Genomic DNA, 144,179 nt, shown 5'->3' on the forward strand with positions numbered 1-144,179 from the left:
CAGTCATCTGTCGATGGACATTTAGGTTGCTTCCATGTCTTGGCTATTGTAAATAGTGCTGCTATGAATATAAGGGTGCATTCTTTTAGAATTAGAGTTTCCTCCAGATATATGCCCAAGAGTGGGATTGCTGGCATTTTCATATCTTAAAATGCTTTCTTTTCTGGGCTCCCACACCCACCCTCTCCTGGTGTTCTTCCCACCTCACTGGCTGCTTTCTCAGTGTCTTTCTCTCCATGCATCTTATCCTCCAGTTCTTGAGTTACTGCAGTTCCCCCATGGCTAATTCTCCCGTCTCTTCTATCTCATCTGTACCCTCTCTAGCCTCCTAGCTTTAAATAAAATCTGACAAGTCCAGATTTACATCTTTAGCTCACACCTCTTCCTTGAGTTTCAGACATATTTATCCATCTTACTTGATATGTGCACAGTTATCTAATAAGCCCATCAAAACTGGTAGAAACAGCCTCTTGAAAATTTGCACCTGTCCATGTTCTTCCCAAGTCTTCCCCACCCAATAGACTGCACCACCGTTTTCTCAGATGCTTAAGCCCAAAGCCATGCAGTCATTCTCAGCATCTCTCTTTTTCACTTATGATTCTAGTCCATGCCTACCCCTTAAACCCATTTCCTATGATTCTCTTATGATTCACCTTAGTCACCCCATTCCAGTCACATTGGTCTTCTTTCTGCTATTCCTAGAACATATCAAGCTTGTGTACACCTCAGGACCTTTGCACATGTTCCCCCCCTCTGCTTAGTGGCCTGCTCCCTCACTTCCTTCTCAGAGGGTTCTTGCCTGACTCCCGCAAATAAGACAGAGCTTTCCTCCCCATGCCACTCTCTATGCCTTCGCCCAGCTTTCACATTCCCTTAACGCTTTTCACAACCTCAAATGAAATTTCACGCATATCTGTTAACTGGTTTTTTAGTCAGTTCTTCCAACGACAATGTAAGCTTCATGAAGGCTGGGGCTTTGTCTTATTCGCTGTCAGCTCCTAAGTCACTGCAACAATGCCCGGCCCAGAGAAAATATGCCAGTCAGTGTTGTTCAGATGATGGATGCGTGGACAAATAAGTCAATGAATGAAAGGAGGCAGACCTGTTAGGAGCTGGAGAAATGGTCCAGGAGAGAAATAATAAGGGGCTCAATCAGGGCGGGGTAGCAGGGGTGGAGAAGGGAGGGAAGGTAAGGGAGATTAAGGCCCCTTGGGAGAAATCATTGACTCAAAGTGTCTGGCCTGGGTGACTGGGCATTGGTGCCATATTCCTAAACAGAAAGCTGTCTTGCAGGCAGTTGGGCTCATCCATTCCTTCATTTATGTGTATACCTGGACCAACCACCAGTTTCACACATAAGATGTCTAAAAGCCAAGCTGATGAGAGGATTTTCCTGGATGCACACAACAAATTGCTTAAATTTGAGGGTTCACTAAAAATACATATACAGCTCTGCTCGGGAATCCAGTTTTCTTGATTTCGCCATTGCCCTAAGAGTCAGTTTTCAAAGGATTCAGCGTGTGAATATCAGTTAAGAAACTGCTCAGAGGCCTCCCAGTTCCTGGTGGTGAACCTCCCTTGTTGGTCCCCAGGGGGGTGAGGCCACGCTCTCTCTTCCCGGCTTTCCTGCTGCCTGACCTCGGTTTCTTCCCCAGGAGCAAATGGGCTGCGGAAGCTATGGGTGTGTTAGGATGTGTATCTCAATAATGACGGCCCAGAACTTTGGAAAAGCAAAAGGCTCAGTGAATTATTGTTATTAGTCCTTCTTCAGAAGTATGAAGAAAGGGATGCTATCTCACTGGGGAAGTGTGGGCTGCACCAGGTAGATTGTCAGAGATGCTGAGGTAAGCTCTATGTAGAAGTGATCGTTAGCAACTGACAAGCCCATTTCTTTAGTACGCAATTTACAAAGTGCTTGAAAATATATTGTGCATTGCGGCCCCCCAGCTATACTTTGAAGCAGACGTTTTTATCGTTCCAAATTTACAGAAAAACTGAATATGAGAGTCATTAAAATAACATCCCTAAATGCCATACCCAATAATTTACAGAGCTGAATTCAAATCTGTGTCTTCTGATTTCTAATCTTGGACACTTTTCTCTAGACCAGCAACCATCAGAACTGGGCTGTCTAAATAGGAATCACTTGTGGAGTTTGTTAAAAATACAGATTTCTAGGATCTACCCTTAAAAAGTTCTGATTCAATAGGTTTTTGAAGCCCCCAACTCAATGTTATTACACACCTATCTTAGTGAGCTCGGGCTGTTGCAACAAAATACCGTACACTGGGTGGCTGATACAACATTTATTTTTCACAATTCTGGAGGTCGGGAAGTCCAAGTTCAAGGTGTCATTGGATTTGGTTCCTGGTGAGACCTCCTTCCTTGTAGACATGGCCTTTGTGCATGTGTATGGAGAGAGAGATATCTGTCTTTTTCTTCTTATAAGGGCATTAATCCCCTCATGAGGCTCTGACTCTCATGACCTCATCTAAACTGAATTACCCCCCAAAGACCCCTACCCTCAAAAACCATCATATTGATGATTAGACCTCAAGATATGAATCTGGGGAGTGGGGACAAATATTCAGCCCATAACAACATCCATATAAAAAGTCCTGCACAGCCAGAATGACAACTGATTCCCTACTATGTATAGTGCACTATGCCGGATAACAGGGCCACAACAAGGGACAAAACAGTACAGGGAACAGATCTGATGTGGTTTCTACCTTAGAGAACGTTTAGTTTCTTAGGTGAGACAAACATACACAGTAATCAAAAATAAATAGATATTTAAAAATTGATTAAAAACATAGGGACAGAATAAAAGGAGGTGATTAGAAAGTTAAAATACCTGACTTTGAGAGGGACAACAGGGAAATTTCTTGTAAGAAGAATGACACTTAAGAGGGGATCCAAGAGGTTGAGATGGATCTGCTCAGGGCAGAGAGAAGGTAATACGCCTGTGGCCTGAGGCAGAAAGAACGTAGTGTGTAGCAGAAATTGGAAGAAGACAAGTGTTGCTGAAGGCGATGGGCAAAGGGAACGAAACAAGGCAATCGCAGTGGGTGGAAACCAGGTAATCCAGGGCTTTGTGGACCATGGCAAGGGATTGAGACTTTCAAGTATAATGGGAAGCCCACTGAGGATTTCATGTAGGAAAATGCATTCTCATTTTTTAGGCCTAATTTTAGGAATTCTAAGAGTTCCCCAAGCTAGGTTAAGTCCTTTTTTTTGGTGGTAGGGAGGGGTTGCTGTTTTAGTACCTTATGAAGTTATACTATTGATCACACTGAGTCATTGTCTGCTTATGCTTTTTCCCCCAAAAACAACAACAAAAAATCTCGAGAGTAGAGTTCCTGCCTTACTGATTTCAGATCTTTGGACAGGGCCTTGGTTCCAATCCACATTTGTTAAATAAATGGATTAATATATAATCCTTTATTTATACTTGTTTAACTTCAGGGGTATGAAGTACCTTACTAGGAAGAAACCCATCCTACTACTTTTTTTTCCCCCTTAATGGAGGTACTGGGGATTGAACCCAGGACCTCGTGCACACCAAGCATGCGCTGTAACCACTGAGCTATACTCTCCACCCCTCAAACCATCCTACTATTGGCCAAGTGAAGACATGCATAGCATCCAGAGGATAACGTAAAGAGGAAACTCACACCCTTTACTGCCAAGTTCCTTTTTTAAGGATGTGCTCCAGCAAAACTAGGGTGAGAAAAAGACATGAAAACCAGGCAATGGAGGATTTACCCAGGAGAGCAGCAAGAGAACCCCCCAGGTGGCAGTTGTGTGCTTGACCTCGAGAGCAACCATCTAGCATGGAGCAGGAGGACAGAAGCTCCCAGAGAGATGCTCCCACTTAGAAAGAGAAAGAAGTAATGAGAGAAATAGAGTATCCAATATGAGAATGTTTGAACAGAAGAATCAAAAAATAGGTAGATGGAAGATCCAATGAAGAGTTTAAGAAAATTACAGAACTGTTCACACAGTCATTACTATGTAAACCCTGATTTCCAATTTTACTTAAACTGTGGGGCAGATGGGAGAAGGAGGGCGGTATTATAAGAATGCTAAGAGCTTGGATCATAATAGAAGGACAATAGATGTTTAAATTTGAAAAACGGGAAACAGTAAAATATTTGTTAAATAGTAAAATATATTAGTAAAATATATCTAGTGAAACAGTACAGTACTAGCAAAATATATATAAATAGTAAAAAATATTTGTTAAACAGTAAAAAAAATATACGGTAAAACATTGTTTAGAAATACAGAGGTAACGGTCTGGTAAATTAGCTTAATGAGTTATATGAGGTTTTCACTGGAATATGGAACCAAGGAAGAAGGGATTGCTGTGTTTCATTAGAAGCCTCATGGTGCTCTTTTTTTTCCCCCACACATGATCTATCCTATTTTTCACTCATGATCTGTATTATCCCACAGTATAAATGACCTTAATTCATTTAATCTCTGTTATATTTCTACAGGGTCATTTATCATCATTGTATCGTTCTGATCCTGATAGCAACCCTTCTGGCAGAGCTATTATTATCGTGGCTTGTAGAGATGAAAAACAAGGGCTTAGGCAGTTAATTCTTTGGTATCAGCCAATAACCCTACAAGAGAGGCTTGACAGGAAGTACTCACTGTCCAGAAACATCACCCAAGACTCCAAATAGGGCCCCTCCCTGGGCCTTGCCCTTGGCCGTGGGGAGCTGCTCGCTGCTTCCCAAGGAGAGCAGGGAGCAATGCCTGGTGAGGCAGGGACACAAAGGCCCATCCCCTTTGCCTCAATCTGACGGCCTCGTAGAGCCTTCCCCGTGGCAAGTTCTCTGGAGTGTCTACTGAGAGCTCAGAGGCAGTCCCGCTGAGGCTCGGCTCCTCTGCCAAGCCCTGCTGTCCTCCTTTTCTTCCAGGGATCTCTCCTGAGAGCACGTCCCTCTCAGTCCTCAGCACGCACTCAGGCTCACAGTGCGTCTCCAGGGAACTTAGACTACGATGCTCCTGTTTCGGAATTTAGATGCGTGCATTGTTTGAACGGTTCTCCCTACACGCTCTCTCTTTACCTCGTTACATAGCATTTACCAATATGTGATATATATTTATCTATCCATTACTTGCCTTCCTCTGTGCCCCAGAGCATAGGCTCCATGTAAACACAGACTTTGTTTTACTCCCTCTTGGCTTTCCAGCACCTCACACAGTGCCCACCACTATTTAATAATAAAGAACTGCTAAATTAATTGAATAAAGGAATCCTTTGAGAACTGTGGAGGCAGCAGAGAGAAGTGGATAAGATCACGCTGTTTGGTAGCAGACAGACTACTCTAGTTCAACCCAGTTACCAGGGGTAACTTTGGGCAAAATTCTTGACACAGCTTAGCCTTAAGTTCCTCATCTATAAAATAAGGCAAGTATGTAATAAGGCAGTAGGTGAGGCCCTCCCTCACAGGGTTTCTGAAACAATGCATGTAAAACCCTTAGAGTAGTGTCTGTACCAAAGTTAGCTGTCAAATCTGTTAGATAATGACAATTCTGAACTGACCTCTCAAAAAAAGATAATTACAAAAATCACAATTCTGAATTAAGACCATTGGGCTAAAATACTGGGGAAAAATACAATCAGGCAGTAATTACCTCTCTAACCTGCTACAGGAATATTTTGCCTAATTACAATGTAGATTTCCTTAGCTGGTTCTGCAACATTCAGTCCAGAGCCTAAGAAGCCCATTGGACAAATTACCACCTTGTGCTCACTGGGCACAGAGCCCTTCATCTGAGCAACCGGAGTGCTCAGGACATATCATCATCATTTGTAGCAGCCTGTAATGGCAGGTGTCATTTGGGAAACTTGGGGAGTTGAAGAACTGGTTTTAAAGATCAGAGGTGCAGAAGTAAGAATATGGAAAGAGGTTTAGATTTGAGCCCTTGTTATTTCATCTGCTAGCTATGTCATCTTGAACAGGGGACTTATCCATCCATCCATTCATCCACCCATTCAATTTTTTTTTTATTATCTTTTTTTTTTTAATTTTGAAGGGAGGTAATTGGGCTTTTATTTATTACTTACTTTTTAATGGAGGTGCTGGGGATTGAACCCAGGACCTTGTGCTTGCTAGGCATGCACTCTACCACTTAGCTACACCCTCCCTCCCCCACTCAGTATTTAATAAGCACTTACTATGTGACATCCATTCTGCTAGACCCTACAGATAGGGCTGAGCAATTTCAGTCCTCAAGGAAGCACACCCTCTAGTGGCAAAGAGAGAAAACAACAATTCCTATCTGAGTAGCAAGCTTGGGGGCTCAGTCAAGCACGCTGTGTGTGGGACTTAGTCCTGTGTTGGGACCAGGGAAGTCAGGTGAAACTTGATGGAGAAGCCGATGCTAAGTCAGTCAGGTGGAAAGAGCAGGAACAAAATTCCAGGCAGAAAGAACAAAACACGAATAGGGATGGAGTCTGGAGAGCTGGGGCACATTAGTGAGCTCTGAATAGCTGAGTAAGACTGGGACACAGACTTCAAGTTAGAGAATGAGGAGCGGTAAGTCCAGAATGGAGAGCTGAGTTGAAAACAGAAGCAGCCATGATAAGCTAAGAAATTGGAAGTTGTCCTAATGATAATGGGGCATTGAATGGTTTAAAGGAAAACAGGGACACCATCAGATTGGTGTTTATGAAGACCATGGTGTCAGCACTGGGATGTGTGGTCTAGGAGGGAGGGAACTAGAGCTGGGTTGGAGTAGGAGTGAGATTGGCAAGACAGGAAGACGAAATAGCATCCAGGCTAAGATATTAGCCCAGGAGAGGCGATCAGGACCTGAACTAACACAGGAAGAGAGGTCTGAAGAAGAGGAGCTGAGAGACACAGCACTGGGAGGAAACTTCATAGATGGCGTGTGGGAAGGAGGGAGAGGAGGAATGTAGGCTGTCTTGCAAGTTTTTGCCTAGCCAACTAGGTAGGTGGTGGTGTCATGAACTGAGATGGGCAATTCTGAAGGATAAGTAGGTTCTGGTTTGGATCAATGGGGAATGGGAGCTCAGTGAGTTCCTTTTTGTATACATGGGGTTTGGAACGTTCATGGGTGATCCAGGCTGTCTGAAACATGGTTTGGAGGGCAGAAAAGCAGTTTGGACTAGAAATGTTTCCTCACCTACAAAAAGGAGAAACAATACTTTTCTTGTATGGTTACTCTGAGGAGTAAATGGCACAATGGATGTGAGAGTTTGTTGTAAATTAGAACTTTGCCGTTGTACGAGATTAGATAGTTACTCACGGGCAACTCAGTTTTAACGGTCTCAGCTTCATATTTACTGAAAAGACATTTGCTGTGTGCCTGCCATGTACTAGGTACTGGGGTGGGGGGCACCATAAAATACAAAATTTTCTTTATCCAGGACCTCTCATAGTCTAGAAAAAGAGTTATGAATGATATTAACTGTAAAATGAAACAGATGAAAAGCTGGCTATCATGGAGGTGTGAGAGTGTTTCTCCCAGCTCCAGGGGGAGTGTCCAGCAGCTTCTCCCTGCGCACAGAGACGTGAGAGCAAGGGCTCTCCCTGCTACGCCTCCTCTCCCCTGACAGGTGTCTGAGGTCCCACCCTAGGTCTCTGGGGCTTATATTTCTCCACACAGTAAATCCTCGTGTGCCCATAAAAGATGTACGGTCAACCCTTGTTATTAATGGACTCCATATTTGGGAATTTTCCTGCTCACTAAAATGTATTTGTAACTCCAAAAGCAACACTCCAGGTGCTTTTGGGTCATTTGCAGATATGCATAGAGCAGTGAAAAATTTGAGTCGCCCAAACCGTACGTTCTCAGCTGAGGTTGAACAAGGTGAGGCTCTGCCTTCTTGTTTCAGCTCATGTTATAAACAAGTGTCCCTTTTGTCGTCTACGTAGTGCCATATTGTTTATATTTCTGTGTTTGTTATGGGTGATTTTTGCTGTCCAAAATGGGCCCGGGTGTAGCGCTGTAGTACTGCAGTTTCCCTACGTGCAAGGAACTGCGACGTGCCTGACGGAGACAGTGCGTGTGCTAGATAAGCTCAGATCAGGCGTGAGCTACAGTCCTACAGGCTGTGCGTTCGCTGTTCATGAAGCAACTGTTTCTTTTAAATACTTTATTTAAAACAGAAACACATATACAACAGGGTTATGTATTGACTGGTTGATGAAGAGTTTGTGACCAGCGGCTTGTAGGAACCCAACCCTGCATTTCCCCGAGGAGCGACGGTTCAGCATCCGCTAATTCAGTGTTCATGGCAACTTTATACATCGTGACTCCTATGAATAATGGATTAATGGTACTGCTTATCCCCCACAAGGTGGAATCCAAGTCCTTGTCCCCAATTTCTTTCCCTGGGAGAGAAATTACTACCTGCGAAGCAGTATATAACCGGGTGGTGACATTTTCTCAGGCTCCCTGAAGGTCTGAGTGAGCCAAGACGTATGTGTACTTCTTGCTTTCTTTATCTGGTGCTGATCTGCACTGCCCAAGGCTCCCATTGAGTTGCCCCCACTTCTACTTCCTACCAGTCAAGGTTAGTAGGGTTGCACGTGGGTACTGAGACCCTGGGACACTGGGGTGTTTGCCCCCCAAGACTGCCACCTCCCACATCTTCACTGTCCCTCCTGATCTGCTTCCCTCTGTGCTCCAAGTGAGTGAGGATGACAAAGTCCTCAACTTATGCTTGGGGGCTGTTCTGGCCTCAGCTTTGTCAGGACCCACCTGCATTCGATCACATGGGGGTCCTTCTGCCTATACGTTCTCCTGTGAGCATTCGGCTCATGTTGTGGGTCACCTCAGCTCCTTTTGCCTCCTTGCCCTCCAGGAGGCATGAACCCCGGTGTGGTCCCTGTCCTCCCTTATGTGAAATGTGTGTCAAATTATTAAGCTCTTACGTGGTGGCTACCAGTTTTACATTGTGCTTTTCTCTCATGGAGGCGAGACTTAGCTTCCTCCTCTTCCCATTTCTTAAGTTTTAGCAATGGAAATAAGTTGGGCTTCTGTCTGATTAAGCCTAGATCAGAAGGTTCCAAAAAAAGAGTAGCCATTGGCCACACCGGGTCCAAGAGGAACTCATTCTCAAATTCTGGGTCTTGCATCCTTGCAAGATGGCATCCAAGGATGCCAATAGTCTCAATGTTTAATATTGGTTACTCTCAGTAATTGGAGGGGATTTCTTATGGTGACTTTAGAGAAGAGGCTTTCTTCCAGCCAGGTCAGGAAAAGTTTCTGACTCTGAACACCAGACTACCTACCACCTAGGGTGTCAGTCAGCGCTAGTCTAGATTTCTCCCTCGTTACCTACATTAACAAGGTTGTGATGGGTTCACAGAAAACTTTCCTTGGCCCCATCTCCAGCAACTCACAGGCTGCTGCATTAGAAGCAGTGACCTAGCATACCTCACATCTGTGTTACTCTAGAGATGAAGACTGGAGACCAAAGGAAGTTTCAATAGCTGCAGAAAACACACACACACGTGCACACACAAACACTCACACACACAATATTACTTTATAGCAGAATATTAAGACCAATTCTTTTCAAAAATAAGGTTTTCTGTTATTATCCCCTTTTGCCCTCAAAATTTTATTGAAGGTCCTAGCCAGCATGGTAAGATAAGTAAAGAAATAAGAGGTATAAGAATTAGAAAGAAAGAAAAAATTGTCACAATTTGAAGATGATATGATTTTCTAAAACCCAGGAAAATCTATAAATTATTAGAATTAATGAGAGAACTTATCAAGGTTTGCATATATAAATCCATATATGAAAGTCATAACTGCATTTCTGTACACCAGCATCAAACACTTGATTATAATTTAAAAATAAAATTTACAAAAATGTCAAAAATTAAGGTACTGAAGAAAGATATATTATTCACACATATTAGGACTAAAATGTATGTAAGATCTTTATGGATAAAAGTATAAAGCTTAATCATAATATTTTAACAAAACTGATATTAAGGTTGCTGTAATAAAGATAGGGACACACACCAACTTCATGTTTAAGAATACTTAATATTCTGAAGATGTCGATTCTCCTTAACATCTTCTGTAGATTCGAAGAAATTTCACTCAAACTCTGATAAGGTGGTTGTTATTTTTTCGTGAGACTTTTCAAGCTGATTTTAGGAATCACATGGTTTATTAGAGGATCAAGTTTAGCCAAGACAATTTTGGGGGGAAAAAAAAAAGAGGAGAAGTAGAACTTGCTGCACCCACCGTCAGGAATTATAAAGATCTAAAACCAAAGTGGTGAGGAATTGTCACAGGGGTAGACCAACTAATGGAACAGAATAGTGAGCCCCCAACAGAGCCAGGCGTATGTGGGAGTTTGTACATGACAGAGGTGGCATTATGGATCAGTGGGAAGGTGGGGAGGGTATAGTGCCGAAGTGGAGCACACGCTTAGCATGCATGAGGTCCTGGGTTTGATCCCCAGCACCTCCATATAAATAAGTAAATTAAAAACTTAATTACCCCCTGAAAATTAAAACTAAAATTAAATTTTAAAAATTGTGGGAAAAGATGGACCATTCAATAAACGGGGTGAGACAATTATCTATACATATGGAAAAAATGCTACACAAAAATATTTTCTTGTAGAAAACATAAGAATGTATTTTTATGGCCTCAGGGTAGGAAATCAGCTTTTTCCACCTAAACCGCATGTGATAAGGTAAATAATAAAATTATTTTCATTTTCATTGTAAGTGGCATATGTAAATTTGTATATGTAAAAGTTATAGATGTGAAGAAGGATAAGAAAATTAACAGAGAAACCGGAGAGAGAGGTGATTTTGCCATGCAGATGACCAACAAATGGTCTCTGCTTAGTCCATATGTAAAGAACTCCTACAAATCAATAAGAAAAGCCAGACAACCTCACAGGAGAATAGGCAAGAGATACGAGCAAGTAATTCCCAGGCAGGAATACGCCACCACCCTCCACAGAGACAAAAAGGTCCTCGAGTTCACTAGCCACCAAAGAAATTATAATTAAAACAACAATGAAATGCCCTTTCCCTCCCACCCTACTGGCAACCATTGAAGAGTCTGGCAGTACCTGGGCAGGTGTGGAGGAGCAGGTGCTCTGATGCAAGGCAGGAGTGCCGAGGGGTAATACAACTTTGCAGAGAAGTTTGGTGACACCGCTAAGCGTGGAGCTGCCTGCACCTCTGACCCCACAGTTCCACCTCTCCAGGCACACACCCCAGAGACCCTCACCTGTGCTCATGGAGATCTGTAAAAAGATATTTATAGAAGCACTGTTTAAAATAGCAAAAAATTGGCCGTGAACTACATATCTATAAAAAGAGAAGAATAAGTGTGGAATGTTTGTACAATGAGAGGCTGTTGAGATGGATAAAAATAAGTCAACACATCACACTATGGAAAAAATCTATAAACATCAATAGGAGAGTGTCCTAGTTCAGAGTCCCAGGAAAACAGACTCCAGTTCTCTGAGGTTTGTGTGTGGGAGGTTTACTGGGAAGTGCTCTGTGGACCGATACTTGGAGGGGTGAGGGGGGCATAGTTGATTGGAGACAGGAAATCTGCTCGGAGGACTTAGCCAGTCCCAGGAGCATCTCTGGAGCTGGCATGGCTCTACCGTGTGCTGTCTTGGTTGTCCAAGGGCTCTGGACATCTGTACTTCTGTATCTAGCAGTCTTGGATCCAGGCTGCCCCCAGGAAAGTGGTGTAGACTTGGGCCAGGAAGCTTCTTTCTGTAGAGGGCAATTCCTGTATGAGACTCACTTGTCCTATAGCTGGGGAGATTGGTGCCTCCAGTGTGAAGGGAAATCTGGCTGTGCACTATGGTATCCACAGGGGGAAAATCAGTTCACTAGTCAAGGAGAGGGGATATTATTAGAATTTTCAGATATTGATAGAGGTTTTCCAGGTGGGTGAGGGAGAGAAGGCTCTTCTGACAAGGATACAGCATACGCAACACACCAAGCTATGAAAAGCTTTTAGATGACCTGTTACAGTTAACTTTTTCAATCCTATTGTCTTTTTGAAAAAAAAACTTACTAAATGGAAGTGCTGGGGATTGAACCCAGGACCTCATGTGTGCTAAGCATGCGCCCTACCACTAAACTATACCCTCCCCCCACAACCCTACTGTCTTAAAGGAGCTCTTAATATACTATGGACATTAATCATTTATTTGAATTGCAAATATTTCCTTTCAAAGTTTTGCTTCCATTTTTAGTTTAGATTTTTGATTTGGTTGAACATGTCAGTCTTTCTTCTTTTGGCTTCTGGTTTTTGTGCTTTGCCTAAAAGGCGAGCATTATAAGAACATTCTCCTGTGTTTTCTTGGGCAGTATAGTTATACTCATAACCTAGACCCAGCTTCCTGGTGAAGACCAAGGTAGTGAGATCACCGTCTACTCCTACCTGAGTCCCTTCTTTATCCCCATCTGGTTGGATGGACTGAAATTGGGAACAACTGCCCCCTTCAGGTGAGGCTCCCTTTCTAGACAGAGGTGCCTTCTGCTGGATTGTGGACCGTCTCTCCCCGCTTCTGTTCCCAGCCCTTTTCCTCCCTGGAACAGTGGAGAGCTGACAGCTTAACCTCTCAGACTCTCGGAGTTCCGTGTGCTAGTTAGGCTCTGCCATTTAGATGTTCTGGAGACCTGGCAGGTGAAAGTAAGGGGAAAGCCATCTCCCTGCATCTTCGGGGATGTTTTTGTTGCAAGTGTGGAGATGTATCTGCCTCCTAGTGTCCGTCCATGGCTGCCAAGGGCTCCTTCATTGGCTTCCCGATCCCTGGGTGGACCCTGCCATGGCCTCCCAGCCCTCAGAGGCAGCAGAAGCAGCAGTGGTGGGATTTTAATTCCAGCAGGTCCTAGCTGTGGCCTCAGAGGTCCTAGCAACCTTGACTAATCACCCAGTGGTCCTTCCTGAACACCTGGACTGGAACCCACACCGTCACCCCCTTTCTAGTGGTTTTGTAAGCATCTGATTTCCTGCGCCAAATCCCCGCTTGCACAAAACACCCACAGTGGTTTCTGTTTCCCCACACTGAAACTTGACTGATATGGCATTTAAGGAATATTACATCACTAATAATCATAATAGGAATGATAAGAGCTAACATTTACCGAGCGCCTGCTTCATTCCAGGAACTATTCCAAGCGCTTTGCATGTATTAATTCATTTATTCCTTGCAACAACCTTAGGAGTTAGGCACTCTTAGTTCCTGAGATGCAGGATGCTTGCCCAGGGTCACACCCCTAGTGAGTGGTGGCGGTGGGTTTAAACCTGGGCAGTGCTGGCATGAAGCCACAGGAAGAGCCACAAGGTGTATCTTTCTTAGATGTCTTGTCTGTTTCTCCGACCTGACCCTAGGATTCCCTGGCCCCTCACTGTCTTTAACATTTTAAAAGCACTTTATTTTAATGACTAATAGAGAACCAGCACGATCCATTAGACAATGTAATCTCACTATTATGGCTCATATCCAGTCTCCTCCGAATTTACATTGCGAAACTGGTTAAGCCAGCTTTCCATAGGGCCTCCCCCAAATCAGGTCCACACTGGGCAACAGGATGATGTGTCTGTTGCCATCAGGGAGACAGCATCAAGCTTTTAAGCGCCCTGGAAAGCTGACAGAAAGACAGGCCAGGTCTGGGCTTAGCCTAAGGGTGGATGTCCGTTTGAGGGTAAATCTGGGGCAGCTGTCTAGGTGAGACGTGCTTCTTCCTCTTCCTCCTGAGTCCTCACCTCAAGCCTCCCGAGGTGGAGATGATGCTGGCTCCTCAAACGTTGGTCATGAACGTGCCTGGGTAAAGCAGCACTTTGGTTCTGGATAGGGGGTGGTGGGGATCTCGAGAAATGCCACAGGGCCTATCAGAGATGATTGGCAGCAGTTAACAGGCGTCTAGGTACCAGACGTGTGCTCTGGCTCGGATGTCAGGTGTTGGTGGAAGGCCCAAAAACATCTGATCCTGCAAGTGTGTCTAGGTCAGCTGGCGCCAGAGCACGGGACGTCCCATGTCTCACCCACCCCTATGGAGGTCAGATGAGCTCCCAGACACAGGGAGGGGCTGCGCCAGGGGGAGGGGCTGCGCCAGGGGGAGGGGCGGCACGGTGTCAAGTGTCTCCAGTTTCCAAGGTCAGGGGCACCTGGGGCCTTGGTCAGGCCCTGGTTACCCTGCACGCCCAACTGGTCACTCTGGAAATTCAGTCTTTCCTCTTGTGTCCCACGGTCATGGCTCAAATGTGAATCCCTCCCTTAAGAACGGAGCCACGTAAACTCTGGGTGATCAGCACTGAACCTGGTTCTGGTCTCTGACTGATTCCAGATCTCTGCCCATGTTCCCCCTGCCCTCCCATCTCTCTGAACTCCTGCCTCCCTCTCCAATCTGTTGACAGGTTGCAAGTTCTTTCAAATCCACCCCCAAAATGTTCCCCTTTTTCTCTCTTTCTTTCACAATTATAAAATTAATATGTGCTGATTGAAGGGGATTTAAGAAATATGGACAAGCATGGTGGACTCGGGGTTAAAGATGAAAGTTAGATATGCACGGTTAACCTCCAGTCCCTGCGGGAGCGTCTGGAAATCACAGCAAAGTGGTGGTGGTGGTGGGTTTGTACTGACAGATGTGGTGGAGTGGATAAATGGGAGATGCCTGACTTAGCGGACCCGGGAAAGTCAGGGGATGCAAGAACTGACTGTGTTGCCCTGTAGAACCTCTCCTACCCTTGAAGGCTCAGGAGTTTACAGCACCCAGCACATCTGGAAGTGTAGATGAAGATGGGGCTAGAAAGCTGAGGGCTGGGAAAACGTAGGTTTAAGGAGTAATCCATTCCGCCCTTCCCCAGTGCCTCCCTGCATCCTTGGCAGGAAGCTCCCCAACCCCACTGGGTCCCTGTCTGTTTGGTGTCTGGAGTGGGAAAAGCAGAACTTTACTGGACTGGGGGAAAACAGGAGAAGTAAGTGAAGGTTGACCCTCTTTCTTTTAGGACCCCCACTTTTTCTCCTACTTGGCTCCCCAGGGCTCTGGGAGTCAGGCTTGACAACGAGAGGTTGGAAGGGACCCTGGACATGACCAGGGAGCTGGGAGGGCCTGGAGCCCCAGTGGGCCTCCTCCCTTTACCACCTCAGTTCTGCTTTATCTGCTTTGTGTTTTGTTTTGTTCTATTTTTGAGACAAAATTCACATACCATAAAAGTCACCATTATAAAGTATGGCTTTGGGTATGTTCAGTGGCTTTTAGTATATTCACAGTCATTATCCTCGCTACCTAAGTCTAGAATATTGTCTTCATGCCAGAAAGAAGCCTGTATCCATTCCAGTCCCTCCCCATTCCTTCCTCCTCCAGCCCCTCGTGGTCACTCATCTACTTTCTTTCTCTGTTGTTTGCCTGCTCTGGACATCTCATATACATGGGCTGTGATTGGCTTCCTTCCCTGAGCACAATGTTTCCAAGGCTCAGCCATGTGGCAGCCTGTCACTACCTCGTTCCTTCTGACAACTGGATATCATTCCATTGTACGCATAGACCATGTTTTGTTTATCCAGTTTCCAGCTGATGGCCAACTGGCTGTTTCTACTTTTTGGCTATTCTCTGTTTGAAAGATAATACATGGTTTATCATCTGTCCTAATAGCTTGGTTTTTAGGTAAGCTTTTTTTTTAAACAGAGATCTCTAGCTAAATAAAAGCCTGAACATCACTGACTCAGTGGAAACCCTTCATTGTAGGATCCGAAGATGGCGGCTCTTGATGGCTTGAATCCCTTTTCATGAGGATCACAAATACACCTCTCTCTCAAATAGCACCTGGCACCCTCACAATCTGACCCCCCTTCCCCCTTCTTGTGTCATCGTGTGTGTGCCCCCTCTCCCACAGCCCGTAGCAGCCTCATGGAAACCTTCGCTTCACCCCATGTGGGCACTGTCTTCTCTCATCACTCTAACTCTGCTCCGCCGGTACCTTCTCCCAGAATGCCTTCCTCTGACTGTCCCAGTCCTGCTCTCCAATTTCCAGAGAAATCTTTTGCTTGGAAATCCAGGGCTCGCTCCTCCTACATGGCCTGGCCCCTCAGCAAAACTAAATAAACCCTGCCTGCTACACAGAGCCTTGTAAGATGCACAGCTGGGTTCTGCATCTGAGGGCCAGGAGAGAGGGCTGTTGCACACCTAAACCTTGGGGGCGGGGGGTGGGCGTGGCAGGATCCTTTTCCTTCTGCAACAATAAAAGCCCTTCAGTCTTGCAAAGATCTATTTTTTGTTTTTGTTATTCTGTCTTTTTTGTTGTAGTTGTTCTTTCTCCCAAGGAGGAGAGGACAGTCCATTCTGTGTCCAGGGAGTCAGATCAGCCCAGAGCACACTCTGCCCTCCCTTTGCCTCTGGGACTGTGCGGACTCCTTGGATGAAAAGATAGTGCCATTCTAGGGCGTCTCTCAAAGTGGAGGAAAGGCTTGGCTGTGAACTGGCACTGCCTCGCCAGCTCCACTTGGCCGGGTCTGAGGGTGATGCCCACAGGGTCCCTGTTTGCACGACAGAGAAACACCTCTTGCCCAAAGAATACGGAGCCTGTTTCACTGCCTGACTTCAAATTACCGAGGCCCCTTTGTCATCTTAAAACGGATGCTACTTCATTGCCTGCTGTTTCATTCCGAGTTGCTTTCTCCATGGGTAGGTGTCATGGAAGAGAACACAAGGTGATGGATCAAAATGTTTGAGCACCCTCACCCTGTGCGCACTTCCAGTGATGAAAACACTCAAGATGCAAGACAGGCTTCTGAAGCCCCCTAATTACCCTAGTCCTGTCGCACTTTTGATTGGAGAGTGCAATCAAGTGTGGAGTGTCATCATCTCACCTGCCTTTGTGTTTTTGAGGAAATTGCGGGAGGCTCCGTCTTCTGGAGCAAGCGGCCCTTGCTAATCAGTTGATTCAGGCCTCCAGAAGCTCTCACGGCACTTACGCTAATGAGGAGATGCTGCTTCTCCCAGGCTCTTGGCTTCCGCCCGGACTCTGAGGCTCATTTTTCAGAACAAACGGTTCTGCCTCAGTTCTTAGAGGAGGAACCAAGAACATCTGGCATCTGAGTGTGGAAGAACTGATTCCCCCTGCAAAGGATCTGCCTTCTGTTTTTCTCCTTTTTGTTTCCCTTCCTTCATTCAATCGTTTATTCATTCATCAAACTGCCATTTGGTGTCCTCTTAGTCTATGCTAAGCACGATAGCAGGCACAGGGAATACAAAGTTTAAAAAGTTAGGGTCTGTTTGATTCAGAAGCTCACAGTCCAGTGAGAATGTGGCAGAAAACTAAAGAGACAAAGAAAAGCCAGTGTGCCTGGGGCCGTGATAGAGGTAAGATCAGGCTGTTAGAGGGGCTCAACTGAAAGGCTTTGACTCCTTCTGGAGGGGAGAGTAGAGGAGTGACGAGCAGGCTTCTAGGTAGAAGTGATGCTTGAGTTTTGAAATTTGCATAAATGAAGGCAATGGTGGGACCAGGGGAGGAGTCCCACGCAGAGGGAAGGGTGTGTACAGGCCTGTGGGGTCGAGCTGCATGTGTCTAGACTCACCAAGCAGTTCACTATGACTAGAGCAAAGGCTGCAAGTGTGTGTGTGCTGGAAGCAGGAGGGTTGGTGAGAGGTGAGACTAGAGAATGGATTGGGGCACGTCACGAGGGTCTTCCAAGCTTCCATGTTGGATTTGGTGCAGAAAGCTTGGTGAGCCATTGGAGAATTTTAAGCAGAGAAATGACATGCTCAGATTTGTGCTTCATAAAAAAAGAAAATCCTTCTGGTTGTAGTATGGAGGATGGAGGGGACCTACTGGAGGCAGAGAGATGAGTTACTTTTGAAAATGCAAGGTGTTTTCATGAATTCACTTCTCCCAGGCTTGGCCATCATGGGAAAGACAGAACCATGTTGGAGTAAAATTTCTATCCGTAAGGTCTGTTTCTTCTGTTGTCTAAGTAACAGACTAATAATCCCGTGGCTTTGTCTGCTGGGTTAGGTAGAGCGTGGTGCAGGATCTGTAATCTCTTTGGTTGCCCAGAGAAGGCAGGATTCCCATAAGGTGTGATCCACGAGCCCTGGGAATGGGAAGACCTCGACTTCCCAACCTGGCCTTGACTGGGTCTGTGACTTGGACAAATCACATCTCATCTTTGGGTATTAATTCTCCCATCCAAAAATGAGGAGGTGAAACTAAGCTGTTTCTTAGTTTTCTTCCAGCTGTGAAACCAGTCACATGGTTTGCTGAGCTGATTGTAGAATCATATGGATCTCAGTTTGAATTGTTTTTGCTACATCTGACTGCATGACTTTGGATGACTTACTTAAAGACTCTAAGGCTAAGTTTAAAATAAAAATAATAAAACTTCTTGCAGGGTTGTTGTGGGGATTAAATGTGATACTGTTATGTACAGCATTTAGAACTGTGTCTATAAATTGTTGGATGCTTTTATTATAATACCTTCAAAATAAAATCTTCAAAAATGAAAATGGCTAACCTCAAGAGACCATGAAACAAGGAGACTCACCCAAAGTTCACACAGTGTCAAGGAACTAGGCAACTGAATGTTTTATGATGTTTTCAAAATCTCTTTGTAAGTGCAATCAACACTACTGCTCTGAGAGCACTGTGCTCATTGACTGTGATGGAGCGCCCTCTAGTGGTCTTTATATACAAACGTTTTCACTAAAAAACGTAGCTCTGTGGATTTATAAGCAAACAGCAAGGATTTGGGGTTCATTAATCTTAGAGAAAGCTAATAAAGTGCCATTAATTGTATCACTTCTAATAGTAATTCTTTAGTCACCTTTTCCATAAAAGTCACGTTCTCGGCATTTATTAGATCTTGCAGTCCTAAAAGATAAAATTATATTTTAAATTAAAACACAAATTATATTGAACATTTGAATTGTACATTAAATCTTCAGAGTAGTTCTTTATGCCATAAAATAAAAAATAATTTGGAATCACTCAAAAGGATGGTGCAATAGCAAAACTGGGTTTTTTCTAGAGGTAAACTTGCCTCAAACTTGACTGTGTGACTGGGCAAGTTGCTTCAAGGACCTAAGTTTCTATTAGAAATAGGATGACTCTAAGTCTAAACATTTCAAGGTCTTTTCAGACTTTAAGATTGATTTGAATAGGATATGTTCTCCATTTTCTTTTAATATTAGGGCTCTGGCACAGTTTAAAGCCCATCTGAAGATGAATTCATAACATTTTATAAAACCAACCCTGGCCATCATACCAGAGATGGCTGGTCACTAACAAAGACTCATGTTCTCCTCCACATTGTAGAATCTTGTGAAGCCACTGCCCAGTCAGCAGCCCCTCTCTGCATACAGGTGAGACCGCATGACTAATTCTTGCCAAAGAAACGTGAGCAAAAATGATGCGTTGACTCTAAGCCAAGGGACACATCAAGTGTGTGATCGTCTGTCCTCTCTTTCACCTGTCCTCAAGTGGATGACACCTGGGCTACCTGGAGTCACGAGATGACAGAGCCACATGTGAAAGGAACCTAGGTACCTGAATTACCGACTGCAATCCAGCTGCCCAGGAGAGCCATCCAAGCAGAACACCTGCAGTGCACTCTGTGTGAGAAACAAACCTACCGTGTTAAGGCACTGATTGGGGATGTTTCATCACAGCAGCTAGCTTTAATTATCCTGACATACTCTCCAACTCCATGACGTTGCAATCTAATTGGAGATATTGCATAAAAGGAAGCTCTCCTTCTACCCACCTCTCCCTTTCTCTGGGGGTGGGCAGGGAGGATTAGGCCATTTATTGTTAATGTTTTGTGATTAGGGAGATAGTTCTGTTCTGAAAAAGGTCTTATCAAGACTTCCTTTAAACTGTTAAATTTTGTTACGCAAAGGGAATCTGATGTGGACAGTCTTCTGGTTATTGATGGTTGAAGATGTCACATTTACTGTTGAGTATATCAGGTGTTTTGGGGACAAAAGAAAGTTCAATAACCACTAATCTGTATACAATGAACTAAGCACTTGACTTGCTTTCAGAAAGTGTCCAATTCTCCTGCATTTTGAGGTGAACTTGTTAGTGGGGGAAGGTGGGAGAGGAATCGTTGATTATACCACTAACAGGTACCAGGGTTCTTAATTGATAAGGCTTGTTTTTGATAGCAGGAAATATATGGAAAGCAAAAGCAAGTTTTTTATTTAGCTGTATCTCTCTGCAAATACTAACAATATTTTACTGAAGTTACTTGCATTCTATGGGAAGATAATTGAGAATCAGTGACGCAGAAACACATCAGCAACAGTAAGAAAAACCATTATTACAGTACAAATAGGATTGTGGGACAGCGCTGCTTTGGAGCCATAGGCTGAGTATGATGCAGGCCACCCACTATCAGAAAATTACAGCAAATGCTTAATTAGCAAGACTCCGTAACAGCTATACAGAGGAATAAAATTCCAATGGAATAAAATTCCAATGAAATAAATGCCTCATGAAATTAGAACTCTTAGGATTTTATTATACTTTGCCACCTAAATTATTTTCGTTTAGGAGCCTGAAATCAAATTGGTTCTGTAAACAAGATGATGAACGTGGCTGTACCATGAGGAAAATTAGCTTGTGAAAACTGAGTTTTTCCTGCAGATACTAACAAAATTTAAAGGGTACATAGATCTTGATCTAGCAATTCAGCGTCTAAGAATCTATTCAGAGAAGTATTAAGTGTGCAAAAAAAAAATTTAAGTTCAGCAGTTGAAACCTGATCAAATTAATTACGGCAAATCTGTACTACAGAATGCTACACACCACCTGCCAAGAATGAATAGATGTTTATGTGCTGACATGGAAAGAAGTCCTCAATGAATGAATAGAAATGGAAAATCCATACAGAAGTCTGCCCCTTGTTCTGTGGTTTTTCAATTGATAGGTTTTGCATATGCTAGAAAACAAGGCCTGGAATGTTAAAGACCAGTTAATGAGTTAATCGTAAGGTAAGGTTTTTCTCTTAAGTTCTACCTTCTGTATTCTTAGTTGACTGAATGTGAATTACCTTCATAATTAACATCTTCGTATACTCTACCCTCTGGCCAAAGATTCACCATTCTCTCTTCTTCATTCCTCACCTCCGTGCCTACGCTAAGGTCACTTCTCTCTAGAACATTTTCCCCAAATGTCACTTAACCAAACCCTGTCGGTCTGTTTAAAGGCACTCTCTGTTGAGAATTATTGCTCATTAGTTGAAACACCTCTCACCTTGAAGTCTTACAGGCATTTATAATCAGTTCCATTTTGTATCTCAGTGTCTTAGCCACCTATGTCAGGTTTTATGTGTTTCCCACTTATTAGGTAACAGGATTGTTGTGGAAAGAAACCAAGACATACTCATCTCTGTGCCCCTACAATGCTCAACAAGTGTTTGCTGAATTAATGGGGCACTGACTGCAATTCAATGTGTATGCTGCTAATCGTTTTTAGTAAGAGAACAAATGATTTACCACTTTATTTTCAAAATTTCATTTACACAGAATCTTCAGAATGTTTCCCTTTAATTTTCACAAGATAAAACCCAAAGCTTAAAATCTGGTATTTTATGTCACAGTTAAGAACAGGGAGGAGGGTTCAATCATTCTGAGGAAAAGCTTTCATAACTGTACAAACATTGATATTTACAGTATTTTTAATATGGATACAGACAACATGGAATCATATTTAAATGTACAAAATAGTCTAAATCATAATATTGTATCACAGAACATTCCAAAATTCAAACTAATAAAAGAAATCCATAAACACTGATAACATTTGGGGAAAACAGCAACAGTTTTACCAATAATCATAGTAAACTTATACATAAGACACAATTTACACATCAGAACTACAGATTTAAAGATATATATGACCTGTCTGAATCATGCTAGAATCTAAATACTACTTTGTAATTCATAGGTTGAAGCAAATGTTCTGTAGTAACCTCTGAAACAGGAATACAAACTATAAAATCATATTTGTCATACTTAATTGCTAAGAGAGTACTCCAGGAAACTACCGAGGACAGCAGATCAGGCTTCATTTTTTGTTTTTTGTCTTGGCTGAAATTAAAGTTCTTGTGAATATAGTCCTAAATACAGACAAAGGGATAAAATGAAACCACCCATCATCATGAGTTATTTTACCTTCTCAGACGTAGTTTGGTACAGAGGCCCTGGCAAGATCACAGCTTCTCTGGGGCACAGTCACTTTCTCCTGATTTAGGGGGATAACATATTTATTCTTTGCCTTGTTCCAGAAAAGGATTTAAGGTAAGATTTAGAAAACATCAGAAAGCAAAAATTATAGGTTAAATGAAAAACAGAGTTTGAGGCAACAACACACACAAAATTATTTAAGAAAAAGTCAGGAATTAAGCAAAAACATATTACATTATTCTCCAGTGATTTTCCGGAAATATTGCAAAATATGGTATTAATTTGTAAGAAAACTATTAAACTACTAGTGCACCGGTGATGTAGATCACATTTCTTTCTTAAATTTTGTATTAACCCTGATGGAGCAGATGATGATACAAATGTATGTGCTTTGTTCTTTGTGCTTGTGTGAAAAAGGTTTTCCTAAATGTCATAATGTGTGACTCTAAATTTAGTTTCCAGCTATGGCCAGAGGAAAGTATAGGTTAAAAAAAAAAAAAAACCCAGCAAATTTGGGTACCCTGACTTAATTTCTATGAAGAAATTCATCAACTGGATGCCCGCTGGTGACCTGAGGATGGGCAGCTACCTTCCAGGTGGTCGGCTGTCACCTGGGGCATCCTGACTGCGTCAGTTCCTCCAGATCCCTCAGCTCACTTCATCAGGACCCAGCAAGAGAAACGGGAGAAGGTGAACTGAAGAGCAGGAGGCCCGCCCAGGTTGGCCTGCTGGGCCCCGGTCTCAGCTGCTGCCCAGATGGTCTGCAGCCACGGCCCTCACCCCACTCCTGGGGTGAGGCCAGTTATGGAGAGAAGGCTGGGGCAGCACGTCAGCTTCTGGGAAATATGAATGGGTCTGTTCATCTCTATTCTTCAGGCCCTGCTTTCAACGCATGACAGAATGAAGGACCTTGTACCTACATCCTGAGAGGTAAGAAGTGGAGGGAACGGGGATGAAGAAAAGGGCTTGAGGGAAATGAAACGCAGGAAGAAAAGGTGACAGGACGCGTGGCATGTGTTTCAAAACTACAGATTAAAAATCAGAACAAAATATCTACCTGAACACTAAAAGCAGCCACTAAGGCCTCTTTCTTTTAGGGATGAATGGTCCCAAGTAATACTCCTGAATGTTGGTCAGGTCAGTAAAGAATGAAGTTCAAGTCTATGGATCTGAGGCTGCAGGAATCGCAGGGTTCCTGGCCAAGCCCCCAGGGTCTGAGGGAGGCTTCCAGGGGATAGGGCAGTGATGCCACTCCCCCAGCACCCCCTTCAGAGTATGGGCAGGGCCAGCTTGTCTGCTAGGCACCATGAGACCCACAATACTTTTAGAGACCCACAAAAACGTTTTAATTTTTTTTAAATTCATAAGAAAAAAACCCAAACTTTTAGAATGAAGTGTTTATATATAATATTAAATTCACTTTATATGAATGCAATTCTAACATGTTTTAAATTTTTATGGAAGAAGAGGCCCGAGAAGGCAAAACTACCTAAGGCTCTTGAAAGTCATAATGCAGCTCTGAACACAGGGCCAGTGGGTCGGGGAGGGGGAAGGAGCATCTGGTCTTGTGGATCTTATTCCACTGATTTTTCTTTTTTTGAATGTTACTTTGAGGTTTGATTTTTAAAGAGAGTTAAGCCTGATGTTGGCGAATTGTGGCCATTCCCACTAGCTAACATGGGGATGGGGGGAAGCAAACTCATTATTGTGCAATATAAGAACCAAATCAGGATGAAGAGATTTGGGTGTTTTCAAGTCCTATCTCCACCCTGTGAACATTAGCAGAGGCAGGCCTTCCTCTGAGACCCTGCCTACGGAGCTTCCTGCGTGACCCTGCCACTAGGTTTCCTCTGTCTTCTCCAACTGCCCCCAGCAGGCCAAGATCGGCAATGACAGGAATGTGGGCACCTGTTGCAAAAATGTTTTAAGAACATAAGAGAAAAGGAGAATGAATGAGGGAGAAGGGGAGGAAAACATCACAGATTTTAATGTACTAATATTACATGATCCAAAAAATGGGGAAGGACTTATACTAAAATGTTAACTGTGGTTTTCTAGATAGTAGGATAGAGATATTTTTGTTTTAAAAAAATTTTTATAAGATAAATGTACTTGTATCATCCAAAAAAAAAAAAAAAGAAAAACCACTCAGCAAGTATTAATTTAAAAATTGTGCTCTCGAAGCTCTAAACCCTGAGCTCTCCCATCTGAGTTCCTCACAGTATGGCTTAGGTTAGTAAGTGTGGTTGACCACCAGCATGCAGAAGACCCAGATTTGAGAACAGAACTTTTAACAATTTCCTCTCTTTTCCATTCCCAAGTTCATCCATAATATAGGAAAATGTCAATCAAGAAAGCTAATTAATACTGTTTTCCAGGCTCTGTTTCCAACATACATGGAAGGCAGTTTGTCAAAAGGACATACAAAGGAGTACAAAGGAATGAATTACTACCTTTTGCAGAATCAGACTTTCTGCCCTTGAATTACAAGCGAAGAGCCTGAGGTCCAGAAGGTTAAGTGATTTTATCACTGTCACAACAAAGCTGGTAACAGAATCAGGGGAAAAACTCAGGTTTCCTGATTTTGGGTCTTACAGCATTTTTAACCCCAGTCTCAGAAGTAACTGCTTTGTAAGTTATGTTTCACTGTTTATCCTAAATGCATATGGAAAAATGGAAAATACTAACACTTTTCTTTAAAAACATTTGTAATTTGGGAAATGTACCATCTCAAAATATAAGTTTCAGGCGAGCAGTCCAACAGTTAAAATGAATCATAAGATTTTAGACTTGGAATGATGCTAGGAAGATAATTTAGATGCAGTTATACAAGAATTTAGGACCCCAGAAGGAAACTATATCCCCCCAAATCACAAGGTTGGACCAAGACCCAGGTCATCCAAAACTGGCTCACTGCTCCTTCCAATACTGACTTATTTTCCTTGATATTCATTAAACCAAAAAAGGTAGAAGTACAGAATTATACCAAGATTAGATGTAATAAAACTGTTATTAGTAAGAATGCATGGAGAATGGATACTTGTCAATTCTATAGTTAATAAACTCAAATCTATCAGAATAAATCAGGTAGCATGAATGCTTTCATCTGAAAATGTACTTAAATGTAAATCAAAATTTTTAGTTTTATGATTGTTTGAAGCTGATGGAAGACCTTTCAGTATCTCAGGCTCATGCATTTGAAAATAAATTTTAAAGGTCTGCAAGTCTCTGGAGCAGGGTTTAGAAGATAATGACCATCAACTTGTTTTTTGTGAGGCTCATGCGCTAAGAATGGTTTTATGTTTTTAAAGGGTTGCAAAAAAATACAGAGAAGAATGTCTGATAGAGACAGTATGTGATCTGCAAAACCTCAGTTACTGACTAACTGCCCCTTTACACAGGAAGTTTGCTGACCTCTGCTCTGGATTCAGCAAGTATATGAAACTTGGCTGAGTATATATAATATATCCCGAAAGGATTTTTTTGTTTTTAAAATTAAATCTCTGATTTATTTAAACTTTACTGTAATTTGCCTCTTTCCCCCAATAGCAGGTAGTAGGGAAAAAAAAAAAAACTAGTTTAAGAGTTATGATTACCTGTGTTCTGGCTTTATCACACACAAACGTCAGTGGACACATAGTTCAGGCTCATTATTTTATGTATCTAAAACCCATACAAAATGTTTCAGACAGCTGAGAAAATGGTATATCCTATAGTAGTGCTGTTATAAACTAAAATGGAAGCAAATATCTGTAATTTAAAAATTGGTAATTTGATTCTCTCCTTTGGGTCTCTTCTCCATTAGGACTTTCTCCTGATGCCTCCGCTGGCCTCCCATAGCATGTTGTTACATTTATTAAACCAGCAGTTCTCAGCCATGTTAATCACCTCAGTGACCACTCACTCACATCTCATCTGCAACCATAAACAAGCCTCATCAAAACACATGAAAAGAATGGAAGTGCTCCTAACGAGACACGAGATACCCAAACTGAAATGACTAGTCTGGGGAGAAGTAAAAATTAGAGACACATTCCACGTATCCACCTTAAGACAGCAGTGAGGCCGCCACTCTGCAGTCCCCGGGCCTGACTGCTAGCCACAGCGGACCAGGCACTAGGGCAGACCCTGCTTCAGCACAACACTCTGATAACCACCACGTGCGAACAAGTCCATCTCCTTCTTGTCACATGGTATATGTGGCAAAGTTTGGATTTCGTGAACTAGCAAAAAAATGATAAAGCTGTGCCATTGTTAACTAACTTACAGTAATTTCAAGGCTATAATTTTGGAAGTAGGATCAACTGTGTCAAGATTAAAATGTCTTACTTTAAAATAATTACATTAACAATTCCTTTGGTCCCACAGTACAGTTCTCTTCGGCCACTCCATTCTCTGGCTTGCTTTTGTAATTGGAAAGGAATAAATTTTCTATTTGAGTCAAGAATTCTTCAGCAATGAAGCAATTGGTCACTTTGCTCAGAGTTTTCCTCAGACACTCCAAAAGCTAGTGGAAAAGAAAAGTTTTATATTTAAATACACAAAAAGTGTAAGAAGAGGGTCGGCATTACTATTATTATTTTAACACTTTCCAAACCTCCCATTTTCTAATGCTCAAATGAGAAATGTCTTCCTTACATGTGGCTGAGGATAAATTTGTGTTCAGTAAACGTGAAGCGGAAACATAGGAAGCCACTCTGAGGAATGTTTAGGTTCCTTTCTGACTTTATCAACCTCTCAGATTGTATGGAGGATGCTTCTACTCTGGACAAGTTTGTGACTCTGCTTCTTTTTTTAGTAGTTTTATTTACAAAACGAAAGAATTCTAGAGGGTAAAAGTCTATGTACACATGAATACAGGACTCTACCATTTTAAAATCAGGATGCTAGAGGCTATTTCCTGGGAAATGTTCATATTAATCTTCTAACAGAACAAAGAAAAAGTGGCTATAACAGAAGGGGGTAAAAAATATCAAAAAAGAAACAATATATTTAGATTTTCTATTTCCAAATTGTTACCCCAAAAAAAGAAAAAAAAAAGAAAGACGAATGTTGCCAGTCTACTAGTCTTAATTCCTTATACTCATAGATATAAAACTAGAAGTGAAATAGAAGAATTCAAGACTCTTACTTCCTACCAGAAAGTTAAATAAAGTGACCATTTAAATTTAATTGTTAGATTTATACTACCATTCTCAAAAATGATCAATTGTGAAAGCTAAATGCAAACAGGGTGCTTTTGAATTTAATAAAATGAGAAAAGTGTTCTCCATTGTGTATAATAATAATCTAAGAAATTTTTCAGCCAGCACTGACAAATTTATTCTAAAATAGTATTATTCCTATATGCCAGCATGAGCAAAAAAACACATTACTAATTATCTCCTAGAAATTAATTTTAGAAAAGAAAAAGCAATAAAGGAAATACACAGAAAATGTATCCACAAAGTGCTAGGCATCATGGGAAAACACATCCAGATGAACAGCTTTAGAATCTGTGAACAATGAAACCAATTAAAAAGAAGGCAGCTTACTTTCTGCAAACAAGTCAGGTCAGAATCCCGGTGAAAGATTTTATCCATGGGGACACTGCTGTGGGAAGCAACATGAAAACAACCCGATGAAACAAACAGTATAAATGAATCAGTTCTGTAATAAACTATCAGTGATGCCATACATCACGATTTTAGATTTGACTTGGGTTTTCTCTAAAACCAGTTTAATGAGAAACACTACAGATGTGCAACCACCTCAAACCACAGCTCATACCTCCGGGATAGCCTGTATTTTTCTATTATCCATCTTGTCTTTTCAAACACTAATCCCCACCGAGGTTCTTCTAACATCTGTTGTACTTCAAATTTGTAAGGTAAACCTAGAAAAGCAAAAAGAAGCACACTTTTACCGACTATTTCTTAAACCTCCAATCTCCCTTTAATTACTTAAAATTCCCTTCAGTGTTTTTAGTCAGCAGCTTGGCACACCAGCTAAACAGCACTTTGAACATAGTGGGCATTTATTAAATATGCATTGCCTGGCTGAACTTGGTCCAACAAGCATATTAATGCCAAGCAATTAATAAAGAAAAATAAGAGTGCCATTTGCATGACAGTTCTATGCAAGTAACTGTGACAGGTAAGATGATCACATAATTTATCATTCAAACCAAGAGACTTCTTGAGTGGAAGTGGGCACTGTTAATAGTTGTGCAGAACCGCAGGCTGAAACTGGGACTGACCTAGGCAAACCAAGAAATATTCCATCTCATTGATTTTTTATTTTTCACACAGGTTATCAAGCTTACAGCAATGTTATAAGGTAGGCAGCGTTATTCCTATTTAACAGATAAAACGGGCTGACACAAGTTGAACCTGTTCCAGCTAGTAAAGCGGGAAGAGCTTGGATTTTAAACCCCAGCAGGCCTGCCTGACTTCTGAGCCCACATTCATTCCACCTACCTATGCGTGGCTAACCTAAGATTAGACAAAGAAGAGGTTTAATTTGGGAAAGGCAGTAACTGCACTTGAGTCATGCTAAACTCTGGAGGAAATGAATCTAAGGGATGAATATCACCTACGTAAGTTAGAAGGAAAAAATACCGAAGGATGAGCTTACTTAGACATTTCTCACATATCCTTCAAAATCCCCATGTAAAATGGTATTTGCTGATTCATCACCAAAGGCCAATACCATAAGAATAATAGTAACACTTATATAATTCTTACTGCCAGGCTTAAGGTGCTTTTATATATGTAAGACCACTTACATGAACTAGCTACCAGTACAGTCCCCAGTTTTTTTTTGGATGAGGACACCCAGTCACAGAGAGGTTAAATAACCTGTTCTTGGACATATGGACACAACTAGTAAGAGGCTGAGCCGGGATCTGAAGCTAGACTGGCTGGCTCAAGTTTTTTTTTTTTTTTTTTTTTAATTGAAGTACTGTCAGCTACAATGTGTCAATTTCTGGTGTACAGCACAATGTCCCAGTCATGTTGAGTTATGTTCTTAACCTTTACATTACACTGCCTCTCAATTGGGTTTCTGCCATCAAAAAGCTTTTTGAGAAAACAAAATGCCAGCAAATCATAAGGCATTAGGAAAAAAAAAATCCTAACTATACTTCCTCACAATGTAAGTGTAATTTGTCAATTTACTCTAAAAAGGATTCCCCCCCAATGTTTTTCAGATGTATGGAAGAAAGGGAGGGAACAGCAAGCCTGATCATAACTGATCTTTCTGCATTTCTCAATTCTCTATTTCATTTCCCCCCTCAAAGAACTTAAGAAGAGTGTCGCATTATGGTACACAGCTATTAAGCAAACTCCTTTTGTGATAATAATCATTTACTTGATATGTTTTGATTGCCTACTAAGCACAGACAACAGCCATAATCGTAACTACCTATTTTAGACCTATTATTTACTAAGCACTCGACATACGTTGCCAACAGTCTTTACAATCCCCCTGTAAGCAAGGTAATAATTTTCTCTCATTTTACAGATGTGGCAAAGGAGAACAAGAGGGTTAAGTAACCTGCCCAAGGTAAAATAAATAATGAATGTCAGAGCTGGGATCTGAGTCAGGCAAGGAACTCCTCCTAATAAAAGTAAAAAATGAGACTAAAAGAGTGGTAAATGCATTTTCAGTCTGCGCTTATAAAAAAAACACGTTATATAGTTCTAAGAATATTTTCTAAGTTAAAAATATGGCACTAAACCAGTAAAAACTTCCTTTTGTACTGATTATTTTTATCTACTATAACATCAGAATATAACTAATCACTAAGTATATTTCCTGCTACAAGTAGAGAAAATAACCATTAGAGATGTTAGGTATGTAGGTTGGGTACATACCTAACAGAGGGGGGAAAAATGAATGAATAAATGAACAAAGGACTCAAAGTACTGTAACACAAGGTATCCCATGGCTTCTAGAAAATTTTAATTCTTGAGCCAGAGGGTTTCTAAGAGGAGCAAAGGGAAGAACCAAAGATTAAGACCTAATAAGCAGTGGTAAGGCCACACAAGGGGCAGCTCTGCCCGAGAGAGCTTTCTGCAATGATGACAGTGAAATACAGGTGTGCTGCCTGATGGTAGCTGATGCAAGCACCCAGCACTGTGCCTCTAAGCTTTTGAGTGAAATTTTCCCATTTGGGGTAGTTTCTTCACAAACATGTGCTAGTCTGTATCTTGCTAAATACTAAATTTGAACCTTCTACGAATCTCTGGAGTTTGTTATCTAAGCGGCTTTCTGCTCTCTGGTACTCTGTTTTGCAAATTTAGTTGCCCTGGTCTCCCTGGTCTCACCTCCTCCACCTCAACTCAGAGTCTACCAAGTTCTGGATGGGTTTCTTCTCCTTGTGCCACACCTGGCAGCTCTTTTAAGTCAATAAACTGGGGTAATCTGGGCTCATTTCATTTGTTTCCCATCTCTCAGCAATAGTATTTCTTCACTGCCTGAGGTTATATCCTAAGTACCATTGTTTTATATATTTTGTCCAGTTTTCTGGTAGTTTCAGACAGGTCTCTGTTATTTCATTTTGGCCAGAAGTGGGATTCTAGGAACTGAATTTTAAATTTCATTTAATTTAATCATTTGTAAGTAGCTACTTATGACCGTTTTAGTCAGCATCAGAGTAGAAGTTCACTCCTAAAATCTAGCAAACTGATATTAGAACATGATTTAAATTGATAACAAATTAATTGTGATTCTGCCTTTTGTAACTTCCTGTAAAATTATACTGGGGTAAAGAATGATGTATATGTGCTATGTTCAAAATGGGCATTTTAGACTAAAGTTAATGTCAATACTATCCATCCGATAAAGACCATACAGAGCAATGACCATTTCCAAGGTACCAGGCAATTGATTAGGTGCTGCTGGGGATACAAAGTCAAGGAAGATAAAGCTTCTGCTCTTTGGGGCTCACAGTTTAGTGAGACAGGCTAAAGAGATAAATTACATTAAAAGACAAAAATGACCATGAAGGCAGGAAACAAGTGTTGCACAAAAGATAAAGCACGGAGTTCAAGGGGTCTATACCAAAGAGAGGGCATCTGAATGGCATTATTAAGAATGAGAAAGTAATTTATTAAACATTCATTTAGTACCTATTTTATGCCAGGCCCTGTGCTAGAAACTGAGGATACAAAAGTGAGTACAAGATAATATCTACCATCAAGGAGCTTATGAGCTAATGGGGAAGAGGATAACGTAGACAGTATCCAGAGAGGACAGTGAATTAGAGTGGCAGTCAGGATGGAGAGAGAACATCCTAGCGATGTAACTGTCTCCTCTAATCGTTTCCTTTCCATCCACACTCCCTTCTTACACTCCCCTCCTCTTCCTAGTCTACTTTTTCCTAGACTACTTTTCCTAGTTTGCTACACTAATTCCCTATCCTGCCAGAGTAGACTGGACCAGGTGGACATAAATCCCAAAGGAAGCAAGTCAGATGGTGAGTTAAACCAACCAATTCTCTCTTGAAGTAGAATAGAAACTAAGAGATATAAAAATAGTCAGGCATTGTTGAGCCGAAACTGGGAGGTCGTGGCGAGATGGTGGTAGGGTGGTCATCATTCTTTTTATTTATTTATTTTTTTCATTTGAATGCCATCGCAGAGAAAGCAAGTCTGCATTTATCAAAAATTTTCAAGAGAACAGAGACTTTGCCTATTTTGCTTACAGCAGTGTCTCCAGGACCTAACTTTCTCCAGGGTGTAATCCTTTTGCCTAGTAGCCCTGGTAACACAGTGGAGACTTAAAGCTAGAAGGAAATAATAGAAGTTGAAATAGGGTGGCTGCACTACATGGTATGCAAACAGTGACTCCCTAGTTGAGGACACAAACTTTTCTATCAAATTGTTTTGTGTAGGTATAAATTCTATGATTTATAGGATTCAAAAAAAAAAAAAAAAAAGGTAGAAATAGGAGGAAGTTGTGTTTGTTGAAAACTTACGATAAGAGCCATCTGGGCTAATTTCATCACTTATAACCAGGCAGGTAATCTGAGAATAAGGTAAAGGATTATTTCGATTATAAGGACTAACAATCATTCCAATGAACTTTGCACCACCTCTGGAGAAGTAACTCTACAATTAAAAAAAAAAGTATAATTAGTTTCAACTACATATATTTAAAAGTATTTACCCATACCAACATTTTAAACATCTAACAGAGGAAATGGGAATGCAAATCTGTGTTAAAAATTTTACATCTAAACAACAACTAAATTAAATGTCTTTTACATTCATTCAATACCCTAAATTTTTCAGGCCCAAACACATTCAATCCAACCCAAAAAGATCACCCAGCCTAGTTCTAGTTGTTCTCACCATCTTTAAAGGTGCTGGGAAGAATCATCACTGTTTCTTTGATGGTTTGTCTATATTAAGCAAAAGAGCTGATTTTCTAAATGTTTAAAGAAATATATATTACTCTTGTAATCACTTGCTAGAAATGGTAAAAGTATATTTATTTAATAGAAAACAGTGAGAGAGGAGAGAATGTGCAATTATGTACAGAATACACATACAAAGACCTATAAACACACCTGGTATTTGGCTTGAGTGTCAATATCTCGTAAGGAAGGATTAGGGTCAAAGGCAGGATGAGAATGATACCATCCAATAACACTGTAGCCCCTGACAGCCAAGGTCTCCGAGGCCTGTGTCTGTGAGACAGGGTCCATCTCACACTGCAGTCCTGTACTCAGGCTGTTGCACGGTTCTGCTGCACAGACCTGTAAAGGATTAATCCTTACATGATTACACTGAAATCCTGTTATTTCTATACTTCATTGTTTTAGTCCCTCATACACAGATACAGAAACTTTTTAAAGCCAAGCCTTTTATTTGCCTATATGAGAGGCAGCCTTTAACCTGCAAATGAAGTACTCTCCAAAAGTGGGACTGCATGCTAGGAACTCAAAGTCTATTTTTCTACTCAAACAAGTTAAGTGTTAGTTTTCCAGGTCAGCCCATGTAATATCTGTACTAACACAGTCTTTCCATGATGCCTATTATTTATGATAATAATTACTAGAGAATGGTGTACACCAAGTTTCAGCTATAAGCACAGGTTTCCCGGCCCCTTAGGAGGTGAAGCTTTTTACTGGTGAAGGCAACGAGGCACCAAGGCCTGGCAGCATTCCCTCTTTCTCAGTGGTAAAAGGAAACAGGTGCTCAATATACGGAATGTTTAGTCACCTCTAGGAATATAGAACTTTCTACATTTGCATATTCTCACTAATATCATAAAGTCTATGTGTTAATTATATCCACTGAAATCTATAAAAATATTTGGTATGGCAGACTAAATAACTTAAAACATTTTAAGAGAGAACTTACTTCAACTATCTTATCAGGTTCTGAGTATCTTCCTCCTAAAAGACCAATCACTTCTGCCATAGAAACGTGAGCATGCTGAAAGGCAAACAAGGCAGACTTAGCCCAAACACACAAACCCACCTGACAAAAAACCAGGACAAAGGCCACTTATCAGAGGAGAGGCATTTCCAAGTGTGGTAATTATGCTTTTCTAAAATAAAGTAGCGTAGTAGAGGAGCCAGATGCCAGGCTCAGCACTTAGGGACTTAAGATTTTAGATCTATCTTCACTGCCGGCTGAGAAGCTTTGGACCAAACATTCAAACACTCTAAGATGCCATTTTTTTACTTATAAAATTGAAGACACCATTTGCTCTCCCTACTGAGAAAAGGTATCATAAGGATAGAGTAAAAATCACACTGGGTCCACCACAGAAAAACACCATAAACGCGTGTACATACAACTACTGGAGGTCTTGGGAGCTTAGTGCAAAACAAGGAGCCTCCAAACTAAGAGTTGAGCTTTCCTGCAGTTATCTAGAAGGCAGCAGACAAGGATACCAGGAAATTAAAATAGGGTTAATGATATAAACAGTCTGCAAAAACTCACATTAATTTATTTTCTCTAAAATATGGAAACATGCAATTGTTTGGCTTTTCTCCAAAAGAAAAGACTTATTTTTAGATTCCTTGTAAAAGAGGATAGTTAAGATCCAAAATACACGTCTTCCATACTCTCTCTTATGCCTGCAATAAAAATACACAAGAATAGAAATCAGATAACTAAGTAACACAATATAATATCCTTACCAAATCCATTATTAAAAGTGCTTCTGAAGCCACTTTCACCTGAAATGGCTCCTGAAATATAAAAAAAAAAAAAGGGGGGGGGAGCATAAAAATAGAGATTTCGTTCTTCCCAATTGGAATGTCCACCCTTTCCTCCTTTACCCATCACACCAAGTTCCCACCACCAATCAAGGCTCAGCACAAACCAGACTTTAAAACAAACAAACAAACAAACAAATACATAAATACATAAATATTTATATATAAAATCAAAACCCAAGTATGAAGAAGTTCTTTCTCATTTTCGATCTATGTCACTCATCTGACCATTCGTGTACCTTGCCTTGTCCAACCTTTCATATATACATGCCTTGCATACACAGAAATAGAAGAAATGTTTCATGCCTTTGGGGAGGACAGGAGGACATTATTTGTGGTCATTCAGGGTGCATAAGTAGTACCTGCTTTTCTTCACTGAAAACATTACAAGGTATCAGTTGGAAAGGATCGAATGAGCTGAAAAAGGAAAAAGAAAAAAAAATCATTCCTAATATAATCTCAATAACAAATAATCAAGAAAATGCATTTATTTACAAATTTGAAAATGGTTATCAATAATCTAAACCTAAATTCTGCCTGAGTGAGAAAAATATTAAAGAAGGAGAATTTCTTAGGATAGCCCATACAACCCTTTTGAAGGAAGCACTATTCTTTTGGACTTGATTAAAAATTAGGGAAATGACAGAGCTTTGGGAGAAACTAATTCTGTTGTCTTAATTTCTTTTAATACCCAAAGAGAACACTGAAAGCAGGTTTCAAAAGTTCAGTGAAAATGTAACCCTGACATAAGATAGGAAAGAAAGTTCAAGAAAGATGGAAGTTGCTCAAAAACACTCTGTCAGCACAATAATGTGCTCAGCATAGAGCAGGGACTAAGTATTTGTTGAATGAATAAATGCCAAACAGTTCTGTTAGAGAAATTAATATATATCAAAAGTTCTATGATAAACTCATCTTTTAAAATGAAAAAGTATAAAAAGATGGAAGGAGGGACACCTAAACAAGGTTAGATATAAAAGCATGTGTAAATCTGAAAGAAATGTTAGAAAAGCTTTGACCAGTAAAGAATTGAGGTTTGAGAAAAAATATTTTAAAAGTGTTTTTAGGCTATGTTCAGAGAAAACAAACAAATGAGGAATATATTCATGTTAACAAACTGGGAAAGAGCAGAACTGTTTAGTTCCTATTCTACCAGAGACTTAGTGCTAGGAGAGCAGACACTTTGTTTTGCTGAAAACTGTATTCCCAGTGCCTGTAACAGTGCCTGACACTAGCAGGCTTTCAAAAAGTGTTTGCTGAATGAAGATCTTCAAGTTAGAAAGTGCTTAATCAATGCAAATAAAAAGAAACAAAAGGCCAAGATAGATGAGAAAATAGAAAGAGAGCATATGCATCCCAGAGCACTCTGAAGAGCCCGGATACGAAACCACTGTCAACCTTTCTGAGGAGCTGTAGAGAATGGGAAATTACTGGAGGACTAGGAATAGGCAATTATTGGGCCTGTGTTCAAAACACTCAAAAAGCAGCAGAGGAATTAAATGTTAAATATTGGAAACATTCTAGAAAATATTATTGAACAGCTGATTTGTGAACCTTTAGCAAGTGAAGAGGTGACTACTAAGAATAGTAATGGGTTCATGACAATATATGTCATGGTAAGTCCATTAAACTTCATTTTTGACAGGAATGATCTGCCAGAAACCGGCAGACTCATAAACTCAAATATACTGTTACTGAACGTAAGCAAGACATCTGCTATGATTACTCTTCTGCTTAAGATGAAGAAATATGGGTTAATTGTGGTAATACATAGCTGACTGAACAATGAAGTCTGAAGTTTACATTTACCTCAGTTAAACCTTTTAATCAGTAACCAATGATGGAAAAGGCAAGTTGACTGAAATGTTGATGATGCAAAGCTACGAAGGCTAATGTAAGACAAGTGGACGTGGACTCAAAAAAATCCCAACAAACTGGAAGAATGACTTGAAAATTACAATGTCTCACACTTAGACTCAGAAAATTGAACGTCTGGACACAAGATGAGGGGTCCTAGCTTATGGAAACTTTTTTTTTTATAGTTTATCTCATTTAATTTATCCTCACAACTGTAAGCTTTGATTTTTAGTTTAGAGAAGTGATATATAATGTAATGGTTAGGCATTTAAAGCCTTAATGCCTGGGTTAAATCACACCATCACCACTAACAAGTGTGGGCAAGTTACACAACCTCTTTGTGCCTCTGTTTCCTCATCTATAAAATGGGAATGATTATATTAACTTCTGCATACAACTGTTATGAGGATTACATGAGTTAATATATGTGAAACATAAATGACAGTGTTAACTATTATAATTACTTTATAAATGAGGACCCAAGGCTTATAAAGGCTTTGTGTAACTTACCCAAGGACACACAACTGGTTGAATGTCAGGGCACTTTTCAACTGAAACTAACCAAGTGTCATTCCTGGATATCTTGTTTTAAAAGGGACACTGACAAAACTATAGTCTATTTTGTGGGTCACATGCAGGAAGTGAGTGTCTAGAAAAATCAAGGCATTTAACTTACTTGGTGACCCTTAATGTTACAAGCTATAGATTTTAGATTATTTAAAAAAAAAAATCTTGCTAACCAGCTAAAGAGAAAGCTAGTCATTTCATGAGTTTACCTGTTCACAATGTCTAGGAAGTTAGATGTGGTCATAAACAAGGCACATTCCAACATATGTTGGATCCTATATTCACTGAATATAAACAAATTAAAACTTTTGTCCAAGGTCTCCCTTGGACAAAATGATTAATAATCATTGAAATAAAAACTTCAAAAAATTTCAGCAGTATTTATAAACTTAATGTGAACAATATAATGTTGCAATATCAGATACTCCTTCCATATATTTTCTAATCATTTATGGTAAATTAAAAAAAAAATCACACTTATATAATCTAACACTATACCTTTTTGTTGGTCTTGGCACTTTTGAAGATTTACCAGGTTTACATTTTTCCTCTTCTCTTCTTCTTGCCAACTCCTCAGCAGAAAGATGCTGAAAAAAAAAACCACCCGTTGATCAACCACTGAGAGGCAGAATTAATAAAGACACAACACAGCATAAAGATACAGAGCACAGATTCTGTAGAGAATGCCTAGCTCTGCTACTTACTAGCTGCGTCACCCTGGTCAATGTATTACTAAAGTTTACTGTGTTTCAGTTTTCCTCATCTTTAAAATGGGAACGATACTAGTAATAACAACGTCATGGTGTTATTGTGAAGATTAACTGAGTTAATGTTTGTAAAATACTGATAACAGTGCCCAACATAGTAAGTTCCATATAAATATAAAATGAGTCTCTTTCATTTCATTTCTACTACCAATCTCGCACTCTAGTCCAAATGAACTATATCTCTTTTCCAGAATATGTCTCATATTTTCCCATGTCTGTACCTTTGCTGATGCTACTCCTTCAGCCTGGCATTACCTCATCTACTTTTCCACATTTTGAGATTCTCCTGCTCATCTTTCAAGTCACAGATGAAACACCACAACTTTGAAAATTTTCCTGATCATACCCTTTTGGAGGACCTTATATTTCTTGGGACCAATCTCATGGAACTTACCACACAGGCTTTATCTTTCCTAGTAGAAATGTAAGTTCCCTCTAGGCAGGAACCATGTGTTACTAATTGTTGTGTCTAGAAGAATGCTCAGGTGTGAGGTTGGGGGCAGGGAATGGAGAAGAGAAAAATAAGAGAACTGACATTTATTGAGTAGCTGGTACATGCAAGGCTCATTGAGTACTGAGAATTAGGATCTTCATGTATTTTATTTCATTTATTTCACTTAATTCTCACAGTAATCTTTCAGGAAGGTATTATTATCCATGCTTTATAAATAAAAACCTAGGATTTGGTGCAGTTATGGAGGATAACAAACCCAGAAAGTACACATTCACATATTCTTTCCATCTGAGTGCAATGGCTGTTCACAAATCATATATACACAGAACGTGTGTGTGTGTGCGTGCACGTGCGTGTGCACATGTGTGAACATGTACACACATACATTCACTGCCTATATTTCTTTTTAGGAACATAATTTTCATTAGTAGACATAATACTTTAATATTTGTAATTCAACTTATGTCAAATGCTTGGGACAATATTTTTAATTAGTGTATCAAAACATCATTCGACGACTGTTCACTGAAATCAAGAGGGTATACCAACTCTCTGGCACCATGGCCGATATTCTAGAGCCAGAGATCAGAATGTAGAGACAGATAATCAGAGTTCTGAAAATGAGCCCAAGTCCTAGCTAACTGCATCATCAATACCTTGTACTTTGTTGTTTACTGGTGATTTCTAGGCAAATTAACGTGGGAAAGAGACACACACACACACACACACACACACACATATAATATATGTGACATTATGATATATGAACATACACTGACAAAACAACTTTCACTCTTGAGCCACTTGAAAGGCTCAAAGTTACCTCAAACGTCTGTCCTTCTAAGTCTTTTGCGTCACACCAATTTCCCCATGGATCTCGGACCCTACGTCTCCTCGTACGCTGCGATGAAATTAAAATAAAGCAAAAGGTAACAAGATTAGCTTGGAGAAATCACAGCACATTAATACACAAAACCAACCAAAATAATAATTTTCTAAATATCAATTTCTCCATTAAAATAGTGTAATCCCTGATCAGTGATGCTTGACTACATTTTATTAATTTATGTTCAATAGTTAGCACTCCACAGAAATAAATCAGTGATGATTTTCTAAATTTTATTTTGATTTCTTCTTTAATTTTCATTTCCTTTCACCACCTGGGAGTTATAACTCTAGGGCAAAAAATATTTTTTAAGAGCAAAAAGGACCACCAAGAAAATGACTGTGGTAGAAAACTTAAAGAACACACAGCAAGAGGTATAATATTGAAAACTAGAAACAAAATAATTATATCTCAGGCACAGAAAGGAAAAGATTGCCCAGTTAATACAAATAGTAAAAAATTATAAAGTTGGTTACTGGATTAGTAAAATCCAGTTTTACAAACATCAGTTCTGAAGCCTTTAAACTGTACTGGCTGCCAGAAGCCAGCGTATGACCAGCACCACTCCCAGCAACTACATATGAAAACATCCTTTCTTAATAAAGTAAACTAGGTAGAAATGGTTTTTCAGCCTAAATATTCTGAGATAAGTATCTACTCTATCATCTATACTTTTTTCCAGTATCGTACCTATTACCAATTTCACCTATTTTATTAGTAAAACCAGTAAGACCACAATATGACTCTGCCTTTTAGGAAACTTGTTGGATCACTTACTTTTAAAATAAGATGCATACATTTAAAAATCTTGTAAAACTCCCTAACCTCAAGAATTTAAAAATAAAGGCTAAAATATTTTGAGTTATTCCAAAAAGCTGAATCTTACAATAAACTTTAAGCAAACAAAAAACAAATGAAGGAGAAAAAAACAGCTCAATTGTTTAGTTTTAGAAGACACATTAGACATAGAAATCAAGACCAAGCAGTCTTGGGGGCGGGGTATGTACAGCTAAGTGGTAGAGTGCATGCTTAGCATACACGAGGTCCTTGGTTCAACCCCCAGAACCTCCATTTAAAACCAATAACAAAACCAAGCAGTCTAAGACCACTTTAGTGAAACATCATACTTCTGTGTAAAGTTTGTAAGTGAATTTTGAGGTTGTTTTGGGGTTTTTTGGTCTTATAAACCAAAATGAAACTGAATGGAAACCAGAAAAGTAAATGGCTCGGATGAAACATAAGAGAAGACATGTCCTTCCACTAAACGGCTATTTGTTAAACAGGTGAAAAGAAGCAGGCACGCCTTCCTTAGGAGGGGAGGGAGCACTCTGGTGAGACCATTTAGGGAGAGGTGGCGGCTTACCATAGACTGCAGACGCTGGGCGAGTTGGTACGCTTCTACCGCATCTTTTCTGTCTCTGATTCGTACTTTATCGACTGGTTGTGGCCTGTTGTATATGGCCTGTTCTATTGGAGTCCAAGAAAAACAAAACAATCCATTATTTTATGGAACTCATTTGTTAACAGAAAGACACATCTACACTGACTACTAATTGTAAGCCAATTTCTAAGTTTTTTTTTATATCTGAGCTTCTCTCTTTTTCTACAATACACATTTGATGTGCTACTTGGTAGTTCTCACATAAAAGTTATTCTAACAAAGAAATCTCAATAAAACACTTAGGAAACAGGTCAGTTGCTTAATTTCTGATTAAATGTTAAGCCCACTTTGCTAATTTTGGAAGTCTAATACAGAAAACATGATTTCATTTTTCTTATAGTGGAGAAGGAAACGATGACTCCTTAGTTTCCCTGTAAAGCCAGGCTGACATACAATGCTTTGGGCGAAAAGACACCAAAATAAAGGACAGACCCCAGGGCAGGCTATAAATTCTATCTACCGCTACATGAAATGAAATAATCTCTGACAGGAAGTTTTCTGGTTGTCTTTTCATAGACACAGAATACAGAGTATACTTCTCTCAAACCATGGGTTGCAAGATTCTAATTACCTTATCACTTTGCAACTATAACTATTACCTTTCTTCAAAGTTCTCTGTCATGTTAATTCAATAAAAGGGGAGAATACATTTTAAATTATGCATATTCATTGACTTTAAATTTGAGAAAAACTAGGGTGAAAGAAATTTTCTATGATGAAAAATATTTTGGCACTTTTATTACACTTCAGTGTAGAGGCTTATAATTTATTTTACTTAAACATGGCTAGACAGTATTTCTAGCATTAATACAGTATTTCCAAATTAAATGGGCTTTGATTAGACTTTTCATAAAATTACTTTTCTTGACAAAGAACAGCATTCTTAAATCATTTCTACTACTTAGACTGAATGTTTTTCCTTTAAAATCATACCACCAATTTTCACAGTAGGTTAAAGGGAAATATCATTTAATCAACAGAAATCTGTTTTGCAACAAAATCTCAACAATACATTTATTCCATAATGTTACAGCATCTTTCTATATTCTGTATCTACCATTAAGTCTACTTGAATTCACAAAGGAATTAATGGGTGCTGTAAGGATAAAAAATGTCGAGTAAAAGATGTTGTTGGGTTTTTATTTTTACCACATCCAAAATTGATTGCTCCTATCAACTCGAGGTATGTATGAATCCGTCCAATACAATTAACATCCCCACAGTTCTTCAGGCCAGGACGCACTGAGGTCTTATTTAAGTATTTCGGTTTGCATATCTCCCTAATTAAGAGATGGAAGTACAATTATTTTGGATAAATAAAAACATGAAAGAAGATTTCTGGGGGAAATTTTTCATATCCGAAATATTTTTTAAATGTACACCCTCTCAATACATAAATGTGTAGTAAAGACAATGCGAATACATAATACCCGAATGTACTTTTTTCCTGAAGTATCTGTAAGCGAAACAGTAAATTACAAGTATCATTTCTCCCCCAATATTAAATTCAATAGATTCCAGTTATCACAGGACTTTGAAGTTAGAAGCTTATTTATCTATAGATCCAAGCGCAAGTCTGAATCTCTGAATGAAAAGGGCACTTTCCTCATACGTTGAAAGTATTTAGTATTAGACACTCCAGTTTTTAATACGTTATTTAGGTTCTCCTACTTTTACTTTGTTGGACAGCATCTTTTAATTATGAGCTACCTTATAAATGCTTAAAAGTTTTATGTTAATTTTTAATCATTATACCAACAAATACTAAGTGCTTACTCTTAGCGGAAAACAAAAATAGATATTATAGAACATTCTAAAGGAATCAAAAAGTACCCAAAGACTATGAAAGGAATGAGAGGTTTACATAATAAATTAAACACATTATTTACTAAATATACTTAATGCACCATGCTAAATGGTACAACACAGAGTCTGAGTAAGAGAGAACTAAATAATAGTAACAAAGAATTACTGAGTGCTTATGCCAGATGCTGTACTAAGGTTACACATAACTCTACAAAGTAGATTTTATTATTCTTATTTTAGAGATGAGGAAACAAGAAGGTGAGAGGGATTAAAGCACTTACTTCGGGAAGTGACTGTATTCAAACACAGACCTTATAAACCAAGTATTCAGATATATCATATAACACAGGTATTTGTTAATCTTTATTTTATTCTACAAATATTTATTCTGTGTCCTACGCACCAGGCATTGTTCTAGGCACTGAGGATACAGAGATGAATCTCAGGTTCCCGAATGTACAGACCTTACAGTCTAACAGTCAGTAAATTAATGAGTAACACATACTCTATCGTCAGGTAGCAGTAAGTGCTAGGAAGACAAAGTAAGAAGGAAAAGGGGAGAGGGTAGGACAAAAAGGCACAGATTATTTTAGACAGGGTGTTTAGGGAAGGCCTAAGCAGAAACCAAATTTAAAATCATAAATTCTGTCAAAGTTCTGGGAGGTTAAAAAGTAATCTGAGATGCAGGAGAGTGTCAGAAGTTCCATTAAAAAGGTGAGTTTTAGTTCGTCTTGAGAGAAGAGGAAACAAACTGCAAATGAAGGCAAGAAAGCAGGAATGGGCATGATACAGCCGGCTACCAAAAAGCTGCAGGAATCAATAACCTGTATGATCTAATTCAAAATTACCCAAATCAAAAAGCTTTAAACAAAGAGTACTAGCACAGCATTGAGCAAATGGTAAGGCCTCTAGAAATATCTTTTCATAGCATAATGATTTATTCTTTCAATCTGCCTCTGTATTCCAAGCATTGTTCTAAGAGACACAACAATGCACTATATACTAGGGACATAACAATGAACAAACCAGACAAAACTCTGCCCTCGTGGAGCTTACATTATCACGGGGGGTGGGGACAATACAAAAATAAACATATAACATTTTCAGTGGTAGTAACTTCTATACAATACATAAAATGCAGGGTAAGAGAATGAGTAGGTGGAGATATGTGAGCTACTTTAGGCACAGGGTAGTCAGAAAAGGCCTCTAATTTCCCTTGAGCAGAACTGAATGAGAAGAGGAAGCAAGATTCACCAAGAGCTGGTAGGCAGAGAAGCATCCAAGGCAGAGTGAAAAGTCAGGCAAGGCCGAGCTGGAAGCGTGAAAATAATGGGTCAAGACTACAGACTCAGGACTCCCCTTCACCTAATGTGACCTGGAACAGGTCCCTTCTCCTCTCTGAACCTCATTTTTCTCATCTGTAAAATGAGGACAAGGTTGTCAAGAAGACCAGAGATGATTTAAATATAAGGCATGGCATTGGTAAGCATTCAGTAATGATATTGGTTACTATTTTAATAAAGAATTCCGCTAATCAGGGAGTCAACTGCATGTGCTTTCATGGAAAGATCTTTTAGCTATGAACAAATCTAGTAAGACTTTTTTGTTTTAAACATTTAACTCTTCCTTTGTTTGTTTTTTATAACACCACCTCTAGTCTCCAAATACTGTCTTCTATCTCTGAAGAGAATAGATTTGAGCTCCTGCTCAAAACATTCCTTTTTGCTTTCACACTGTTCTGCTAAATCATTATATTGAAATAGCAATATTTAACTGGTTTCATGAACTAAGGCAAATGACATTAGGAAACTACTACCATATAATTTATGCCAGCTATATAAATTATTCTGCCTCATAAATCCAAAATTCAAAGCAATAAATGAAATTTGATTAAAGTAACATTAAGTAGTCATTGATGATTTATATAGGTATTTTTGAGTTAGTTATTATTTTGAAGCCTTTCAATTTTGGCATTCATGCTCTAATTTCTAAAAACAAAATTAGATTACCAATAGAGCTCTAATTTAATCTGTCTTTCTTAATAGTGTGAATTAGGCAATGTGTAATAATAGAGCGATTTATAGAGTCAAGACTTGCAATGAAGTCCTTATTCTGTCAGTAGCTGGTTGTATAATCAAAGGCAGGTCCCTAAAGATCTCCTGACCTCAACATCATTCTATCAAATAAAAAATACCTGCCTATTTCATGGGATTGTTGTGAGGGATCAGATGAGATAAAAGAGCTCCCTGCAAACTGTAAAACAATTATGCAAATATCAGGAGTTGTTTCTCATAGGTATTTTTCACTTTGATACCACCCTTACCTAGAATTCTCCCAATCTCAACAATCTGCAAGCTAACCAAGAGTCAAGAACAAGAAAAAAAACCCTTTCTTTTAGAGTAGGGTTACCTTTAGATGTCAAAATACTTAATATTATGTGGGTAAAATGAAGGTTACTGATATAATAAGCCTGGTTATTTGTTTTCCTTTGGTAATCTTACTAGGTTATAGCAGAGGCCCTCTGTAAAGATGGCTCTACACAATTCGGTAGCTCCTGAAGCAGTAACAATTACAAACGTTAATGATATCTTAATTAAACTATTAGGAAAAATTCAAATTACCTTCAGAGCACTCAGGCTAATAAGGTAGGAAATTTTTTTGGTTTGTTCCCCATCTGTTACTAAATAATTCAAATAAAAGGCACTAACAACTTGGAGGGTAAATTTCACGTATCAAAAAATTCCTATATCCTGATGAAGCTGGATGAACGAATTAGTAACACATTATGTCACAAGTTCAAAACATTTAAAGCAGATATTTGGAAAGATTTCTGAAATCTAGCCACGTTTAATCATACTATCCTTGCCACCAAAGTTTTCTGTCTGTGCACTTCAAAGTACATCATAAACTAGAAAAGACATTCTCCCACTTTCCCAGGGCAGTAGTGTTTTCTGTATCTTCCTGACTTCGTCCTAAGAAGCTGCTTCTTGAGGCAATCCTCCACCCCTTTTTTCCAGTACAAAGACTCTTAAAGGACAGACAGATGGGTTAAGATAGCTATAGATGACAATATTTACCAAAGCTTTCTAAAGGCTTCACCATGAGAAATTTTAAGCTTTGCCTATTGAAATATATTAACAAGTTAAAGCTCTCTGGAACACTCAATGTAAAACACTACATTCTGCACAGGCCTAATTAAATACTCTAGAGTATCATAAGTCTTAAAATGGCATATAAAATATACTTTCTCCTTACCACTGATCCAAAATATAATTCCTAATTTTCAAATAGCGTTCTGGTGTTTTAGCTTGGCGCCCCTCAAAAAACTCAGGAATGGCTTGTTTTTCTTCTTCTTGAATGATATTTCTATCTATTTCTACTTCTTGTTCTGGTGGTTTAAGCTCTTCTTCCTCATGGCTCTCCTCCATTTGGCAGGAATGAAAAAGCAATTCACTATCACTCAGGTCTTTCTGAACTCCACAAGGCTCTGGAGAAGGCAACTGCCTGGCATCATCTATTATTCCGTTTCCATCATGCTTATCACAGGTTTTTGTCAGTTCATTACATTTCTGATCATTTAATTCAACTGATTTTTGGTCACCGGTGCTCTGATTTTCAGTTTGAAATGTAACTTCTGAGCTTGAAAGTGTTTCCATTTCATTTTCTTTTATATTCTGAAGACATTCCTTGGAAGATTTAGAAATGGGCTCTTCCCGGCTGTCAGAAGCAATGAATTCTCCTTGACTGGTTTCATGACTTGTACTATTACGGACGTCTAAGAAGAGATCACTGCTAAGATTCTTTTGGGGAGTTTGAGAAGTCAACTCATCTGCCTCATCTGTGATGTCCACTTCTTCATCATCAGATAACTTTTCAATTTTTACAGCATTCAAGTTGGGATCAGCACGTCCCCTTAAACCTGATTGTGTCCACGCCTTTGTGCCTTCACCTTCATTTTTCACCTGAAAATCACTGACGTGCTTCTGATTTGGTGTTTCCTTTTCTGGAGCATCTAATTTTACCTTATTAAAAATCAAGATAAAACCCCCATAATATTAACATTTTAAAATTTAATCACTGGCACAAAAAATAGGATAAATACAGAGTTATTAAACTGAGTACATGTCAATGGTATATTACACCTTTACTGTGCTTTTCTTTAAAGGGTTTACAACTGCATTTTAAATGTAAAAAGATCATCATTGTATCTGAGGTTAACTGGCTTACTATGTAGAAGGGAAGTAAAGGGTAGCAGGAGAGAAAAGGAGTTTTGGACATTTAGCCTGAAATAGCCTTTACTAACCTTGCTATTTAAGTTTCCTGTTTTTATCTTAAAAATGTACATAAAATTTTGCATTATTTTATTATATTAATGTTTCTTTTAATATTAAAACGTACTCTTTCACCTCAAGTCTTTGAGTAAAACTGACACTCCAAGATGCCCCGCATTTTCTGGTCTGAGAAGAATGGGAACAGGAATAACTAAGTTAAGCGTATTCTGTTCCATAATGCCTTCACCTTGGTGAGCTATCTTGAAAATATTTTTGCTGCTTAAAAGAGGGAGCAGATGATTGATCTATGATGAATCCATTCCATTACTTACTTCCTATGCCCAAATGACACTAAGTTAGATAAATCTTATATACAGGGTAAAACCCATTACAGTTGACCCTTGAACACTGCAGGAGTTGGGGCGTCAACTGTCCACACACTGGAAAATCTGCACAGAACCTATAGCTGGCCCTCCGTATACATGGCTCCTCAGTATCTGCAGTTCCCCCAATCTGCAATTACACATCCACGAATTCTGCAGTACAGCAGTTATTTACTATTGAAAGAAATCTGCACATAAGTGGACCTGCTCAGTTCAAACCCATGTTGCTCAAAGGTCAACTGTATTTACATTAAAAGAAAACCCCAAATTTCACTTAAGACACTTAGAAATTCTACATCATTATGTTGCCAGAACTCAAGCAGAACATATTAGAATAATTCTAAATATCAAAACAACATGGTGTAAATATAGTACAAATACTTGAAAGACTAAAGAACTAGTCTATAAACCTTTCTGAACACTACAATTTATTAAAATTGTCAGATAATTCTTCACAACAATTGTACAAGTTATACTGCTATTGAAAATATTTTACAATCACATTAGCATTTATGGTCCCTAATCTCTAATCATTCTTAAAAGTTTAATATAAATATTTAAAATTTTCCAGGAAATAATGCCCTCTAAGGTTTTCTCCTTGGAATACTACTAGCTTTATAAGATGTTTGGGAACAATTAACATTTTGTCCTTATATTTAACTGCATGAAGTTACGCGGATTAATATAATACCTATTTAATAGTAATACCCAATACATTCAGGATACACTTTGAGATTGCTGAAGACAAACATTTATAGGGTACTTTATTATGAGTATAAACTACTTTCTCTAGAAAAACTTTGAATATTAAGGCTTTAATGCCTGAATTAAAGAAGTATGTTTTGCTTACTAATTTTATTTATTTTAAATATTATCACTAGGATATTTACATTTTGCTTACCTTATTTTTAAAGTATTGTCTGGCATAACTCTTCACTTGTAAAACAGTGCGACTTCCAATCAGCTTTGCAATTTTGGTCCACCTTCGGCCAAACTTAGCCTATGTTATCAAAATGGAAAAGAAATTGCTTTTGATTAACTAAATATTCCAAACAACTACCACATTAAAAAAAAACCAAAAACCAGAACAACTCATCTTTATTTTCTAAAGCACACAATGAAGCCTCATATATGGTTAAGACTTAAAATCAAAGCCCACATTCTTCTTTTGGAATCTTGATTTCTAGAAACAGACCAAGATGAATTAGAAATTTGTTTTCTTTTTATAGCTATCTAAATGAAGACCCATCACTTCTATGCATGCCTAACAGTATGTATTAGTATTGAACATTATGATGTTCCAAATCTAAGAAAACTTAAAAAAAAAAAAGTGCCTGAAAGGCAGGCATATTTTCCAGTTACAGAATCAACTGAGTATGTTCTGACACTAATTTCAAAATATATTCCATCTGATTCCAGATTCCATCTGTTACAATATCCATTACGTGTTCCATAGCAGATACTTTTACACTATACAGATATCACTGACTTACAAAAGTGAATCACAAATGAAGCAATCCACAACTGACACCTCCCTATACACCTCCACTGTCAAAGGCTGTGTACCTGCTATCACTGAAGCTATGGAGGGACAAACTGAGAACTTAAGGGAGCTCAGGTGTATTCTGAAGAAAAGAATGCAATATAATTTTAAAGCTAGATGGGATTTCCAGGTATCAAGTCTATTATTTGATACATGAGTCTCCTTTACATCTCCAACACAAGATACTATTCCTCACAGGAGTGCAACAATCCTAATTTTTTTTTAAGAATTCTTAAAACTATTGAAATAATGATTAAAAAAAAACCCACAATAACTCAGGGAAGTTGACCCCAGGGCCAGACTTACAGGCCAGGCAGTCATGACTTGTGGTAGCAAGTCTTCAAAGATCTGACCTAAATGATAAACCTTAATTTATACACTTACTTCTAGTAGTCATTAGAAACTCTTAAAACTGAAAGTACTTCTGGGAAAATTATTAGTAAATATAAATTAATTATTTAAGATTGCTCTTAACTAACACCTGGCTGAGATCAACTTACTTTAGAATTAGTTATCTGTGTTGTGTGATGAAAGAAAATAGGTAACCTGGTAGCATGAAGCACTTATGGAGACAGGAAAGATCTGGATGAAGTGTGACTAGTTAGGACAGCAGGGGCCTGGGCACTATGAAAACTGGAGAGGGGATACTGACAAGAGGAGCAAGGAAAACATTCACCAGTTTCAAAACAGAGCAAAGGGACAAGACAGAGAAGGAAAAATCTTCATCATTCAGTACTATGTTATTTCCTTCTCTCAAGCCTGAGAGAATTCAGTCTACAAGCAAATGATATCAACAGGTTATCAAGGTTGGGAATACAACCAACGGTTCCATGTATTTTTGTGGGGAAACATTCTAAGTATAAAATATCTGTTTACACATATAGAGATATCTACATATGTTCATACATAAATACACATTTGCTTTATACAGGGACAAAATATCTCTGGAAGGACACACAAGGAACAGATGACAATGGTTACCTCAAGGCAAAGAGAACTAAAGGCTGAGACAGGAGTCAAAGAGAGACAACACCCTAAAGTTTAGGTACCATTTGAATTTTGAACCATGCAGTTATAGTCCCTGTAACTACCAACAATGTCAACAACAATAACTGAAAAATTTACAACCCATTTGTGTGTGTATGTACATTCTGGTCTTTGGTAAGGGATAAAAACCCAAAGTTGTCAGCAATCTTAAATAAATGACTGGTTAATTAGATTATATAAATGACAATCATGCAACAGAGCATCATTAATATACAAAACATCAACAATACAGGAGAAAAATCTCAAAGAGATAAAACCTTCAAGAGAGTTTATGTATTTACATAAAACACCACAAAACATAGTTTACTTCCTGTCATTTGTAAAAATATTAACAATGTTTCCATTTATATCATGATTCCTATGTAAATATTACATAAATATTCTACATATGTAATATACAAATATATAATTTCAAAATTAATTAGTGTAATACTGGGTAACATGTACCTTAGAAAAAAGACAGAATCTACTATTGACAGTTAAAAATTTGACTCCTTTATTATTGACTCCTACTGACTCCTTTACATTCAGGAGTACATTCATAATTAGAAACTGGCATCCATATTTTTTCCATTATGCAACTTGCAGCCATTTAAATAGATCTCTATGAAACATTCATGCAAAACAAATGTTTCTGGTCTTCAATTATATCCACTGAAATATTTAGACTGTGTGCACAATGCCAAATATCTAAATTTAAAAAAACTCAGCTGATCACCCAGACAGTTCCAAATATATGTTTTTTTCCAAGAAAAAAAATCAGGTAACTAAATAATTTTGCTTTTTAATCTGGGTAGTTGGTACCATGTATACAGATATAGCTCAATTTCTTGGGCTTTATTAATACCAAAAAAAAAAAAAAAAAGGTAAAAAAAATCTAAAATATTGATCCAAATTTATTTTAGTAACTTAGATATGAGTTAAAAAGAATTCTCTTTTACTATACTACAAATATCACTCTAACCAGAAAAACTATAGGTGTGATCATTGTAATTAGAAAGAAATGTCTGGTCTCTATAAATTAATTTAACCTTATAATTCTATCAATATTTGCTTCCAGAATTATTTTACTATAAATTAAAAATTGCTCTATTTACCAGCCCTTGTTCAAACAGCTCTTTTTCTTCTATCGTCCACTTTACTGAGTAACTGGCTGGTTTTGTAGGAGAGTGTACCCTGAGGGGAAAAAGAGGAATTGCAAAAAAATTTCTGAAATGGAACATTCCATATTTACGCAGCTAAAGGTTATAGATAGCCATGGGCTAAATTCAATACTTTGAGTCTAAGAATTAAAAAGAAGAAGAAGGCTGCAGCCTGGACCTGGGGGAACAGATTTACCCTGTCTTATATACTTATCTAGCTCAGGATAGGAGCCCCCAAATATATAATCCTTGGGTCTGAGTGAAGGTAACACTAAAAGACATCAAAGGAAGTCAATGTGGTAACAAATAAATAGGCTCCCTTAGACGGGAAACAAAGCAGCACATGTTAGTACATTTCTAAATCCTGAGAGGTGTATAAGAGTTTAAAGTGGCTCCAGATGTATTATCTCTCTGATTCTTCCATGTAAATCTATGTAAATATCAAGCCAGAAAAGAAGTAAAAATACTATGGCATTACATTTACTGCTTTTGAAATGCAGGACTTCAAGAAATTAAAAATAAAATAGTGATGAAATTCAACAATTTAACTCAAGCAAACCGTTAATCTTTTCATTGACTTCATTTTTTGGTTGCTGTTGTTTGTTCAGCAAAATGCAAAAGCCAAAGTCTGCTTGGTGCTCAAACTCTTGGCAATTGTAAATCCGCAAATCTACTCTTTATGGGATTATAAACATGCCAAGTTTAGAAACAAGAAATAACATCAAATTTTCTTCAATTATAGGGAAAGGATGTTTATAAAACAGTTAATTCTTAATTTCTCTAGATCATTTTTGAAACAAATTCAAATTAAATTTTTGTTTTGAAATGGCTGAAAATTAACTGACAGGCCAATAGAAATCAAGTCAATTCCTAATATATTAGAGAGCAGCTTTAAAAAAATTTCCCCACAAATCACTAGAAAACCATCTTTTCCATAATCTAATGGAATTGACTATGTAAGGCCATAAAAAAATTCCAACAAATAAATAACATCATAAAATTACCTTGTAACATTCCAATATCTGTATAAGAAATAGTGATTTAAATTTCTGTATAACCCAAGGTCAAGAGGGCTCTTCCACAGGCCAACTATAACTTATTGCTTAATCTTCCCATAATTTTTAACTAACCAAGAAGATGTTGAAGTATAAAATGTAAGTACATACATGATTTTTGCTGTTTTCTGCAGACTGCACCACATGAAAAAAGAAAATAAGGAAGCTGGTGAAGAAGTTTTTAAAAATACAATTCAGACTTTTAAAAGTATTATAAATTGATTTTACCTCTTCATGTATTTTTTATCATCTTCCTTGTGATCAAGCCAGAATTTTTCTGGAAGTGACTTTTTGGATAAATAATACCTGTGTAACTATTAAAGAAATATTTAAAACAATAATAAAGTCATATAATTCTTATGTGACTTATATACAGTAGCATTCATATTCTTAAGAAAGTCACATTTGAATTCTAGCTGAACCAATTTCTCAAAAGACTTTTCAGGTCTGCGAAAATTATGATGAAAACCTTTACACCTCACAGGGTTGTTATATAGATTAAATATTACCTGTGAAGTCACACAAACACAGTGCCTTGCACAAAATGTGAGCTACATAAGTGCTAGTTTCTCTTATCTTCCCTATCAGAAGTGGCTAAGATATATCCTCAATGTCTTATTTAAATCTTTTTTTCCTAATACATATGGGGAATGTAACAGGTGAATCTGACTGATTGCCCAGGGAAATTTCAGAGTTTCAGTGGAAACAATACTCTGAATGCAGGGTTGTTCTCTACCCTAATAAAAATAACAGACACGTAGGTCAAATCTATCAGGGAGCCATTCTCTAAGACTTCTTAACACTGGCCTATACTGCAATACTCTCAGATGAGTCTGAAGATATTCTTCACTTAACAAATATTGACTGTGTATCGTGTACACCAGGCACTATGCTAGGTGCTGGGTGCCGAGGACAAAGATACAAGAAAATATCATCCTTGTCCTCCAAGAGTTCACATAGCTTTTACTGTCATCATTTTGTTTCCAAATCCGGAAGTGAACCAGGGACAACCTAATAAGTATTCATTAACCTAGAACTGCACTGTTCAATACATTAGCCAATAGCCACATGTGTAGCTACTGAGTACTTGAAATGTGGTTAGTATAAACTGAAATGTACTGTAATATAAAATATATATTGAGATTCAAAGAGTATAAAACAAAGAATGCAAAATATCTCAATGTTTATATATCGATTAAATGTTGAAGTAATATTTTAAATATACTGTTAAATAAAATTATTAAAATTATTTCACCTGTTTCAAATGTGGCTATTAGAAAACTAAGTAAGATCTATATGCCTTGCACTATTTTTCTATTTAAAAGCAATCATCTTGGCTATAACCGCAATGTTAGAGAATAAAAAAGCCTACAAAGGGTTAACCTGTGATAATTAAGGGTATAACGACACCCTGAAAACAACACAGCAATAACGAAGAATAAAGAGAACAGAAATTCTGGCTTAAAAAGGAGGTAAAACTCCACGAAGCACAGATGAGCTAAAAGTAAACCACTACTTATTAGACTAGTGTCAATAATCTTTATAAATCATAAAATCAGAAACATTTTGTTCAGTCTTTTCATTTTACATAGAAAAAAACAGAGTCCCAAAAAAGTTTAGAAAGTTAAAAATCACAAATAGATGAAAGTAATAAGGACAAGAAGCCAGTGGCTGAACTGTGAATGATGATCTACAATTTCTGGGGGAAAAAATCTTCATTCTGTAGTTTTGTACTTTTTACTTAGATTCTTCCCACTGAACACCTGTAAAATGGTAGAAGAACTTTTACACATTCTACTTGTGTCCTTGGGCAAATTAACATCTCTGGGTTTCAGCTTATATAACTGCAAATGGAGGTTTGGACTAAATGATTTGAACTTGGACTAAAGATTCTAGCTGATTTAAAACAGTCTATAATTTCTACTCAATATTAAGATAGTATAAATAACTGGTTGACAACAGAAACTCAAAAACATTAAGTCAGATCTCAGACTCAGCAGTAAAACAGAATGGTAAGTAACACATTATATACTAGCAGTCTGGGGCCAGATAAAACTATCTAGTAACTAACAGTGGTCTCTTATAAGTTTTGCATTTATAGATTTTTAACCCTGAAATCTTTACTTTCTTCATAATCATTAAAGGATACTCTTCTTCCAACAACATTTTCTCAATGACAGCTCTGTTCTCTTCACTGATGGTGCTATCCAGAGTCCAAGGCTATTAAAAAAGGGAAGAATACATTTTTTTTTAATTTACTGATTTTGATATTATCATGTTTTGTTAAGTGAAAATTCATAATACAATGATTACAAATAATAAAGCTACTATTTACTGAGCACAAAGACATTTCTTTGATTCCCATGATAATGCTACAATAGGCATGATTACTTCACAGATGCATCCACGATGCATTCACTAACGTTTCAAGTGGAAGAGACTCGAGCCTTGGATTCCAACACTCAGGCTCCTACCCATGATAAAGTAATGATGTCTATCATGTATGAGGAACTATTAGGTTATTAGGTATTTTGCTAGATACTGCATCCATTTCTAAAACTTACAATTCTTTTTGTTTTCTCCCTTAAGCCACAATTTCTTCTTAAATAATCAAACAAAACTTAAAATTTTTTAGCTCAGGTCTCTTCTCCCAGCTCTATCTAGACTGTTACAACCAACCACACACTCAGAATTTCCACCTGGATATCTAACAGGATTCTCAGACTTAACATACTCAAAACAGAACTCAGCATCACATACCTTCACCTGCTTCTTCCCCAGCCTTCCCAACTTTGTAAACAGCACTATTAGTCACCAAGCTATCCTGGCTAGAAACCCAGCAGTCATCTTGGTTCTATCCCTTTCCCTCAATCCCCACAGCCAATATACCAAGCAATTCTACCTCTAGCACATAATTCAAATCTGCCAACTTCTGCCACAACCTCAGGCCAAGCAACCAACAAATTCTGCTCAGGTTACTACCACTGTTTCCTAGCTAGTCTAATTACCCTCTTGCTTCCTACAAGTATGAGAGCTGTTTGTTGCCCTCCAACCTTGTCACAGGTGTCACCCCCACCCCCTCTCTCCCACTATATTCTAGACACTGGGTTTCAACCAGAGACTTTACGCTATTCTTTCTGCCTAAAATGTTTTTCCTCAACTCTTTACATATCTACTCTCCTCTATTACTTTCAACTTAAATGTCCCCTCCTTAGTTTCCCTCACTGACAAGTTTAAAGTCGGTTTCCCACCCTGTTACTCCTGGTCAGCATCGTGCTTATGTCCTTCATGATCTATAATTAGTCTACTTGTTTACCACCTGACTCCCTTTAGAATGTAAGCTTCCTGAGAGCAGGACCGTGTCTGTCTTGATTACAGCTGTATCCCCCAAGCTTGGCCTAGTGGCTGGCACATACTAAGTACTCAATAAATAATCACTAAATAAAGAAATGAACCATGCAACAATCCCCATTTTTTTAGATAAAGAAACTGAAGTTAACAATTTTGATAAGTAGAGCCCCAAGTCATACTTAAATCCAGCTGGCTCCAAAGCTGTTTCCCAAGAAGCCATTTTTCAAAGTCAAAAGAAGAATAAGCCCCTTCTATTTTTAAAGTAAGAAAAAGGTTTCAATATATTACCCCTGTGGCTGCTGAGAACTAGCACCAAGTTTGTTTGTTTGTTGGTTTGTTTTAAAAAAGAGGTACTCTGGGCAATAAGTAATATCTTAATGCACTGATGTTTTCATAAAATACTTACAATAAGACCATTCTCAGTTCTCCATGATGAATCAAGATAGTGATCTTGTAAAACAGATGCTGTATTTTCATCACTTCTGTAATAATTAAGAAAATGGGTATAAAAGTGAGATTATACCACTTAATGAATATTATTACACAGCATAGTGACTGGCAGGTTTCAGATGTTAAGCAAACATTTAGCTCCCTTCTCCTCTTAACAGATTTAATATTGCTGATGCCTGCTCTACCTCTGCTCTGTGAAATATATAGTGGCTTTAAGCCTCCCTATGGAAACTGCTAAACATTAAGTCTGTTCACTTCTTTTGTTTCCAAAGAGTAAACAATTTCACAAGGAAAAAAATACCCCAAAGCAGCAACCACAACATGCTCTGCGGCTATGAACCAACACTTCAGAGTTCTTTTGATGCATTTGGATGTGTACACAGGAATTCAATTTTACAATTAATTCTTTTAGTTACATCTAAAGGATAAAACCCATCCTTCAATAGCACCACCCTTAAAGGGAAAAAAAAACAAAACCCAAGAATAGATGGAAGAACCAAAAGAAAATACTCGGACACTACAGTGAAGAGATAAGAAATCTGATGTTTTAATAACGCATATAAAAAAAACTTGGGTTATTTGGGGGGTTTTCTATGCCCACAGGGGATTAAACTTTGTTAATTCTCATTCCCTTCACTAATAATTAGAACTCTCTAAAATCACAATGTTCACTTCATATGCAAAAAGTTGAACAGTTAAGCTTGGGGAGGCTTAATCTATGATAAAATGAAATTTAATATTTGCTTCTGTATGTTTTGAAGTTAAAGTTTCTGAGTTATTGACTTTTCCTAGACCTAATTTAGTGGTAAGAATCTGTACCTCTTAGATTGCAAAAATCTATCCACAGGTTTACCTCCATATGGCATATATATATATATATATATATATATATATATATATATATATAAAAGGTTTACTGTGTGCCTCATCCAATAAGAATGTTAGTTCTATGAGAGTAAGAATTTAGTTTTGATAACTGCTATATACACAGGGCTTGGCATATAAAAGATAATCAACATTTGCTGAATCACTGAATGAACAAGGTAGATGGGACATGTATCACACAGGTCTCTAGGAGTTAAGGAATAAAGATTTTATCATAAAGCCAATTGAGGACTGAAGGGAATAACATGATCAGATCTGGATGTGAGAAAATACTGCTCTAACTTCAAAAAAGAATAGAAGGGAGCCAAGAAGACAAGGAGCAATTAAGAGGGAGTGTGATTATATAAATACTATAGAGAGGTGACAGTAACTTAGACCTCAAGAACAAGCAGTGTGAACAGGAAGTGAACACATTTGAGAGGAAGTGAACACATTCGAGAGGATCCTCAGAATCAATACATTCTTGACAATTGATAAGAAGAGAGGTAAGGAAAAAAGGATAAAGTCTAGGTCTGTGCCTTGCATGACTGGGTGGATGGTGTCACTTACTGAACTAGGGAACCTGGAGAAGCAGGTTGGGTGGTGAAAGTTTATAAACTGAGAATGAAGTGCTTGTGGAACATCCAAGGGCAGATAGAGTCAGAGAACTGGATAAATGGATCTGAAGCTCAGGAGAGAGATTTGGGTTGGTAACGGATTTGGAAACATCAGCATGTATTAGGGAATTTAAAAACTAATTTTTATAGGTCAAAATGGCTAAACATTGGCAAAATCTCATATGGTCCAACCTAACAGACAGAAATTTTAAGTCCTGAGAGACAGACTGTGTGGTCAGTGACAAGTCTTATGACAAAATCCCTTGGAACTATGACTTAAAGAACAAGCAGAAAGAGAATGAGAAAGAATGGTAGGAGAAGTAGAAGGGAAACCAAAACATTTCAATGCCATCTTCTAACTTTGGTAACTAGCATTGAGCAAGGACTTGAAAGTGTTTTCAGTTAATCCTCAAGGGTTCCACAAAGGTTATCATCAGTTGTAACTACACAATTCAGGGGGCACCTAAGTGTTTATTCACATTAAATTCCATGCGCTTAGAACCCCAACACCAGGGAGCAACGTTCACCAGAATATAAAGTTAATAATGTGCCTTGGAGCTGTGTAAGGCAATGGCTCTGACCATCAGGAACCAGTAATCTTTGTTATTAGTTGCATGAGACTAAGATGATCACAGGTGCCACCAACAGACCTAAGGCTCAAGCAGAAAAATTAAAGAGAAAGGAAAGGATAAAAAGGGAGAAAAATAAAATACAACCAGAAAATAAAGAAGAACCTATGGAAAAAGGATAGAGCCAATGCTCTGAGAAGATGACCTTAGTGCTTCTAAGGCCAACTCATTTCTCTCTGGACTGAAGAATCTCTCCCACTTAGTTTATAGACTTGTTGTGAAAGGTAAATTAAATCATGCATATAAGAGCACTTGGTCAAGATTAACTTAGTCTACACAAATGTGAACAATGACTGTTACTAAAGGCTTCCTATTCATCTGTATAACTTTGGACTGTTTTGCCCAAAGATCTGAGGGAGAATGTCTATATGAACTTAATTATTTCTCATTTTTCAGTGCTTCAGAGTTCAGGACAACTTTAAACCCATTATTTTAGCCCTTCGTAGGCAATGTTAGTACTCTTCTCCACTTCTCCCTATTGATAGATTGGACCATGTGAAATTGCTATTTTATAGGTCAAAAACCGTCTAAGATTGGCAATTTTACATGGTTCAACCTAGAAATTTCTAATGAAGTTCTTCATAGTTACAAGCAACATAGCTAGCTGAGTTTATAACTGAGGTCTCCTGATTCCTGACCAGTCTAGGCCTGAAAGGAGATTCTGAAAGCATATTTTAAAAATAATATGTATTAATTTCTTTCTCCGTAAGCAAGGAGTCAAAGGGCTAGATCTCTCAAGCTAGAGGTTGCTGTTTAAAACCACACTGGCCTGCTCTGCTTAACTGGTACGAAAGAAACTGTGACGCCTCACTGGGTCCTCACAATACCATCCCTGAGGTTAACGGGATGGTAAAGAACACATTTACAGAGCACCTGCCTTATTCTAAAGCACATCCCATAATTATTTCATTAGATCTTCACAATAACTGCATGAGGTACAAAACATGACTGTCAGCATATACATGAGCTGCCTGAAGGTTAGACAAAGTAAACGTCTGGCCCAAGGTCACACTGCTAGTAACTGGTAGTGCCAGCCAACACATAAGGAGAACCCAGAGCTGTCCAACCCTAAAGTCCCTGCTTTTTTAAGTCACGCTGCCTCTCGGGAAGTTTTTCACAACTACCCCTATGTGTCGGAGGAAACCAGTGGCTGGTAGGGATAAAACGACACGCCCAAGGTCACACAGCTTGCAAGTGATGGAAAAAGGAATCCGTAAGCTCGGGTCCCGTCCAGGGGCCGCCCTTGTTCTAGTTATTGTTGGGCGGCGGCAAGGGAGCGGATTCTAGGGTGGCAGTAATGCAAGAAGGAATCTAATTGCTAAAGAGTGTGGAATGTGCCAGGCGCGGCGGGCACCCCACAGCATCCCGGTAAAAGGTGAAGGAGCCCTCCGACACTGGCCTCTGGTACCCGCCCGCTGGGCTCAGGAGGGGCCGGCAGGCGGGATGGGCGCGGCGTCTCCCTGGCCGCCCGGAGACCTGGCCCAGCGGATGGTCTTCCGCTCCCTTGGCCCTTGCCAGAACCGCGGCCTTTCTAGGGTACTCTCCTCGCATCCGCGCCCATCCCCGTCTCTGCAAGACCCGGTCTCCACGCCTCACCCAGACTGTGCCGACGCCGGCACCACGTCCCCTTCGACATCCACATCCGCCTCTTCAGCCGCCATGATAGGACCTGACCCGAGCCGTCCTCCCGAGAGATCCCGCGAGAGGTGGAGGCCCTGAAGGCGGGGCCGTGTGCGTCACGGGGCGGGGTTGAAGCGTCGGGCAGTCCCTCCCATGCCGGGAAGCGGGGCTTTCAGAGGAGAGATGTCAAGGAGGCCTGGGGCTTGGTCCTTTGACGTGTAAAGACCTTGGCAAGTGGCCCAGGCTTGGGTTTTGAAGAGATTATGCTCTTGGATAAATTCTTTGGTGCTTCACGTCTCTCACTTGTAAAATGGGGATAAAAGTGCTGAAAAGATCAAGCAAGACCTTCTTTGAACCGTAAAGGTTTCTTATCTGCTGGTTTGGTTCCTTCCTTCCTTCCTTCCTTCCTGCCTGCCTGCCTGCCTGCCTGCCTGCCTGCCTTCCTTCCTTCCTTCCGTCCTTCTCTCTCTCTCTCTTTCTCTAGAAAAGAGTTATTCAGCACTTATTGAAGTGCTGAACAATGTCTGTTTTAAAATTAAAGAAACATTAAGAACATAACTTACGATTGCACATTTTATTTTGTAGCAATCTTTACAATTAATTAAAAAAAATTACTCTTATGCCCAAGGATCTTCACAATAACCCAGTGAGGTAAGCAGAATTGGTATCATGAGTCATGCTTTACAGATGAGGAAACTGAGTCTCAGAAAGCTGAAATGACTAACAAAAAGGATAGACAGCTAGTCAGAGACAGAGCTGGGACCAGAATCCAGGCCTTTTTGACTCCTTGCTGAAGTTCAGCCTCTACAAATCATGTTGTTAGGGACGGTGAATGATAAACACCATTTCTCTCAAAGAATTATGGCCTCTGAAGAAATTAGATATTGACCTTATGTATTCTTCTGCCTTAGCATTGATCACTCATGTTCCTGTAACTGTTCTTCACTTGTCTGCCTCCACTGGACTATGAGTTCATTCAGCACAAAGACTGTATTTGCTGGTCCTTGCACTAGTCCTTATACTACCAGCATTCTACATGGTGTCCAGCACACAGTAGGTGCTCATAAATATTGAACTGATGAATTAATCAGTTAATGGAGCGAGTTCACGTCCCACACTATTCTGAGTTTATCCCATCTCACTGTTGTGCTCAAGCCATAAGGTGAGCTGTACTATGAATGTGATGGTAGAAGATAGAATGTTTTGTAGAGAGGGAGATCCAGTGCTCAGAAACTGAATAGTGCCCCATCCTTAGGGCATGCTGAGGGTGATTTTCCTGTTGCCAAAGGGCTTATCTAGTGACCAGTCCCAGTGGTAACTGACATGCCTGGCACAGAACAGGCATTCTAAGATATTTATTGGATGTAATTTACAGCAAGGTTAGAAAGATGAACATGGCTACATAGTCAAAAGAAATGTAGAATACAGATGACTTTCATGAATCTTTACATACCATGCTGGATGGGAATCCTGATAGTGAGACAGGAAGGAAAGGGGCAGGGCAGAACCATTAAAAGAATAACACAGCAGTTAGCACCAAGATGGTAGAAAATTCAACTCCCAACAGACCTTGAGGCCCAGGATGGTGGGAGGTTTGCCTTCCAGGAGACCTTGAGCTTTATTATACACTCATTGTAATACATTTGCATGCTAAATAGCACTCCCACAGGCACCATGAGAGTTCAGAGGCTGACCATAAAAGGTAAAAAAGTGGGTGGTGGCCCAATTCCTGGGAATTCCCACCCCTTCCGCAAAGTAGTTGAAGTAATCCTCCCACTTGTTAGCGTGTGAATTTGCTGAGCCCATTAAAAACTACTCCACACCTTATGGCCACTCTCCCTTCTGAGTGAGACGGCCTGCACTCTGTCTATGGAGTGTGTATCTACTTTTATTTTAAACTAAGCATCCAACCCCACACCTTGTGGCCTTTCTCTTGCCTTCTGAGACAGCCTGCACTCTGTCTATGGAGTATGTATCTCTCCGAATAAATCTACTTTTACTCAACTGTGGCTTTCTCTTGAATTATTTCCTGCACAAAGCCAAGGATTCACACTTGGTGAGGCAGATCCCAGGGACTCACCTGAGACCTGGGACACGGCCATCCTCTCATCCCACATTTTCCTGTATCAGTAGTACTATCTGGATAAATGTGATATCAAATGCCTTCCAGACCATGACACAGAAGACCATGTGGACAGCACCTCCTGCAACACAGAACTGAAGGCTGTCTGGCTCAGTGCCAGCCATCAATAGCATTAAAATATATGCAGCAGGAAGGAAAGTCCTGTACAGAATTTGAATATACCTCAAAGCCTTAGATGTAAAGGCCTCCCTAAATAGGGGGACTAGTCTGAAGCTTCCCTATTCATACCCACTATGCTCCAGGTTTGCTGGCTTTATGTGAAACAAATTCCATACGAGTCTAGCCCAACCCTACTTGATGGGGCTATAATCCCACAGTTGGGTAGACTCTTGAGGCCTGGTCTACTATTCAAAACTCCCTGTTCTAGAGGTCTGCAACTCTTCAAATTGTCTAAAGACCCATTTTCTCACCAAGTAATTTGAAAGAAGAATGAAGAATTCAGAATTCCAAATTCACAAATACTTACATTCCTGCTGTGGTCGATATGGAAGAAATGACATTGAACAAGATGGACTCAGTCTCTGCTCTCATAAAATCTATCAAACATGCTATTTCAATATGCTGTAGTAAGTTCTATGATGGAGGACTTACAAGTGCTGTGGGATCACAGAGGAGGGGCACTTATCCTAGGATAAATACTCTCCTGTACCACGTTTTTGAAGAGGATATTGATCAGTTAAAATTTGAGAGTAATGCTCTAGTCTCTGGGAAATACCAAATAGAAGACCCTGTGCCAAATGTGGAGAAAGAACCAATGGAAAAAGTTTACAAGAAATAGTGCTTGATACTTTACTCAAAGCTTAAAGACAAGATCTGAAGTGGCCAAACTGTTTCCAAGTAAACTTAACTGCATACCCGCTCCACAAAAAAAAAAAAAAAAGGAAAAAAGCTCAAGAGTGGTAACTACATCGTAAATATATAAGATTTTTTTCTTAGTATTTAGGTCTTTTTGAAAGAGAACTGACTGCTTACACAAAATTAATCACAATGTATTGTGAGATTTACAGCACATGTAAATGTGAAATATATGACAATAATAATATTGTTTCAGAAGAGAGAGATGCAAGTACAGGCATACCTCCAAGTTATCACAAGTTCTGTTCCAGACCACCTGCAATAAAGCGAGTATCACAATAAAGTGAGCCACGTGAATGCTTTTATTTCCCAGTGCTTATAAAAGTTAACTTTGCACTATATTGTAGTCTGTTAAGTGTGCAATAGCTTTATGTCTCAAAAAACACAATATACATAACTTCATTAAAAAATACTAAACAGAAAGACCCAATTACAATAGTAATATTACTGATTACTGATCACAGATCACCATGACAAATATTTAATAATACTGAAAAAGTTTGAAGTATCATAAGAATTACAAAAATGTGATAAAGAGACATGAAGTGAGTAAATGCTGTTGGAAAAATGGAGCTGATAGACTTGCAGGGTTGCAACAAGCCTTCAATTTGTGAAGAAATGCAACGTGCAAAGTGCAATAGAATGAAGTATATGCCTGTGTGTTCTAGTAAGATTATCATATAATGTGAAGTGGTGTAATGTCACTTGAACATTTCATCACTGTGTTATATTAAGGTTGTATAGTATAAACCCTGAAGTAATCACTACAATAACAAAGTTTGAATGTTAACAATGAAACTTTGTTCGTGTGTTACTTGTATTATTATTTTTTAAAGTAATAAAAGGAGAGTGTTTGCTAACTTGCTAAGCAACGTAGAACTAGGAGCTAGGAATGAGTGGAGCAGGAATTAAAATCAAAACCAGCTTCAAATGTAGTATAATTTTCCCCACACCTGATTGTCTTTCTACAGATTTTCTTTGATTTACAATGTTTCGACTTAAGATTTTTTGACTTTACCATGGTGTGATAGTGACACACGTTCAGTAGGAACCATACTTGAAATTCTGAATTTTCATCTTTTCCTGGGCTAGCGATATGATGCGTGGTAAGATGTTCTCTCATCATGCTGGGCGGTGGTAACAAGCCACAGCTCCCAGTTGACCATGCAATTACAAGTGTAGACAACTGATACACTTAAAACCATTCTGCACCCAGACAACCATTCTGTTTTTCACTTTGAGTATGGTGTTCAGCAAATTACATGAGATAGTCAACTCTTTATTATCAAATCGACTTTGCGTTAGAAGAATTTTTGCCCAGCAGTAGGCTAATGTAAGTGTTCTGAGTACATGTAAGGTTGGTGAGGCTAGCTATGATGTTCAGTGGTTTAGGTGTGTTCAGCGCCTTCTCCACTTATGAAGGGTGTATCAGGAGGAAGCCCTATCATAAGTCAAGGAAGGTACGTAGTTTATGTAAGTGTCAGATGTGAATGTTTTCAGCTCTGGAGGCTCCAGAGATTTGCCCCTCAACTTGTAAGTAAAGAACATCAGACTGTCTTCAGAGTTAAATGGTGAGATTACCTCATCAGAGCAGAGATATCAAGTAAGTGTAAAGAAATGGAAGGAATTTCAGCCCTGGATGAATTTACACATTTAGATTTACAGTGGTAAACGCTGTTACTGCCTTTCCAAGCAGTGTCCAAGAAGAAGGAAGCTGGAGTATTATAGATTTCCAGTTTAAGTGCGGATGGGGAAAGAGTCTAGCGTTTTCCATCCCATTATCTAGACCACCTGTACTGTGATAAGGCAAGCACAAGAGGAGGGACTTGCTTTGTTTATTGCTTTATCCCTATGGCCCATGAGTGCTGGCTGCATAGCAGACACTCAAGAAATATCTGTTGAGTAAATGGTCACGAAAGGCCGTGACTACAGCATAAACTCATTCCATTGGAAACGTACTTAACTCTCCTTGTTCTGACTCTACACTCAGAAAGCAACCTTCATATTTTCTGAATTATCTTCCCACAGAAACAAGAGATTAGACTTATGATACATTGAAGTGTGCTCAAGACAGCCTTTTTACCTGTCCCGGGCAGCCATTCCACTGTCATACTTTTCCACATAACTTTCTTACTAATTTTGTACAATGAATAGAGGGTGAAATGACCAAATTTAACTGAGATATCTCTACATCTTCATATTATGTTGAAAGGAAAGCTTTCAGGTGATCATCTGTTTGGGCTTTTCCCATCAAAATAAACTCATATTGATTGGTAGTCCCTTTACAGTTTAATTATTTATTTAAAAATACATAATATCAATATAGGAAGGTTCATTTTAATTCATCACAATGCTCTGTCTTCCCGTAAACTGAGTGAGTGGCAGAGTAATTTTAGTTGGGAAGGGGAGGAAGATGAGTTCCAGACAGAGAGGGTGGATCAGAGCTAATATGATCACCTGTTATATCCCAGATACTGTATTAGGCAGGACCTCCCAGGAATCCTGGAGAATAAATATTATCTCTTTCATTTTAGAGGTGAGGAAACCAACAATCAGATACAGTTACATGGCTGAGTACCAGAGCTGGGATTCCAATCCAAGTCTTTCTCACTCTATACTTATCTATTATATTTTCATTTACAAGAGAAAGAATAGGGTATTTTGCAATATTATGTGAACTGATATTTTGTCATTTGGTTTATGAACAAATCACAATCAGGTATTTCTGATTTCTTTGAGGTGCTTAAGTCTAAAAATGAGTAGAAAGTATATTCTGAAGGCTGGGATCTTGTCTTGGGTTTACAAATTCCTCTTCTGTCCCCCATTAATAGGCTCTATTTCCTTTGCTAATCCTGAAACAGAATTAGCAGGAGGTGTCACACCTGTAAATCCTCCTAAATGTTGCTAGAGGAATAGTCAATTAAGTGTCTGTCTCGTATTTCAGCTACATTGTGTTTGAATTCATTGGAGACACAGTTTATTCATTTCGTTTCCCCCTATTTCTGGTGAAAAAAGATCACTGTATTTTTATTGAAAAAGCAAAGCATGATGGCAATATCAGTCTGCAAAAAGCTGGCATGTTAGGATTCATGCTAATTAGCTCAGATTTGTAAAGTGCTTTAGAAGCAGGAAGTGTCATACAACTGCTCACTAATGTTATTATTACATTATGATCCAAACTGTCAGCTAAATGATTGCCAGGGATTCAGAAGAGTCCCCATTTTAAAAATAAAATGGCCAGTAAGTGGGGAGGAAAACCACTTTATCTAAATAGAGGTGAGATAATAGATGAATGCAGACATAGAATTATAGGCTACACTTGGCAAGCATTGGGTATGACTTGAATTGTTCCAGGAAAGCAAGCTGCATTCTATTTTATTTTCCCTCCCCAATTCCCTGAAATCACATAAGGTAGCTACTGAAAAAGCTGTTCTCAATATGTTGTAAGGAAAGTCTGCCAATGTACTTCTTACATTTTAATTACAGTAATGCTACATCCATCTGACATTATTCGGAAGGGAAAGAAAAGATGCCAACATTAATGAGCTCCTACTGTGCGCCAGGCATTTTATGTACATTATTTCTTTACAGCCCTTTGAGATAAGGACTTGTTATTTCCATTTGCAGATGTGATAACTGAGGTTCAGAATAGTTCAGCACTTTACCCAAGGAAATGTAGCTTATCATCTTTTCATTACATCAGGATTTCTTAGATTGGGTACCTAGAAGAGCATCATTCAGAATTGCATCTTTCCTTCTTGGCAGCCCCCAGTGGAAAGATCATTGCCTTTTCCTCAACAGCTCCAGGAGGATGAGTGTGGTTGGCCAGGCTTGGGTCACAGAAGCCAGGTGGACTGAGTTCCACCAGCACCACAAGGAATAAGGAGGAGTGGTGGTTCCCCAAGCAAAGAGTTCCTTTTCCAGAGAGAGGAGGAATGGCTGCTGGGTAGGTAAAATAGCAGATGCCCACTCTACCGTTCCAGGTTGCACTTCCCCTCTGTTCCCTCAAGCCTTTGGTGCAGTCTGTCAACCACTAACCTCCTGTTAGTATTGCATTGAGACAATTACTCAGCCCCTCCTGACTCTTCCTTCTTCATTTGTAAAATGACCTAAGAAATAGTCTCTTCTGGGGTAAAATTCTTTGATCACGTCCTTGTTCATCTCACAGACGTTTAGTGAATATTGTTATGGGCAAAATGAGGGGATGGGAGTGTTGGAGTTTGCACGGGTTTGTATATGGTTGGCTGGTTAGTTAAATATGGGCCACAAACAAAATATGCCCTCTGCCTCAAATCCTCACCTTTTCCCCCATCACCAGCCCATCCACATGTTCAGGGACACCCTCCTTCCCTTCCCCCTTTCCCTCCCTCCATCCATCCCTCCTTCTCCTCCTCCCTCCCTCCCTCTCTCTGAGGGGCTGGTCCTGGCTGAGCTCTGGTCTTCTGCTGCCATTTTGAAACTCTGGCTCATGGTTGCCAGATCTGGTTTTTCTTTTAAGACAAGCTGGAAACTGAGATTAATTTGTGAAAATGAATTCAAATTTTTAAAAAACACTATTGAAGCAGGGGGAGGGTATAGCTCAGTGGTAAAGTGTGCGCTTGGCATTCATGAGGTCCTGAGTTCAAGCCCCAGTACCTCCATTAAAAAAATGAATAAATAAACCTAATTACAGCCCCCCAAAAAACAAACAAACACTTTCCCAAACAAAAATTGGGAAACACTATTGAACCTCCGATTTGTGACCATTGCCCTAAAGCCTTCTCTCCTACGATATGTAATAGTTCAGTCTTCTTTTTTTTTTCCACAACTGCCTATCCTGCTATTAAAGGCTTCTTAAGGGCAGGGGAAATGCTTCTATTTTACTTCTTATCCACAACATCTAGCACAGTGCCTGGTACACAGTAAGCACCAGAGTTTTGTTTTAACTGAAAACAAAAAACTTATTTTATAAACACATGATCAATGGATATTTTAAATGTGAAATATACATAGCAAATGAATTACGCTCCTGGCCAAAATACACAACCCAATAGAGAGTGGGAAAATTATAAACCTAAATAGATTCCCGAAGCCCCTTTCCATTATTGCCTGCATGTTTATTTAGAGTCTATACTGTTGGGGGGAAATGAGGGGAGGCTGAAGACAAATAACTCAGTTGAGGAAAATAGTTCATTGTATAATGATTTTAAAGGACTATTTAAGATCAAATGTAACCTGGTGCTCTCATATCTGTAACTCCCACATGGTAGAATCCACGTGCACAAAATCCAGTCCAGTGTCCTTCCCTTCATTGTCCAGGTAGCTCCATTTCTGAAAAGTCAGCTTTAGTGTTATCTCCTCACTTAATATCTTCCTCACCATCCACATACAAACAGTCCCTCCTCGGCAACCCCTACAGCCATAGTGCACACTTGTGTCAGAGTGCCATCTCTCTGGCCTGTTGGTGACCCTGCCTGTGTCCACACTAGCCTGGGGCCTCTTTGAGGACTGGAATCACGTCTAAGCTATCCATGCCTAGCACTTAGTAGGTGCCCAGTCCATGTTTGGAGAATGTGTGAACAGCATGTCCTCGCCATTATAAAGCATGTTGTTACCTCTAGAGCTTCAAGATATTCAGTTCAATTCAGTAGGTGTTTATTGAGCACCTACTATGTGCCCAACACTGTTCTGAATACTTGGGATATGTCAATGAATAAAAAAGACAAAGTTCCCCACCTTGGAACTCACATCCTAACAGAGAAAGAGAGAAAATAAACATTAAACATAATAAATTCTTTGTGTATTTGTTAGAGGTGATTGAGCGCTACGGAAAAAGGACAAAAGCAGAGCAGGATAAGGGGCCCAAGAGTCCGGAGTGGTGGAGGGCTGCAGGATTAAACACGGGGCCTTGTTGGAAAGGTGGCAATTGACCAGAATCTTGCAAAACTGAGGGAGTTGCCCAGCTGCTGTTGGGAGAAAGGGTCCAGATGGAAGAAACTGCTGGTGCAAATGCTCCAGGTGGGAGTGTGCCTATGGAGGCCAGCTTGGAGGAAAGTGAACGAAGGGGAGAGTGGTGGGAGAGGAAGCCAGACAGGTAATAGGACCACAATTGTAGAGCTTTAGGTGCCATTATAGGACTATAATGAGAACTTACATATATAGGACTATATATAAGAACATTAGTTTTTATTCTTAGTGAATCTGGGAGTCATTGCAGGGATCTTGTGAGATTAAAGATAGATTTTAGCAATCTGAGTTCACTGAGATTTACTTAGGATTATACACTGAGTGGTTGATAATGTATTTAATGTTTCTTAAGAAACATGACATGTGTCAGATTTCTTAAGATGAAAATCCTACCGAATATAACCAATTCTTTTGTCAAAATAACTCCTTTTAGCCAGGATCATAGATGGTCACATTTTTGTCTCTGCTGACTTTGTTTTCAGTCCACCTGACTTATTTTTCCTTTTTCACACTGCCTCCTAAGGTCTCATTTGAACAGTCATATCAACTGCTTGAGAAATAGACCAGTTGCCATAAAATTTCCTATTAATTTAAAATGTGTGTTTTTACTCCATTGAGGGGTCCTAAGTCTATATGCGGTATGCTGGTTACTCTGTTGGGTTCAGTAGCCACTGAGGTGAACAATATCTTGCCATCACTGATAAGAAGTTCATACTCAATATAGAAACAGATCATTGCAAAGCAACAGGACAAATGCTATGAGGCAGAGGTCTGTGCCTGGAACCATGGAGGTCCGATGGGGCAAGGCTAATTCTGTGCACACTAGGAAATTGACCTCTTCTGTACAGCCTCTCATTCTCTCAGCCCACCTTTTACTCGAGTTGTTTCCATGGCAACCAGCATCACACATGTATAACCGGATAGCACCTTGCATCTCTCACTTTCTGTACCAGGGCTTCTCTGACTCACGCACAGTCTGGGAAAGCAAGGATGTTAACATCCCATAAGGCAACTGGTGACCAGTGGGGAGCAGGAAGTGATGAATAAAGGCCCCTCTCTTCCATCCCACAGGTAACAGTTCTGAAGTGCATTCTGGGCAGATCCTCCAATGATCCTGTAGGCAGGAGCCCCCATTGCCCACAGGAGGGAACAAAGCCATAACTTACCCTTCTACTGACTTTCTCTTCTTCGCTGTTTAACTCTTTTCAGTCCTCCTTCATAGTCCTTGAGACTGCTTCTCAAGTAAATTACCCTCTTCAAGCCCTCGTCTCAAGCACTTTCTTTCTGGCGAAGCCCAAGCTAAGACAGTGGTGTTAGACCTGGGTTTTGAAAGTTGAGCATGAGTTTTCCAAGTTCCAGAGATGGGGAAAGTGCATTCCAGGCAAAAGGAGAAAGTAGGAAAAGAGACAAGGAGGCGTGAACAGTACAAGCCACATCTTCTGATTTGCAGAAACCTGCTGTTGCTGAAGCAAGGGGTGTATGGAGGGTGTGAGGAGAAAATCACTAAGAGGAAGGTTTGCTGATTGAGAAATACCAATCTGACATACCAAGCTGAGTATATTGAAAAATGTTCCCCCATGTTTGTTTTTCATTCTAAGCATCTACATTATTCTTCATCTCTGGGGAATCAATGGCCCATGGACTGGATAATAACTTTCAACCATGCAATCAAGACAAAATTAAATATTTGAAAGAAAGACTAAATTCTGGAAAATAAAACTGCTCTTAGCATGCGTATTATCTACAGATATGTAAAACAATTTACAGGCATCTTATTGTGACCAAAAGAGGGGGATTCCCCCCAAATTTCAAGGAAGTACATGGAAATGAGTTGTGTAATATTCATTGTTACTAATTAAAGTTAGTAAAATGGCAGTTTACTTTCATTGTTTTATTATTATGAGCAAAAAGTTTATATAAGTGCTTCTGTGTAACCATTCCTACTTTATTTACTCTTTTTGTTGTTGTTGGAGGTACTGGGGATTGAACCCAGGACCTCCTGCATGCTAAGCCTACACTCTACTACTGAGCCATTGCCCTCCTCCCCATCTTACTTACTCATTAGGACTTAAATTCTTCAACTACAAATACTCTTCCAGGGAGGAGTGGTACATTTACATTTAAAAGGGAATTTTGAACCTCTTTATTTTAGTACTATCTATGTTCTGGTTTATACAGTAATTACCGTATTTCATCAAATCTTAACTTCATTATACTGGATAGTAAGTCATTCCCTTTTTTATGTGCCTTTAAGAAAATAGCGCTGCCAATTATGTGTTGACATGCTGTCAATTGTAAGATGCACTCCGATTTCAGAGATTTGAGAAAATAGGTGGCTTAAAATAGATACCTGCAATTTCATTTCCCCCACGTGATTGTGAGCTCTCAGGGAGGCGGGAATTTGATTTGTTCAGCTTCGACTCTTTCTCCCACTGGTAAAATTCTTGGTGCATGGATGGTTGATATGTGTTCACCACATGTTTGTCAAATTAAAATTTGACATTTATTTTCACTCATTTTGACACAGCTTTTAATATCCTACCTCAGAACAGGACATTTCATGAGAATTTCATCATCCATCTCAGAACCCTGCATAATATAATGAAACAGACTTACTGCTATTCAGCATCAACAAAAATATCATATTACCCGTCTTTGTGTTTATACCCGTTTGGGAACTTGAAGTGTGTGGATTTTCCACACTGTGTTTTCTGTATGCTTGTCTTCATGCCAAAGGTCATATTCCATCACACTTATAAGAAAACCAAGGCCTTCTTTTTTTTTTTTTACATCATTGTTTATAGGTAAATGTGTTAGTAAAAATAATTTTGAAAGTATGAGTGTTGTGTTATTTACAGGAGAGGGTGTGTTTGGAAGGCCACATGCGGTTCCTAACCCTTCTAACCCTTTGAAAGGATTTACTTGAGAAGAAAAAAAATGGACATAAAGGAATTATTCATACATATTTTCTGTGGTTTTCATTTAAGGCAGGAAAGGATTTTTTTTCAAGGTTTTCCACGCTTTTATTTGATTTAATTTCATGCTCACTGAAGCCCGTTTCCATCACAGTCACCGACACCTTGAACTTGCTGTGATTTTCCTCTGTTAGGCAGTCCGGATGATATTTAGTAAGATTCTTGGCGTCCAAGTCCCATGTCTTGGAAACAGACCTCACTGCATTAGTGAAGATTCCAGGACATTCTTCTTACTGATCCGACTAAGCCTTTGAAAATATACTATGACCACTAGGATTTTTCAGCCTTAGTCTGGACCTGGCATAAAAGGAGCTGGACACCTTGGAAGGCTCTGATGCCTGGGGAGAAGTGATTACACCTCATTAGCCCCAGAGCAGGGGCTCCTTTCCCCTCCGTTCCCTTGTGGTCTGCATCTTCCCATCTCAGCCCAGGGCCAGACTGCCTGCGTCTCCGGAGGGCAGCATAGTCACCGGAGGTGCTCCCGGGAGAGCACAGACAGACGCACACCCACGCTCACACGCCCGCTGCAGGGATTTCGTCTTTATTTTTATTTTGTCTGTTCACGGCTTGTCCTGACTTAAGAGCTTAGGTGGGTTCTCTGAGTGGGAAAGGTGATGTTTGCCAGGTGAACAGTGAATGGAGGAGTGGAAGGTGAACAGGTGAGAATGATGATTTTGCATTTACTCGTGTGGTGCATTGGAAAATACTCGTCCTTACTGAGTGTCAGTTTCATTATCTGGAAAGGTGGGAGAGAATCCCTACCTCTAGGGCTGTGGGAGGATGAGATGACGTGAAATAAAGTGAAATAAAGATCATGTAAATGGAAAGGCTTAGCCCAGGGTGTGGCGCATAGTAGGCACTTAACAAGTGTTATACTCCCTCCGGCAACAGTTGTTCTTGGTTTTGGCTGATCTGCAAACACACTGCGTCTGGTTTTGACCATAACGTCTGCTGTAGGTCTGTGTTCAAAAGAGCCCCTCCTTCAAATGGGCACTAGATTGCCTACGAGGTGCAGCTAAGAATATCACGGGGGACCTGGCCTTTGCTGCCTGCTCAGGGAGGAGAGCTCTGTGGTTTCTGGTCATCACGACCCTTTGCAGTCAGTTACAGCTTGAGATGACTATCGTGGTCTTGCCGTTCACTGTATTATATCTGAGATCATACAGCCCTGCTCACGTCTTCCCCGCTAAATGAGTAGGACAGACAGACTCTAAAGCTGCAGAGCTATTTAAACACAAAATCTGGGGTCTAGTCATTCCCATTCATGCAAGCAAGAAGATTTAAAATCACACAAGAGAGATTCAAGGGGGAAAAACACAGGCATTTCTGTCCTTGGCAAACACCGGTGGCTCATGCTTTGCTAGTCTGATTTTCTTAAATGATCTTTACTTCCAGAAGAATCCATTGCCGAGAGGGAGTATCTGGGTCAGGAATCTGTCAGTGCGAAAGTGCCTGGCAGCAGGTTTGGAGTTCAGACAGCTGAGAGCTCAAAGGCAGCCCTGATGTGTGCTTGTCTTGGAGAGACTGCCTCTACTATATCGCTGAGCTCCACCCCAGGACCTGGAAGGGAAGAAATCCCTGTAGGCATCTGTCTCCTTCCCTGCAGACAATATATCCCAGCAAAGCGGTAGGTCTCCGTTCATTACCCCGCATCTTCTCTCTTTCTTTATTTTCCCTCCCCTTTCTTTCCCCTTCTTCATCTTTCTCCTGACTCCCTTCATTGGATAAAATCTGAAGCGAAGTGTCAACTCAGAGGGCATAGTTCTCTGTCTTCAACTCTCTCTCTTTTTTTAAGTGAGAGCCTATTTCTTTCCTTTAAAATTTTTTTTTTATTAAAGTGTAGTTGATTTACAGTGTTAATTTCACGTGCACAGCAAAGTGATTCAGTTATACATATACATACATATATATCTGTCTTCAGCTCTTATGAACTGTGTGTCCTGGAAAAAGTCACTTACAGTTTTGAATCTTTTTTTGTTCCCTATCTTGAAAATGGGAGAACTGTATTTTTCACGTAGCCAATGAATTTGTAGATTTATTTATTAATCAGGTACTAAATACCTTTGGATGCTAGGCCTGGAACTGAAGATACAGGGGATGTGGATACAAAGATGATTAAAATATGGTCCTTAACGCTGGGTGTTCGCACTAGAATGGAGAAAGCTACTCGGCTCACAGTGTTTCAAGAATTCAATAAAATGACGCAGTTAAAAGTATTCTGTAAACTAAAGAGCTCAGTATGAAAAGTAAGGTATTAAGAAAAGTAAGGTATTGATGCTTCTGACTTTCTTTTAGTGAATTCTAAAAGGCTTGATTTCTGCCATCAAAATATCTTCCTTGGATTTGACCTCAATTTCAAGATAAAAGTCCTGTTGGAACTTGTGGGATGAAGAACACATAGCCGTTATCTTAGATATGATGGACATTTGATGTCTCCTGCAGAGACCTAAAGTAAAAGAGCTTAAATACTGCAGAAGTGTCTTTCTTTCTCGTGTAACAAGAAAGACCAGGGCTGATGTGGCAGCTCCTCCCTGGTCACTGGGCAATGCTCCCTAAGATACTGCCCTTCTTGGGGTCTTTCAGCACAGCAGCATCCAAAGTGGCTCCCAGCGTTACAGCTGAATGTCAGGAAGCAAGGCAGAGGTAAGAGGCAAAGAGCGGGGCACATCTTTTCCCTTTGAGAAGTTGCCCACTCCTTCTAAGTCTCGTGAACCAAAATTTAGAGTTAATTGACTTTGGCTACTTTCAGGGGAGGCTGGGAAATGAAGCCTTTATCCTGGGCATCTGTCACATCCTAGATCCAATCTGTCAAATGTGTCCAGAATCCAGCCCCTTCTCACCATTTCCCTGCTCTCACTGTGGTCCAAGCCACCATCATTGTCCTTTGGATGACTGCAACAGCCGCCTGACTACCTTGCCTGCTTCGACTCTTGTCCTCCCAGAAGCCTTCGCTCGACACTTCTTTTAGAAGTCAGACTTTTAATTTCTTTCCTCAAAACTCTCCAGTGGTCAGTAAGGCGCTCCAGGATGAGATTCTTGTTACCTGTCACTTCTTCCCTCCTCCCTCACCCACTCCAGCCACACTTGCTCCCTTGCTGGTCCTTAGGACAGCAGGCACACTCTTGTTCATTACTCTTTTACTGGCCATTCCCTCAGCCTGGAAGGCTCTCCAGCTCAGATATTCACATGACTTATTCCCTCACCTCCTTCAAGACTGTGCTCTCAAGTTACCTTCTCATAGAGGTCTACCATCCATGACTACCTTATTTAAAATTGCAATCCCCATTTCCTTCCTCTGCATGTCTATTTTTCATATTAGGTACATTCAACTATTGGTATACTTGACTTACTTGTTATCTTTACTATTCTTGTGTATCTTGCTTTGCTAGAAAGACAGCTCCATGAACACAAGGATTTTTATCTTAAAAAAAAAAAAAACAGATACATCTCAGCACCTAGAACAGTGCCTGGTACCTAACAGATACTCAATCAGTATTTGTTGAATATAAAGTTGAACGAAGAGATGGAGTCAAACCCAGTTCTGAAATTTGAGTGCTGGACCCATGGCACCTGAAGCTAGATCAGTTCTTGACTTTTCAGTTCCACAGGTCAATAGATTCATTTTAAAAATTGATTTAAGAAGAACTCTTTAGTAAAAAAATAAATTTCTTCTGTATAGCACAGTGAACTATATTCAATATCTTGTAGTAACCTTTAATGAAAAAGAATATGAAAACAAATATATGTTATATATATGTATGACTGTGACATTATGCTGTACACCAGAAACTGACACATTGTAACTGACTACACTTCAATAAAAAGAAAAGAAAAGAAAAGAAAAGGAAAGAAAAACTGTTTATTTAACTAAATCAATTCCAGTTGGGTTTTGTTATTTATAAGAAAAGATCCCTGACCCCCAGAGGGAGCTAATATAAGGTGAGAAATCACGGAAGACTTCTCTGAGGAAGTGACATTTCAGCTGACTCTGGAAGGATGAATAGGAACTGGCCAAGCCAGGATCAGGAAAGGGAATGGGCAGTGCAGGGAGAGTTTTCCAGGCTGATAGGTGGTGGGAGCCCCGGGGGCAAGCAGACATTGAAAGCTGTCTATTGAGACTGAAATATGATGAGATGGAGGATGGTGTGAGATGGAACCAAGAGGTGGGCTGAGGCCAGATCATAGGAGGGCCTTGGAAGCATCAGGGAAGATTTTTAATGATATTCTGAGGGCAATTGAAAGCCATTTATGGGTTTTAAGCAGGAAAGTGACATGGTCTAGCATATTTAGATCTAGATCACTTTTGGTATGGGATGGTTAATGGATTGTGTTATGCATGTGTATGTGTGTGTGTATGTGTGTATTTTGGGGAGAGTATTGTGAAAGTGGGGTAAAGCAGGGAATCCGGATGAGATATGATAGCTGTTTGGACATGAGCAGTAGCAATAGAGAGTAGCAGATAAAACTGAGATACATTTTGGATGTCTAATCAACAAGACTTGGTGACAGATTGGCTGTGGGGGTGAGGATGAGGGAGGCACCAGGAATAATCCCTAGGTTTTTGGCTTGAGCAATGCAAGGGAGGCAGGTGCCACTTGCTGAGATGTGAAGACTGGAGCTGGAGCAGGCTGAGGAAGAAGCCCGCAGTCAGAGGCAGCCTGGCCTGATGCAAGATGCTTCTTGGCTGAGTATTAACCATAATTTCTACCACAGTTAGACACTGATTTATTGTGAATATGTTGGGCAAGCAATTCATCGCAGCACATGAAAATTCCTTTTCTGTGTAGGAAAAGTGAGGACAGCACTATCTTTGCTCTGTTTTTCTCTGCAGATGCTGTGGTTGAGGTAAATGTCCTCAAAGCGAGAACATGGTCCCAGTCAAGAGGTGTGCCATGCGGGGATCATGGTGCTAGGGGCAGTGATGGCTCTTAGAGGTGTATTCCAGGAATAGTTAGTGCACCCCCTGCTGGGGAGGTTAAAGAAGGCCTCCAGCATCATATGGGGAATTGGATTAGATGTTCCTTGTGGTCTTTCCAGCCTGGGGATTCGGTGATTCAGTGGGTCAGCCAAGAGGGGTAACAGAAAGCAAAAGCTGGAAAGGATGAAGGAGGCCCCTGGGGTGAAACAAGTTACTAAATGGTTTCTAAGAATTCATTCACATCTTTAGAGCAAGGGATTTACTCCCTTAGGGCAGCCTGGACTTTTGAGCCGCCTCTGTAGACTTACTGTCTTCCCAGTATCAAAATAGGAATATGTAAATGGAGGTTACAATTTTGCAATAGTTAACATCTTTTTGGAGTCTAAATTTAGGGTGAGGGCAAGGAAGAATATAAAGGTTACAGCTTTTGGAACTCAAAAGTGGGAGTTGTAGAGCCAGACAGACTGAAGTTTGAACGTACTGTGTTATGTACAAGCTAATAATGCTGTAATCACCATGCTGTACATTAGCTCCTCAGAACTTGTTAATCTTATAACTGAAAGTTTGTACCTTTTGACCAATATCCCCCATTTACCCCACCTCCACCCCCAGCCCCTGGGAACTACCATCATACTCTCTGTTTCTCTGAGTTTGGCTTTTTCAGATTCCAGATATAAGTGATTTCATACAATACTTGTCCTTCTCTATCTGAGTTATTTCACTTAGTATAATGCCCTCAAGTTTCATCCAAGTTGTGGCAAATAGGAGGATTTCCTTATTTCTCATGGTTGAATAATATTTGTGTGTGTGTGTGTGTGTGTTTTGTGTGTATCACACTTTCTTTATCCATTCATCTGTTGATGGACACTTAGGTTGTTTTCACATATTGGCTACTATGAATAATACTGCAATGAACGTAAGGGTGAAGACATCTCTTGGAGATCTTGCTTTCATTTCCTATATACCTAGAAGTTGGAATTGCTGAATTACATGGTAGTTCTACTTTTAATTTTTTTGAGGAATCTCCATACTGTCTTCCATAGTGGCTGCATCAGTTTATATTCCCACCAGCAGTGCACAAGGGTTCGCTTTTCCTCACATCCTCGCCAACACTTGAAATCTCTGTCTTTTTGATGCTAGCCATTCTAACAGGTGTGAGGTGATACCTCATTGTGATTTGCATTTCTATGATGATTAGTGATGTTGAACACCTTTTCATGTACATGTTGGTCATTTGTATGTCTGTTTTGGAAAGATGTCTATTTAGTTTCTCTGCACATTTTAAAATTGGGTTGTTTATCTTTTTGCTATTGAGTTGTACGAGTTCTTTATGTATTTGGGTATTAAACCCTTATAAGACATATGATCTGAAAATATTCTCTTCTGTTCTGTAGGGTACCTTTTCATCTTGTTGATTATTTCTTCAGCTGGGCAGAGGTTTTTTAGTTTGATACAGTCCCACTTACCTATTTTTGCTTTTACTGTGTGTTGCGTGTTGCTCTTTGTGTCATGTCCAGGAAATTACTGCCAAGGGGTTTTTTTCTCTATGTTTTCCTCCAGGAGTTCTACAGTTTCAGGTCTTATGCTTAACTCTTTAATCCATTTTGATTTCATTTTTGTGAGTGGTGTAAGTTAGGGGACCAATTTCATTCTTCGGTATGTGGTTATATCACTAATTTTCACACATTTTCTTCACTTCTAAAAGAAACCCCACACCCATCAACAGTCAGTCTCCATTTACTCCCTTTTCTGAGCCCTGGGAAGCCACTAATCTACTTTCTATCTCTATAGATTTGCCTCTTCTGGGTATTTCATGTATATGCAATCATACAATACATGGTCCTTTGTGATCGACTTCTTTCACTTAGCATGTTTTCAAAGTTCATCCATGTTGTAGCATGAATCGATACGTCATTCCTTTTTATTGCCAAATAATTTTCTATTGTATTAAAGTTCGTCTATTCATTCTTCAGCTGATGGACACTTGGGTTATTTCCATTTTTTTTGTTATTATGAAAGATGCTGCTATCAACATTTGTGTACAAGTTTGTCTCTATTATTCTAAATTCTGTGTAAATATATTTTTGCATAATATTCATGGACAATATAAACTAGGGTTTACCTAATGGTTTCCATATTTTGGAGCATTTAGGTTGTTTTCAGTGTTTTTTTTCTGCTATTTGAAATATTTAAAGTCTAAAGTCTACTTTAATGGTTATATCCTGGCTGTTATATTTGTATTTATGGTGTTCTCATGATTAATATAATTACATCCAGCAACTTACCAACCACGATCATAATTGCTTTAGCTTATTTGTAAGTTTGAGGAAATTAAACACATTATTAGCAATATGGACAGGAGTTCCATGTCAGCAAGGCAAGTTTGGAAGAGCAAGTTAGGAACCTCCTTAATACCTAATCATTTACTCTACTGAATGTCAGAGCTGTAAGGGAGCTTGGTCCCTCTGCAATGCCAGTCCCAACGTTCCCCACTATTGGTTCTGGACCAGCTGAGTCAAAGAGAAGGAGATGACAATGTCAGATCTGGACTGGAGAAAGTAGCCTTTACCTGAAGCCAAACTGGTTTTCTCTTACTTACTTACCCAATCACAGGTAAGATCAGCAAGGCAAGACCCCTGCCAAGAAATAGCCACTGACTTCACAGAGGAGAAGGAGAATGTTCACAGGTCACCAAAGGGGAAATAAGGGCAGGTCGTGTGTGAACAGTGACTCTGAGTACCTTACCCCTGGGCAGTACAGGATTGTAGGCTAATTAATGGAAATGAAACTATTGGCAAATCACCATCATTAAGTTAGTAAGGGACAAAAAGGCCAGAAATTTTACTCTAGCAGAATGTTCTGTTTATCTACTGATGCTTCACAAACCACCTTAAAATGAAGTGGCCAAGACAACAACATAGCATTTTTCTCTTAGAATTCTGCTGTTGACAGGCTATTGGAAGAACCAGAGAAATAAATAATAGGTTAACTTTTTTACCTTGAAAGTTTTATTATCAAGTGAAAATTTAGGGACAAGACTACCATCCCACTGAAATTGTCCTCAGCTCCAAAATTCCTCTCCAAGGCAGCTTCTCAGGAATTCTTGTCTTGCCTCAATGTGGATATCCAAATCTTGGAAACCATCCAAATCTCCAGTTCCTCATTCTGACTCTTGAACCAGCTTTCATCTTGAAATGTCCTGTGGAATGGGGAAAATGACTCTTCTTATGCCCGAGTTCAACATCTTTTCGAGCAACACTTGTGCCTCTCCTGAAGGAGGGTGGAGGGGACATGACGAGAAATTAATTGGTACATCTGTTCTCACGTCTGCTCCTGAGCAGCCTGTGATCACAAACAACTCATTTGGGGGCACGTCAATCTCTCCCTCAAGAGGTACCGCCCCCACACCATTTGTGGACCGCACACTCCGGTGTGTGAATCACCACCCAGGATGAGCGACTGTTGACTCACGGCTTCGAAGAGCTTCCTATTGAAACAGCATTTGCCCTAGAGCCTTGGAAAGAGAACAAAACAACCTCTGAAAGAAATGAACACCATCCCTTTGTCAACTGTGAGGCTGTTACAGCTGGAAATGGGCTTCGCTTCCTACAGGGAGCAGCATCCAAGTCTCTGCAGAGCTCCCGAGGTCCAGACCCACCGCAGTTTGCTGAATCTTCCCAGCAGTGCTACTCAGGGCGCTCTGAGACCTAATTATTGAGCAGAGACGTTTATTGAGCATTTATTATATGCCAGACCCTATACAAAATAATCCACATATACTGTTTTATTTTATTCTCAAAACAAACAATAATATAAAGTAGATGCTATTATGATGTTCATTTTATAATTGATTTAAACTGAGGCATGGAGGGGTTAGGAACCTATCAAAAGTCAGAGAGCCGGGAAGTGGAAGAGTCAAGGCAATTTGGCCCCAGAGGCATTTGCGCTCACGTGCTGAGCCTTAGCAAACATTCAGCGTCAGGGCAGGACCTCATCATCCTGTGGGAGTGTCTTCTGACATTCATTGAATACCTGCTTTGGCCTCAGTTATTATACAGAGTGATGCAAAGATCCTGGCATCACACCTGGTGTAAGGTCCTCGACCTTTGATAGCATCTGTATGCTCATCTTGCGATGAGGACTGGATGTCTCCTTACAGAGTCTGGGGGAAGACCAGGGAGATAATATATCGAAAGCACCTCATACAGGTTCGTGGTAGATACCCAACATACGGTATTCAGCCATCCTCCCCCAGTAAAACACATGAAAAACTCAAAGGATGTGTAGTTGTGTGAACAAGAGAGACACATAACAGACACTTACAGAGATTAGAATTCTAACGGAAGTGTTATCGAACCAGACGTGGGTCTGCTTGCCCGTGCTCAGTAAAGCCCATCTACTGACATCGCAGCAGAAAATGGGTGATTTTAGAGGATGCCTGGAAGTTGCAGACACCCAAAAAACCTTATGCCTTCCACCTGCCAAAGACCAAGACAATGGCTTCTGCTTCTCTTCTGTCTTTCAAATACATGTCTGCCTCTCACCCATATTCTGTGCTATGGGCTTAACTGGGACTCTCCCCAAATTCCTATGTTGAAGTCCCCAGCCCTAGTACCTCAGAATGTGACTAATAGGAGATAGGGCCACTGAAGAGATACTGGAGGAAAAATGGGTAGGACTTCACCTAACACGACTGGTGCTCTTCTGTAAGAAGAGATTAAGACACAGACACACCCAACAGGAAGACCACTTGAAGACACAGGGAGAAAGTGGTCATCCAAATCCAAGGAGAGAGGCTTATTTTGATCTCAGACTCCAGCCTCCAGGCCTGTCAGAAGATAAATTTCTGTAATTTAAACCTCCCAGTCTATGGGACTTTTTTATGGTGGCCCTAGAAACCTAACACAATCTGGGAATAGGGATTTTATAAGACATAGTCGCTAGGCTTCCAGCCGCCCTGTTGTAACATGGAAAACTCAAAAGGGCAAGAATGGCACTGAGTTGCCAAGAGACTCTCTGGCACTGACCTCGATTGGCACCAAGTGCTTTGCACATTATCTCATTTAATTTAATCCTCGTATCTACCAACTTAATGTAATTTTCACAGCCACACTATGAGGCTCGGAGAAGTTACTTTCCCGAGGTCTTCCAGCGGGTCACTAGAGTGGGACCCTGGGTCTGACCCCTGAGGGGGCTCTCATCACTACATGCCTGGCTGCATATGCACTTCCCCTCACCAGTCCACACGGGGAACATCTACTGATCTTTAAATCTACATCACTTCCTCTGTTTCTTTTTATTAGCTCTCCTATTCCCCACCCAATGCCAACCTCCTTCCTCCCACAGGGCACACCGTTTCCTCCTTTATTCCCCGAAATCTATGTCTCGTATGGACTTCTACCACGGTACCAAAATAGTATCAAAAACTGGAAATGGCCAATGATAGGAGAATGAGTAAGTAAATGATGTTGTATTTACTCAGTATAATATTATAAAATTATAATTATACAATTCAATATATGATTATAGTGAAAAACTTGTATAAATTTTAAAGAAAGATTTCTTCTGAGTAATCTCAAGGAAAAAATCAAGATTTGGTGTAATTATATGTGCTTAAAGAAATAAAATAAAATCCTACACTGAAGGAAAAAAATAGAGGAAATACTCTTGACTGTGGTTATCTTTGGGTGATTATTTTCCCCCCTCAGTCTTATTGCTTATATTTTGCATCATAATTAACTACCAGGAAAGTGAATTTGTCCTATAATGGACTTTTGAAAAATCTATGACCTGCACTAAAGATTTCTGCTTGTAACCCCTTATGTTCTGCTGAGGGACACAGTTCGGAAGAATTCTCTGTGACTGGGAGAGAAAAGGCCACAGTATCATTGAAGCATCAAGAAGGTGGAGGCTCGGGAGAGAAAGCCAATGACCAAGGGACTTTAGTTCCTTGTTTTTCTCCTTTTATGGAGGACAGGATAAGAGGCAGTTCCTGGGGATCTTTCCAGAACAGATTGGCAATGTGGACACATCCATGAAGCCTAGCTAGGCTCGGAAGAAACGAAGGTGGCCAAATCCATCCCCATCTCCCGGAAGCCTTCTCACTCCTCTTGGGTAAGCCTAGCAGTGAGGAGTTCACAGATTTGATCCAGCTGCCTCCAGCTGCCCCGTAGTCAGTGAGAGAGTTCGGCCCAAATCTATTTCTTTGCTGGCCCTGTCCTGCTGGATGGGTTCCCCCGGAACAAGGCTAACTCTTCACATGATCCGCTCCACTACTATTTAACCATATGAATCTTTTCTCTAGATTCTACTTAGGAAGCCGGAAATGGTGTTTGTTTTGCTCCTGGCTGTATCCTGAGCACATGACACAGAGCAAACACTCAGTAAATATTGTAGAATAAGCGAACAATTGAATGAGCGAATAAATCAATCTTCACCCTCTGGTGTGGTTCCTGGACCTCTCATCACTTTTTTTTGTTTGTTTCATCCAACATAGTAATGTTCCCATTCAAATGTAGAGCTCAGGAATCTACCACAGTAGTGCTGGGATGGTGGGAGTGGGGTACCATTCACAGGAACCATAGCATCCCTCATTGAGAATTTTCTATCTGTATGATGTAACTCAGAATCTTCAGAGCTGTTGACAAAGCCTCTTACGTTAAAAAAAATCTGGGCTATGTTTTTAGGGTTTGGGGCCACTGTTATAAATCTCAGCAGCACTGTGGCCCCTATTTTGACCATTCAAGATGTTGTGCAATGTAATGGAAAAGGCATAGGACTAGGAGTTAAAAGACCTGGGTTTTGCATTCAATCCTTGTTGCAAACATGGTGTTTTTATCCCTGTTTTAGGAATAGGGAAATTGAGGCTTAGAGGAGCTAAGCAACTGGCCTAAGCTTGTCTCTGTCATTTAATTGCCAAGGAGTTTCGAGCTGGTCACTCAGACTCTCTGTGCTTCATTTTCCTTATCTGTTGGATGAGGATAATAATACCTGCCTCGGAGAGTTATTGGGAGGATTTATTAAAAGACTGTGGTGAAAGTAACTATTAAAACTTATAAATTTACAATACATTATTGTAAAGGCTCTGATTTTCCAGAACACAGTCTGGAGACCTAGACTCCAATTTCCTCTCTTTTGTCTGTGCATTCCAGATTGCTGTCAGTTGATGTAACAAATGTTTTCTTCCTTTCTCTAATCCTGGACTTTTTTTATAGATTAAGAGTAATTACTCCCAAATGGATACATGAAAGCCCAATTTCTGCCTAACATACATCAAACCATCCATAAATATGCATTTAGATTTTATTTATTATTCTTCATTAAATCTATATCAAGCGAAAACAAACAAATCCAGGCTTTTCAAGTACTAGATGATCTCAGCACCAGAGGCGGATTTCTGCATTAGTCTTCCAGCAGGGGGCACTGTTTCTCTATAAAGTAGATGCTCCTCTTTCAAATACAGTCGTCAGTTATTGGAGGGGGACCCCAGAAATAAATGCGTACCAAAGTACTAGGAATTAGTACTAGGGAAGATGCCATTTGGGTTTACTTCCTAAAGAGAATTTTCGGTTCGGGCAGAAATGCCAATGATGGTGTTCTGCCACACTGGGTCAGGCACCCTTGCTTAGAAATCACAGAAGGTGACAGCACGTCTTAGACCATTTAGTCCACAGGTCACAAAGAAGCAGCCTGTGGGCCAAATTCAGTTCAAACTCAGGTTTGTTTTTTCTGCATTATTATTATTGTTATTATTAGACTTAACATTAAGATTAAGTAGGAGATTGCACACAAAATAATGACTTCTTATCATTTCTTTAAAAATAAATCCGATCTCACAGCTCTGAGCCTGGGTGCATCCACGGTGACCATTGGCTGGAGTTCAATCAATTCTGACCCTTTTGGACACGGCATGGGCTTGCTACTTTCCCACGGTCCCCATCCAGCCTGCCCCATTGAGGGACATCCTCAACCTAGACCCCAGAGCACCTGCGTTTGTGACCCGCAGATTCTAGGGCACTTTTCTCATGTTACAGATGAGAAAAACAGGGTCTAGAAATAGGAAGTGCTTTGTTCAAGGTCACAGTGCAAGTGAGGCTCTGAGACCATGCTAGACTCCAGTCCTTCCAACATAGAGGGTTACAGGGTTTCTCAAAAATGAAGCTTGGTCCTGACTCCTGCCCATACTTTAAGCCGGAAGTTTCAGCCCTTTCCTCCTCTCTCAGGAGGCTGAGGTTCCCCAGCAGGTGGGAGGGGACACAGGGAGGTCCGAGACAGAGGAGGATGCAGGGAGAGGCTTTGGGGGACAGAAAGCGAGGCGCGGCCCAGTTTTGTTTCTCAGACTCCCGATTTCTTCTGCAGATGGACAGGCCTTGAAAGTACAGAGCCAGAGAGACTTAGTTCCTGAAAATTTCTGGGTCTTTGTTTCCTCTCCTGTAAAATGGAAGGGCTATTTGTGGAGGTTGTATGAAAGGTACTCATTCTATGAGCAGAGCACATGTGATCCATTCGATTGGGACTGCCTGCCGGTTATCAGCCCTGAGGGCACAGCTATGCCTGGAACACGGGGCATCCTCAGTAGATGGAGGCAATTACCGAGGAGAATCAGGAGAGACAGGATCTTTGTTACCCAGTCCAGACTGTGCCTGGAGGAGCCCCAACCCCTCCACATTCCAATAGCTCTCTTCCTAAACCAGTAGTTTTCACACTGGCTGCGCATTAAAATATCCTGGAGGCCTTTTTATACATCCTGATCCCCAGACTGCCTCCCAGACCAAGTGAACAGAATTTCTAGGGGTGGGATCCTGCCATCCATGCTGTTTAAAGGGTCCTACATCACTCAAATGTGCAGCACAGGTGAAAACCTCTGTCTTCAGTCCTCTCCCTGCCCTGGCTCAGCTGAACCTCTGCCTTAGCTGAGCAAGCCTTACCTGAGATCCACCCTGTGTATGCACGTGCCTACCCCTGCTCTTGGATTCAGGACAGGTTAATTAAACCCCTCTGGGCCTTGGTTGCCTTATTAGGATCACAGGGGTGTAGGGGAGACAGTCGATAGCCTACCAGCATCCATTATCTCCCTCTTCTCTCCAAGAAGAAGGTTATGTTTGGAAACTGACCAGCTCCAAGGGTAGCCCTGTTTGGCCCAAGGGCTATTCAGCTTTTGGTTTATGAATGAGTCTGCGGACCCGACTCTATTAAATAAGATGTGAGAGGAGACTTCTAGGAAAATTCTCTTGCTCCGGAGAAGAACACGAAGAGCGCTGGGTGGCATGTTGATCTGACACTTGGACCTGCTGTCACCATCTCATGGCAGCCTGAGGATGAAGGCAGCACAGGGGCACAGCACTGAAAGATGGATTTTGGTTAACTGGAGTTTTTAGAAGATGAAGTCACAAGGACGATGAGTAGAAAACTAACATTTACTGAGTCCCTGTCATGTAGGTTCCAGACCCTCTAGTTTGATGGGTTGATTCATGTAATTCTGACAAATGTGGGCTGGCATTATAAAGCACTCAGCCTGTGGAGTTAGATCTCTGGATTTTAATTTTAGATCCAACATTTAGACACATGCTTTGCACTGTCTAAAACTCAGTTTTCTCATCTGTGAAATGAGAATAATGGAATGAACACATCGTGGGATTGTTGGAGGGATTAAATGAAACAATGCATGCAGATAATCTAGGACAACATTAGGATGCTACGAAAACCAGGTGTTACATATTTTTTTAATCAATTCTGTTTGCAGAGTTATTATTATTATTAATCAACTCTGTAAGGCAGGTTATTATTATTATCATCATTATCATCATCCACTTCTTACATATGAATAAAATGAGAATAACAAAGCCCACTGATTTCCTCAAGATCCCACAACATATAAGTGGTAAATCTGGGGATGAAACCCAAGAACTCTTACTCCTAACCTACCACATGTGCCTTTCCTCTCCTCTCCTGCTTGCCATCCTCAGTTAAGGGAATCCCAATATTCCCCTGCAGTGAGTAGTGCACGTGGAATTCTTCCATGAACACAGGTTTGCAAGCAAGCCCAGTGAAAAGGAGAAGCAGGACCTGCCTGGGGCATGGATACGACTGAGTAGCAGTGAAAGGCAAGGAACCACTTTCAGCAGGACACTTAATAGGTTTGCAAATTACTAATAACAAATCAAAATCGTAAGACCCTGGACTCTTGGGGTTCAAAGAATCCATTTGGAATCAGATTACCCAACCCCAGCAGATGCTGGAATTCCAGCTTGTCTACCCCTTGAGATAAGGGGCTTCCTACTTCCCAGAGTGGGCCAGTCCTCATTCTCAAAAGTTAAGACCATTTGTTGAGATGACATTTGCCTCCCTTGAACTTCCACGTATTGGTTCTAACTATAGTCTTCGGGGAAGAAGAGAACAACTCTCATTCTTTTGCTAGATGGGAGGCAGCCCTCTGGAAGCATGGCGATGACAGCTCATTTCACCTCGAGAGTTCTTCTCACCTCCAAGTTACCTGCTCCTCCAGGTTTCTCAACAGATCCTCAGACAAGACAGTTTCCAGTCCCAATACCACCCTGTTCCTTATTAATAGAGGGACACAGAAGTGGAATCAACACTTATGGAAGGATTTTCCAACAATCACAGCCGTTCAGCAATGGATAAGGGGTCGATTTAAAGATCATTGCTTATATGTAAATTATACCTAAAAAATGGGTTGGGGTGAACTATTACTTTACACAGTGGGCATCTGTTGTTTTTATTTGTCCAACATCCATGCTATTTCCTTTGGGACTAGGATTAAAATTCACTTGGGTGAATGATCAAAGTCTTTTGAGTACAGACTGGCTAGAACAGTTAGCGAGGTGCCCTACTACCCTCTAGCCATGCAGAAACACGTCCCCTGCTGGGCTGACCAGACCTTCCCTTCCTAATTGGTCATGTGAGTGGTTTGAGCTCACAGGTTGTCACAGGGGCTTCTGGACCAGTTCCTGCAAAAACCTGTGGAACAGCTTTCTTCCTCTTCCTGTGTTTTGAAGCCTGGTTCCCAGTGTTCCTTTTGATATTTTGCATTCCCTCATATTTTTTCCCCAAATTCCTTTTGGTGTATGTTAACCAAATGCACTTTCTGTTGCTTACAAGTAAAGACTCCTGATTTACTTGGTAACATGATGGAATATTAATTTTAAAATTCTCAAAGCATAAAGAGGAAAATAAATGTAGACTTGACTTTACATTATTTTCCTTATTGTGTATGCTATATGTATTCTATATGTTATGTATGTAAGATGAATATTTTAAATTTTTTTTAAATTAAATATTTATTGTAAAATGACATGAGCACATTGTAGAAATTTTGGAAAAAAACAGAAAATTATGTATTACATATGTAAAATTATGGCTTGGCTGCTAGAAGTGTGAGTCTTTTCCCTGGGGCAGAATTGACACCATTCCACACTAGCCTGGCTTCTTGGTTACCTTTTGGTCTGTTTTTATTTCACTGGGAATGTGGGCCAGTGCTTATTTTCACAGCCAAATTAATTAATGAGAAAACCCTCAGACTTTCCATTTATCACTTCCAAACACCCACTTTGGATGAGTCAGCTGCCATTTGAACAATATAGGATAATTTTCAAATTAATTAAAACAAGGCAACAATACGCCCCATTTCTTACTCAAGTATCTCCAAGGGATTCTGACTTCATTAATCTTCGGACCACCACTCTCAAACAGAGCAAGGACATTAATCATGTCTCCCAGTGGGGGAGGGACAGAACCCAGAGAGTGGGTGGTTTGTCAGTTACAGAGAAGCGCTGGGGTAACTGGGACTGGATCCAGCCTGCAGACTTTCTCATTTTTCTTTATCTACCAGACAATCAATCAGCCATATTTACACATTTAGTGGATACCTATTATGTGCTAGTTGTTTTACAAGTACTTAGTGAAGGCGAAATACAAACAACTCTGGGAGCTAGCTCCCATCCCCTTACTGTCCAAGTAGCGAGGAGAGACATATACGTAAGGAAATAAACCCAGAGATAAGAGTGTGATGTTCATTAAGTATAAAGCAGCTGCTGATTTGTTCTCTGAACACAGTATGAAATCACATTTCTCAACATTTGTACCTTTTCTCTGCTTCTGCAAATGTGCTTAGTATCTGCTATGCACAAGGCATGTTCACATGTGTCTCCCCTCTTAATGGTCACGACAACCCAGTGAAGGAGGCACTCACGTTCACCCTATAGATGAGGGTAGAAGGTCAGCTAGCCTGGAGCCCTTTCCTTTCTCTCTCTCCATGCTCTTCCGGGTTCTTTCTGGGCACTGCCATGGCCCAGTCAGCCCAGTGTTCATGTGTCCCATGTCTCTCTCTTAGCCCAGCTCTCTCTCCCTCTCCTGACCTTGAGAGTCAAATCCAAGTTACCTTGGGCATCTCCACTTAGATGACCTGTAGGCATGCGAAACTCAGCACAGCTGAGACCAAAGCCATCTCGTTTCCTCCCCAAACCTCTTCTGCCTATTTTGTTTCTAATCCAAGTTAGTGGTGCCATCCACTGACACCCCAGCCAGAATCCTGAGAATGAAGCTGGATGCCTCCCTCTGCTGCACAGACTCCTCTCATTCAATCAGCCATCGTTTCTACTGCCTACATTTATTTCAAAACTATCCCCATCTCTCCATCTCCATGACTTTGGCCCTGGTCCAGGCTCTCACCCTTTATCTTCTGCTTACTGCATCAGCCTGTGCCTTCTTCTCCAATATCTATCCTTCTCCAATCCATCTTCCATACTACAGCCAATGGGACTTTTACTATTTTTTTAAATTGAGGTATAGTCAGTTTACAATGTTTGTCAATTTCTATTGTACAGCACAGTGATTCAGTTATATATGTGTGTGTGTGTGTGTATTCCTTTTCATAGTCTTTTTCATTACAGGCTATTACAAGGTATTGAATATAGTTTCCTGTGTTATACAATAAGACCTTGCTGTTTATCTATTTTATATACAGTAGTTAGTATTTTCAAACCCCTAATTCCCATTTTTTTTCCCTCCAGCCCACCTTCCCCATCCTGGTAACCAATGGTTTTTTTTAATAAAGGCAAATATGATCATGCTCTTCAACTGGTTTGAAATTATTCAATGGCTCCCCAGTGCTCTGGATATAAAAGCCAGCTTTCTAACCATAGTACAAAGGTCCCTGAGGATCTGATTTCAGCCTCCCTCCCAACTTCTTCCTTTTGCTCTGACTCTATTTTCAGCCTGAAGATTTTCACTCCCCTCTCACTAGCAAAGTTCCATTCATCAGTCAAGATCCAACTCAAGGGTTATCTCCACTACAGGACACTTTCCCTGCCTGCTAAGGGGGGAAAATCTTGGGGTGGAGGAGAGTGAGATTAAGTATGTATTTCCCTGACACCTTCCCGGTTTGGTCACCCTGGTCTGGCTTTGACCCTCAACTGTCAGTCACTATTCCTTTCAAGGTGACCTTCTCTGCACAACTCTTCCCTTTCGGGCCCTTGTGGACAATTCCTTCCCTTATTCTTTTGGGCTCGGGGCGGTAACTGCAGCACCGCTGCTAGTCCTGGGTTCCTGCGCTGCCCCTGTGAGTCCCTGCGTCCCACCTGCTCCTTGTGAACAAAGGACCCCTTTGTAAATAAACTCCCCTTGAATTTTCCTGTTCTGTGTCCTCTAGGGACCCTCTCTGATCCACCAATATTTTGCAAACAGAATCATCTTTTCCTCTGTTACCACTTCAAAGCTGTATTATCTTCATTCTGATTGATCTTGCATTGGCCTTGGTTTGTAAGTCTCTAGCTTAAAGCTGGGGCGAACAGCTTTTCCATCGTATTTGTTAAGAGAGAAAAAAGTATAAAAGTCCACTATTTTGATTTCCAGTATATAGGTCTTATCACAAGAATCGTAACAAACTGCCTGTGTCCCTCTCTCTCCCCATTAGACTGTGAACTCCCTGGGGGCAGGGACTGGATTTTCTTCAGCAGCCTTCCCCAAAGCACAGCACGGGGCCTGGAATGTCTCAGACGCTCAGTAAATATTCAGTGAATGAATAAAGCACTGGGAAGTGCTTCATAAATATTCGTAGGATAAATGAACTGGGGAAAGAGCTGGTGCCCCACATTTCAAAGCCCCAGAGATTGCCGTTGTTAACAAATGAGCCCCTTTTCCCCTCTTGTCCTCGTGCCAGGAGACTGGACCGTTACTTTGCCAGGCTTGGGAATTTCCTGAAAGGAGTTAAAAATATCTTTCTGACCCAGAGCACCTTTGGAACACACACTCAGAAGGCAGATGCAGGAGGTGCACCACGGACCAAGCACTCACCCCCCCCCCCCCCGTTTCCCTCCCTTCCCATCACACTCCTTCAGATTCGACAACTCGGTAGGAAACCAATTTGCTGTTAATCGAGAGGGAGTTTTATTTACTCTGTTGAAAGAATTGAAAAGCAGTCATTTTTATGAGTCCCCCAGCTGCGTCTCCCATCGTGGAAGAAATACAATTAGGCGTCTTCCTATGGCTGAATGCAGACAGCTACAGCCTCATTATTCATTCTGGGAGGAAGCAGGCCCTTATAATGAGCAGAGGGGAAATGCACTGACCCCTCATTTGTAAAGGGAACAAATCTTAGTTTCTGGAATGACACCGGCACTGCCACCATCAAAACAAAAAGGCTTTTTAGTTTTCCTTGCTTACATAATAGGGGCGCTAGCTTTAGGGGCCTAGCAGGGGCAGTCATATGGTGTAGGGGCAAGAGCGTGGGCTGTGCTTCAGGCCAGCCTGGGTTCAAACCTGGCTCTGCTTCTTTTCAGCTGTGGACAGAGGGCATGTTCTTATCTGTAAATTGGAAATAGGCATAGAACAGCTTCTGGTAGTTAGGATTAGAGATGAAATGCCTACACATGGTGTACAGCACCCGTTGTGACATGTCTGGCCCCTGCCTACCTCACCGGCTACATCTCCCATCACCCCTCCTCCCCAACCCTCAAAGCTGACATCTCTGCTGCAGCCAGACTGAACTCTTAAAGGTTCCCTAGGACTTGCCACACTTCTCCCCGCTTCCCTGACTTCGTGCACATGTCCTCTTGGCCTGAGTCACGTGTCCTCTTGGCCTGAGTCACAGGCCCTCACTTCCCTCGATCATCCGGCACACATTTTTCCTTAGTAGCAATGGCTCCTCTGTGAAACCTGCCCCTCACTCCCTCCCCTGGGCAGACACATCATGGCCCCCGTTTCCACCACCCTTGGTGCATACCCCACTCTAGGATGTTGCCCTACACTGAGATGGCCGTGTCGGCTTAGGCATCTGTCCTAAGCATCAGTCCGTAAGCTCCTTAAAGAGCAAGAACTGGGGGCTATCACTTCTTTATGCCTAGTGATGGCACAGTGCTGGGCAGAGGTGATGATCAATCAATGATTTACTGAATGAATGAAGACTTAGTTAAAACATCTATCACCCTGTATGGATGTGGCGGAAGCTGTTGACTGGTTAAAGTGAAAGCATTTTCAACCTTCCCCCAACTTGCCCACTCCCACTATAGAGACACCCGGCTGCTAGGGACTTTGGGAGAGCCCTGTCATCCAGTTTTGGCCAATGAGCGATTGGAGAAAGTCTGTTGGGGGTACTTTGTGTTTCTTTCACTTGTCTTTAGGCATCCTAATTGGATCTTGATACAGTGTGTTCAATTCTCAAGGCTGATTCCCCTTCACACAGCCTCGCACAAAGTATGGCTTTGGAAGTCAGACAAAGGAGGGCCTGGATTTAGTCTTCATTACTGTGTGTCCCAATACCAGCATGGTCTGATGGTGCAGAATACTGACCTGGGCGGTAGAGGGAAAGGACTCAAGTGCTTTTTAAAGTTGTTTGACCTTGAGCAAAAAAACCTAATCTTCCAGTGTCTTCGTTTCTTCATCTGTAACATCTACCTCATAGGGTGAAATGGGTTAATGAATATAAAGTACTTTGAATAAAGTATGACACATCCCTAGGACCGTATTGGTGTCAGCACTAGTTTAATTACAAATACCAGTTGTGTAACCTTAGGCAATTGCATGTGCTCTGAGATTTGCTGTGCACATCTCTACAATGGGGTTTAGAAATGCCAACTTTGCAGATTATGGTGAGGAAGGTAATTCACGGATGCAGAGCACCAGAGGAGGACCCTGGCATGAGGCCACAGCTGTGCAAAGGGAGAAGAAAGATTATGCTGAGCTCTGGAGCTGGGATGTCTGCGAATGCTGGCCGGATGGTGCTCTCACCCTCACTGCTTGGTACCCTCCTCCTTTCCTCCTGCCGCAGGAAAGTGGTCCCTCCTGGATGAAGCTGGTTGCTGCCCCTGAGCTCTGAACCCCTTTCCTTCTTCTCAGGGATCTTGTGCTATTGATTCAGCCCCTGTCCCTTCAGCCTTCCCCTCTCTAGTCACTCCTCTCCAAAAGCATTTAAATAGGCTCCAGTTTCTTCCACCTGAGAACAGATACCACATGGATTAAAAAAAAAAAATCAGCTTTAATCCAACTCTCACCCTAGTGCTGTTTCCGCTCCTTCCATTATTTCCCAGTCAAACTCTTCACAGTGTTTGTCTATACAGCCTATTTCTCCTTCCTCACCTCCTACTCACTCCTCCCGATGGTGCAGCCTTTAAAAAGTAGGTCGAGTATTTGGAGTCTGGAAAGAATAAGGTAAAAGATCCAAGGGCAAGGGAGATTTTCATCCTGAAAAGGGGTCCTGGAGAGAAGGGTTAGAAAGAAAAGGCGGTGATGGAGACTTGGGTGAACGAGCAATGGAGTTGCCCTGGCCCCTGTTGGCCTTCAGTGCCTGACTTACAATCGAGGATCATGGTGCGTCGGATTCCCTTGCCAGCTCCAATCACAGACAAAGAGACGGAGGTTCAGAGAGGATCAGGGTCAGTGCATCGACCATTTGCAGGAATTGCCGTGGTCCAGGCTGTGACCTGGCTGAGCAAATTGAAGACTTGGTCCTCATTATCACAGCCTTGTACACAGGTGTCATCGCCCTGTTTACAGATAAAAGCTTAGGACTTGGTAGAAACGAGGCTGGCTCTGCTGCCTCCTGATTCAACGGGTGACTTGGGTGACCTTCTTAAGCTCCCTGGGCTATAGTTTCCCGTCTATAAAATATCAGGGCTAGACTGAAAGGGCTAAAGGTTCATTCCAAACTGAACTCTCTTGGGCCTAATATTTGCTAGTCATCTTTTCCCAAATTCCAACCCTTAGTGTCAGCTCTGCATATTGGAGCAACAGAATACAGGTTATTTCAGTTTGAGGAGTGGAAATAAAGTGGGTGGAGAAGGAACTGGATGGTCTGTAACTGCCATTCTGTTCTCTTTTCCCTAGGTTGCTCTTGTGGGCCTTTTAAAATACTTTTCAGCTTCTTCAAAAATTTAAAACCTAGGACGCTGGAATCAGATGGAAGACCTGGCTCCAGTATGGTCGCAGCGTTTACTAGTTGTGTGATCTTGAGTTCCTCCCACTTCTGAGCCTCAGTTCTCTCATCTGTAGAAGGGGGTGCTCCCAGGACTGTTGAGACGAGTAAGCAGGAAGGAGTGTGTGGAGCCATTTGACACATAGTAGGTGCTCATACATGGCCATGATGATGATTTGTTTTAGAAAATGTTTGTTTAATCTGGTGCATGATCAAGTGACACAGAGAAGGATGCTAGGAAATGCCTACAGGTGTTAAATTTGGGATTTGTAAGTGTTGCAAAGCATCGTCCTCATGGCATCCTTGTGCTCCTGTTAAAAGTCATGGCTTAGTCCAGTCTTCTGGTGTCCTGAACAGTCACAGGAGACAGCTCGGTGAAGGATAGGAGGATTTGGGGTGTGTCTTCAGCAACAAGTGAGGAGAGGATGCTGAGCAGGTAGTTTTGAGCAGTAGGCTCGAGGAGTGACAGCGGAGGGGGAGTGATGCTGAATGATAATATTAGAGTACACAGAATAAGTCACAGCTGCCAGGTCATGCAACTTGAGAACTGCTTCAGAACAGTCAACTCTTCCACGTTGTTGCTAAGGGACCGGGTGGGGGCGGTATTCATGCCTCTAATAAAAGGGAGGGGAAAAACCAAAGATATGAACTTCAGATTTTACAAATGATTTTATGGACTTGTATTCACTGAATGCTGGAGACTTTGAAGATGGTTCATGTGTTATAGCAGGATGTGTTGAGCCCCTACCGTGTGCCAGGAGGGCTCTCTGCCCTGGAGAGGCAGCGCAGACAAAGTCCTTGACCTCCTGAAGCTTCTGCTGGGTTCAGGCTTCTCCTTTACAGCTGCGGTTCCAGGAGGGGGCAACTGCCTGAGGGCTTGGGGCCACCTACTGGCAGACTGACCTTAAAATCTGGGCTTCCGTATCCTAGACCAGGACGTTTTCCATCCACTACATTTTACAAAAGAGATTCATCTGCAGAAGATTTTAATGTTAACTGAGACTTCGGCACTTCAGTTAGATACATAAAGATCTTCGCTGGAGAGATCTCTGGAAATGAATCCAAAAAAACTCATGTTTCCTTAATTTCAAGTGTCTCACTGAGAACTGTTATATGCATTCAGAGCCCCTGTCCTGCGTTATCACACTCAGTTGAATGAGACTAGAGGGTTTGAGTGGAAATGGTGGGGGAATAAAATGAGGAGGAAGATTTGGGCATCTCGTAACTGCTGAGAATTAGCAAGACATGGAAGTCCAGAGGTCTGGGTCCTGGCCTACCTATGACTTTCACCTCTCTGGGTTTCGGTTTTTCCACCTGTAAAATGAAAGATTGGATTAGAATGTCTCCAAATTCTTCTCCAGCTCTAAGTTCTATAATAAATCACCCAACAATGCCATGCAGGCCCAGAGGACCCAAGGTATGATTCCAGAAGGGGGCCGTGGTCCAAGGATGGAGTCTTGAGCATCAGTCAGCCCTCCTTCTGTGCCCGTGTCCTGAGGGCCAGTGACCAGCTGCTCCCATGTCCACACCGGAGATGTGTGCCTCTGGGAGGGCAGGGACTGTGTCCCATTCACATGTGCCTCTCTCTCCAGGACACAGCGATGTGCCAGGCCACAGTAGGCATCTCACACATGTTTGTAGAAGTGACCTTTAGTTGAAGCAGGTTTGGAAAGGGATTTTGAAAAAAGCTGCGGAAGAGAAATGATTCCAAAGGCCGCTGTGACAGAGACCTGGACTTCGGTCACGATAGTAAGCGGCGGGTCTGATGTTCATGCCCAGGGCGGCCTGACTCCTAAGCCGGCATCACAGCCCCCGCCCCCATCCTAGTGCACATTCGAAATGGTGGCTCGGGGTCGTTGGAGGTTACGTGTACAAGCTCGGGAGTCAGGCTGTCTGGGCTCAGATCCCAGCTCTGCCACTTGACGCTCTGTAACAGGTATTTTAACCTTTTCGTACCTCTGTTTCTTCATCTGTAAAGCAGCGATCATAATGGTGCCTCGCTCCAAGGATTGCTGGAGGAAGATGTGTGAGACGGTGCATGTAAAGCCTGCAGCATAGAGGCTGGCATTTAACAAAAGCTCCCTGAACTCTGTGGTTGCTGCTGCTGTTGTTACTGGTGGTGGTGGTGGTGGTGGTGGTGGTGGTAGTGGTGGTGGTAATCATATAGTAGCAGTGGCAGTGGTACTGGCCATGCGTGGGGCTAGCAGCTGGGCGGCACGCAGACCCAGGCTTTGCTCCCGTGGAGGCCCCTGCCTATATTGCTGCAGTTCATTAGAGACCAGAGATGGGCTCTAACTCTCCAACCAAGGCAGTCGGAGAGGTCTTGGTGAGAGCAACTTTGTATATTAACCCAACTGGAGGAGAAACCATCCGGGACTGCGTGAAGAAGAGGCAGCAACACTGCCCAGCTGAAAAGTGTTAGGTGCTAAGGGGGCAACCATTGAGAAAATGATAAACTCTCCACTCTATCTCCACATGTGTGAAGAAAATCTGAGCCGGTGAGGATTTGATAACAAAAATTAGATTTTTACAGTAATCTGATTTCAGCCTCTCAACTGAAAGAGTAAATCATGTCAGAGGTGGAGGGGTCCTTAACTGCCTGGTAAGTCCACTGTTTTACAGATGAGTAACTGGAGGCCAGAGTGGGCCTCGTTACCACCCAGAGGTCTCTGATCTGGTTGCTGGCGGAGTCGGGTCTAAACCGCACCCCCCTCCTCCTGCAGCTCCACAGGTCACAGGACCCCTGAGAGTGGGAGTTTATTCACGACTTGCTCAAGGTCACACAGTTGGGAAGCAACAAAGCTGAGAAGCCTTCCTCTCTCCCTTTCTTTCACTCAACACCTCCTGAGTTTATCTGGCCCCAAGCCGGACACAGCACACAGGTGGCTTTCAATGAAAACCTATTAGAACACAATGAATTTCGAAATAGCTAAGAGCATGGGAGTCTGACAGATGGGGGTTCCCATGCCACTGGACCACTGACTACTGGTGTGACCGCTGAAGCTTAGTTTGTGTAAGGTGGAGGAGATGACACCTCCCTCCCAGGCTGTTTCTGTGGGGGGTGATTTGAAGGTTTTCTGATGAACCTAAATTAGAGGCAGGATGGGAGTGTCCAACACACCAAAGTCTCTCATTGTCCCGCTTGATCTGCTGCTCCGAGCAACGTGCACTTTTCCTCCCTTTTCTTGGTTGAAATGCCATGCTTATCCTCGAGAACATACAGCCTTCTGACTGTACAGTGTGTGTTTGCATTCCCCACCAGATCTGTGGTATGTGTTTTGCAGCCTCCTGAATAGACAGGACAGTTCATTACACAAATCAGTCTGTGCCGGTTTGTATTTTTGCCCTTAGCGCTGCTACAGCTGCCCTCAGGCAGGGTCCAATGCATGATGCTGCCTGCCAGCCCCACAGACCTTTCCTGGGGCTGGCACAAGTCTCAGTCAGCAGAGCCTGCACGGAGACACGGGGGAAAGGCTTCCGGTGCAAACTTGCTGTGAGTCACGGACACAGTGATGCACTGGATGGAGAGCCAGGAGATGCTGGCGTCAGAGGCCCCTCAGAAACTCTGGCTATTTTGCAGCCTGGAGCAAAGCTGGGAGTTTTGGGACCCTAGAGGCAGCATCTCTGCTTTCTGAAAAGGAAGCTGTAGTGCTGTGAGCTTCATCACGTGCACAGTGGCTGCCTCCAGACCCAATGCCCCTCTCATTACTCACCGGAAATGAGTATGAACAGTTCAAACAGGAAGATGACTCGCTCCACCAACAAGAGGCAGAAAGCCTTTCCAAGGAAATGATTTGCAGTGTTTAAATATTCTATTTCTTAGTCTGCTCTTCCTCTGCTGTATCTGTTGCAAATTGACCCAGTGGTAGCATCCTCTGAATACCTGGGAGGATTTTTAATTGGTACCCACGCTGGTTACAAAACTTCATGTGCAACTCCTGGTCCCTTTAGGCTTCTGCGGCATTTGCTCTGGAGAAGATGAGTTTGTCACAGCAGTGGGAAGTAACACAACGAGCAGGCTGCTTTTATAATTGGGGATGAACAAACATAACAAAAAATAACAGCTCACAGTTGTCGGGGGTGGGGCTTGAGTACAAGGCATTGTGGATCCCTAGCTTGCCTGAATGAGCAGGCGGACGAAGCTGGGTGAAGGCAGGATGGGGGATGGACCTTGGCCCCACTCAAGTCAGCTTAGGAGCAGGGCAGCCTGGGAGACCCGACAGAGCAGCCAAGGGAGTGGGTTAGTTTGCTTCTCATTCTCAGAGGTAGGTTTGTCTGGAGTGGGGGGGAACCAGGCAGGGATTTGTCACCTCTGTCCTCATACCGCAGGTGTCCTACAGCAAAGACAGACTCCGGAACCCAGCCCCGAGGGAAGGGAGCTGAGACAGGTCAGCCCTGGTTCCAAGCCATCAACCTATGGGCTGGGTCAACAACAGGCACTGGGCTCAGGGAAGGAGCACTTAGCAGAAGCTCACCTGCCAGGATTGGGGAAGGCAGCACGGTGTCACCAGGAGCATATGACTTTGGACTTGGGGCACTGTCAGATCGAATCTCAGGTTTGGTACCTACTAGCTGTGTGACCTTCGGGAGGTCACTTCACTTCTCGGGGCACATCTGCAAAACCATTCCTAGAGAGGCAGCAGAGTAACCGAGATCCTCGACAGACAGACTTGGATTCCAGGCCCATCACGTGGGAATCGTAAGTTACTTAACTTCTGTGTTTATATTCTGAAAGTCTCAGTCTCTCCAGCTGTGGAAAGGAGTTAAGAGGACCTCCTCTTATCTGACAGATCTGGTGTGAGGATTAATCGAATCATGGCAGGTAAAATACTCAGCCTTAGGCTCAGAACACAGGAAGCACTCCAGGAATGGTAGCTATTAATTGGTCCTGGGGTGTCGGGTCCTGGTCGGATTGGCAGGGAAGGCACAGGAAATGAGGCTCTGTGGTATGTGTGTGGGCAGTGGTGACAGTTTAGGGGTGTCCTAGAGCTGACCATAGCTTTCCAGTCAGTCTGAGCTTGGAGTCAGGCGCTAGATGAGGTGATGCTCGGTCCTGCCTACGATCCCCGATTCTGGCTCTCAGCACATCCTGTAAGCTCTGCTTGGTGGGCTGAGGAGGTGAATAAGGGCACGCTGAGGTGGGCTTGCCTCAAGGACTGGGGTCTGCGGACTGGGTGCGCAGGGCTGAGGCTCAGAAAGTACTTATCCCGAACACGGTCTCCTTTAACTGGAGTTCTGATGCTCGCTCCACTGACACGCTCCCTACCTGAAGGAACAGAGGTCCCGAGAGGTTCCCTAAGTGGGAGCCAGTGCTGTGCAGGGCTCTGGTCATAAAGCAAAGCCACACTCCGTCCCTGCGACCACAGTGCTACAGAGCCCACCCCCATCCCAGCCATCACAGGGGTCTGCTGTGTCCAGCCCTGGAGGGGAGGCAAAAAGCACTGGCCCTGTTTCTGCCCTGACATGGGTGGTGACAGTAGTTCTGGGCATGTGATAACAGTGACTAGTACTGAATCCTCACTAAGGGTGCTAAGTGCTTTACACATCAATCTAGTTTTTCCAAAGAAAAACATTGTACATAGGATTTATTATGTCCATTTTACAGAGGAGAAAAGGAAGGGTTAGTGAGGTTGTTTAAGGACAGATACAGCTAGAGGAAGAGCTGGGATTTAAGTCCCTTATCGGCAGCCTTTTCATTCTTCATGCCATCCCCGCTCCCTCCCTGCAGTGGTTTATCACGCAGTCAGCTTAAGCCTAATTACACACAGCAGACTAGGAACTGTGCACCGAAGGATCTGGGTATTAATTTCCTATTACAATCTCACTAAGCTACTGACGAACTCCTCAGTGGTTAGATGTGACTAATGGAATTGTTTCTGCTCTGGTGTGATTTGCATTTATCCCTTGATTACATAAAAACTCTAATGACCAGAGTGGATAATGGTATAAGCAGTGCTCTCTTCCAAACGCTACTGTAGCTAGCATTCAGTCTCTCACTCGTTCTTTCCTTCTTTCTTTCTTTTTTTTTTTTGAATAGTTGTTTGTGCTCTTTGCCAATTTTTCTGTTGAGTTATAAGAACACTTCACATATTAAGGAAATTAGTCCTATTTACTTGTCATATACATTAGAAATATTTTTTCCTATTTCACCAATGACCTACTGAGTGCCTATATAGTACTTGGTGGGGGGTGCATAAAATAGTTTTGTGTTATTTTTAGGAAAAGTGTTCTGACTCCAAGGGAAAAAGTAAATCATTTGTGTGTATGAATTTTATGGGCCTTTTACTTTATTTTCTATTCTCTTCCACCAATTTGTTGTTCTAATATTTCCCAGTTCCAAACTGTAATATTTATAACTTTATCATTTGTTTTAATATCTGGTAGTGCGTATCTACCACTGTTGTCCTTTTTCAGCTTTTTCCTGTCTTCTCGCCCATATTTATTTTTTCTTTAAAAAATTATGCGTGCGACACACCCTTTTATAGAAAAATGAGAACAAGGACCTACTGTATAGCACAGGGAACTATATTCAATTTCTTGTATAATGTATAATGAAAAGGAATCTGAAAATATATGTATATATACATGTATGTATATGTATAACTGAATTGCTTTGCTGTACACCTGAAACTAGCATTGTAAATCAACTACACTTCAATAAAAAATTAGAATTAAAAATTAAATAGAATTTTAAAAACGCACTTCGTAAAACATAAACGTATCAAGAAACAATGATTGTTACATGGTAAAGAAAGCAATTAAAAGGAAGTTTAAAAAAAAGAAAAATGAGAAATATAGATAACTATAAAAATAAAATTAAGAAAATGAATAATAATACATCCAGAAGTTACTGACATTAATTTCTTGGAGTATCTCATTCCAATATTTTCCTATGTACAAACAGACATGCTCACACATCTTTTTTCTAACAAAATTCAGATCATGATCGAGTAGCAAATGTATTATCTGAAATCTGTATGTCCATTGACTGAGCAGTATGCTCATTGCTTAAAATACTATGTTTTATTTAACCATTCCTCTATTGTTGAGCATGTAAGTTATTTCTAATTTTTCACTCCAACTATTCATGCTTATTTCTGTCTGGGTATGAATCCTATGCACATTTCTCTAGCAAGATGATCAACAGCTGGTCTAAGATATTCTCCAGCACCTTGGGGTTGGGTTTGTGATGTCCACATCAGCTCATCAGTATCTGCTCCAAGACGCCCTCCTCCCCCAAAGTGCCATTCAGACTTGCTCTGGGTGTATAGGAAATACTCATTGTGGAGGAAGTTGGCACTGTGGTTAAGAACAAGAGCTTCAGAATCAGATGGAACCGTGTGAATTTGGAGAAGTTGCCTAAACTCTGAGTCTGTACAATGTGGACACCAATAGCTACTCTGAAGATTACAGTGGGGATTAAATGTGATTATACTTGTAAAGTCCTTAGCATTATGCCCAGCACACAGTAAGATGTTCAACAAACGACATCTATACAAACATTGGAGGGGTCCAACTACTCAACTGCATCTGCCTCCCCCCCCCTTGTGAATTTTGCTGCTTGGCCGTCCGGGAATTGGGCTGCTGCTTAATGAGTCATATCTTTAGCAGCCTTGTTACGTAAGCTACATTTTCGGAACTAGGGGCATTTGCATCACCTGAGCATCTCAGAATCTGCAGAAACCCGGGCCCCGCCCAAGACCTATTCAGTCAAAGTCTGCATTTTAAGAAGATGCCCAGGTGATATGCACGCCTACTAAAGTTCGAGAAGATATTGTTCTAGGTATCCAGGTAATTGTTGGTGGTTGGGATATGGGGAGGGCAGGGCACAGGAGCATGTGGCAACTCTAGTCTGAATTCTCTAGCCAGGAATTTGAATTCTTTTGCTCTCAAACCTATCGCTCAGTAGCAATGTGCTCTTCACAAAGCTCCAGTGACATTTACCACCATGGCGTGGTGGAGGTCACACCATCTTCAGATTTAGACAGAGTTTGGCTTCCATCCAGCTTTGTTATCTAGAGGGCTTATTATTAACCAGGAAACCTTGCGACAAATCATTTCAACTTTCTGAGCCCAGTTCTTCCGTCTGTAAAATGTTATTAGAGATAATGTGTTATTAGAGATAATGACCAATAAAGTATTTGAGAAGCCTGGCACATCGTCGGGGTATAAAAAGTATTTCGACTCCAAAGACCTGAGTTTGGATCTCAGCTCCACAACCCACTGGACCAGTCACTTCCTCTCTGGGATTTGAGTTCCATCACTTGAAAAATGGATGTTCAGTTCAAATGACCCCTGAGGTTTCTCTCTGCTCTAAAACTTGATAACTCCAAGGCATATCTCTGTACAATATTTGAATCCTAATGGTAACTCTTGGTTAGAAAAGAGACTCCCACCATCCTGACAAATCATCTAAACTGCCTTTCAATCAGGGGATCTGAAAAGAGGATGGGTTTTCTATGTATCGATGCATGTTTTCAGTCAGTTCAAAAAAGAGACTCAAGGAAAGTGCTGGCAGTTATTAAACTGAATTTCTATATCATATGGACTTATTCCTAGATGATTATATGGTGGGTACTGAGATGTCCCAGGCTGGATTTTGGAGAATTTGGGGCACATGTCTGAAACTGGAAGTTCTCTCATTTGAAATAGAAAGCTATTGAGATCATCTGAACTGAAAATGCTTGATAGGGGGAAGGGAAACAAAAACCTGACTTTTCACAATGGAATCTCAATAAATGATAGACAGTTAATTTAAAGTAACTGAAAATATCTTAAATAATCCCTTCCTCCAGCTTTTTTGAAGAAAATATAGGATTTGGAAAGTCAGAATACACTCAACCTAACAGTCTATACCCCTGAGCAGGAGAGAGAGAGAGAGAGAGAGAGAGAGAGAGAGAGCTGTTTCCAGCATGATTTATTATCCATTTGTGCTTTCATTCATTCGCCAAAATTTATTTGTGCACCGCTATAAATAAACACTGGGCTAGGTGTTGGGGGATGGGGAATCAGAGGAGAAATACTTTAGACAGTTACAGTGTGCTCTAAGAGATGAGACAGATACCCAGATATCTCTGGTGCAAGATAAAAACTATCATCAGAAAGAGACTTGGTGAAATGCTTTGAAGGTATAGGGAAGAGAGAGCTTATTTCTGGAGACTGGCACACATGAGAAATGACTTCCTTGCAGATGTAGCATCTAATCTGGGCCTGAATGATTGGATGCTATCCATTGATTCAGCAATTATTTGCTAGGAACCCGTTAACCACAGTGCCTCATAGAAGATGCATTCAGAGCTGGCTAGTTATGAGCGAGCTGTTCGTCTTTACTAACTTGCTATGATTTGCTCTTCTGCCTCTTCGTTTTATGCCACCGGTGTGGGGAAGTTAGACTTGCAAATTTCTTGGGGGATTATCAGAACTGGTCATTGCTCAGTGTTGGTTTCTCCCAGCCAGACAGATGTGCACTCATTCAAACATATATTTATCAGCTAAAGACTGTGTGCCAGACACTGTGCTGAGGAGTTAGAAACACAATGATGAGCCCAGGCAGTGTGTTTGTTATGCACCTTGCAGCCTGGTTGGAGAGAGAGACAGTGCCAGATACATGTGGAATTGTAACTGATGAGAGCAGAGAAGGGAAGAGGGCCCCTGGTGCCGAGGGACTGATCATCAGGGTTGCTGGTCAGTATGGGGGATCATGGAAGAGCTTGCTGAGGTGTAATGCTTGACCCTTGACACACTTGAAGTGTGAATAGAGGGTAACAGGCATAAGGGAGAAGGACTAGGGCTCTAGGAAGCGGGAGCAGCAGAGGCACTGGAGAGGAAGGAGCTGAAAGGAAGCTGATGCGAGATGAAGCTGGAGGCACAGGGAGGCAATGGCTGGTATAGGAGGCCCAACCAAAGAATTTTTGTCTTTATCCTGATAATCATGAGAAGCCACTGAAAATTTCCAGGGGTTGGTCAAATTTATATTTCGAAAAGATTCTCAAATTTGCAAGCTCTCTGTGTCCACCTTGCTGAGTTTACATACCTTCTGGCTATGACAATGGGAATAAACAGAAGGCAGAGAGGAACAGATGCAGGAGGAGGCTGGTTAGGAAACCAGTGTCGCAGTTCAGAAGAAAGATGACTTAGGCGGGGTGGTGATGGAGAGACAGATAGGAGCTAAAGCAATGGTATGGTGGTTAGAACACGGGAGGTGAAGGTGAGAGAAGGGTCAAGGGTATCTCCTAGGTTCCTCCCTGGCGTGCATAATTGGATAGATGGAGTACCATTCACTGAAATAAATCAACAGTTGGCCTTGTCCCAGGGCTGCCATACATGGTCGTGCATGCACAGAGCATCCAGTTGAGTGGGGAAGGCAGGGGCTGAGAGTCCATGCTGCTTGCCAAGCCACGCATCCCTATTCAGGGCTACGTCTACCCAGGTTGGAGAAATACTTTAAGAATTTGTGACAAGGAGCCATTCATTCAGCAAGATTAAAAAATAATTAAACATTTGAACTCGGCCCTGCAGGCATCCAGGCAAGGTTGGGGTGCTAAGAGTTGGGGAGGCAGTTAGAGGTGGTAAAGCCAGGAGCAGAGGATCTGGATGGTGGAGGCAGGGGCTGGAGAAGCTGATGAGAAGCTGAGAGGGTGCAATGAACACTGAGTTCCGTTTATTTATCCTGGAGTGGCTGTCTCTGGCCTTTCCTGGACTACTGACCCACAGGGACGGATCCTGCCTATGGCTCACCCTTCCTGTTATTTTGAGGCTTTTGTTGGACGCCTTTGATGAAAGTAGATATGAAAACCAGAGCAGAAGTGGTTTAAGAACCATCTAGCTCTGCTCTCTCATTGTATAGATGAGAACACTAAGACCCAGGGAAATGGAATGCTTTGTCTCCTGTCCCCATGCTGGGACTAGATCCTCAGTTTCCTTACTCATCACATCTGGCTGATCTTCCCTCTAAAGAGAAATAAACTGGGCTTTTACAGGCAGCAAGGAACACCTGAAAGAGCACAGGTATTGGCTAGGATCAGCTGAGATTTCGGGCCCCACTTGCCATTTCTTTGCTGTGTGATCTTGGGCAAGTGACTTAATCTCTCTGAGCATCATTTTCTCTACCTGTAAGATGGAGATAAAAACACTTTGAAGTGGGGTTATGAGAATTCATGTAAAGCCTCTGGGACGGTATCTAATCACAAGCCATGCTCCAGACCTCATTCTTCACTTCTGATGTCTTCTCTGGCCCCTGTCTCTTCACCTCCCCCTTCTCTGTTCCTGAGAGTTTGGCGGGGATCTGCAGAAAACGTATTTCTTTGTAAGGTCTTTGTATAGCACTCCATAAATTCAGCTTATCAAATAAACACAATGTTGAGAAATGACTCTACATTTCCCCCCTAACTTTCATTTGGGGGTTCTGATCCCAAAGATGCAAATGGCAATTAAACCCTGGCCCCGAAACCAGCCTTATCCTTTTCCCCAACAATGAGTCTGCATGGATTTCAGGAAGCTGCATGTGAAAATAACACCTTGGAACCAGAAACAAAAGGAACTGGAAGGCTTCTGTAGGAAGCATAATATAAAAGCCAGTTTTGAAGAGGGTGGAGGGTGGGTGCTCAAAAAAAAAAAAAAAAAAAAAAAAGCGATGTCAGGCAGGGTTTTGTTTTTTCTTTCAAAATGATTTTTGATGGCCCATGGTTACTTTCATTTGTTCCCTGACTTTGAGAGGCTGACAAATAGCAGTCTTATTTTGAATATCTATTGTTACTCCTGAGGTTTTATGCAGAGTAGAAAGGATTGTTTTGAACAACTTCTCCTGGACAAGTGGAAGCTGTACTCTCGCTACAAATGATTCATCCGGGAGAAACGGTGTATAAACAAGGCTGCCTGCTTGGAAAGCGGATGGGAGGGCAAGATATTTCAGCAGGGCTTTCAGTCCCATGCCAGCTAACCATCAAAGCTAGCTCTTAAAACAGCAGGGGTGCTGTGGAATGGAGACTTCAGAAAGTTTTAAAATCTGATATCTCCTCGTTAATATCAAAGAAAGCATTTCTTCAGTCTCTAAGACTAGTTACTCTCATGATGATGGTGTAGCAATAGGTTGATGCAATCTCAAACCTTGTTAGCATCAGGCTGAAGGGCTGCTGGCTCTGGAAGACAAGACAGCTGAGGGAGATAAGGCAAGAGAAGCACCCAGGGCGCACGATTTAAGGAGGCACCGACTCTCAGGGTCATACAGGTGCAGGGTCAGCACTTGCACGACCCAGAGAGTCGATGCCTCCTTAAATGATGCGCCCTGGGTCATTCTCCTGCCTCGTCCTAGTCCAGGCTCTAGGACTGAGTTAGAATCAAGGCTCCATCGTTTATTAGTGGTATAACCTCAGAGACTCAGTTTGGATTAGTCTGGCTCTCACAGAAAACCCCCAAACCACAGTGGCTTTAACAGATAGGAGCTTATAACTCTAGTACATAAAATTCTAGGACAATACAGGCCAGGGCTTGCATAATGTCTCTCTTCCATAAAGCCATCAGAACCGAAGTCTCTTCTAGCACATTGTCCTGCCATCCTGGGGTATGGTTCTCAGGATACAAAATGATAGTGTCCAAGGTCCGGGATGGAGACATTCGTGTTCCAGGAGGCAGGATGGAGGAAAGTGCATGAACCATGTGAATGTATTGATAATTTTTTTATTAAGTAAAATTATATTACAAAACTCTATTTTTAAAAACCCCAAATAATGCAAAAATAAAATCTTTCTTTTTTTGGATGCTAAATAACCTATCATTGTTACTTCTATCAATCCCACTCCATATTCCCAACTTGAGCATCAAGTTCATTACAATTGGGCCACAGTCTTGCTTCTTACAATGGAAATGTTTCCAGGAGGAAACATTCTTATGTATCTCCATGAAATGTCCCTAAAGCCACAGCTTTGGGAATGAGAGAACTATCCAGAGTGGAGAGGAAGAGAACGATTGTATTTGCCTGCCCCGTATCCATTCTGGATTCTGGTAGTCAAACCCCAATTTTGCAGGTCCTATTGTTTGCAGATGTGATGAAAACTATCAGTTGGATGACAGGTATTGGGGGGTAGAAATGTAACTCAAGCTAGGACAATAGCATCTCTCTCTTTCAGAAATGTATCTCTTGAGTAGAGAGACAAAGCACAGAAACATGATTGGGGACCAAAAACTCCAACAGAGACATGGAGTTTCAGACAAAGTCCCTCGGCTGGTCTGGACTCTGTCCCGTCTGAAGCCTAACTCTTCAACAATTCCTTAAAATCTTGTTCGTGATGCCCCATATTCTTCCAGAAAACTTCTTCTACTTAAGTTATTGTCTGTTTCTGTTGCTTGCAACCAAGAAGCCTAATTGACATGAACAGTTGGCTATTCAGTTTTCTACCTAAAGATTTGGAATTTACAAGTTCATCTCCATTCTTGGTTAATCTAGCCGTTTCTTCTCCAGCATCTCCCAGATGGGGCCACTAATGCTTCTAGCCACAAGCTTAGCCCTGCCTGTTTCTGAGCCAGCACCAAAGTGGGAATCGAAGCATCTCAGTTTTCTACTGGGTGGGTTTTAGGGACTAAATAGGCCTGGTTTTGTCCTCAGGACTGAGACCAACAGGATAGTGAGTGAGTTGTATGCAGAATACCAGAGAGGAAGTCCCAGCAGTCCGGCAGGCTGAGGAATTACCTACAAGGCACCATTCCAAGGAGGAAAAAGGTCCCTGTGCCATGTAGATTTCACAAAACAAGGAGCGTTGCCTGTCTTATTCCCCATTATATCCCTAGGACTAAAAGCTATGTCTAGCCACGGTAAGTACTCAGTAAATATATGCTGAAGCAAGGAATGAAAATGCAATAGCATTAAGAAGGGCTGCGATTTGTGGTGGCAGGAACCAAGTGAAGGGGTGAGGACCTCTAAGAGATGGAAAGAGAAATCAGTGAATAGTGCATGCACACCCGGAGTTGAGAGTTCAGAGAGGCTGGATCCTAAAGCTGCCAACCAGAGCAGTCACTGTGATTCTTTTCGGCTTTCCACAAGTTTTTTTAAAGTTTGCCTCTTTGCTAATTATATTTCTTAACCAAAGGCAACCCAGGACAACCTGGAGCTACCACATTTGGCTTCTTCCTCCAACTCCAGTGTCCCAGCTCCCTGGGACCGAGCCAACCAGAGTGATATTCTGCCTTGCTTCCTCCCCTTGACTGCTGAGCATTTCCCTTGTCCTCATCCTTAACCCAGGGTCTCAGGTTCCAGTTCTCTGTTTTGCTCTTCCAAATCCTCCTCAGGAAGACTAGAGACTTGCTCCATTTTCTTGACAGGTCCTTGAGGTGCTGCCAGCAAAGATCAGGCTTCCTAAATGACAACCTGCTTAATAAAAACAGTAATGGCAATATCTAAAATGTACTGGACCTGTACATTGCATATTATTATTTTGGCATAGACAGCTAGCTGCCCACCCAACATTCATCCTTGCATTCACAAATGTTAAGGCTACATTTTTCAGACTTCCTTGCAACTTGAAATGGCCAAATAAATATATATGGAAGTTGCTGGGTGAGCTTCTGAGAAAAGCTCTTTAAAGCTAATGGTGTGCCTTTTATTGCCCTGATCTTTTCCCCCTTCATCTTGGCTGGGATGTGGACTTGACAGCTGGAGAGCACCTTGTAACCATGGAGTGATTTTGAGGATGGAAGCCATATGCAAACAATGATGAAGCAGATAGGAAGGAGCCTATGCTTCTGAGGACAGAGAGCTGCCACACCACCTCTTTTCAGACTACGTGGACAACAGAGAAAATAAATGTCTAACATTTTTAAAGTAACTATTAGACTATTATCTGGCTGTTCTATTTCACACAATAGGATATAATCCTGATTGATTTAATTATTTTAATTATTACCCCACAAGGCAGGCATAGATGGTGTTCCCCAATTACCTATACGCTCCTCTGCATTTCTCAGTTTCCTTTGCAGTTGGCTTGGGGCTAGGCATCTAATTTTGACCAATAGGCTCTGGGTAGAAATGACATATTTCACTTTTGCACTAAGGCACTTAAGAGCCAGTTTGCCTTCTCCACTCTCTCTCTCCTGCCACAGTAACACTCAAAGCCACACAATGAGAAGGTGGTGTCACAAGATAGAAGGAAACGGGATCCTGAGTCACTGGGATGTAGACGAGCTTCTACTTTTAAAAAAAATTTAATTGAAGTGTGATTAATTTATAATGTTAGTTTCAGGTGTACAGCAAAGTGATTCAGCTACACACATACACACACATATATATATATACACATACATATATATTTTTTCTTTTCAGATTCTTTTCCAATATATGTTATTATAAGATATTGAATATAGTTCCCTGTGCTATACAGTAAGTCCTTGTAGTTTATCTACTTTATATATAGTTACATGTGGAAGAGCGCCTATTAACCTGCCTTTGGGTGAGACTTTGGGAACAGAGAAGTCAACTTTTGTTTCATGAAGTCACTGAGATTTCAGTGTTTATTTGTTACTACAGCATCGGTTAACCTATCTGGACAAATACACCTCATTTTATGAATGAAAAAATTTAATCTTTCAAACCTTTCAGCAATTAAATAACTTGCCCCAATCAAAGGGGCTACTTAGTGACCAAGTTTATCCAACTTTACAGTAGCTGAGCTCTGTGGTCTCCATCTTCTCCTTGGTATTAGCCACCATGGGCATCCCTCACCCTGCTGGCTCCCTGCCATTTGCTTCTACTCAGGTTATTCCTCCTGTCTGTCTGCATCTCTCGCTTTGGCCTGCACAAGCTACAATGCCGCATTGCCCAAGTCTTAAGCTATGATACTGAATCAGAGAATTACGTCTCATATTGTAATTCTGTCTTGGAATTTATTTTGAGTCTTGGCTGGTGGAGTTGGCCAATACTGAAAATGGCTGCTTAGCATCTAGCTTCTGTTTGGTCTTTGGCTAAAACAAAAGAATTCGAAATTAATTTCCATCACCAGGCTTGTAGTATTTTCTGTTTTCTTTCCTGAGCACAGTGAAGAAAAAAAAAAGTGAGATGTGACCATAATACTGTATCTGAATCATTCAGCTTGGTGGGTAGGAGCAACTTGCTCAAAAGGAAAACTCATGTATTCAACAGATGTTATGCTGCAGGGGCCCTGATAGATTCTGGGAATGCAAAAAGAATTTTATAACATGGCCCTTACTTTAAAGGAGTCCCCAATCTAATGACCCCTATAAGTAAATAAGATGCAAAATAGTGTGATAAACCCAAGAGAATCAATGTGTATCAGATACAGTGATGACACAAATGAGAACGCCTGAAGTGGTCCGGATTCCCACGTGAATGGGTTTTAGTGTTACGGTTGGAAGACTTTTTCAGAGGTAGCTGAACATTGAAGGTCATGCTAACTGTTTTCCATAAATCAACTCTCCATACCTCCTTCCCTGCCATGCTTTACAACTGTTACGTCTATTCCAAGGATGAGTAAACTGTTGTTCAGTGAAGGAAAGAGACTTACCTAAGGTCACAAAGGTAGGATTTTAACCCATTTCTGTCCAACTCGAGAACATTGCATCTTCCCCAGTCTGGTCCCTCTGGGAAAACAGTGGGGTCTATTTCCACAACCTCCACTGCCTAATCAAATGAATTTCCCGAGCCAAGCCCTCCACCGCTCCATCGCAGCTTGGGCTTCTTGGAAATTCGGTGCTGGTCCTCAAGGCCTCCCAACCTGCTGAGCCTTATTCTTCATTCTGAAATTAGAGCTGCCCTGTAAACAGTATCTGGCCCTGGCTTCCTGGACTCCGGCTGGTGGGGCAAGAACTCTTCCAGCACACGTGCTTCCCTATTCTGTAAAAGATGTGTTTATACGGGGTCCCCTTGAAGGCGGACGACGCCCAAACTTTTGTCCCAGCCGAATTTGTTGTCTGGGCTCTTTCTAATCCTTTACACCCAGGGAAGCAGGGAGCACTGCGTGTGCCCTCTGGCGCCATCTACCGGCACTGTTGGAGCCTGATGGCGGCCCCCGGAGAGTTGTGATAGATTCCGCGATTAATTGAATGAATCCTGCTTCTTCATTAGCAGATTCTTTTTTTCTACACGGACTAGAGGGTGACCAATTAGTAAAGAGAATAAATGCAAATACATGATCTTACTTTAAAGAGGCCAGGGTCTCCTCTTTCTTTTCCCACCCCACCCATTGCGACATTCCATCGTCTTCCATTCTTTCTTCCTTCAAAAAAAAAAAAATATATATATATATACACATATATTTATATTTTATTATATAGCGATCAGGGCATGTGGCACACAGCCGCACACCTGAGTAAACGGGCTGACTGATTTGCTGGCGTAATGAAAAACACTGTTTTCGAGCTCATTACTGTGATTCCACAATGGGCACCAAATCCCACTTAAGACCCACCCAGGAAGTCTTCAAAGGGACACTGTCCCAGGTCTGTGCCTGGCCAGCGTGCCGCCTCTCTGAGGCTTTGCAAAGGAATAACCCAAGTTCAGAGACCCAGACCTGTCAGATCAAAACCAGGCTTGGCCTCCAGACCTTGAAACAAGTCACAACAGTGAACCCGACTCATCCATTTTCATAATACGGCCTGTTCTCGTTACAAAATGGAGCAGAGCCTCTCAGACGGGCACTGGCTGCTACATTTGATATATTAGGGAGAATCCTGACTCCTTCCAGGTTTCTGTCGGTCTGTTTCAAATCCAAATGGCTTGGCTGAGTGTGGTTTTTAGTTATTTTTTCATTTGAAATGGAATTCAAAACAGCAGGGGCATAAAGCCCAGATATGAATAGGAAAGAAAATAAAAAGGTCCCTGGAGTTTTCTGCTCACCTTCCACGTTAAGGAAAAGGAATATGCAGGCATTGTAAACTGCACTGTCTGTCAAAATACCATGCAGGGAAGGGGAGACAGCTGAGCTGTTGGGATTTTACAGTATTTTCAATGCTTTTAGTTTTCTTTAGAGACTTTTTGATGGAGGAGTTAGGAGCTCAACTTTTGGAGCCAGATCTCGCTCCTGCCTCTTACAGTCATGGGGCTTAGCCATTTTCTGTAACCACTCCGAGTCTCAGTTTCCTTACCTGGGAGCAAGCCTGGGGTAGTTATATGATAGGGCTAGTGTGAGGTTGAAACAAGGTGATGCAGAAGGCATTTCCTACGGGCCTGGGCACATCCCCAAAGCTTCATAACCAGCTAATGTCAGGATCAGTCTCTCGCAGCCGGGAATCAGAGCTTCTGCCCTGAGAATGAAGTGTGTGACTTTCAGATAAAGCCTGGGTCCTCTCTGCTCACTGTCATCTAGCCTCTCGGATTAAGACTTGGAGTTAGGTGCTATATGCGGACATGCTGCATTAATTGCACCCCTTCTGACCCACCTGTCCACGGCCTCCTCCTCACCCCGCCCCTCCCACTGAGGGAACCGTGCATTCTAACCACACTGGTCTTCTCGCTACTTCTAACAGGTGCGTGCTCTTGCCCAAGACAGAAATGCTTTCCTCCCCACCCATCCCATGTGCCTGACTAATTCCTCCAGATCTCAGTTTAAAAGTCACTTCCTTGGGGAAACCTTCCCTGATGACCAGACTGAGGCCAGCCCCGCCCTGCCCCTCCACTAATGTTCTGGTCCTGACTTCCCAGTCTCTGCAGAGATACTGCTTGCACATCTTCTCTGCAGCACTTTGCAAAGGGCTGGGCTAATAAAGTGATTGTCGTCATCTATTTAATCATTTGTTTGGTGACTTTTCTCTTTGCCTGACAATAAATGGGCAGGAACTCTGTCCATTTTGTCCATGAATAGTTGATACTAGACTGATGAGCCCTGAGTCCTACTTACCTTATTCCCTGATGTCCTCTCTCCCTGGAACATCATCTCCCCATTTTTCTGTCAAATTCCCACTCATCTCCTTTTTTATTTTTATTTTTTTTATCAAAGTATAGATGATCAACAATGTTGTGTTAGTTTCTGGTGTACAGCAGAATGATTCAGTTTTACATATATATTCTTTTTCATATTCTTTTCCACTATAGGCTATTACAAGATACTGAATGTAGCTCCCTGTGCTATGTAGTAGGACCTTGCTGTTTATCTATTTTATACATAGTAGTTTGTATCAGCTAATCCCAAACTCCTAATTTATCCCTCCTCCCTTCCCACTTTGGTAACCATAAATTTGTTTTCTATGTCTTTGAGTCTATTTCTGTTTTGTAAGTAAGTTCATTTGCATAATTTTTTTTAGATTCCACACTTAAGTGATATCATATAATATTTGTCTTTGTCTGATTTACTTCACTTAGTATGATAATCCCTAGGTCCATCCAGCTTGCTGCAAATGGTATTATTTCATTCTTTTTTATGGCTGAGTAGTATTCCAGTGTGTGTGTGTGTGTGTGTGTGTGTGTGTGTGTGTGTGTGTGTATAATACATATATCACATCTTCTTTATCTAGTCATCTGTCGATGGACATTTAGGTTGCTTCCTAGTCTTGGTTATTGTAAATGGTGCTGCCATGAACACTGCAGTGCATGAATCTTTTTGAATTAGAGCTTCCTCCAGATACATGCCCAAGAGTGGGATTGCTGGATCATAGCACTCATCTCTTTCAGTATACAATTTCAAATCACTCCTTAGTGAAGCCATTGCTGAACTCCCTTAGGTGGGGGGTACTTGTTCCCAAAGTACATTGTATTCACCTCTGTCATGGCAATTATATACTGAATGCTACCCACTTTTGATAGTAGGATCAATGTTCTACAAAGCTTCTCATCTTCAGTGCCTGGATAAAAGAGGTCTTCAGTAAACACAGGGTGAGCGAATAGAGTCACACTGCCTTTTGAAAGAGTGACAATCATTCAATCCCATATTGCTATCCTCGGGTGGGAAGATTTTAAGACTATTTATGCCAAGAATTGTTTAGTATGTTACCTCCTAGCCAGGTCTTAAGCCACTTGGTAGACATTCATCAGCCTTCCTTGCTATTTCATGCTTGTAACACTGGATTTATCATTCTCTTCTTATGCTCAGAATCAGTTCTAAGAATTTTCAGAGATCCTTCTCACATTCTGGTTCCTGGAGATAAAGATCTTTGGTTCACTGTAGGGAGAAAAAAGAATAATTGTATTTTGGAGTCTCCTTTTTCAAGACTCAAGCATGATAATAATCGATTTTAGGTTTTTTGCTACTTTTACTACTTCAACCATGTGGAAATCATGGTGTAGAAACTGATATTGATAAAGTGCAATGAGCAGGCGAGTAGAGAAAAACACGGACCAGAAGGAGATGTACTTGGTGGACTTCTTGATGTTTCAGAATCTTGCTTGGAGAATCTTTGACTCTATTTTAATTGGCTTTGATGAGTCAGGTATTTTACAGTAAAGATCACAGCAGCAAGGAATATTTATAAATAATTATTTTTAGGGAGTACTTTTACATATGTTATGTCATTGAATACATCCCTCCTGAGCATTTTCCACCCAAAGAAGTATATTTGTGATGATGTATACCTGGAGCCCCCAACTCATTAGAAGAGACCACATTGTGGATCATGACGGCCAACCTGGTTTTTGAAGGGGAGTAGATGGCCCTCTATTCCTGGTCTGGGAAATTTGATAATAATAACAACAGTAATCTGACCTCCAGCATCTACTCCATCACAGGTCCTGATAGTCCTTTGTGGATCTCCTTCTCCTTCACGCTCTTCTCTGGTCATGTGATTTGATGGGACTCCCCCAGACCTTGGTTTTAAAGGTGGGCACTCGACCAAACCTCATCCAGTCTAGTATGTCCCCTGTCATCCCTCAGGCATGGTGACTGGCTCAGGGACATATATGAGACCTAATCAGATCAATGAGACTCCCTCCTGGGAGAATGTGAGGAACTGCTATAGGCATCTTATTCCTATGACAGAGGGTGGGAGCTGCTGGACACTCTTATGTGAAGACTGAAAATGATGCTAACTCTTCCCACAGCGAGCTGAGTGACGGAGACAAATCAAAGCCTGAGGACACCACTTGAGCCCTGTCTCCAGCAAGGTCTAGAGATACCTCTACTGATAGCTTTTCAATGATGTATTCCACTAAAATGCCTCTTTTATTGAACAGAATTTTCTGTAACTTGCAACCATAGAAATTCTGATATGTTTATGATTTGCCAGCACTGGGCACTGGGCTGAGCCCTTCTGAGTAGATTAGGTAATTTAATCCTTACAGCAACCCTAGGGGAGTAGGTATTATTATCTGCATTTCATAGGTGATGAAATTGAGGCTTAGAGAAATTCGCCATCTCCCTACTCATGGGTGGGAGATGTTGGAGGTGGGATAAGGATTCAGGTCTTGGCTCTGCACTGCTTCCTGGACATAGGAACGTGGCCGGAGGGTACCATCCATCAGGCACCATGCACTTCTCGCCCTCCCCTCCCAACACTCCTCACCTGCTCCTTCATTTTTCCATCCTCCTTCTCTCTTCCCCTGCTCTCCCACACCTTAACTTCGAGGCTCCATGGAGATGAACATTAGCCCCTCCACCCAGCAAATTCTGTGGGCCCAGGCTCAGCCATTCCCTGGTCCATGGCAGGGTACTGGCTGAGATGACCCCTGTTTAGCCCTTCTGGCTGCTTTGCTATGAAGTCATGGCTCTTCCCTGGGTGCCAGTGATTGCTTCTTCCTTTCCTGGCCCAGAGCCACTCTCGGAGGCTCATTTGACAGCACCCAGGGCAACCCAGGCTGAGAGGCACTCTGCTTGGATAAGGCATTTCACCGTTTGGGCATTCGTGTGCAGCTGGCTCGGTTGGAAACCCTGCCTCTCCCTGACTTCACTTCCTGAATGTGCTGACAGGCCTCTGAGCCAAGCCAAACAGGTTCCCAATGCCGTGCCTGCCGAGTATTCCCCTGCGAGTGCAGCTGGGGAAACAAAACTTTTCTCCAGCCTGCAGAGAGGACCTGCCAGCCCTTATATGACCAAGAAGCAGGTCCTGCGAGACCTCGTTGAATCTTAATGGGAAACGTTTTCATTTCAGCTGGGGTGTGTGTGTGTGTGTGTGTGTGTGTGTGTGTGTGTGTGTGCGCGTGCGCACATTTGCGGTGGCTTGGGCAGGGAGGTGGGATTCCTGATAATTTCTTCTTAAATTAACAATGTGCAGTGAAAAGTGGCCCATTATTGCTCTCCTGCGCTATACAGGGGTTTACCTATATGAACCTTCAGCCAACCTTCTGGGGTAGCTATGGCTGGGCTCAGTTTTACCAAGGATAAAAGAAGGAATTGAAACTTAGCAATATTAAGGGACTTAATCCACAGCCCCCCAGCTTTGAGATGCAGAGCCCAGGTTGAACCCCTGGGCACTTTACTCCAAAATCCCTGTGCCACCACTAACTTGCAATACCTCAGTGCTCTCCTCTAACTTGTAATATTGCGATTCTCCACGTGGTCAGAAGGATAGCAAGCAACAGTGGATAGGGCAGAGGCTCTGGTGTCTTCCCGGTTCCGTGAAGTTCTTTCTGCAAGTTAGTTTTCTTCTCTGAATCTCAGTTTCCTCATTTGCAAAATGGAATGATAGCAGGGCCTGCGGTAGGAAGGTTGAGAGACTCCACTGAGATATATGTTCACACGGCAGTACTGCTCAAGGGCAAGGTCATACGTGAGCAAAGCAAGCTCTTTGGAGTCAAGAAAGACCTGGACTCAGCTCAGGCCGAGTCCCCAGACACTTACTCTGTGAACTTGAATAAGATAGAAACCTCTATTTTCTCATGTATAAAATACAGCCTTAACATTCACCTCGTAAGTCCTAGCACAGTGCCTGCTACATAGTAGAAACTTAGTAAATGGTGTCTGTATTGAATTTTATACAGGAGTTTGTTTATTATACTTGGGGCAGACACTGTTGTTTCCTCCTGGAGCAGTTAGGAAAGGCTAGTTAATGCTACAGTAACAAGAAGCCCTCACATTTCTGTCTTAAAACAACAAAGGTTTAATCCTTGCTCCCGTTAAATGTCCATTTTAGATGTTGGGGCGGGAGGAGGGACTCTCATCCACATGTACATCACCATCACTGAAGGACCAGGTCAATGGATGTTCCATCTCTGTGCTTCACAGTTGCCAAGGCTGGGAAAAGGAAACATGGTGAATCTCACACTTGCTCTTCAGGCAATGGCTGTGAGAGATGTCACCACTGCTGGCATTTCATTGGCTAACACGCATCACAATTCCTCTCACCCAACTTCCAGGAGGTAGAAGATAGGGAAGTACTACCCTACCTTGTACCTGAGAGAACTGGAAAGGTTTGGTGAAAAGCATCAATGGCTGTCCACCAACCCCAAAGCCATCCTCCATCTCACTTCTTTCTTGCTATCAGGGCCTTGATTTTTCTCTCTGTTTAAGATTTATTTTGGTGTTCATGCTCCCATGTGCTTACAAAAAGATGACCCCAAGGGGTGAATCAGGGCTGTGGGACAATCATGGGGGGCTCATTCCCTCCCCAGGGATGAGCCTGATTATAGCCATGGGGACTGCTCCTGGCCAGTGGGACATGAGAGGAGGCCTGCTAGCGTGGATGTAGGGTGCTTCTAGGAAAGGTTTCTCTTGGTAATAAAAATGAGAAAAAATTAAACATCTTTGCATTGCTAGTGATCATTGTGTTTACTTACGACGCCAGGAACTGCTGATGCTATCCTGAGTCCACACCAGGAACTTCTCTGACACACTGAGAAAGGTGAAGCCAAAAGACAGAAAGTCCACGATGATGTCACTGAGCCACTATATTGGCCCTGGAACTGTTTCATGTCTGGACTTCTTGTTTAAATTGTGTCTTCTGTTACTGGCCCTTGTGAGCATCCTCGCTGGTAGAGTGGTCATTTATATAAGAGCCCAGGTCCCTGCCTATCTTTTCTCAGGATTTGCCATAAAGTCAGGAAGTTCCTCCCTCTGAGCATGAACGTAGGATGAATCAATACACCCTTGAAGAGGTTTACCATCAGCACAAGCTGATGGAAAGACAGTCCGGAGGAGATTTGGGAAATACCCAAATTCTGCCCAGGTAGCTAGTGAGTACCTATAGCCTAAGAAGGCAGTAAATAATCTGGTAACCCAATTTTTTGAAGCAATAATGAAGCAACCATCAGGCTTTTATGGATGTACATGGAATGTCTTTTAGTGGATGTACACGGAAGGAGTTTGTATAGCAAGAAACTGTCAGGGCTTCTGAGCACTATGTATTCTGGTCCCTCCAGGGTGGGGGGCAAAGAGAGTTCATTAGGTGTTGCTGTGGCGTAGATGAAATATCCCAGGAGACTGTCTGATTACCTGTGCTCAGATGCTGTGCACATCAAAGAACCTTCCAGTGACTAATTCAGTTCCACAGGGTCCTTGATGTAGAATCAGGGGGGTATCCCAGGATCACCAGGGCATCTGGTTCCTGGAACAACGCACGAGAAGAATATGGTTCTTGATGGCTGGGGACCCGATCGTGGCCCCACCCCTCACTGGATGAGGGGCCTCAACCAAAGCTCTTAAAACTCACTGGGAGCCTCAGCTTCTGTTCTTGTGAGAAACAGCTACTCACCAGTGACACACGCAGGGCAGTGGTGAAAATAAAATGAGCTAGAAGAGACGAAAGCACGTTGGAAAAGACAAGCATATGAACTGCTGAGTACCAACCTCAGTGCTCATCGCTGCCCTCTCTGCTGACTCTGCTCCAGGAAGGCGTCTTTGAACTCCTAGGGTACCCCAGAATCTTTTCCAGGCTTTCCTTTGTGCTGACCCTCCATCTGGAATTCCCTAGTCCTCTGAAGTTCTTCACCTGATGAACTCTTAAGTCATCTACTAAGAGTTGGTTCAAATATTTCTCCAGAAAGACTGGGATTACAATCAAACTCTTAGCATGGAAGAGCTATTACTTCACAACCTGACCCTTAAACTTTCCTGCTGTTTCTCCTTCACTCCCTTCACACCTTCACTCCCAGCCTCTCCAAGCAGCTGACAAGTCCCTTGACACACCATATGCTCTGATACCCTGTGCTTTTGCACACAAGTTCCTCCCTCAATCTTTTCTGCCTGGTGACTGCCACCAGGATCAGCTCCAATGTCATCTCTCCCGTGAAGTCTTTCCTGATGGAGTCTCTTCCTCTGCACACTTGTCTTTCTGCTTCATCTGGGCACCCGCCAGACTGGGAGTTCCAGGAAAGCACAGGGACGTGTCTTTCTCATCACTGAATCCCCACGCTTAGCACAGGGCCTCAGTGAGCCCAGGCCCGGGGGAATGCTCTTCTCTAGGGTGTCAAAAGTCTAAAATACCTGGGCCCAGGTCCAGAGTTAGGAAGAGATAGTTTCACTTTCAGGGCCATGTCAGCTTCTAACCCTCTTCCCTTCTTCCATAACATTCCACTAGACCCATGTAGAAGTAGGTGGTGGGGGCAAGGGGCAGGTAAGACTAAAAGGCACTGTCTTTTTCCTTGGTTCAATCAGTGCACATCTTTTCTAACAATAAAAGGACATGGGGAATAGATACATTAGCATGATCCTTGTCTCCATCAAGCAAATACTGAGTACCAACTTCTAGACCCCTGAAATACATTAACTTGACAAACAGAAAGTCCTCTCTGCTGTTACCAATGAAGTAGTTGTTTTTAATAAAGCCACATCTGGAACTATTTTTTGTGCCTGTCTAATGATCACGTATTATCCTTTCCCATCTCCACCTCCAAACCTAATGCTTCAGGCAGACCTGTTTTATATAGGAAGATGCCCACTTGCATTAGTATAGGAGGGAAGGCCCCACTTCACATGGCCACAGCTCTGTGTGGCTGGAATAATGAAGGCGCTAACAGCTTAGTTCTTTTAAGAGCACTCATCGAGAACTAGGCTTTAGGACCTGGAGATTGGCCAGGTTTGACTTTTCTGGGGGGTCTTCAGTCTATCTGGAGTTGTGCATCTGGAAATAAATGAGATATACTTCACTAGAAGAAATTAAGACCTGGAATTATTTTGGAGAAATATTTAAGTAAGACTGTCCGTTCGGTCAACGTAGATTTACATTATGAACATCTCCTATGTAAGCAGGCACTGTACTAGGAGTTTGGGGTCCACAGATGAGGAGGATCGATTCTGGCCAAGAGACACAGAGATTCACAAGGATAATACTTTGATAAGTGCTATCATAAAAATTTTAATAAAATGTTATGGATGCTTAATGGGGAATATTCTTTCCACCTGAAGAGGGAGTTAGCAAGGAAGGCGTCACAGAGAAGATGCCACTTCTGCCAAGCCTTGGATAATGGGTAGGATTCAGCAGGCCAGAAGGAAAGGTAGCCCAGGCAGAAGGATGAGCACAAGAAGAACTGCGGAGGGGTGACAAGGCGTGAAAATTCAGATTCACACAAAGATATGTTTCTCATAGTGAGTGTTTAGAATTTATTAACTTCTTTTGAGGCATGGAACTTTTTGAGAACCAAATAAAATTAATAGCGTCTCTTCCCAGGGGAGTGTGTGTGTGTACATGCGCACACATATACACAAACACAATTTTATAGGCATTTTCATTGAGTTCATGAACCCTCTGCCCCAATGGACACAGAGTTAAGAATCTCTGAAATATACATGTGTAAAACAAATTAAAAGAGGATTCATGGTTTTACGTCCTACTAGCTTCATCTTCTCCAACTATCAGTGTTACCCAAACAATAACTCATCGAATGCCAAAATAACATTAACCCTTGAGTGTCTACAGTTATCTAATTTTCTGTCTCCAAAGTTTACAGGAGGTCATTGATGAATTTCTTTGACCACAATATTTCTTTTACCCCTTTTGTTAGAATGGTTAGAATTTCTGGGATACACATTCAGGATGATAGTTGAAACAAACATGTGTAGGGATAGGTCTGAGTGTCGGGCTTTTTTTTTTTTTTTTTTTTTTTAAGATAAGAGTCTAAAGCAAACTGGGGAGTGGCTTTTCCATGCTGCACTGCTGTCTGGGCTTAGTCTACCTTTGCAGGTAATTAATTCCCCAGCCTGCTTATTTTTTCTAGTTGGCTCTTGTTTAGCTTCCATAGAGCCCCACCCCAAAGTGCTTTATTGTCCCTCTGCTGACTATTCCTACATATGGTCAAAATCAACTCACCTTCCGGGTTGCTGACATCAGCAAATTCACTGTTTGGCAAACTCGCCTCTGCTCCCAGTAACCCTTTGTTAAAGAAGTGTTACTACAATGGAGTGGATCCCATAGCTAACAAGCCAGTCCAATCTATTCCACCCTTAGATATACTCCTAAGGAGAAACTCTGTGTCTTTGGATTTGCAGCCACAGGCGGATATTAGCACTCCCAGACCTGCTGGATACTAGAGTACTGTTAATGAGCAAGCAGCCCTGCCTCAATTAGTGGTTTGTGAAATATTCCTGGATACCAAACTGCTTTCGCTGCTTGATAATCACACCCACTCTTGGGATGAAAAGCAACCAAGCAAAAATTGTTCCCTTGTTGAGTACTGCCTTGTTGAGCTCCTAAGTTATACCTGTAGACAGAATTTAAGCCTGCCATTTCCCCAGAGTGAAGATTTGATTTACATATGTAGTATTATGTTGGCGTTCATGTTTTCCCTTGCAAACCTTTTTATAGTATCTAGATTACTATCTTTTGAGACCGATCCTATAATTATTATTTGAACAAGGTTGACTATTTTAGAAACAAATTAAGAAACTATAGAATAATCTGAAATGTTAAAGTGCTATACTAGTAATTTGTCTAGGCATAGGTGTTTATTTCAGGAAGGTGGGGGTGTGGAAAGACAGGAGAGAGAGAGAGAGAGAGAGAATGAGAATGAATGAAGCTGGGAGAATGTTTCATCCAGATTGTTAACTTCTGTGTTGACTTTTCCTAAATTCTTTGCTTCTTAATTACCAAGTAACTTAATTACCAGTAATGTTAACTGCAGCAACTGAAAAGAAAAGCTTCAGAACAGGGCTTGGGAAGAAAAAAGTAGTAAAGGGAAAGGAATTCAAGATCTGTTATTGGTATTTAAATAGTTTATTGTGACAAGAATGCCGTCATAAATATTCATAAGCAAAGACCATCTCTTTTATCTAGGAATTATTAAAGATTCCAAATTGAAGGATACATCTTTTGTAAAAATCTGCCACCGTTCCTGTTTTGAGAATAAGCATCTATTGTTAAGATTTCTACTAACATTATAAATGGTCACAGCACATGCCACTTGATATCATTCAAACTTTAAAGTGTTTGACTTCCCAACGGACTGTCCCTCTCCACCACAACCTCCCTCCCCTCAGCCTCCTGAAATGCCACACTAGCCTTTGTAAGCAACTCTATATAGATTGTTGGGGAGGGAGGGAAGAGTATAACTTGGCGAGAGCATCAGCTAGTTATTTCTCAAGTCCAGCAGACGACAGTTTTTACTGCTTGACAGTAAGAAGCACTGGGTGATTTTAACTGACACTCAACTCTCTCAACTCCACCAGGATAAGTAATCCATAGATAATGCAGAAAAGAGGTTGGGGGAGGGGTAACTTTTCCAATATTTTATTGTATTTTCTTAAATATCCTTTCTGGAATTTTCAGAAACAAAACATAAAAAAATTAGATACTTTATTACAAATGGTAAACTCAGAGTGCTCCAGATCTCTTATTTACAAACAACACTGGGCAGGACACCCAAACAAACAAACATGAAATAACTTACAAAGGCATGAAGCTGTTTATTGACAGTAATCAGCTTTCATCAAATTAAAAAATATATATATGTACATACACAGTTATGGAAGGCAGGCCAGAAAGAGTTCATCTGCAGGCTCAGCCTCGCTCGCACAAACCTCCCTCCCGCCTCCCCTCCCCCACCCCCCCTTTGTGTTCTTAAGGAGTACTACAGAAGCAATCTACAGTCTCTATTGCAGTTTGCAACCCCTCCCCCTCCCCCCTTTAATACTGAATGAGATCGAATGTTAGGTCCATGCAGTTCTTGGTCAATGTTAAAAGTCTAACGTTCCGTCTGCGCGGGGACAGCCCGTCCACAAAGCGGGGCCGCCCGCGGGCGGCCGCTCCCTGGCTCCACGCCAGGGGAAGGCGCGCCAAGTCCTTCCCACTCGTGCACGCTGGGGGCGCCGTCAGGACGCAACCCAGTCCAACTTGGATACCCTTGGATTTAGTCCTCGGACACTTCTTTTTCTCTTTCTCAGCTTGTGAAGTTCTCAAGTCTGTCTCTCCGTGTTGTTAATTTTTTTTTCTCCGTTGCCCCTCAGCCCCCGACAGTCTCGCTTCAAAACGTTTGCAACTGCTGCGTTAGCATGAGTTGGCACCCACTGTTAACGTGGTTCATGACTTTCTGTTTAAGCTGGGCCACCTGTTCCCTGAGCATGTTGGCCGTGGACGCCAGCTCCGAGTTCTGCGCTTTCAAGGTTTTCACTTTTTCCTCCAGCCGGGCGATCCTCTCCAGCTTCCTTTTCCGGCACTTGGAGGCGGCGATGCGGTTCCTCATGCGCTTCCTCTCCGCCTTGATCCGCTCCTGGGACTCCATGTCGATGGGGGACAGGGGCGGCGTTTCCCCGGGCATCTCGGGCACCGTCTGCGGCTCTTCCTTCAGGGCCTGCAAACGCGGGTGCTGCACGGGGATCTGCTGGGGCAGGTGGTGCGGCGGCTGTGGTGGCTGCTGCGGCGGCTGCTGGGGCTGCGCGGGAAAGGCCAGGCCGGCCGCGCCGTAGGAGGGCGCCCCGCCGCCGCTGCTCAGAGCGCCCGGGTTGAAGTTGCTGAGGTTGGCGTAGACCGGCGGCTCGCTGTGTAGGCTGGCGCTGAAGCCGCCGCTGCCGCTGCCGCCCGCCACCGAAGCCACCGCCGGAGCCACCAAGCCGGCCCCGCTGGCCGGCTGCGCCGCCGACGTGACGCTGGGCAGCGTGTTCTGGCTGTGCAGTTCAGCCAGGGCGCGCACGAAGCCCTCGGCGAAGCCCTCCTGCTCGTCCGTCACGTTCTTGGGGCACAGGAACTGGGTGGGGGTCGGCGTGGTGGTTATGTGCCCGTTGCTGGACTGGATGATCAGGCGCTCCAGCTCGGGCGACGCCAGCTTGAGCAGCCCCACGTCGGGAGAGGTGAGGAGGTCGGAGTTCTTGGCCCGCAGGTGCGGCTTCAGGCTGCCCACCGGGTCTGCCAGGTTCAGGGTCATGCTCTGCTTCAGGATTTTGGGGTTACTGTAGCCGTAGGCGCCGCTCTCGGACTGGAGGAACGAGGCGTTGAGGGCATCGTCGTAGAAGGTCGTTTCCATCTTTGCAGTCATAGAACAGTCCGTCACTTCACGTGGGGTTACTTGGGGCTGCGCGCAGAAGTTTCGGGGTCGCAACAGCGCGCTGGCAAACGGGGGACCCTCGCGCCTCCCGGGGCCTTGGGCAAGGAAAGTCGCTCTAAGAGCGCGCGCCTCTGCCGGCTGGCCTCCCCACTGCGCCCTCCTCACCAGCTCGCTCCAGGGACCGCAGGGTTAAGGAGCCGCCCGCAATCTTCCTCGTCCGCTTGCGCGCGCCGCCCGCCTTTGAAAAATCGCGGTCACTCACGGAGCGCTCTCGGGCGCAGAGCTCCCTCGCAGCCGGCAGACGAACTCGCTTCCCGTTGGTGGCCGGCCGGCGGCGGATCTCCGCCGCCCCTACTCGGACGACTATCCCCTCCTCCGCTGCGAGGGGGAGGGGGCGCCCGGCAGCCGCGGCTCGCGCTCGCCCAAGTTCAGCAACCGGTGCTAGCGAAGCGGAGCGTCGCGTAGGTCTCCTTCTTTCTCTCCTCTCGCCGCCGCCTCCTTTTCTTTACCGCCGCCGCGGCAGCTTCGGGCGGAGGAAAAAAGCTTTGCAAAAGTTCGCTCCGGGACCCGGCGACCACTTGTCCCCTGTCCTCCGGGCCGGGAAAGTTCTTGCCGCTGCAGCCGCTCTCCGTGCTTCCCCGGGCGGGCGGACTGTGGCCGCTCTCCGAGCTGTCAGCAGCGCCCCGGCAGCGGGGCTCTCCTCCTGGGGTCGGCTGGAGAAGGGGCTCTCCTGGCGCTCCCCAAAACACTAACCCGGGAGCCACAGGCGCTAGCTCCGGGCCGTCGGAGTGAAAATGGAAAAGAAAATAGTATCTGCAGCTTGGACTCTACTGCTATCCCGACTGACTGTGTCTGTCTGCCTGACTCCGCGAACCTCCACTCCCGCTTCGCCGCTTCAGCCACACTCAGTGCAACTCTGAGCCCTTATCCAGCCCGAGCTCAACACTTATCTGCTACCAGTCAACCCCTAAAAATAGCCCATGATGTCACCCCAAGGCCTTCCCATTGGCTCGCGTCGCTCTCAGGGGGGCGGGCCCGCCCGTCGCCATGGAGACCCCACCCTAGAAGATTCTTCTCTGGGCCCGCGGAGGCTCACGGGATGAGGTAATGCTCCGCTGCCCTCCTACAGTTGGGCCCTTCTTTCTCCTCCTCCCCTTCCCCCTCCGCGCGACTCGCGCCCCTCTCCTCCCGTCCCCTCCCTTCCCGGCGCGTCTTTCCCGGCCCGCCCGGTGCATTGTGGGCTGACGTCTTGGGGTTTGACTGTCTAGTGACGGTGGCTGCCGCGAGCCGGGCGGACATGGGCGCTCACAGCCTCTGAAGGAGGCGGGCTTAAGTTCAGGGCTCGGGCCGGGAAGGCAGGGGATGCGGTGACCCAGAAGGCTCGGGAAGCTGGCGAACTGTCTGGGGCCGAGGGCGGGGCTGGTGGTCTTTCCCTCCTTGGGGGGCTGGCTGTCTCCCGCGGGCACTTCCCCGCGGCGCTGGGCGGGTGGGCTGAGCGCCCGGGTCCTTGCCCCCCCGCACTTCCGGGGGGCGGGAGCACCGCCCTTAAGGTGGCTCTGCGAAGTCCCCGGTGGGGGCGAGTGAAAGTCGACTTCAGTTGAGGGGCGGTTCGCGAGAGTCGGCCCCCCACGTTGAGAACGTTCTTAAGTTTGTCTCCAGGTCAAGTTCACGAGCGACTGTCTGCGCCGCTGTCTGGCTGCCCCTGGAAGCCCAGTGATTTGCATTGCCTGAAACTGGGTGTTCAGCTAAGTTCCCGCTGCACCCCTACTTCACCCTTCCGACCGTGGGGGAAAGGGTGCGGGGGTTCACAGCTTCGTCTCGGAGAGGAGGTTTCTTACAGGGGATGGAATTAGAGGGGCAACTAGGCGTCCAGTTGGAAACGAGCATTTAGGGAATCTGAAACTCTGGGAACCCCGGTGATCGTCTACTCCCCGCCCCCGCACAACATGCAGAGGAACACCACACATCACACGTACATAAACACACATGCACACACCACTCCTCCCGCCCTGATTTGCTTCCGGGGAAAACAAGTCCGAGAGCAGAAGACACTTGCTAAAAGTCACGCAGCGAGTTAGGGAGAGAACCAAGATTTAAAATTTCTCCGCTCCCGGCCGGGTGGTGGGTTCATATCTTCGGTAGCCTCTAGGAAGCGCTAGACACATGTAAGTGGTTCCTTTCCTGTGGTTGTTATTTTATCCTCCCCCAGCCCCGCACCCCTTAGGGACAAAAGTGGATAGGGGAAAGAATACCAAAGTCGGGAATCGTGGCTGTCGTGGCCTGCGCTGCCACGGCGTGAAGTGAGCAAATCACAGAACTTCTTCGAGCTCCAGTTCCTTCATCTGCAAGAGGAGCGGGTGAGACCCACCACGCTGGGCTGAGTTAGTGCAGCGTCATCGCCTCCAGGGCTAGGAGGTGGTCTCCAACAGCCCCCTTCCCTGTCCTTACTCGGAGTTTCCCAGAACCTCCATGGATGCCAGGATGTAAGAGTGTGACTTGGCAGGACCAGGTGTACTTATTCTGTGAGGAGCGGTGAGGGCAGGAGGATGAGGGAGAAAAGGGTCAGAAGTCAGCTCCTTCCAGGGTTTTCTCCACGAGTGGGGCTTGAGGTTAGACCTGCAGCAGTTTATGTTCCTAGGTTCTAATTCTGGCTTTGCAGTTTCTGAACTTGGGGGAATTTAGCCTTGGGTTCATAGCCCAGAGGTTTAAGGTATTTGTGGCTTTGAAAGTTCAGCTTCAGCAGCCCAACAGCAGCTGGTGTCAGGGAAATCTTGACAACTTTTCTTTACTTCAGGCACTTGCCTCTCATTCCCTCATGCAGCAGAGGAAGACAGGCTACTGTGAGCCAGGCAGTCAGCTGGGGTGGTGGTAGGGGTACAGCGATGACAAGAACCAGTTACTTTCCTCAAGGAGGGAACATTCTCCTCTATACTGTTGCCCTAAATCATTTTCTTTTGTAATCAGGGTGCTGGTATTTTAGATAATTTTAATGATAACAGTAATAAAAATGAATGTCATGTATTAAACACCTATTATCAGCCAGACATTCACCTGAGCAATCTATGTAAGTTCTTTCTCCCCACACCTATCTTGGGCTGCATCTATTATCATCCGGATTTAATATTTAAGGCATCAGGACCAACAAGGTTAAGTGTCTTGTTCAGTCACACAGGCAGCTGGAAATTGATTTCAGGTGTGTGTTACATTCCCCTTTTATATCTTCTCTGCTCTGGGAGCCCTCCTTGTAAAGTATTGGTTGTCTTCAGAGGAAATGGTGCTTAGATGGTGGGATGGAAGACATTGTCTTACCCGATCCTCTGTAACTTCTTTCAGAGCCTCTTTTCAGAGCTTCTGTATTTAGAAACTTCAAGACTTAGGACTTTATATAAATATATATATTTTGCCTAAGGGTTCTGTGTGTTCCTCTGCCTTATGTGGTTTAGCAGGCTGATTTTCTCCTTATGTTGAGAAATAGCATTTTTCATCCAAAAAATAACAGATCTGTTCATGTTAACGCCCTTGCTTGGAAGCCTTCGTTGGCTTCCCCTTACAACCAGGAGAGGGTTCAGATGCCTCTGCGTGGGAGGAGGGGCCTTTTACAGCCTAGCTCCTGCTCTGCAGCCCTCTCTCTCACTTCTAGTATCGGTCAGGAAAGGCTGAACTGTGCTGCCCTAACAAGCAACCCTACCATCTCAGCAGCTTACTCCAGGGAAGTTTATTTCTTGCTCATGCTACCTCCCCACTGTGGGTCTGCAGAGGAGTTCTGTTCACTGTGGACTTGGGCTGAAGGCTTCCTCTTGATGCATGTCTCATTATTGTCTTGGCTAAGGGGCTGAAGGGAGAGAAGGCGGCAGATCATTCACTGGCTCTCCAAGCATCCACCTGGAAGTGACACACGGCCCTCCTCCTCACACATCACCGGCCAGAGCAAGTCACTTGGCCATGCCTAACTTTAAGTCTCTGTAACCCTGCCAAATGTCTCGAAGGGAGAGAGCCAGGAATATTTGGGGGAACAACATGAGTAACTTGAACAGTCTTCCTTTCTGTTCACCAAATGTTTGGCTTACTGTCTTCCCATGGGCAGAATTCCCTCACCCTCTCCTCCAGGGGGATGACCCCAAAGATATCTAGTCACAGGATATCAAGCTCACTTTCCAGGTCCTAGGTGACACATAGTAGACTCTATATCAGCTCCAGATGTGGCTCTTCATCCAGATGCAAGATGTCTACCCTGCACACCCTCAGTAGATAACAGCGGGACAGAGGGAGGATAGCTGCGATGGACACACCGATTGGCAAGTGAGGAACAGGAAACCACAGTGGACACTAATCCACAGAGCAGACATGTTGAGGACCCACACCCTGATTAGAGCTAATTCTGCTCCCTGTGTGTAGCTGCCCTAGCCATTGTTTTCCGTGACCCCTGGCTTTGCCATCTGAGAGTGTCTTCCTTCTCTCCATCTAAAGCAGGCATAGGGAAATAGGCTTTAAAATCAGCTTTTAAAAATTGGAGTGGGGTGGGGGAACAGAGTGATATTAAATCTCAAGTGCAGTCTCCTGTAATCCAGGTTGATGTTCTTTTGGCAGTGCAGCTCTCCCCAGAATGCAGGCTTCTTATCTATTTGATCTGTTTGATTTTAGGTGGTCCAAGTGCCAACAGCCAGAGCCAATTCCTTTTTAGACATGCTTCTATGGTTTTCCATGTTTCTTTGCTTTCTTGCTCTCCTGCCCGCTATTCTCTCTCTCTCTCTTTCTTTCATTCATAGCATATTCTCTCCTTCTCTGTCCCGACTTGGTTTAGAGTGCTTTGGGCTTATTGGGCTTGGATGGGAGAGTCATACTTTTCCTCCCCTTTCCTGGATACCTCTTCAAAGCATATTCTGGGTAACATCTTGATTTATCCAGAGGTTTTAACAATAGTTTGCGGCTATACTTTTGACTGGAGCCATACTTCATAAGGCTGATTTTAATTGGCCTTTTCTTGCTGAAAACCTTTCATAATTTTATATTTTACTAGTTGAGATGGAGAAACAGTAGTCTCCTCTGACTCTGCATATCTCTGAATTTCTAGATTGTCCCACTCTCTTTCATTCCCGCTTTGCAAACTGGCCAGATCTTCTCTGACCTCATCTCTTTTTTGTGATAAGTTTCTAAATGCATCTGACAGCCACCAACACTTGCTGCGAGCATTTTGTTCTACAATCTCTTGCTTTAGTTCATTAGGTTCATGATATGCCTTCTAAATTATCACAGGTGATATAATCACCAAATAGATCACCATCCCTTAATCTTCTGGTAACAGTGCTCTTAGTTACTGCCCTCTAAACAAATGTTTACTTTTATTGTTATTGTTATTACATTACCCCCTGTTTAGGTGCTGATTTTTGTATCAGTCAGGATATGCTAGGTTTACCATCATAACAATCTTAATATCTCAATGGCTTAACAAAAATACTTTGTTTCTTGTTCCTACTGCATCTCTGAGGTCAGAAGGGCTTTTCTCAATGTACTCACTCAGAGACAGAGTCCCAAGATTTCATCTTGAAATACGTGTGCTTCTACAATCATCCTAATCACCTTAATGGGGAAAAGAAAGCACGGTGAATTCCTATGGTCTTTAAAACTTTCTTCCCAGAAATGACAGGCACTATTTGTGCTTTCCTAGTATTGGTCAAAAACTTGTCGAATGACCACATCTAACTTCAAAGGTGCAGGAAAGTACAATCCTACTCTGTGCCTGGAAGTCAAGAGCTGGAAATGCACACCCCTGTATAGGGCAAGTTACACTAGGGTAGCAATCCAATAATGGTATTAAATGACAACCATGGAATTATTTCTCATTCATGCTGCATGCCCATTATGAGTTGGCTGTGTCTCTGCTTCACACATATCATCTTTATTCTGGGACCTTTTCTGAAATGTTGCTGATTGTCACAGTAGAGAGAAAAGAACGTGGTGCTTAAAGCTTCTGCTAAGAGCAGTTCATGTGGCCAAGCCTGTTGTTGGTGGGGAGGGGCAGCAAGTATTTGCAAATAGTAATACCATGTACCACACCCTACACTGCACATTCCTCCCATTCTTATGAGTCTCAGCTACCCTAGACATTTTCCATACCTCTGACATTTTCCTGTCTTTCCATTTACTTTCATCCTTAATCAAAACACAACCTGGCAAACTCCTACTCACCCTTCAAGACCCTGCTCAAATAATTGCTCCTTCTGAAGCTTTCTGCTACCCTATCTTCCACCCTCACCCTCCCCTCAAACAGGTATTATCTTTGGATCTCATCACATGGTACATACCTGAAGCTAAGAATGTTCATCATGTGTTCTTGTAAATGTCTTCTTACAACTCTGACTCCAAATCCAGGAACTGTGTCTTATTCATTTCCATATTTCCGATGTTTAATGCAGTCCCTGGCATGAAGAAGGATAGAAGGTACTCAATAAATACTTGCTGTTGGATTTCTTAAAAATATCCTTTTCTTAAGTGGAATTTAAGGGGGTGTTTTAATAGTCAAATAGCAATAGTAACTTGTTTCAATATATAAAACTTGGAACACGTCATTCCCCTGCTGGACCTTCCCTAAGCACATCCTGCTGGACTTGGGAGAAAACCCAAATCCTTTACTTCGCCTAGGAGATCTCACATGATCTGGGCTTTCCGACCTCACCAGGATGAAACAGCTCCTACTTCTCCCCTCACTGCTCTGTAGCCACGCTGGCTATGACTGTATCAGTTGGGAGAGCCTAGCTTATGCTACAGTGAAAAACCAACTCCAGATCTCAGGGACTTAAGACAATAAAGTTTTGGGTCTTGCTCCTGCTCAGTGTCCATCAAGGGTTGGCAGGGACTCTCATTACTTTGCCTTCCTCTGGGACCCAGCCTGTTGTAGCCCCCACTTTCGGGAGTATTACAGATCTCGTGGAAGAGGGAAACGGAGATCTGAAGGGTTTTAGCCGGGCAATTAGGTACCTTTGCCAGAGAATGTCACATGTCACTTCTCAAAGTGCATTAGCTAAAACTAGTCTCACGGCCCCACCCAGACACAAGCTGACCAGGACATGCAATCCTATTTGCCTGGAAGGCAGAGATCTGCAAGTTTTGGGGGACCAGTCCTAATGACCCCCACACTGGACTTCTTCAGTTCCTCAAATGAAATGAACTGTTTCTTGTCTGTAAACCTTTATATGAGCCCTCCCACATCTTCCTTTTTCCTTGGTCAATTTCTGTTTTTTTGGATGTTAGTTTCAGTGACACATAAAGAGGCTTGCTTTTGTACCACCCCACCCCTGTCTAAATTTAGTTCCCCTCTTCTACTTTTCCATAAGTACCTATGTTTTTTTCTTTATGGCAGTTGGGATTTTAGCAGGGTGATCAATAATACTTCTTTCTTTCCCTCTTGAGTTCAGAACCAGCTGAAAGTTAGACTCAGGAATCCACGAATGGGTATTGCAAGATCAACCTGAGAGCTGGTATAGGATAGATTGGAAGGCATGGCAGACATAGGGCCATGATAGATTTCCTCATGTTTCCCCCTGAATTGAACTTACCCACTGGTCCCTGGCAAAGGTGGGCAATTGCAGGCCTTTTCCAAATGAACAGTGAGTGTATACACTCTGTGGACAGATTCATTATGAGAAGAGAGAGCAGTTGTTTTTCACTTGTTTTGTTTTGTTTTTTTAAGATCTGTCTTGCCTACCAGAAGCCAAGCGTCAAGAGGGCAGGGTAGGCATATCTTTAGGTCTTTACTGTACCCACAGCATCTAGCATGGTGCTTGGCACCTACAGGGTGGTCAGTGAATCTTTCTTATACATCAGGGCCCCTGTGGAAGTCCCTCTCTTGAATCAAGTCTCCACAAAGTTAGTTCTCATTTGCTTGAGACTGGTTTTCAATTTTGGAGTATTCCAATGTCTTCCCCACTGCCGCCCAATTTTTTCTTTTTCTTTCTTTCTTTTTTTTTAAGGTCATCGGCTTGGCTATATGTGTGCACATCACAAGTGGAGTAAACAAGCAGAGATAAATAAAATTGAAATACAAGTAAGTAAGTGAATTGTGTTGCTGGAGAGCATGTATGGACTAGGTTCTTGTCAAGGAGATGTGTGTAATTGTTGTACACAGCACCCCCCCCCCCATGGTGACCTCTTTTTAACACTCAGAATGGCCACAAAACTAATGAGATCATAAAGTAAAAATGGTCCTTAGAAGTCATCTTCCAAGCCTTGTCCTCCCGATGCAGGAATCCTTTGGACAGCATTTTCACTACTAAAATGCTTCTAGTGGTTTTCAGAGCTGGGGAGTGACAACTCTACCTGACTGCTGCTGGTTGGATCTCATTGGGAACATTGTGGACATGAAACTGTGGGAAGTAATTTTGATCAATCTGAGAGATCTCAGAGAAGGTCAGCCAAATGGTGAGGAACCCAAAGCTATGTCCCATGGAGAAGAATTGAAGGAACTGGGAATATATACCCAAGGGGGAAGAAAGACCATGACACCTTGGATAGAAGTCTCCAAATAATTGTGCAACTGTCACATGGGAGAGTTCACTTATTCTGTAGGTTTTGAGATCACAGCTAGGATAATGGTTAGAAGTCAGAGAGGAGAACACTGCTATACTTAGGGAAGAACTTTCTGAAGTTAGTCATTTGTCAATGGGATAGTAGCCTTAAAAGTAGGAAGGAAATTCATCCATTCAATACATATTGTCTACTCTCTGTTAGACACTATATTGGGTTAGTTGTTGTTAATTCCTAGTGAGTCCATAGTAACTTGTACTATTCAAGTTACACTTTATTTTCGAAGTTCATAGAAGCCATTTTAAATATTCTCTTTTAGAATTTGTTTCAGGGTGGTCACCAACATTAGTGGGTTTGTTTCTCAATTCTGGCACTGACCATTTTTATTCTCTCAACATTTGAAAACCTGGGATGGTATTTTCTCATGGCCAGTGTTAGTTAGTTAGTGCCTTCTTCTCTCAAAACAAGTGTTTTCACTGTCCATAAGTCAAAATTAGCTGTTCTTGGGATCACTGAAGACTCGATACTTCCTTACCATTTGTGGCAGAAGAACTACTTGTTCCCCAAACTCCTTTTCTTTTCCTCCTGTGCATGCTGCTCAACTACATTTCCTGGCCTCCTTTGACCATGTGGCTGAGTTTTAGCCAGTGCAAAGGGGGTAAATGTGACATGTGCCACTTAAAAGCCTGGCTCATAAAACCATCTCTCTTCATCTTCTGGTTATATGTTAGAGACACAGAGAAGGGCAGAGCCACAGGTGGAAGGAGCCTGGACTCTGAATGACCACGTGGAAGATTGCCCACAGGCCGGGATTATTTGCGCTGGACTTTGCCTGAATGAGAAATCAACTTCACTGTTGAAACACTGAGATTTTGCAGTATATACAAGAAAGCTGCTAGTGTCTTCTTATTCCAGCTGGTGCTGCAGGATACCCTCAAGGATAGAATAAATGTGAAACTGAAGTTAAGGATTTTGTTCTGCCCTTTCTCATTTGAAGAAGACTAGTGGAGGAGACAGAAGTGAAAGGCATGGCACTTAATGATACACCAATGCTTCCTTTTGTTTTCTTCCCAACTAATTTATAGACTTTATGAGATATGTTGCCATATCTTACATCCTTTTTTATATTTAATCTTTTGGGAGATATTTTTGAGCAATGCCAGGTTCTTTGGGGATTTCGGAAGAAATATAGGTGGCACATATTAAATGTGATTCATTTATTCAACAACTTTTGAGAGTTTACTCTGAGCCAGACACTGGTAAACACTGGTGAACAAAAGCTACCATACCTGCCCACGAGCTGGGGTCTCACAAGGAAAACAGAAATAAGGCAAGACTAGTTGAGTATGATAAAGCTATGAGAAAGAAGGACAGGATGCTTTGGGTACACAGGGAAGGGACATCTGACAAGGGCGGTGGAGAACTGTCCTCTATTAAGGGGATGAATAAACTGAGACCTCAAGGATGAGTAGAAGTAGCCAGAAGAAGAGGAGACAGTGGAAAGGGAGTCTTCTAGGAAGAGGGAGTGCATGTCCAAAGGCCTGAATATGGAGCTTGAAGATGGGGCCATGTTTGGAGGGACCAGAAGGTAAGCTGGAAAGGAAGAATGAAGAAGATGCACATGGGAGGAGGAACTTGTAATATATATATGCACACACTTAATAAATGCATACAGAAGTCCTTGTACTAGAATATGTGCGTACATTTACCTAGGAGGAAATGTGGCTGATTAACCATCCAGATGTCAACAGTTATGATACATGGGTAATTTCTGTTTTCTTTCTTATGCTTCTCTGTTTTAAAACTTTCTGCAATAAACATATTACACTTGGAATAAAAAAAAAATCAGAGTAAGTGTATATTCTTCTTAATTGTGACTGCACCTGCTGTGCTATCAGATCCTCCTAGAAGTCTTCTGAGCCAACTGAGGTCCAGAGCTGATACGCGGTGCAGCCAAAGTTAGCTTTCCTACAGTCCCATTCAGTCGGCTTCCTCTCCACTGCGCCTTCCCTGCAGTTTATGCAAGTACTATGACGGCTTTTCCTGGGACTACTGACTTCGGTGCCGTGTCACGTGTTTGTGCATATGTTGTTTGCAACTTGGAGAAATTGGATCAATGTTCTCATCATCCTGACCTACCTAAGAGGCTTTCCATGTGCAAAAGATGGTCCTCAATCTACCGAACTGCGTCATTCGACTTCTTTTTTCTGAGATGCTGTTGTGTCCTTTGCCTTGTGATTTGGCAGTAGCAGAGAGGGCTACTGATAATTTTTAAAAATGAAGTTATGGAGGAAATTGTTTCTCATTATTCTGTCAACCCACATCTTGATTGACTGGTATGTTGGTGCTTGGCCAAACCAGTGACAATGAACACCCAAACACTTGAAATTCTTGGAACACTGTATTCACTTTTTCTAAATTGTATTGGGGCAACAAACCAACCCCCACCCCCCAAATTTCAGCAGCTTAAAACAGCATCAGTTTAATTCATGTGCATGTTACATTTCCATCCTGATTTAGGGCTTAGCTCTTTACTCTGAGACCCTGGGTGAAGCAGTGGACATCGTGCCAGATATCACTGGTGTGTGTCACAGGGAAAAGAGAGAGAGATGACACCAGGGGATAGTTCTTAAAGCCTTGCCCACAGGTCACTTCTGCTCACCTGTGATTGGCTGAGAGTGTGTCACAGGGCTGATACGGAGAGGCTGCCCGTGTTTGGACGAACATCTTCTTAGTTCTCTGAATCTCAGCTTCTGTATCTATAAAATGGGAATAGGTAAAATACATTATGGAACATTGAAACCATGGAATATCATGTAGCCATCTTAAAAGATGAGTTAATTGCCCTTAAATAAATGAGTTGACCTGGAGAAAAAAGCCCACAATACAGTGTTATGTGAAGAAAACATGCTGCAAAATAATGTCTGTAGCTTGTTCTCATTTTTGCATAAACTAAAAAAACCTTATATCTGAGTATCTTTGTTTGGAAGTATTAACAAAAACAGCTAATGTTTAATGAATGCTTCTGTCGTATGACCGTTCTGTGCTAAGTGCCTTTTACATGCATTTTCTCATTTAATCCTTGCAAAAGCCAGAGAAAAGAGCAGAAAGTTATGTCAAACATTATTCTCAGCTATCTTTCATAGGGGTGGGATTAGAGAGGTTTTATTTACTTTGATACATGAATGATTTCTGTCAATTTTTACTTATCACAATAGGTGGATTCATCAGCTTTTTGTGTGTGTGAGAGAGAAACCACATCTGAGTGCTATGCAATGCTACGTTTTATTTTCTGCTTCTGGGTCTGCAGTCAGCTGAAGCAGCAGGGCCCTCTGAGGCTTGCCCTTCTTTTCTCCCCACTGCGTCTGCCTCCCCTGTAGTTTTCTGAGTGGTGATGATGGCTTTTCCCAGAACTGCTGACATTAGTGCTGTTTTGCGTGTGCTCAGGTGCAGCCCGGAGAAACAGGGCCAAGGGTCAGATTCAGGTCTGCTCCATGTGCCTCATTCCAGAACCCATCCTAGAGAGGCAGAACCTACCAGGCTCTGTTCTTTTCATGGCAGAGGTAGGGGCAAATGGAAACATGGGAAGCTTTTTGTTTGTTTGTTTGTTTGTTTTTATTTTTAATTGACGTAGAGTCAGTTCACAATATTGTGTCAATTTCTGGGCTACAGCATAATGTTTGAGGTATATGTATACACACATAAATTTGTTTTCATATTCTTTTTCATTATAGGTTACTACAAGATATTGAATATGGTTCCCTGTGCTATACAGTAGGACCTTGTTGTTTTATCTATTTTATATATAGTAGTTAGTATCTGCAAATCTCAAATTCCCAATTTATCCCTTCCCACCCCCTTCCCCCCTGGTAACCATAAGTTTGTTTTCTATATCTGTGAGTCTATTTCTGTTTTGTAAGTAAGTTCATTTGTGTCACCTTTTTAAGATTCCACATATAAGTGATATCATCATGTGTATTTTTTTCTCTCTCTTTCTCACTTACTTCGCTTAGTATAATAATCTCCAGGTCCATCCATGTTGCTACAGGTGGCATTATTTTATACTTCTTTGTGGCTGAGTAGTATTCCATTACACACACACACACACACACACACACACACACACACACACACACACCACTACTTCTTTGTCCAGGCATCTGTTGATGGACATTTAGGTTGTTTCTATGTCTTAGCTGTTGTAAACAGTGGTGGTATGAACATGTGGTATGGGGTGCACATGTCTTTTCAAATTAGAGCTTTCTTCGGATATTGCCCAGGAGTGGGATTGCTGGATCATAGGGTAAGTCTATCTTTAGTTTTTTAAGGAATCTCCATACTGTTTTCCATAATGGCTGCACCAAGCTACATTCCCACCAGCAGTGTAGGAGGGGTCCCAACATGGAAAGCTTTTTAAGACCTAGGCTTAGAACTGATGTGTTGTCATTTTGGCCCACATTCTATTAGGTGAAGCAAGTCACATGGCCACGTCCAATATTGGTGGAGGTTTGGAAGGAGGGAGTGAGTATTTGTGCCATATACTACGAATATTTGTAACATACTACAATCGTCATTCATTGCTTCCTTAATTAAAAAATTTAACAATATAGTGAGGAAAAGAGAGTATTTACCAGGGATAGTTTAAATTGTGTTCAATATATTACAGAGTCACTTAGGCATTTCTTAAAAATACAAACTCCATCTCTACAATTGTAATGAGCACAGTGATATTAACATGGACATTTAATGAATCCGAGTACTCACTGCCTAGTAGGGCAGGTAGGAATTTACACCAGCTTGGCTTAGGCTGCCTGTGGTGTAACATTCTAAGCATAATTCAGAGACTGTTTAATGGCCCTTCGTATACATCACTGCAACTTGTGTGGCCACCTGCAATCCAAGGAACTTAAATCATGAATCGCAGACTCTCAGACCTGGAAGGCTCTGTGCCTCTGGTGGGCAGGTGCCTCTTAACTTACATGGACAGCTGCTTTTGCCAGTTATAGTCATTCTCGATTGGGTGTGTCTCACACTGAGGGAAAATGGTATGGAAATCAGAATTCCTTCTTTTAGCCAGTGGGGACAGTGAGACCCCTCAACTGTCACTTGCCTGAGTGGCCAAGATAAGATGGAAACCTAAGTGTCCCCAGTGGGCCCCGGGCCTCTTACTTTGTTTCTCTGTGTAACATGAACATCAAGCATCTGGATCATTTGGGAATATTCACTAGGCCTTGAAACTTCCATTACTCTCTTGAAGAAAATATATTAAGTCTGCTCTTCTACTGTTTCCTCTTCTTATAAGAACCCAAGTACTGCTTAGACCAAGTGCTTCTGAGTCCTGCAAAGAAACACCTTTGGCACAGACTCTGAAATAAAGAGGAGCGTGTTAAATTCCTTGAAATACTGGTCAGGGAATTAAACCTCTTTTAATTTCCTTTCTATTCTAGGTAATTTAGAAATATCTGCTGATATAGCTTATGGGAATTCATTGCATTAGGCAAATATTTTATGAAGGACTTTATTTGTTAGGATTAAAAATTGTACTCCTCAAGTTTCAGTCATTTACCCATCACTTTTTCCATTTTGCTATGTCTACTTACCTCTCTAAAATCAATTTACTTACTCCTTTTCTTTAAATAGATTCCTTTTTTAAAACTTAAAGTTTTTTAAATAGGAGATGATACATTTCTGTTATAAATGGATAAGAAGTATTACTTGTCATAGACAGACAACTGGAAAAGTAAATACAGAATCATTAAAATAGATAATTTGTCTCTTATGCTTCAAGGCGTTTTCCACTGATATTGTGGAAAGGTACAGTCTTTGGAATCAAGAAGACATGGGTTCAAATTTCAACATATTCTCTTCCCAGTAGTGTGATCTAAGGCAATTTTCTTAAATTGTTGAACATCAGTCTCTCAGCCATAAAATGGAACAGCAGCAGTTCCCAAAATAACTTAGTGACGGATTGACTACCATGAAAAAGCATTCATTGTCGTGCGTACAATGGAAACTGAGTGAATGGACTTGGAGTTGAAGACTTGGATTCAAGTCCTGTCTCATCTCCTTTAGATAAGTCATTTAACATCTCTGAGCCTCAGTTTCTTCATCTGAAAATGAGTGTGGTGATTGCAATTTATGCCTGCTTCAAAGGACTTCTGGAAGGAATGCATCATAACTAGTGGGAAAGCCTTTGGTGCATGGAACAGGCGTTTCTGCTACAATGTGACATATACATTCCCCAAACCCTGTGTTCTGCGGAGTCGTACATTAAAAATAACATGGCTTTTCGCAGAAACAGAGTTGAGGCAGATCACTAAAAGCCTGTACAGTACTCTAACCATAATGCTAAGATAAAACTCTAAATATCCTCATAAAAATAATAGTGCTAAAAAGATTTGTTAAACTTTGACTCAGTAAATAACCCCCCACCCACAGATATCTACTACAGCAAATGTAGGATTTTACCTTAAAACTAGCAAAGATAGCTCAATGGAAGACATAAGGAAGGGAAGGCTGCTGAAATTACAGAGGTGAGAGTAAACCCTCGAAGACGGGGGCACACCATGCAATAAGCTCTCAAGAAGGAGCACGCAGGCAACAGCCCGGCAGCAGGATGGAGGGTGAAAGGGCATTCTGCCCAGTACCCCCAGCACCAGACACCTCTGAGGCAACCACACTCCACTCCATTAGTGTAGTTCCGGCTCAGCTGTTGCTCCTCAGTGGAACAAGACGTTAACATCCTGGGGAAAATCAGTGTGAAGCAAAGCAACTTGCAGGCTATACTGCTCATTCCTCTGGTTACCAGTCTTACCTTGTCTACCAGGCACACGTATCCCAGCATCATGTATGGTAGTGGAGCAGTCCACATATGCATGCTGGGGGGTGGGGTTTGCAGCTGTCAACCAGGAGCCCCCGCCCCAGTCCCAGGCTTCATGAGCAGAACAAGTAGAGACTCCCGGAGGTAGACCTCATTCAGAGACCTGAGTCCCTCCGTCTGTGCCTCCTTTTCTTCTCAGTCTGGCCTGTCCAGTTCCTTCTCCTCTCCTTGGTTTCAGGCTCCCTCTTCCTCAATAGCCCGTGAGCACCTCAAGAGGGGGCTCTGTCATATTCATTGCTGAGCTCTGAGGACCCACACAGGGGTCCTGGAGCAGAAGAGCTGCATTACAACTGAACATCCTTTTGTAGGCAGGGAAGAGCGTGGGACCGGACTGATGGAGGCGTCCCTGGGCTCATCTTGAGGGCATCGGAACCACTGAACCACCTTAACATGCAGACGGACGGAGGCACCCCCCCACCCACACTCCAGAACGGAGAGTGTCTCATTCAGCTCTAGGGCCAGCGTCCCTGTTGCTCCCAAGTGAGGCAGGGACTCCTTAGTGAGTCTCAGCCCTATTTCACCCACCAGGTCACCATGGGGCTAGCAGCACATCCTCCTCAGCCCTCCTCCCTCCCTCCCTTCCTTCCTTTTTTTCCTTTTGACAAATCTTTATTGGGCCCCTATCCCACACCAGGCACTATGCAAGGTCCTGAGGATGAAGTGTGGGCCAAAATGATATGGAATCTGCCCTCATGGTACTTCTGTATTGCCTAGAGGTTAAGCCCTTAACCTCTGGAGCGAGATTGCCCAGGCAATCTGGGATCTGGCTCTGTCCTTTACTCACTCTATGAACTTGGCCAAATTCCTCTCTGAATCTCTGTTTCCTTGCCTATAAAATAAGGCTCATAATAGAACCTATTTCAGAGCGTTGTTATGAATATTAAATGAATTTATATGTAAAGTACTTTGAATAGTACCTGACCCAGGAAGTGCCCAAGAAATATTAACTGTAATTACTAGTATTATAGTTGCTGTCTATAGATAATGGACACGTTAATATGAAATCACAAGACGCAGTAAGTGTTAAGAATGAAAAGAACAGAGTCACCTGGACCTCTGATTTCCCTGTGGTGTAGCTAGTAAGACATACAAATGTTATCTGACAGGGGAGCAGGGGAATGATCGAGCCTGGGGACCTAAAACGTCTCTATATACTTCTAGCTTTAAAGAAGAGTCACAGTGGGAAACTTCTTAAGGAGGGTGATCTGAAAAGGCCTCTCTGCAGAGGGGCTGCAATACAAAGGACAGAAACGCTGACTCTGGCGGTGGGGGTTTCGGGGTGGGAGTGGGAGGGGCTTTCAGGGCAGAGAAATGGCAGGAAAGAGCCGCCCCCAATGGCCAGGTGTTGCAGAATTTCCCCTACGGGCTCTGCACGTGGCAATCTTGTTAGAAGACCGTTTGTTCCCAGTTGATCAGTTCAAGCATCTACTGTAAGGGGAGCCCTCAGCTGTGGCTTTCAGGTCCTGGTGCCTGTAACACTGGTGCCATCCGTACCCTGAGGAGTCTAGGACTCCATGTCCTTTTGGGCTATTGCTATGACTCCCTCTACACAGCTGTGTGTTATTCCTTAGGCTACACTTGAGCAAATTAAAGAAAGGAAACACAATGAGCATGCATTTCTATGTTCTGTGGACTAAATTCACTCCCAGTCTCTACGTTTTAATTGGCTTATGTTACCAGCCACCTACAGTTCGCGTAGCCTTGATCGGTCATCTCATTTCCTATTCATTCACCAATACTCACTCAACAAATACCAGCTAAGCTAGAAGTGTGTGCCAGTGTCACGGGGCAGAGAGGTGGCCTGGGGCCTCAGCTTCTCCACCAATAGCTGAAGGCTTGGGTCAGATCGCTGGGTTTCGACTGCGGTATTCACTCCCAACTTCTATTTTATTAAACAAATTCGGGTGGCTTCAGGATTATTCCTTTACCAGGGTTAACCTTTCTCTTTGGTATGCTGAAAAGCTTTCTCAAGTGGGAGAGAAAACAGTGGATTGACGACGAACATTTTTGTCATTATCATTATTTGATTGTGGAGATTTTTATCATTATTACCCAGAGCTTAGTTTTTCTCTGCCTATATTGTGAGGACAGGTGAGCCTCACTTGCCCCAAGGACCCCATGGAAGGGTTATGAACTGCTGAACCGGGGGTTCTCTGAGGTCCTTTCTAGCTCTCGCATTCTGGATTTGGTGATTATTTTTCTTCTTTCTTTGTTCCTTTTCATTTAACACCATTTCATCTGTGTGTTCCCAAGAATCCAAGGGTCCCCTCCTTTGTCACCTTCAGGGGTTATGCTTCAGTTTTGCTTAGCACTTTTGGTATTGATCCTTCCCTCTTGATCACTCTATTTTACAGACCTTTTCAGAGCCTTCATTTCAGTGACTGATAATTGTGTGTGTGTGTGTTTCCCAACACTCAAAGCTGTTATTCCAGGCACCGGTAGGCACTCAGCAACTGTTGGATGAATTAGTGAATTCTTAATGATTATCAAGAACCTCGCCAGACACATCCATACATGTAATAACCTTTGGATCATCTGACTTCTTTTGTGAGGGTGTTCATTCTCAAGATGAAATTGCTAAATCCAAAGTTATAAGCTGGTTTTGTGCTTTCATTACCAGCTGCCAGATTGCTGTGGCTTTTGTTTTATGTAAGCAGTAGTATTGCTGCTAACACTTGTGGTAATTATTTATAACATTATCTTAAATAATTAATCAAATCAAAAAGTTCTTCCTCTCCCTCTGCCCCCCCCCCTTTTTTTTTTCTGGGTATTAATATCCTTTGTGTCCCAAACAACAATGGTTTTCCTGAAGCCACTGAGATCAATGCTACACGCTCTGAATTCAGCCAGAGAAAAGAGATGCGTTGCTCCAACTCTAGGTACCAGCAATATCTGTGTCTTCTTGGAACATACACCCTGCCGCCAGTTCAACTCCAGCCGGGTTTGGGGTTTTCTGCAATGATGATGGTGATGATGATGATGATAAAGATAATTATAACAATGCTGGGAGAATAGTAACCCCATTTTATAGATAAGGAAACTAAGGCTCAGAGAAGTGACACAGTTTGCCCTTAGTCACACAGCTAGGAATTAGTAAAGACAGGATTTACATCTGTTTCCAAGAGAGTCAAGGCTGGTCTCTTCCCACCGAATTACACCACAGCACTCCCAGAATGGACTTACAGGGTCAGGAGCCTCGTGGGAGCAGCAGGTCTGTCAGGTTCTACTGGGCTGAGCTGTTTATCGCTGCAGAGGACACTCATCATTGCGCTAATTACATTAATTGCTGCCCAGTCTGCAGCTAGGTGGGTGGCTTAACAACACCTAGCAACCTGGTATGTTGCCTGGGCCTGCCTTTCTGCGTGAAAACATCTGACTGTGTTTTTTTTTTTTTTTTTTTTTGAACTCCTTCCTGTGATGGCCAAAGATAGTAATTATAGGTTCTATTGGTTAGAAGTTAGTAACTCTCTCCCTTGTAGGGAAAAGGTCAAGACACTGAACTTTGCCCTCCCTCGGCATCAGCTATGTGCTTGACACTTTATTTAAGGGATCCTGTATAATCCTCATGATAAATGTAGATATTATATTATCCTTATTCTGTTTCTAAGGGAACCCAGTCACCTGCTTGGGGTCAATTAGCTGGAAACAGGCTTAGAACTCAGGACTGTTGGAGGACAAATTTAGTTTCCACACCTTTTCCCTACACCGTAGCACCTCTCAACAGGAGACTTTTTGCTTCTGATGCTTGGAAGTGAATTACACACCAGTGGGACTAAGTCTGTGTTTCCAGAGTGGAAGCAAGGCATTGGGAATCGGTGTTTTGCAGAGTCCTCCATTGCTCGGGGATGAATATTTGACATTTCAACTTTCCAACTCCCATCTCTTCCCCGAGATTCTCAAGGAAGTGTTAACTGAATTTTTCAGTTGACTTTTTAAGTAGTAAGTTGAAAACTACATCTGTGTACTTCTTGGGAGTGGACAAGGTGGCTTTGGCAATTCATCATAATTGGGTAAATGACTTAACTTCCCTGGAGACCCAGATAACAGAGGCTAATTTAGGAAGTAATTGAGTTTGGAATGTTGTATATGCATGTACTTTATGGGTGTGTCCATATTATCTGTCAATAAATGTGTGTGTGTGTGTGTGTGTGTTCTTCAGAAGTTTTGGTTACTGATGGATTTAGATGACTTGGTTCCTTTATTACTACTGTCTACCTGTAAATGCATTTGAAAATCTATTTCACTGATATTCAAAACGACGACATTGTATAATGACGCAGAGGCGTGGTGAAGGTCTCTGGAGCTGGACCAGGGCTTGAATCTTGGCTCTGCCACTCACTTGATGTTGTGACTTAGATAAGTCACTTAACCTCTCTGGGCTTCAGTTTCCTCATTTCTAAAAATAGAGGTTAAAACAATTCTAACCTCATGGGACTGTTGTAAGTCAGGGAGGTTTTCTGAGGGCAGGAACTATGTATACTCCTCCACACACAGCCAGAATGAGGTTAGGAAAGTGGATGCTTTGGATTTAGATAATCCCTCAGCTCTGATTCTAGCTCTCCCATATTGGCTGTGTGACCTTGGAGAAATTACTGAACTCTTCTGGGCCTCAGATTCCTCATCTATGACCTAGGGGTTCATCATTCCTACCGCAAACGGTTGTCACGTGATAAGGTGGGACGGATGAAGACCTAGTACCTTGGAGAGCACACAAGTGGTACTGTTTTGCTTCTTCCCATCCCAGAGTCTGACATTCAAGGATGGATGACTGAGTGCTTGTTTGGTATGTCAAACACGTTCTTTTCTCTCACGCTCCATTTTTATTTTCTCCTCCCCACTTTTTTTCTTTATTTCCCTCCCATTCCCTTCCCTCCCCTTTCTTTCTCTTTTTTTTTTTTTTTTTCTTTTGGGCAGCCTCAACCTGCTGCGACTCACCCCCTCTGTCCAGGGTCATCTGGTCCTGGCAGCTCCCCCCTACCCCCCGGCCTCCTCCACCCTCCCCGCTGTCCGTCCCTCTGTGGTTGTCTCCTCCACACAGGTGTCCTTCCGTAACCTGACCCAGACCTTACTGCTCCTCTGTGCCACTCCCTCC

At 42.1% G+C, this 144,179-nt stretch overlaps 2 protein-coding genes and 1 non-coding gene across 5 annotated transcripts; all 3 read right to left on the minus strand.

Moving 5' to 3' along the window:
• Positions 1-3,526: 3,526 nt before the first annotated feature.
• TRNAT-GGU lies at positions 3,527-3,600 on the minus strand. The gene has a single exon. It is a non-coding gene; the product is annotated as a tRNA-Thr (tRNA).
• Positions 3,601-21,467: 17,867 nt separating this feature from the next.
• MYSM1 (Myb like, SWIRM and MPN domains 1) lies at positions 21,468-59,237 on the minus strand. Of its 3 annotated transcripts, none has more exons than XM_032494398.1 (20): positions 59,128-59,237; positions 55,378-55,453; positions 53,770-53,840; positions 51,849-51,926; positions 51,732-51,755; positions 50,521-50,599; positions 47,735-47,833; positions 45,435-46,201; positions 41,523-41,653; positions 40,296-40,399; positions 38,870-38,947; positions 37,324-37,412; positions 34,764-34,818; positions 34,324-34,374; positions 33,536-33,610; positions 32,740-32,928; positions 32,146-32,194; positions 27,954-28,059; positions 27,719-27,776; positions 21,468-26,691 (listed from the first exon to the last, which is right to left on the minus strand). In XM_032494398.1, the coding sequence occupies exons 1-20, from the start codon at positions 59,190-59,192 to the stop codon at positions 26,524-26,526; spliced, it is 2,412 nt and encodes an 803-aa protein (XP_032350289.1). In that variant the 5' UTR covers positions 59,193-59,237; the 3' UTR covers positions 21,468-26,523. The 3 variants fall into 3 exon arrangements, with proteins under 3 accessions (XP_032350289.1, XP_032350288.1, XP_006186353.2); XM_032494397.1 differs by having other exon boundaries at positions 27,719-27,773; positions 32,146-32,278; XM_006186291.3 differs by having other exon boundaries at positions 32,146-32,278.
• A 62,678-nt stretch (positions 59,238-121,915) lies between these two features.
• On the minus strand, positions 121,916-124,867 carry JUN (Jun proto-oncogene, AP-1 transcription factor subunit). Its single transcript, XM_014568454.2, has one exon. It carries the CDS (start codon positions 123,676-123,678, stop codon positions 122,671-122,673), a length of 1,008 nt encoding a protein of 335 aa, XP_014423940.2. The 5' UTR covers positions 123,679-124,867; the 3' UTR covers positions 121,916-122,670.
• Between the last annotated feature and the right edge of the window lie 19,312 nt (positions 124,868-144,179).

The sequence above is a fragment of the Camelus ferus genome, chromosome 13 (genome assembly GCF_009834535.1).
Source record: "Camelus ferus isolate YT-003-E chromosome 13, BCGSAC_Cfer_1.0, whole genome shotgun sequence".
Taxonomy (NCBI): Eukaryota; Metazoa; Chordata; class Mammalia; order Artiodactyla; family Camelidae; genus Camelus; species Camelus ferus.

Excerpts from the sequence above, each read along its gene's own strand:
- MYSM1 (XM_006186291.3), bottom strand. The coding sequence starts at position 59,192 with ATGGCGGCTGAAGAGGCGGATGTGGATGTCGAAGGGGACGTGGTGCCG. Across the intron at positions 53,841-55,377 it reads GAACTGAGAATGGTCTTATT|CCTTGGACTCTGGATAGCAC; the intron begins GTAAGTATTTTA and ends CTTTTTTAATAG. Across the intron at positions 28,060-32,145 it reads TAGCCCAGATGGCTCTTATC|GTTTACCTTACAAATTTGAA; the intron begins GTAAGTTTTCAA and ends TTGCTTTTCTAG.
- JUN (XM_014568454.2), bottom strand. The coding sequence starts at position 123,678 with ATGACTGCAAAGATGGAAACGACCTTCTACGACGATGCCCTCAACGCC.